The sequence below is a fragment of the Chanodichthys erythropterus genome, chromosome 23, assembly GCF_024489055.1.
Source record: "Chanodichthys erythropterus isolate Z2021 chromosome 23, ASM2448905v1, whole genome shotgun sequence".
Taxonomy (NCBI): Eukaryota; Metazoa; Chordata; class Actinopteri; order Cypriniformes; family Xenocyprididae; genus Chanodichthys; species Chanodichthys erythropterus.
Window position 1 is genome coordinate 22,098,750 of NC_090243.1, and position 144,179 is coordinate 22,242,928.

Sequence of the window (144,179 nt, forward strand, 5' to 3'; positions counted from 1 at the left end):
ACACAGGTGGCTTACTGGGTCCCCGTCAGATAGACTGCAGGTGGGAGGCCGCTTCCCTTGCCCGCAAACCTCCCAGTTTACACCTATTCTACACAGACCGTTTAGGCTGTTTGGGAATTCTGCAGTGACTTTTATGGGATTTTTGACTTGAAAAACATTCAAATGATGCATATTTTTGTACACAGGTGGCTTATTATCGACTTCCCTTACACGCAAACCTCCCAGTTTACACCTATTCTACACAGACCGTTTAGGCTGTTTGGGGATGCAGCTTATTTGACAGTGAGTTTCATTTTATGGGAATTTTTGACTATTATACTAAATTATTGAAATTGTATATATTTTTGTACACAGGTGGCTTATTATCGACTTCCCTTACCCAAAAACCTCCCAGTTTACACCTATTCTACACAGACCGTTTAGGCTGTTTGGGGTTTCTGCTTATTTGATAGTGACGGTGAGTTTCATTTTATGGGATTTTTGACTTTGAAAAATCTTGAAATGATGCATATTTTTGTACACAGGTGGCTTATTGACTTCCCTTACCCGCAAGTCTACCACTTTATATCTATTCTACACAGACTGTTTAGGCTGTTTGGGGTTTCTGCTCATTTGATAGTGACGGTGAGTTTCATTTTATGGGTTTTTTGACTTGAACAACTTGAAAGTATGCATATATTTGTATACAGGTGGCTTCCCTTACCTGCAAGTCTCCCACTTTCTATCAATTCGACACAGACCCTGTAAGATGTTTGGGGATGTCCAGGTCAAGTGGATGGCCTGTACACAGATTGCACAAGTTGGATAAGTTACAGTTGTTGTGATGACCCGCCAAATAGGCTGGAAGGGGACCAAAGCGCATTCCGTGGACAACCACTGGTCACCCTCCCACTCTTAACTTATCCGACAGGGCCCCCCTAGGCCATCTGTGGATTTGCCCCTTTTGCTTTCCACGCATCCCACTCCCTGCCTATTCTACATAGGCTGTTGGTGTACAGCCAGGGGCCCAAACTGTACGTGGGGCCCCAGGGACAGCTTGTTGAGAGGAAGGGTCTCCCGCACGCAGGGACCCGTTTTTAGGTCGCTTTGTTACAATCTCTCTCTCGGGCCTCTTGCTGTCATAGGCAGAGAGACTCTTTTCAATGGGAACCGAAAAGGGAGAAGAATTTTGCACTGCGAAAAAACATGCTTGGGAACCATCCTGAGCCCCGAAATCCAGGACCTGGAACCGAGGGCCCCTGGACTACCACGATGTCGAGTTCGGAGTCCCTGCGACCTTTTGACCCCTGGCTTCCCGCGCATCCCACACCCTGCTTATTCTACGTAGGCTGTCGGTGTACATACAGGCTCCCGGGGGGCCCGAACTTCGCGGTTCTGCTAGTCTGCTGGACCAAGTTCGGGGTCTCTGGGACCTTCTGACCCCTTGCTTGTTCTATCACACAGGTCAAATACAGGGAAACTTGAATATATTTGTACACAGATGGCTTACTGGGTCCCTGGCAAATTGGTCGCAGCTGGGAGGCGGCTTCCCTTACCCGACAGCCTCCCACCAGCTATCTATCCAATGAGGACCCCGTAGGATGTTTGGGGTTGCTGCTCGTGTGACGGTGACCATGCGTTTCATTTTATGGGTTTCGTGACTTGAAAAACTTGAATATATGCATGTGTTTGTACACCGATGGTAGCTTCCCTTACCCTGCAGCCTCCCACCTGCCATCTATTCGACGAGGAGCCCGTAGGATTTCTGGGGATGCTGTTCCTTTCCCAGTGACAGTGGGTTTTTAATTTATGGGTTTTATGACTTAAAAAACCTATACATATATTGGTATATACAAGTTCGGAGTCCCTGAGACCATCTGACTCCTTGCTTTGTTCTATCACACAGGCCTCTTCCTCCAGATACACTTTCCAGTAAGTCGTGGCCAAATCACTTACTTCTCTTCTCCTCCAAAACCTAACCACCTCACACTGGACCTGCACCCTAAACCTAACCATCTCAGCCCGCCTGCACCTAAACCTAACCATCTCCCACTGGACCTGCACCCTAAACCTAACCGTCTCAGCCCTCCTGCACCTAAACCTGACCATCTCCCACTGGACCTGCACCCTAAACCTAACCGTCTCACCCGTCAGTCCCTGAGACCTTCTGACTTACACTTTCCAGTAAGAAGCAGCTAAAATTACTCGCAAATGGACCGGGCCACCCGGGCTGCAATTTCGAGTAAGCGCACTGGAAACGCATGCATTCTTACTCAAAAATGCACCGGGGGCGGCGCTGGTGCATTTTCCAGTAACTGCGCATTCTCAGCCTGCCCAGTATGCAAACTTACTCCGAAATTCTTCCCTGTGTGGAAAGCGCTCCCCCTTGTACACGCGCGGCCTATCCGGCAAGGGTACGTAGGCCGTTCGGGGATGCCCCCAAAACGCCCACCCGAGGGCGCCCCCCGGCCCTCCGTCGCCCGCCGGGGGGCGCCACGGGCCGTTTCCCAAAATTTAGGTCGGAAGGGTACGGATAGGCTGTCCCTGTACACCCCGACCCAACACCACCCCCGCTGGTGGACACGCACCGACTATCGCCAGAAAAAAAACCTTACCCCTGGAGTAAGGGAAAAACAGACAATGGACATCAAAATAAGTGGCAGGTGGGTGTACAAAGACAGTCACCCTGTCCTCACACATGCTATCGGTACAGTGGCCTCTTAAGCCTAGGGGCACAATTTCCACCAACTAACTACATGCCCTAACTCCCCTAAGGGCATGGCGCTCCGTGGGAGCGTACGCGAACGGCCTGTTCTGCATGCCGCGGACAGCCATTCGTGGGAGGTGCGCGCCGCCCCCCAGGGATTTTTGGGGGCCACGCCGGGGCGGGGGTCCGAAAATCCTGGCTCCCGGACACGGTACCGGCTGCGGCCACGGGGTGGAGCGCTTCTCCACGGACATCGTAAACGTCCCCTTTTGGCCTAAGTGGTTCCACGGATGTCCTAAACGTCCCCTTTCGGCCTAGATTTTTTCCACCGACATCCTAAACGTCCCCTTTTGACCTAAGTTTTTCCACGGACGTCCTAAATGTCCCCTTTCGGCCTAGATTTTTTCCACCAAAGTCCTAAACGTCCCCTTTCGGCCTAGATTTTTTCCACCAAAGTCCTAAGCGTCCAGTTTCAACCTAACTCTCGCCACCAAAGTCCTAAACGTCACCTGTCGTCCTATGCCAGAGGTAAGGGGCAAAACGTACACTTGGCCGCTCACTTAAGAAGGAAATGGGCGTCCATTTGTTGCAGCGCTCCCTCCGACTGACTAGACGTACAGTGGCAACTTAAATGAATGGGGTTTTTCCCACCAACGACCTAGTTTCCCTTCTCTAAAGTGTGACCCAACTTTCACCAGAAGCATTTACTCAACATCTAACTAACCTTTCCGGCTATTTCAATGGAGTTCAGAAACTCCTCCTTTGTGTCTTCCAGGATATCAATCAGATCCTCCCCAGCAAAGGTCTTCTCTTTCAGTGTCTCCAGCGTAGCACCCACTTTCTTCCAGAACTCTTTAAGATCAAGCAGAATTTGTTGAATTTGATCAAGACTCTTCTGGACTTCCTCCAGGTGGACAGGATCAGGTATCGCACCTGAACAAACAACATACAACAGATTCTGATTCATGATGTGCACACAGATGCATTTACTGTGTGTTTCTGATCCTTAAAAGCACAGAGAGACTCTCACCCTGTTGTATTTTGCAATTGGCCAACTTCAGCTGAAGATCAATCAGTCTGATTTTGATGTCCCACTCTTGGTTTAGAGGACCATTATTTTCAGAGACATTTTTTTTCAGCTCCAGTTCAAGCTCGACCAGAGCATCCTCCACAGCCTTCATCTCGACAGTGTGTTTCTTTACATTTTCGTTGGTCTTTTTCTGTTCTTGAACCACATCAGTTGTGCATGTTTCCACTCTTTGGGTTTGATGTTCATACCTGAATAATATGAGGCATGTACAGTGATATAGTCTGGATTTCACAAACACAACAACACACTGACTCTGGCAAACTGTTTTGTCTTTAATACATGCCCAGGATATGAATTCTTGATAACAATTCAGTCAACTAAACTAGTAAAAATATTATTCTCGATATCAAGAATTTGTATTCATAGGAATATGGCAAGCCATTTTTACATTAATTCTTGATTTAAACAACTCAGTGTTCACTAGTTAAAATGCTAATTCTTGATATCAGGAATTAGATTTCTTCTAGTAACAATGGCATTTTTTGATATCAGGAATTACATTTTCACTAGTAAAAATGGCATTTCTGATATCTGAAAAAGTATTTCTGATACCAATATAATTTCAGAAATCTAATTCATACTACACTGTAAAAAAAGTCAGTAAAATATACAGCAAAACACCGTCAAATTCCAACGGTAATGGAGCGTAAAACCAAAAACTTCCTTTTACTGTATTAAATAGATTGAATAACCGTTAATTGTGAGACTGGATAAAACTTTGTTTTTTACTGTAATAAAATGTTGAAATTATAAATATTTTCTGTGAAAACAAATAAATATGCATACATTTTACAATTAAATATTGTAATGTCGAAAATGTCTAAAAACCTTAGATTTTATGGTATTATTTGAGTAAAACTACATCTTTTGGGGTTGTGCACATTGGAATTCACAGTATAAATCTGTAGATTTTTAAGCAAACAAAAACATTCATTTTTACAGAAGCAAGATGTTAAAGAATCCCACTAAACACTGGACGTCGGATAGACGTGCAGATCATGTTATATTAGGTCCGTCGGTCCATGACCATTTCTGAACATCTATTCGACGTCCAAACTACACAGTTAAAAAAAAAACTGTTAAATTTACGGTAAAATACCGGCAGCTGTGGTTGCCAGGAATATACCGTGAAAAAAATTTGGAATCTGTAAAAGACAATACGGTATACTGGTTTTGTAACCCTAAATTTTACAGTACACAACATATTTTTTTACCGAAATCATGGTAAAAAAAAACTAATATATTTGTCAATTATACAGGTCCACTATTTGGACGTCCAACCATGACCCAACTTGGACGTCATCTTGACGTTCAACATTTGACCTTTGAACGGGGTAATTTTTTTGGATGTCATTTGGACGTCAATAACAGATGCAGGAAATTGACATGATTAATATGTAATATTTGTTTTATAGGGCCTATCAACATGATTAATACATGAAGAGCTCAGATGCAAAAGCCTCTAAGTGCCATCTGAAATTTTCTTCTAGAATTATCATTTTTATCAAGCTTGTATATTTAAGTTCAATAATTTCACTTAAATGGCAATGCAAATTACCTATTAATTGTCATTTAAGTGAAAGTACTTAACTATACCACAGCAAAATCCCCAGTGTTAAATTAACACCCAAAGTGAACATATGAGTCCATCTTACTGGGTGTTAAAAAGTAACACTGAAGCAGTGTTAAAGTTAATGAGATAATTGATTGATGATTGAGTGATAATTGACAATTAGTGGAGACACCTGATGATAATAAGCAGAATCACTGAAGAAACAACAAGAGAAAAAGAGAGAGACACAACAACTACAACTGACTTCCAGCCATTAAACATTATTACACTTATTATTAACCAGTTTGATTTGATTTCTGTCACACATCAACAAAAGTTCTTACTGAGAATGAACAGATGTTTAGATGTTAATGTTTGAATGAAAGTTTAGTTTGAAGTCACCATGATGGTGAAAAGCATTTCCTTTAGTTGGGCTCTTGACTCTATTTATTAACATTAATTTATCTCTGGCTGCTCTAACTTTGTGTTTGTAAAGCACGTTTGTTATGGCCAGAGAAACTATGATCTGGGCTGTGTTTCCCAATAGTGATGTGAGCTAAAGTTAATCAATTTAGGTTTACAATGCTTTGGGAATCACAGTCATGGTGGTTTTGTTTAGATGCTGACATTCTCTTTGTGAAATGGTCAGATTCATTGGTGACGTCCAGTATTGACGGTCAAATAGATGTTATATTATTTATTTTCAGTAAATGTGTTATCACTTGAAATTCTGAAGAGCTTACCAGAAAGAAATAATAGAACATCTATACGACTGACAATACTGGACATCACCAATGAATCTGACCATTTCACAAAGAGAATGTCAGCATCTAAACAAAACCACCATGACTGTGATTCCCAAAGCATTGTAAACCTAAATTGATCAACTTTAGCTCACATCACTATTGGGAAACACAGCCCAGATCATAGTTTCTCTGACCATAACAAATATGCTTTACAAACACAAAGTTGGAGCAGCGAAAGATAAAATAATGTTCATAAATAGAGTCAAGAGCCCAACTAAAGGAAATGCTAACTAAACTTTCATTAAAACATTAACATCTAAACATCTGTTCATTCTCAGTAAGAACTTTTGATGATGTGTGACAGAAATCAAATCAAACTGGTTAATATCAAGTGTAATAATGTTTAATGGCTGGAAGTCAGTTGTAGATGTTGTGTCTCTCTCTTTTTCTCTTGTTGTTTCTTCAGTGATTCTGCTTATCATCAGGTGTCTCCACTAATTGTCAATCATCACTCAATCATCAATCAATTATCTCATTAACTTTAACACTGCTTCAGTCTTACTTTTTAACACCCGGTAAGATGGACTCTTATGTTCACTTTGGGTGTTAATTTAACACTGGGGATTTTGCTGTGGTATAGTTAAGTACTTTCACTTAAATGACAATTAATAGGTAATTTGCATTGCCATTTAAGTGAAATTATTGAACTTAAATATACAAGCTTGATAAAAATGATAATTCTAGAAGAAAATTGGCATCTGAGCTCTTCATGTATTAATCATGTTGATAGGCCCTATAAAACAAATATTACATATTAATCATGTCAATTTCCTGCATCTGTTATTGACGTCCAAATGACGTCCAAAAAAATGACCCCGTTCAAAGGTCAAATGTTGAATGTCAAGATGACGTCCAAGTTGGGTCATGGTTGGACGTCCAAATAGTGGACCTGTATAATTGACAAATATATTAGTTCCCTTTCGAAGGGAACTCAACTCTGCGTTGCCACGCTTTGGGGAACGTCACACGTGACTCAGTGTCTGAAAAACCAACTATCCAACAACTCCAATGCTCATTGGCCGGCGACAGCCTATGACGTCATAAGGGCGCGACCCGGAAGTATAAAAGCGCGCCCGCGGGAGCAGTCATTATCTTTTCGTCTTTCAGGGACTGCCTGTGTCTTGCCACTGTCCGTTTCTCTAATTCAAACTGTGAGTATCTTAAACTATGTCTGAGGGCAAAAGTTTTAGGAAGTGTGCGGATCCTTGTCCGAGGTTTCTGACCCCGGAGGATCCTCACAACCTATGTGTGTTATGTCTGGGAGAAGAGCACGCACGGTCGGCGTTTGAGAACACTGGCTGTGAGCTGTGTGAGCGTTTTCCCATGAGAACGCTCCGTTCCCGCCTGACGCTTTTCTCGAGGGGAGAGACGTCTGCACCTGTGCCCGGTGGATCTGGTCCTGCTCGTGCTGAGGCCGAGCGGCGGTTGCATTCATGGGCGTCACAGGTGGAGCTCGTCGCTAAGTTTGAGAGAGGTGTCACGGTCTCTCAAGCTCAAACGGCGGCTGGCGGGGATGAGCTTCTGGATGACGATGATGCCATCTCCTTGACATCATCGGATCCAGGAGCGAGTGCTCTTCTGGCTGAGAGCCCCCGAGAGCAGGAGATGGCTTTGGAAGAGGGAGAAGTGACTGAGGTTGCTTCTTTCCCCTCCAATCCTCCCTGTCCAGCATATGTGGAATTATTGGAGGTTGTGGAACGAAAGAGCCCGTTCGTGGCAGATTGGACGAAAGGTTTCTATCCGACCACAACCCTATAATTCCTGCGAGCCTTCCATTCCTTCCCGACCTACATGTTGAGGTGGGGAGGGCATGGAAGAACCCATACTCGGCCAGGATTCATTGCATCAGCGGGGGAATTTCGCTGATGTGGAGGAATTGGGCCAGCATGGGTATGTGTCGATGCCCCCCATTGACGAGACGTTTGCCAACTATCTCGTCACGTGTAGCGCGCCGACACTGAAAGCTCCGGTTCTGCCGTCTAAACCCCTTAAGATGACATCTCGTTTGAACGGCAGAGCATATGCTGCTGCGGGTCAGGCTGGTGCTGCTTTGCACACAATGGCGGTGTTGCAAGCGTACCAGGCTGACCTGCTGAAGGACCTGGATCAGGGGCAGGGTTTGTCCCCTGATGCGGTGGCTGAGCTGCGCCAAACTACGGATTTGGCTCTCCGTGCCACTAAGCAAACGGCCGCCTCGATTGGAAGATCGATGGTGGCAATGGTGGCTACGGAGAGGCACCTTTGGTTGACCATGGCGGACATCGGGGAGAAAGAGAAGGGCTCTCTCCTCGATGCCCCGGTCTCGCCATCTGAACTTTTCGGCGGTTCCGTTGAGACGGTCGTTGGAAAGTTTAGGGAGGCGAGGGCGCGCTCAGCAGCATTTAAGAGTTTCATACCGCTCAGGTCCGATTCTGGGCCCAGACAACCGGGAGGCTCTGGTCTGCCTCGAGCCGAGGCTCAGAGGCAGGGTCAGAGATCCAGCGTCGCCGCTTGAACACCTCCTCCACCTTGGAGTAGGTCTCAGAAGCGGCGGGATGCGAAGAAAAGGAGAGGTGATCTGAGGGAGGTGATCGATCGGCGGCGTGATCAACGCCGCTGATTGCTCTCCTCTCTGGGCGAGGGAGGATTTGGTACTTTCCTTCGCCCCTTTTCTTCGTCCTCCCGTGATATGTTTTTAATTTTAATCTGTGCACGTTCAGGATAACACCTTTGAACAGTCAGGCCGGTGGCCGGCCCATGATGAAACTTTTTCTGAAGGCCCGCCTTCTGGCTTGATAGTGATAAGGTTCGTAGGCTTATGGAACCGGGGATATCATTCTTCTACTATGAAAGTACGTGGAAGGAATCTCTGGTCTTCGAGCCGTGGGAAGGTAAGACAAGGTCTGATTTAATCGCTTAAATGTTCAACCTTGTTTTTATTCCTGTATTGTTTCCTGAATGTGTAACAGTAATTATGTAATGGGGGTTTTTTGGGCAAAAAACTGGAGTGTTGAGACTGACTGAGCGAGCCACAGAATGGCTGCTGTTCAGTTTTCTCTCTGTATGTTCTGCCGTTCGACTGTTGTCAGTATAGTTTGAGCTGGCGCTCATCACTTCAGTTTATGCGTTTGTGGCGTTCCTAACTGGCCGCCCAGCGCGATGGCTGTGATCTTTGCTGTATTTCTTATCTGAATTTCGAGGTAGAGATCAGGCTTATTATAGCGCCTGTTATTTTGAATAGGCCTGTATGTTTTTGGCCAGGCTAGAACTAAGTGTATGTATGGTGTATGTATAATTAATTCCCATATGTATTTTAGTTTTGGCCTTCTCCTGAGGGAGTGGCTGAATTTTTTGCCCAGATTATCCCATTGCTTATGTAGGTGCAACAATGAGTATAACAGCTAGGTTTTTAGACTGCTTTGTTAGAGACCTGATGCTGTTTCTCAGGTGGTAGGCCCTTATCTTTGCGTAGATAAGTTTATGCTATTATGTTGCTAGGCCCCACTCTCTAGAACATTCATGCTGAGAGGAAAAAATATTTTCTTCCGAGCCACTTGATATTTTCAAGTTTGAGTTGACTATGCCAGCATTTTAGCTCTGTCCTCTAAGGCTTGGAACAGATTTGAGAATCTGTAGCAATGATTTTATTTTTTCTCTCTGTCATATGGCGTGTATTTCAAAGTTTCCTTTGAGTTCTAGACGCTTGCCCTACATTTGGTATGTGAGCTTGATATGCTGCCACAGGTTGGCACCCGCTTATGATAGTAGGCTTTCTAAAAAGCAGCCTCTATGTAAGTGCTTGGTGAATCCTTTCCCCAGGGTTACTGAGTGCATCACCTGTTGGATTGCATACTCAGGGTAGCTAGATCACTTTTTGAGAAAAGTTAGTATCTGTCAGCTCCCTTTCAGTTATCTGTTTATCAGCTATATTGCATATAACGGTGATTGTAGGCTAGACTGTTCAGCCTCCTTCTAGTTAGCAATAGTTTTATACTGCTGTGTAATAGATTTCAGTCTGCTCACATACTGTTTTTTGGTTTTACACTGCTTCAGGCCCTGCAGCATGTTGTTTGAGGTAGCAGGCTCAACTAGCCTCCCTTAAGCCATGTTGGTTGTGTATGGTTCCCTTTAGTCACAGAACTTAGGGTACTTTGCCTGTTTGGAAAGTGTAGCCTAGCACAGGTAGCAGTTAGCTTCCCATAGTTTATTGGGTTAGAGCTGGTTCCCTGTAGCTTGGTTCCCTGGAAATTCAGGAACTGAAGCCACGTGTCATTGAATCGGCAGGCCCCTTCAGGCCTCCTTTTTAGTTTACGTGTTGGCACAGATTGTGTTTTTCTGTGCGGCTCTGGATGAGATGTCAGTAGTGAAACCTTACTGAGGTTTGGTTTAACCTATTGTTGCCTCTGAGTCGATGATTCTAGTTGAGCTAAGAGCCACCTAGCGCTTAGGTTAGATCTTTGTGCTCCTGGAAACGGCCACGAGACTTACGCCATGTGTCCTGAAGGATGATAAGCCTGCGGGCCGCCTTTATTGGACATACTGGTGTTTGTTTTGGGTGTATTTCTCCCTGAGAACAAGTCATATACACTTTCGCTGGCCAGGGGCCCAAGTGGTAGATTCAACCCCCTCTTTTGCGGGTTGTTTACCTGGCTTGGGACCTAAACACTTCCACAAGCTGATGCCACGTGTTTGTTGAGGTTATAGGCCTTCCAGGCCTTCCTTAATACGTGTTGGCGTACGCTGTACTCCTCTTGTTTAAAGAGTAAAAAGTGTTTTTTACTGAGTACACTGCTTGTCGGTTTGTGTTGGGTGGATTATTTAGGAGCACTGTGCAGCTTTCCCACGGCTGCCATGGAAGTTATCTGTCTCTGTACGTTAGACAGGTTTTCAGAAAGGCGTTTTACTAAAACGGGTCGTTTCTGGAGTATACTTCTGTTGTCATGTTGTAAGTCCCTCCCGGGCCTCCATGATTATGTGCTCTTGGCATAGTCTACCTGTTAGGTGAGCTCTGCGCTTCCCCCTTGGGGTTGAGTTTGGTAATAGTGCTTAGCTCCCTAAGCTGGTTATGATGGTTAGGCCTTCATCAGGCCCCATCTTTAGAATCAGCCCTAGGCTGGTTTGTGCTCCCCTTTTGCAGGGTTTTCAGCGCACAGCCTCCTCAGTGCGTTAATTAAGCACTGGGTAGATCCTAGGTGAGCGGATAATCTCCCCTCGATATGAGGGTTCATAGCATTCTGCTGAGTTCTGCTCTCCAGGATGCCCGTCTCTACGCGTGGGTCTGAGCTGGTTTCTGCCTTTTTGCAGTCACTCTTACCTATTTTCTTCTTCAAGAATGCATTCTAGAGGCTCTGTATTCAGACAGGGTTGGCCTGGGCTGAGTCTGTTCCCATATAAAGACCAGGCCGGCCTCCCTGGTGGCAATGAGGGTGACTCCGTTCCCCTCAAGAGTGGCTGGCCGAGGTTCCCTTTGGTTCCTTGGCCACATTCCCTTAAAGGGACCACTTTTTCCTTCGGGAAAGTGGGTCCCGGATGCCTTAGCGATTTCTTTAGGCTCTATTTTTTGAGAGAAAAAGGTAGTAGCCTTTTGGAAGTTCAGCTTGGGCTGTTGACCAAAGGGAATGCTGTCACTGACAGCCTGGTGTGACCCGAGGGGGAGTTGCTGGGCAGTTTGAGAACTGCCTTGAGGTCTTTGCCTCAGCCATACTTTTTTGGCAGGCACTCTCCTTAAGCATGGCGGCGTTGGTATATCGTTCCCCAAAGCGTGGCAACGCAGAGTTGAGTTCCCTTCGAAAGGGAACGTCTCAGGTTACGTATGTAACCATGGTTCCCTGAGACAGGGAACGAGACTCTGCGTTCCTTTGCCATGCTTCAGGCGGCCTGCTGGGCAGTCCCTTCAAGACGATGGATAATGACTGCTCCCGCGGGCGCGCTTTTATACTTCCGGGTCGCGCCCCTATGACGTCATAGGCTGTCGCCGGCCAATGAGCATTGGAGTTGTTGGATAGTTGGTTTTTCAGACACCGAGTCACGTGTGACGTTCCCCAAAGCGTGGCAACGCAGAGTCTCGTTCCCTGTCTCAGGGAACCATGGTTACATACGTAACCTGAGACGTTTTTTTCTACCATGATTTTGGTAAAAAAAAATATGTTGTCTACTGTAAAATTTAGGGTTAAAAAAAACAGTATACCGCATTGTCTTTTACAGATTCCACATTTTTTTCACGGTAAATTCCTGGCAACCACAGCTGCCGGTATTTTACCATAAATTTGACAGTTTTTTTTTAACACAACCCCAAAAGATGTAGTTTTACTCAAATAATACCATAAAATCTAAGCTTTTTAGACATTTTCAACATTACAATATTTAATTGTAAAATATATGCATATTTATTTGTTTTCACAGAAAATATTTATAATTTCAACATTTTATTACAGTAATAAACAAAGTTTTATCCAGTCTCACAATTAACGGTTATTCAATCTATTTAATACAGTAAAAGGAAGTTTTTGGTTTTACGCTCCATTACCATTGGAATTTGACGGTGTTTTGCTGTATATTTTACTGACTTTTTTTACAGTGCAGGAATTTACCGTAAAATGTATCTGGTCAAAATAAATTGATGTAATTTGTTATACAATTTCACTGTGTTTTTTACTGTCAAAGGTTTTAATAAGGTTTAACATATTTCTGTTATTTTTACAGTTATTTATCATAATAGGGTCTATTAAAAAATGACGTGTTTTTAACAGTAAAAGACTAAAAATGCTGCGGTGAAAAACTATTAATTGGTTAACAGAAAGTTTCCGTACTATATACGGTGAATAACTGTGATAAATCTAATGGTACATTTAATGTAATTTTATGGTAAAATACCATTAAATTCACAGTTTTTGGAAGTGAAAAATAACAATTCATTGTAAATATTACAGTGAAAAACCATAAATTAACATTCCCACAATTCCCTGCGTGACACTTCACATTTGATATATTTTCGTTGAAATAACTCTGTTTATTCTTAGTTTTTCTCATTTTTTTTCTAATTAGTTATGTACATTAGGGTTTTATGTTACATCTAATGTTGTTAAATTAATGTTTATTGCATTTTTAAAATTTCATGCATGTTACCATGATGGTGTTTAGTGTGTGTGTGAATGACACTGTGCGCCTTCTATGTGTTAGTGTTGTTCTTCTCAGCTTGTGGAAAAGCGGCTTGTGATGAACTTTGATTCATCATGTGACTCTCATCACCACTGTGTTTGGTGACTGTCAGTGTATTATAAAGATACAAAACAGATATTAGTACTTCATTAGGTTGGTAAATTAACATTATATCAGTTAATGAAATACCTTATTTTACCGTAAATTTAACAGTTTTTTTTTTTTTTATGTTGGTACTGTATTTTTTTTACGGTAAAGTTCTGGCAACCACAGCTGCCGTTTTTTTAACGTAAATTTTACTGGGATTTTTTTTTTTACAGTGTATTACTGTTAAATTAACAACAAATTACTGTATATATTATTATATTATAACTTTTTTTACTGCAAATATCTGTAAAAAGCTATGTAAAGTTGCATTTTTTACATAAAATTACTGTATAATTGACAAATATATTTGTTTTTTTCTACCATGATTTTGGTAAAAAAAAAAAAATACGTTGTCTACTGTAAAATTTAGGGTTACAAAACCAGTATACCGTATTGTCTTTTACAGATTCCAAATTTTTTTTCACGGCATATTCCTGGCAACCACAGCTGCCGGTATTTTACCGTAAATTTGACAGGTTTTTTTTAACAGTGTAGTAACAATCACATTAATAACCAGAAATGAATATTTTCACTAGTGACAATCAAATTATTGATATCAAAAATGAACATTTCTACTAGTAGAAATTCAATTGTTGATATCAAGAATAAATATTTCAGGGAGTTCAGAAACACTGATATAGAGAAGAATTCCTGCTGGAGGAACTTTGTGCTTTTTAACAGATATTTTTCAAAGTTAAAGATTAAAAAAAAAAAAAAAAAAGAGCTAATCTATATTTCTACAGTAAATTTGTCTAATCAAATCTTGTTTAAAACAAGATAAATTTACTTTAGAAGCAAATTATGTAAGATAATAAAACTTAAAATTTGTTTAAGTATATAGCTTGCTACACATTTTGTCCTGTTTAAAGCACAAACTCCATTCATTTTAAAACATCTAAAAAATACTTAACATTTAAGTCTTGATTTAGGACTGTTTAATTATTTCATTGTTCATTGTGTCTGTTTTCTCCAGCACCCTGTCTGAGTGAGCTGTAAACAGTCCTCCATTGCAACTTCATCAGTGTTTTCACCTCGTAATGATGTCATCCACGGCTCTGACGATGTCATCGATCCATGTTTTGACTTTCACCAGGTGTTTCACAACCAGAACGGGTTTGTTATTCTCAACAGCTTCTATTACTAACGGGAACAGCGAAGTGACCATGTTGGAACTCGTGTCGACACACTGCGAGAAAACAATTTACAAGGTTAAGTTTTATAAAACAACCATACATTTTTTTTGCCGCACTAGTATCTATGGAAGCTTATTTCCATACTCTTAGCCCGGATTTTATATTTACTTAAAAATATAATTACAATATACTTAAAATATTTAAGTTTGGTTGAATTACTTATAAAATATAAGTAAATTCTACTAATTTGTGGGTGTATTTGAATGTGTTAATAAATGTAAGTTAAATGCACTTAAATTATGAAGTTTTTCTCCTGACCACGCCTCCTTCACACTGTTTTGCGGCAGGTAATGACGCCATTTTGTCGTGGTGTGTGTGAATTCAAGGAGCTGTTGATGAGCAGTTGGAACATTTGTTTTGGCTGTTCTACAGACATTTTTTCCTAACATTTACCTTTTTATAGTTTTTCACCAAAGGACAAAATCACAATTTTTAAGTTACCATCATCGACGTCAGGGTTTGTTTTAGTTGAGCTCTTGACCCTTGACTTTTTAATAGTAGATTTTGTTTGGGCAGTTTTAACTGTATTAAAGCCAACCAGAAAAGCAAAGTTAAAGGGTCATGAAACCCTCCTCTTTCCGCTCAAGTCTAGCTCACAATCTTTTTGAAAAATGCAACTTAAATGGGCGTGGTGGCTGAGAGGAGAGGAGAGGAGAGGAGAGGAGAGGAGAGGAGAGGAGAGGGGGGAAACTCTCATCGCCAGTAGCCCATGCATATCGACTGTCACTAAAAATCAGTGGTAAAACATGAGGAAATACTACATTTAAAAAAAAAAAAAAAGAAAAGTTAAAATCTAATGAATTACACTGACACTTTATTTTTGTCTTTTCAAGAGTTACTGAATGCCCTGCTACATATATCCTACAGTAATCGTAATTCTATTTAAAACATATTAATGTACATGTGTAATTACAGTCATTATAAAATATATAGTTGTTTATATACACACTATACATGCATATATTTGAAAAAAAAAAAAATAACGCTTAAAAAAAAACCTTGCGTACATAGCATAGATCTACGTGCCGAACCTGCAACACGCTCAGTCAGTCAGGCTGCGTGTCGACTGGAGCAGAGCAAGCGACCAGTCACATTTAACTTACGCGCGGCTCAACTTCCATAGGAATGAACCGAAAACACTCGCGCTTACCCGCTCGCTCCGGGCCAACGGACACGCACCGTCAGTCAGTCAGTCTCTCTCACTGTTTAGTGCCGTTAACCGTCCTCGTCATTGGAAAGATCCATGTGGTGTCATGAATAATTAAGAGAGTGTCTTCTCATTGGATAAAAAACTCAGTCTCGTTAATAATTATGAAACACCGATGAGTCATCAAAGCACTATCGTGCCCTGCCACGTCACAGCCTGTGACGTGGACAGGATGAAGATTTTAAACCCGGAAGACGAAAATAGCGTATAAAAACTAAAATTTAACCATTTCCCCCCCACTATTAAATCTAACAGATGCTAACATTGTCTTCAATGGTGTTCAACACACATACCTCTGTTAAAATCTCAGAAATTTTGGTTTAGGGTTTCATGACCCTTTAAAAGATGATCAGGTGGTGTTGTTTATGTTTTCACATAATCATTATTTGATCTGAATCACTGAACTCATTTAGAGCCCAATCTCTGAGTTAGATTTACATTATTGATTACAGCAGCACTGTGATTTTGCAGCGGAGGATCAACTTCTACAATACAATTATTTTTTTTTTTTTAAGTTGTCCTTATCTCAAAAAAATAAAATAAAATTATATTGTAGGCCCACACAGACATCAAGAATCAGCCTGTGAATCTCAACAACGGTGACAAGCAACATATTCTGATCAACAGATCAACTCTGAACATTAGAAAACAAGCTACTAAAAAGTCACAGAAAAACAGCAAAATTTTAATAGTGTGAATAAAGGAAATTACTAAGACAATTAAGCTCATAATGTATTCATGCAGCAATGCATGATGGGAGCCATGGATGAATTTTGATTGGTGGCAAGTTAACTTTTGAACTTAAATATACTAGTTGTAATAACTACAAAGTAATTCATATTACAAAACTTTTTAAGTTAAATGAACCCGAATTATTAAGTTCACATTACTTAATCATTACTTATTTTTTTTAGGGCAACCCGTTTCCTCAAATTTTTTAAGTAAATTCAACTTACCGGGCTAACAGTGCACCTCAGAATAAAAAAAACAGTCTGTACTCTTTTAAACAAAATTCTGATATTTTTTCCCCTCACAATTGTGTTTATATCTCATGTTTTTTTTTCTCTAAAATACTAATACACCTGACCGCATACACATGCAGAATCCTGAGGGGGAAAAGTTTTTTATTATTATTATTGTTTATTTTATTTTATTTTTATTTTTTTGAAAAAGCTGCAATTACATTTTTTAAATGTCTTATATCATGGTGGAAATAAGGTCCCATAAGTATTTCGTCAATCACAATTTCAGAAGATTCTAAACTGGATTTTGCGGGATTTTTGTTGTTTTTTCAATTGCATGTCAAAATTAACAGCACGGCTTTGAAATGACCTGAGGGCAATTAAATACTGACAGAATTTAGATTTACGACATGTAAAGCAGAACATGATACATTTAGTCTCACCTTCATCAGAACAGCCACAGAGGATCTAAACAGCATTTGTGTTTCACTAGCTTGTTCTCTGATCAGATACTCCAGATTTGGGAAGCCTCCCAGACACAAGAATGACAGATGATGGAGGAGAGCCGTTCGCTCTGCAGATGGAAGAAGCTCCTGGATGAACTCTGGACTCCATGAGGATTCACTGATGTCAACCTCTGAGACACCGAACCGAACATTAGTGACGTTCAACAACCTCTGGGGTTCAGTCATGGGTGAAATGTGTCATAGCATTTATTTATATACGTGACTCTCAGATTTTCTTGATCTGTTTGAAATGTTTGAAAGTGTCTCACCTCTGCTGTCGGCCATGTTTTTTAATTGAGCGTAAACTGGTAATGCGTCCGACAGTACGGCCTCTAAAAAAATATGACAGAAGATGTGATGAAAGTAGAATCAACAGTTAAAAATGTTTATAATTTAAGGGTTCTTGAATATCAGGTGAATTTGCAGTTTTCAGCTGAGATTCAGTTTTTACTTTTTAACTTTAGTTAGTGTGTAATGTTGCTGTTTGATCATAAACAACATCTGCAAAGTTACGACACTCAAAGTTCAATGCAAAGAGAGATATTTTCTTTTACAGAATTTGACTACAACAAACAGCTGGTAGGAACTACAATGAGCTTCTTCCTGGGTTGGTGACATCACTAACCCTAAAATTTACATAAACCCCGCCCCCAAGAACACACAACAAGGGGGGTGAGGCCATGATATTGCAATACAGTGATGTTACAAATGCAATAGCATGTCATGAACAACATAAGTTATAACCGTAATTAAACTAAACTAAACCTGTTCTGTCTTTATGAAGCAAAACAGAGTGTTTTTGCTCACCCTCAAAAAAGTGACAAAATTAACATGCTATAACAAATTATCTGTGAGGTATTTTGAGCTGAAATTTCACATACACACTCTGGGGACATCAGAAACTTATTTTACATCTTGTAAAAATGGCATTATACCAGACTTGAGTCCGAGTCCTTAACATCTGCATCCGAGTCGAGTCCCAAAAAATTTAAATGATTTGAACTTTTGCAAAGACCCTCCCCTCTTAGTTACAGTTGCTAAGTCTGACAATCCCTGCCGCTCTCACGCCACACATCATGTTCTCCATACATGACACTGACAACGCACCAGCAAACAAGGCAGAGCAGGTTACTTTCGATATGAAATAAATCTTAGCTTTCAAATTTTTTCAATTTTTCACTTACTTAAACTCTCACGAAATCACTTGTCATAAACAGTGAAGTGAATCTCTTATTTACATCACGTTTAGAGTAGACTTTGCTGGTTATGAGGGTTATGCTGGTTAAAACGCCTCTAATGGGCCATTGCGTTCATGTGCTCAACGTACATGTAAGGTACTGCTTGAAAGTTTGTGAACCCCTTGTAGAATCTGTGAAAATGTGAATAATTTTAACAAAACAAGAGAGATCATACAATATGCATGTTATTTTTTTTATTTAATACTGTCCTGAGTAAGATATTTTACATAAAATATGTTTACATATGGTCCACAAGACAAAAAAAAGAATTTATAGATATGACCCCATTCAAAAGTTTGTGAACCCTTGAGGTTAATTAAAAACGGTTCAAACATTCACTGATGCTCCAGAAAGAAACACGATGCATTAAAAGTCAGGGGGTGAAAACTTTTGAATAGGATGAAGAGGTCCAAATTTCGCTTGAATATCATTTTTTTTTTTTTTTTTTTCATTTAGTTCTGCCCTTTGGAAGCAACAAAAGACACTTAAATGTTTGCCAGAAGACAAATTAAGTAAAATATTTCTCGATCTTCAAATTCAAAAGTTTTCACCCTTTAGATGTTAATGTGTTGTGTTTCCTTCTGGAGCATCACACTTTTTTAACAGTTGTGTTTGAGTCCCTCAGTTGTCCTCAGTATGAAAACACAGATCTCAAAGTCCTTCAGTAACTGCTGGAAAGGGTTCAAATACACAGAAGATGCTGGAAAACCAAAGAATCTGCAGGAGCTGGAGGATTTTTCTGAAGAACAGAGTTCAGTTTAACTGCTCAGAACAAACAAGAGACTCATGAACAACCATCACAAAACACACAAACAGTCGTGGATCATCAGGTGACCACACACAGTATTGAGAGATTCACTGAGATTCAACTCTAATCATATCAGATAATGATATTCAGAGATGTGATTTGTAAAGTAAACAGGCGCCCATAATGACTGAAACATCACTTTTTAATTTACAAATATATCAATAATAGTTATATATTCAATCATGCTAACATATTTTACAATGTCAGGTGCAGAGGTGGAGATTCCAGGGGTCAGAAAGTAAAAGTCCTGCCATATTTTTATTCCACCCACTGAAGCATTAATGAGATAAATAAGTGATTAATTGAGTGATGATTGAGCATTATTGAAGACACCTGATGATAACAAGCAGAATCACCAAAGGAGAAAATCACAATTTTTAAGTTACCATCATCGAGGTCAGGGTTTGTTTTAGTTGAGCTCTTGACCCTTCACTTTTTAATATTAGATTTTGTTTGGGCAGTTTTAACTGCATTAAAACCAAACAGACAAGCAAAGTTAAAAGATTATCATAAAATTAAAAAGATAATGTTGTTGATTATGTTTTTACATAAACATTATTTGATCTGAATCACTTAACTCATTTAGACTAGAGCCCAATCTCTGAGTTAAATTTACATTATTGATTACAGCAGCACTGTGATTCTGCAGCACAAGATCAGCTTTTACAATACATTTTTTTTTAAGAGTTCTGATTTTAAAAAAAAAGCAGAGCTCATTTAAACACACAGACATCAAGAATCAGTCTGTGAATCTCAACAGTGGTGACCATCATAAAGCATGTTGCAGTGCATTCTGGGAGCCACTAATCAAAATTCATCCATGGCTCCCATCATGCATTGCTGCATGAATAAATTATGAGCTTAATTGTCTTAAAAATTTTAATAGTGAGAAAAAATGAAATTACTCTGTGACTTTTTAGTAGCTTGTTTTCTAATGTTCAGAGTTGATCTGTTGATCAGAATATGTTGCTTGTCACCGTTGTTGAGATTCACAGGCTGATACTTGATGTTTGTGTGTGACTAAAAGAATTTTTTTATTTTTTGTGATAAGGACAACTTTTTTTAAAAAAAAATCTGTATTGTATAAGCTGATCTTCTGCAGAATCACAGTGCTGCTGTAATCAATAATGTAAATCTAACTCAGAGATTGGGCTCTAAATGAGCTCAGTGATTCAGATCAAATAATGATTATGTGAAAACATAACCAACACCTGATCATCTTTTAACTTTGCTTGTCTGGTTGGCTTTAATGCAGTTAAAACTGCCCAAACAAAATCTAATACTAAATAGGCAAGGGTCAAGAGCTCAACTAAAACAAACCCTGACCTCGATGATGGTAACTTAAAAATTGTGATTTTCTCCTTTGGTGATTCTGCTTGTTATCATCAGGTGTCTTCAATAATGCTCAATCATCACTCAATTAATCGCTTATTTATCTCATTAATGCTTCAGTGGGTGGAATAAAAATATGGCAGGACTTTTACTTTCTGACCCCTGGAATCTCCACCTCTGGAAATCACGAGATTACAAAACATTTACAAAAGGACTATAGCCTACATAGGCTATAACTATACAAATCTGCATAAATCAATGACCACCCAGAATAAAAATAAATTACAAGAATACTTAAATACAAACAAGTACATTTGTAGTACATTCTTATATTTTTGTTGTAGTGCACTAAGATTGAATATAAGCATTAGTGGTATTTAGTTTACATGTTCATTTTAGAGTACAGTGTGCAAAACTGAGACACTTTCCATTACAAACTCACTAATTTACCCTGAAATAACAGCTCAACACGTGTTTAATGACAGTATCAACTAGTCTAGATGGATTCAGCAGTGAACACTCAGTAAAAACAGACTGATGGCAAAGGTGAGAGAGTTTAAATTTCTCCTTATAAAATGTTTTAATTCCGGATTTTGCTTGAAATAATTCTTATATGAAGCTTTAATTGCAATAACAGTTCTAAGGTTCATGTAACCCTATTTTAGTAAATGCTACACGATGTAAGCCCACATTTACATATTGTTGGTCTAAATGTCATACTAGTTTAGTGTTGCTAACCTAAAAAAATTAACCAAAGCACAAACTATGCTTGTTTTTTATCTCAGTGCTGTTTCTTGCCATATTTTATATTTTTAAATGTTAATTTTTTCTGCAGCTTTATTATTTTGTGGTGTAGTGGACTAAACCACTCAACTGGTAAGCTCAAGGTTGCTGGTTCGATCTCCGCAGCCGTCACTAATGTGTCCTTGAGCAAGACACTTTACTCCAGGTTACTCCACGGGGATCATCCCTGTAATAAGAACACTGTAAATCTCTTTGGATAAAAGCATCTGCCAAATGCATAAATGTAAATGTGATTTTTGTAAATGCACTTTTTTTAGTGTCTCGGGCACAAACGCTCAATAAAGCTGCCTGTTTCTTAAAGTTTACTTTTTCAAGGTACTACTATAATATAAATCCATACATACATTTCATACAATTTCTAATTGGGGGCATAAAGGGCTGATCTTGTTGAGTATGAATGCGATCTGGACATCATCTGTCATGTTGACATTGACCTTAAAATATATGAGTGACAAGCTTATAAATAATAATAATAATGATAATAATAATAATAATATTAAAATGATGCATTATGATTCATTTATTTTTTATCTTTTTTCTGTGTATATAATCTCATACTATGACGTTACGAAAACCCATTAAAATGTGTTTGTTTTTTAATCAGTATGATTGCTGATTGTTAAAGGGTCATAAACGGAGCTTTACGAATTGAATCAGTGATTCGGATCTCCTATCAAACGTCTAAACTGCTGAAATTAGACTTTGGTGCTCTGAATCACTGATTCGATTCATAAAGCTCTTAAGCAATGTTTTGAAATCGGCCCATAACTATATTGTTGAAAAGTTATTTTGGGTTTTTTTGGCGCACAAAAATATTCTCGTCACTTTATAATATTAAGGTAGAACCACTGAACTCACATGAACTGATTTAAACATGTTTTTAGAACATTAATGGATCTTGAGAGAGGAAATGTCATTGCTCAGGCCTCACTGAGCCACTGGATTTCATCAAAAATATCTCAACTTGTGTTCTGAAGATGAACGAAGGTCTTACGGGTGTGGAACTACATGAGGGTGAGTAATTAATGACAGAATTTTAATTTTGGGGTGAAATAACCCTTTAACTGTTTTGAGAACAAGTTTGGAGAAATCGAATGAGAAAAACTGTAAGTGTCTATTAGCTGATCTCTGATGAGTTTTATACATTTGTAGACGTTTTAATGAGGTATTTGTAAAATTAAAAGGAATATAGTTAATAATCTCTGTTTAACTGACCCATAAAAACAAAACAAGCACTGAAAACTGATAAAAGAATACATATTATACAGACTCTTAATATTTAGTTATATTAGATGATTAGTTAATTGCATCTGATAGATTATAATTTCAATAAAAAATAAATGGGTTTGTAAAAGCTTTTTTTTATGCATGTTTGGCAACAGTTTTTGTTGCATTTACACTGTTTTGACCAGCAGGTGTCACCAGAGTGTCGTGTTTCGAACACTTTTAAACAGTGAATCATTTTGCGAAGCAATTTGGTTCAATTGAATCGAAGCTTTAAAAAGCTTCATTTCTTCCATCACTAGTTTTTGCAGAAAACAAAGTTATCTTTCCTTCCCAACTCCAAATAATTTTCACAACTAGAACACTTTTTTTTTTTTTTTTTTTTTTTTTTTCAATGCTTTTAACTTAATGATTAATAGCCTATACTACATTTGTACTACATCTTGGCACTAGCCCAGTTTAGTTAAACAGTCAGAGACATATATTTTCTGCTGTGTAGAAGATATCAAACTGTTAAAATAACCACATGATCTGCAGCTTTTTTTCGTTCTACGTGTTTAGCAGAAATGGCTTGAAAGAAGAACATTTGGTGCTTGATAAAATATTAAGAGGAAGATGATTATCATAAATGCCCCTGAATGCTTGTGGTGTGTAGACTACTACAGCCCTGAAACATTAGAAAAAGACTTTTGAATGATTTAGCTACAATGAAATGTTTAATGTCTTTATTGTGTGACATAGGCATCAGTCATGTGACCAGACCCACCACAAGATCTTTAAACCATAATGAAGTGCAAAGCAATTTTAACAGAAATATTAGGCAAATAAAATTTTTAACATACTCTCACTAAAGTATATGTATGTTGAACAGCAATTGAAAGAATGTTTACAAAGCGTTACAAAAATGACAATATAAGCTGTATGCATTAATATGCGTATGTCTTATAAAGAGCGTTTAAAGTGTGAAAGAATCATCAGATCTCTGTCGGTCACACAGTGATGGCGGCTTTGGTCAAGTCCACAGGATTGATCCTCCTCAGCTTCTCCATGATAGAGTCGTACTGCTTTTTCCATTCATCCTTTGAGAGTGCAGACGGATTGACCTCCAGGAATTTATATGCAGTCCTAGACTGAACGCTGAAGATGCCCTGTGCTCTCTGACAGCATTCACCAAATATCTGCCAGTCCTGAAAGATTGAAGGCAGCATTAATCACAACACATTCACTAAAAATGTCTTGGGAATTTTAAATGGTTAATTCACCCAAAAATGAATTTTCTGTCAATAATCACTCACCCTCATGTCATTCCACATCTGTAAGACCTTCGTTCCACTTCAGAACACAAATGAAAATATTTTTGATGAAATCCAAGAGGTATCTGATTCATATATGAGGTATCTGATTCATATTATATTGTATTATATATAATACAATATAATCAACACTTTCAAGGTCCAGAAAGGTACTAAATACATTGTTAAAACAGTCATGTGAGTGCAGTGGTTCAACCTTAATGTTATGAAGAGACGAGAATACTTTTTGTGCACAAAAACAAAACAAAAATAATGACTATTAAACAGTTTCCTCCAATTTCTTAGACTGACAGGGAAGAGAAGATGTTGTTGATTAGAGTCATTATTTTTGTTTTGTTTTTGAACACAAAAAGTATTCTCGTCTCTTCATAACATTAAGGTTGAACCACTGCAGTCACATGACTGTTTTAACAACGTCTTTAGTACCTTTCTGGACCTTGAAATTGCTGTGTTTAATGGGAGATCAGAAACCTCTCAGATTTCATCAAAAATATGTTAATTTATTTTCTGAAGATGAAGGATTTGAGTGGAATGACAAGAGGGTGAGAAATTAATGACAGAAATGTCATTTTTTGGGTGAACTAACCCTTTATTATAGATCCCTTTATCCTACTCAATACCTAAACTCAACTACCTTACTAACTATTAATAAGCAGTAATTAGGAGTTTGAAGCAATATTTAATAGTGAGAATTGGACCCTAATCTAAAGTGTGACCCAACTTTCACCAGAAGCATTTACTCAACGTCTAACTAACCTGTTTTGCGTCTTCAATGGAGTGCAGAAACTCCTCCTTCATGTCTTCCAGGTATTCAATCAGTTTATCTCCAACAAAGGTCTTGTCTTTCAGTGTCTCCAGCGTAACACCCACTTTCTCCCAGAACTTATTAAGATCAACCAGAATGTGTCGGATTTGATCAAGACACTTCTGGACTTCTGTCAGGTGGTCAGGATCAGGAATCACACCTTAACAAACAACATACAACAGATTCTGATTTATGAGAGGTAATTGGGTGAACATGTAAACAGCCTGATGTGCACACTGATGCATTAACATTTATAATAATCATTTTAAATGCACAGAGAGACTCTCACCCAGTTGTATTTTGCAATTGGCCAACTTCAGCTGAAGATCAGTCTGTTTGATTTTGATGTCCCACCCTTGGTTTCTCAGACTGTTCTTTTCAGAGACTAGACTGTTCAGTTCGGCTTGTTTAGCAAGAATAGCATCATCATTATAGCTTCGTCTATATGAGAACAAGCCCCATAAAAAAGAATAGCCATAACTTCTATTATTTATGATCAGATGATGCAGCTCTTGGGTGCTTTTTTCAATTCTTTTTTCCATTTCCCCCATATCGCTGACATTTTTTTCCAGCTCCGTTTCAAGCTTGGCCAAAGCATCCTCCAGAGCATTCATCTCATCAGTTTTTTTCGTTATTTTTAATTTGGTCGCGTCTTGCTCTTTAAACACATCACTGGTGCACTTCCCCACACTTTGGGCTTGATGATCATACCTGAAAAATAGGGTGCATGTACAGTGATATAGTCTGGATTTCACAAGCACAGACAATTTTCTCTAAGAAGACCTATTCTGCGCTTTTACACAGACTTGATATTGTTTTGGGCTCTACTAGAACAGGTTTTCATGTTTGATATTTTATCCATATTCTCCATTGTTGCAGCTCCTCTCTTCCCAGTCTGTTGTTAAGTTCAGAGTTATGCTGCGTTCACGCCACCTCGTATTTACCGAAATCTTGAGATGACAACACGTAATGTTGTATTCGGAGCTGTTTACGACCTTTGAGTGGGAATTATGTGTTTCCATGGCACCACTATCAACCCCTAATGAATCTACAGCGGTCAGGTGGTACATGTGGGAGCTTTCAGAAAACTCCCAGCTTACAAGCTGTAAGTACGAGCTCTACGAGGACGTGAACTCTTTTTACAAGCTAGAATCTCGTAACTACGGGACTTATGAGGCCACGTGAATGCACCTTTAGTTCACCCCAAAATGAAAATTCTGCAATTAATTACTCCTGTCAATTCGAACTCGTTAGATTTTCATTCATCTTCAGAACACAAATGAAGTTTTTTTTGATAAAATCAGACAGCATTCTGTCCTTCTATTCACTGCCTTTGCAACTCATAAATAGATCAGAAAACTAATTTTCTTAACCAAATTTTCTTAAGAGGCTTGATCACTTTTTATGATGAACAGATTTAATTTAGGCTTTTACTCACATGTAAACACTGTGGATTTTACTGTGTAGGTTGAGCTGATCAGAGTTAAATCAACTCTGCTCAGATAACATTTGGTCCCTCTCTGAATAGTGTTAAAATAACACTGAAGCAGGTGTTCATCATTAATGTTCAATCATCCTTGAATTAATTGCTTAATTGTCTCATTAACTTTAACTCTGCTTCAGTGTTATTTTAACCAAATGTTCTCTGAGCAGAGTTGATTTAAATCTGGGTTGTTTGTTGTGAAAAGCAGATCTTCAGTGTTTTCACCTCTTCACCATGTCATCCACGGCTCTGACGATGTCCTTGATCCATGTTTTGGCTTTCTCCAGGTAGATCACAGCCAGTTTGGGTTTGTTCTTCTCAACAGCTTTTATCAGTATCGGGAACAGCGAGGTGACCAGGTTGGAACTCGTGCCGGCACACTAAGAGAAAACGAGGATAATTAATCTACAAGGATAAGTTTCATACAAGCGGCAACATTACGACAAACTGTTTCTGACAATTATCAAATAATATGGCTTTCTGTGCACAAAATTTGCATATGATGCAAACAATGGACAATATGGATTGGATTTATCTCATGATTGCTATTTCATTACAAGGAATTCCTGTTTTGATTTTGTGTGTTGTCATTTGCACACCTGACACAAATTGCAATATTACTGTTGCTGGAGCATCTAAATCGTAAAACAGACAAAGTAGATTGACATTAAACCCTTAGAACTTTCAAATGATGTATAATTTGTTATCTTTATTAATATTTTTGATAGTATCTTAGATAGATAGATAGCTCCTTGAGCTAACTTGATCACGTCGAGCTAGGTGGGTGTGGTTTCAGCAACCAGGCACCTCAGCTCCACCCACATCATACCTCTTTGCCCATTTTTGGTTATCCAGGAGTGACACGCTGATAAGATGGCCATAGCCGGCTCCACCCGGCCATCAATGATGATAATTCACAAGATGAATTATTCTCACCTTCAGCAGAACAGCCTCAGAGGATCCGAACAGCATTTGTGTTTCAATAGCTTGTTCTCTGATCTTACGCTCCAGCTGTGGGAATTTACCCAGACACAAGAATGACAGATGATAGAGGAGAGCTGTTCGCTCCGCAGATGGAAAAAGCTCCTTGATGAACTCTGGACTCCATGAGGATCCACTGGCGACAAGCTCTGAGACACGAAACTGAACATTAGTGATGTTCAACAACCTCTAGGTTTCAATCATGGGTGAAATGTGTCATAAAGGTTTTTTTTTTTATATATATGTGCCAGACTTGGTTCCTCTCAGAGTTTTTTGCTCAAATAAAATTAAAGAGGTGTGTGAATTCGCAAGTATGATGTCAGACACTTTAATATGCTCTGGCCCCCTTCCTGTTCACCAGGGTGACGAGATATGTAAGAAGCCAGGCGTTGGATAGCCAGCTTTACCACTGGTGGTGAGTCAGAACCTTCAACTAAAAGAAGCTAGCCTTTAGTGGCAGAGTTTGAGGAGTGAGTAAACATGCCCTTCAATGAAACTGCAGATGATGACCATGATTGAATTATATTAACCAAGGTTTTTTGGTTTTATTTAGTAAAACCATGGTTCATTTTTGTTAGTGCCGTTCAGACCTCCACCACCAAGCACAGAAGTGAAACTCCACCTATCATCATGATGTATTGTTACACCCCTACCACCTATATCAACCAAAAACACATAAATAACACATACTTTCAACATTTACTTTCCTTCTACATTCTGATGCAAAGCAGTTTGGCAAATCTGCTGTAACTCATTCAGTTGGAGTTCACATAACTTTAAGTGCAATGCACTTTCAGTAATATTTTGAGAATTTGAGTAGGGTGAATTTGTTTCACTTAGTAAATTTGACTTTGTTTTTACATTGATGGCTTCATATCACAGTATGCATGCAGTCTGATGCATTTAGACATGCTGGTTGCCCTTGCTGTATCTAAGATCAAATTTGAGGTCTTGAGTAGCATTGATACAACATAATCTTCTGTGAGAAATCATGGAACTCTACATTACAGCTTCTTCAAGACATGTGCTACCTTGCAGGAAAATTATAAAATGTATACAACACAGAACTGTTATTTCAGGATAAATTAATAAGTTTGAAATGGAAAGTGTCTCACCTTTGGAATCGGCCATGTTTTTTTTTTTTTTTTTTTGTTCTTTTAATTGAGCGTAGACTGGTAATGTGTCCAACTGTAAGGTCTCTAAAAAATATGACAGAAGATGTGATGCAAGTAGAATCAACAATTAGAACTGTTTACAACTAAAAAAGGAATTGTTAACCGAAAAATGAAAATTCTGTCATCATTTACTCACCCTAAAGTTGTTCCACACATGTATACATTTCTTTGTTCTGCTGGACACAAAGGAAGATATTTTGTAACCAGTTTGTAACCAGGCCACTGTGGGGCACAACTGACTTCCATAGTAGGAAAAAAAAATACTATGGAAGTCAATGGTGCCCCAGAACTGTTCAGTTTCCCACATTCTTCAAAATATCTTCCTTTGTGTTCAACAGAACAAAGAAATGTATACAGGTTTGGAACAACCAGAGGGTGAGTAAATGATTTCAGAATTTTCATTTTTGGGTGAACTATCCCTTTAAGGGTGGATTTACAATCCTCTTCTCTTATGTTATAAAGTCAGTAGGTAATCAGATAAATAGTCTTTTTAATTGTGTACATCTGTTCAGATAATGTTACTGATAATGTCTTATTTACAAACTTTCAGTTTTACCTAAGATCATCGCAGAACCATCACTGGTTGTGATCAATTATCCTATTGGTGTTGGACAGAAAAGAAGGCAGCATTGCGCTTCCTTATTTGTCGATCTGCCAAAGGCATTCAGTGGATCACAAATAGCTGCTGAACAAACTTTTTGGTTTTTGTTAATCAGATTTTCTTGAGATAACTTTAGGTGTTCCACAGGGTTCCATTTTGGGAACTGTTTTGTTGTCTATTTTTAAAGATAGAGTTAAAAAATGACATTCAAGCTACACTAGAGCTGTATCCAGATGGCTCTATTATTTATTCATACTCCCTCTATAGTACAGGCAGTGGAAAAGCTTCAGATTGCATTTGAGAAAAAGAAGTGTGCTTAATTGTATTGCAAGTGTACTTTCTGTGTACTTCAAATCAGAGTGTACTTGCAGATAATATAATATACTTAAAATTAAAGGCCACTTAAGTGTACTTAAGGAGAGTACACTTTAATAACAATATTAACATACTAAAGTGCACTTTTTTAAAAATGTACTTTGTAATAATGTCTAATTCATTTTTACTCAAAAATACATTTTAATAAATCATTGTGTTTTTGTAGCACTTTAAGGAAGTACACTTATTTTGATGTGTTGACTAATACACTAAAACACATGTCAAATAATTGATTTTAATTTCAGCTTAAGCGTGTTGTCCAAAATGACATTTGTTAATGTATTTTAAATGTTTTTAATCTTTAATACGGTGTGCCTTAATGCACTTGAAATGTATTTTTCTTCTAAACTTCAATACACTTGCTTATACAGTACAAATTATTGTTGAAATTTTCATCACCAGCTCCTGCTCTATGAACTCAGTGTCAGTTTTCTACATAATATTTGACATAAAGTGTCATTTATGAGAGGACTACTGTACTTTATAGTAATGTACTGTACTTTACATCTGTGTACAGAATACTTTCAATGTCATCATGTTGTTCAAATGGTTACCACACTTTAATACTAATATACTGATAGTTAATTTTTGTAATGCTAGCTGGTGTAATCACTACAAAGTATATTTAAAGTAAATTGTAAATAAAAAGTATAATACACTTACGGTATATTCTGTGTTCTCCTGAAAGACTTCAGCTTTCTTACGCTTACAGACAGCGGTATTTATGCCTCAAACCAGATATCACGTGATGATGTGAAGAATCAGGGATGGATTATGACTTGCAAAGTCCCTGGTGCCAAATTACCTATTTCCCAAATTTAACTATTTTTAAATCATGAGAAAATTGCTATTTGCTAAGGATCCGGGACGTGTGAGGGAGTCGCATCACATTTACGTTGTGGCAACATCTGTGGCACGTTGCATTTCTACTATGGCAACATCGCTGTTGCCACAGTGTTACGGGCACATAATTGCAAGACCCCACAAGGTTGTAGCAAGGTATTTGCGAAACACTGAGCAACTGTGACACGATGTTCTGACAACCTATTTCCCATTCTGTGTGTGATATTTTGTGGTTAATTTTTAATCATTTGACATTAGATCACTATATAATACTTTTTATATATTGTTTATACTTTTTTTATCCACAATTTTTATTATACAGACAAAATGAAAAACAAGCAATCATAAAAGAGAAAACATTGCACTTTTTTTTCCTTTTTACACATTTCTTTCCCACATATAACAAAATGAGGAATGAGACAAGGAAAATAATAAGAATAAATAAATAAAAGTAGATTTTATTTACTGGAAAACACTTGGAAAAACAAGTGTAATCAACTATATAATGATAAAGTGTAAATTGGAAATAGTATAAAGAAGCATATACATAAATATGTATTTTTCTGGTAATAGAGGGAAACTGGGGAAGTTGGTTTTGGCAAAACTACGGAGTTGAAAATACCTGAACAAACCTGAAGAGTGTAAGTTAAATTTGGAAATAAGATTTGTAAATGTAGCAAAAGAGTTATCAATAAAAAGATCTGAAAAACAAACAATGCCTTTATCTCGCCATCTTTTAAAGGTGTGATCAATACCTGGTGGCAAAAACAAGTGATTATTGCAAATAGGACTTGAAATGGATAGTGACTCCAAACGAAAATGTTGTCGGAATTGTTTCCAAATTTTTAATGTCGATAACACAATGGGTTTTTTAATATAACTAGAGGGACGCAGAGACAAAGGAGCAAAGACTAGTGCAGGGAGGGAAGAAGAAAGGCAAGAAGTAGCTTCTAGAGTACACCAGTTGACCTCCGCATTACACCGTAGGAAAATCTTAGAAATATTAGCAGATCAGTAATAAAAATGAAAATTTGGCAGGGCTAGACCTCCGTCACATTTGTTTCGCTGATAGATCTATTAACCTTAGAAATCTTACCTGCCCAAATGAATGAAGAGATTATTTTATCTAAGCATTTAAAAAAAAAGCTTTAGGTAGAAATCGTGGCAAAACATTCATGTTAATGGTCTCCACTCTTTCTACAAGAGAAAGGGGCAGGCTGTCCCAACATTTTAAATCAAGCTTAATTTGATCAACCAAATTTGTGAAGTTATTCTTAAAGAGAGAACTGAAAGGGTGTGAAATGTTTACACCTAAATATCGAAACCCTGCAGGGGAGAAATAAAAGGGAAGGGCGCTTTTTGAAATGTTCTTAGCCATATCATTTATGGGGAAACATTCGCTTTTCGTAAAGTTTATTTTGTAACCTGAAAAAGAGCCAAAGGTGTCAAGCAAGTGCATGATCTCATGCACACAGCCAACTGGATCTTGAACATACAACAAGTCATCAGCATATAGAGAAACCCGATGTTCCGTGCCACCCCTGTGAATCCCACATATAGACGGAGATGTTTTTAAGACGATGTCTAAAGCAACGAGCAGAGGAGACAGAGGGCAACCCTGCCGTGTCCCGCGGGAGAGGGGAAAGAATGATGGACTATCAGCATTAGTTTTAACGCTTGCAGAGGGAGCAGAGTATGAGGCGAATCCATGAAATAATATTATTCCCAAAGCCAAATTTTTTAAATACAGTAAATAAATAATTCCGCTCGACACAGTCAAATGCTTTTTCAGCATCAAGGGAAATTATCATTTCAGACTTAGTAGAAAGAGATGGACTAAAAAGAATGGATATTAGATGACATCTGACATCCCCTAATAAACCCAGTCTGATCCTCAGATATAATATCGGCATCTATGCGCTTTGCCAGCACCTTTGCTAGAATTTGTACATCAGCATTCAATAAACTGATAGGTCTATAGCTGCTGCATAAAGTTGGGTCTTTATTTTTTTTAATAGAAGGGAGATAGATGCTTGATTCAATGATGCTGGGAGAAAACCGTGCTCAAACGACTCCTTGTGTATCAAACAATAAGGGGGCTAACTGCACTGACAATTTCTTATAAAAATCTAAGGGGAAGCCATCAGTAATAAGAAAAGCATGGACATAAAAGTAGGGTTGTCCCAATTCGGGGCATATACATTAACAAAAACTACAAGGGTATGGAAAAGAACACCTCTGACAATTACAAAGCGTCCTTCATCACTTATTTCATTTACATATGACTTGCAAATATGAATCACATTAAGTTTATTAGTTTGTTTATGTAAAAACTATGCAATCCAACCACACTTTTGATCAAGTATAAACCTCAGGATTAAATCTGTGGGTATTCAATGATATCATCAGGAAAGATACAATAGACCAATCCCAGTATTTCTCTTGGCTTTTTTCACCATAACAGCTGTGTCTTACAAACACAGAGTTACAACAGCCAGAGAAACACTATTGTTAAAAGTTAAGGTCAAGAGCCCAACTAAAGCAAACACTTTCCACCATGATGGTGACATCAAACTTTATTATTTTCAACAGTATGTCCAGTTTAATAAATACAAATAAATGTATGGTCCATTGTTGCAACTTTGAGTAAAAAGGCTTGAGAAATTTAAGGCACTTTCTACATAATGTGAACAAGATTTTCAACATGACTGAACTAAGTACTCAATTTGTAAAATTGAATTACCAATCCTCAAGATTTCTAAGTACTCTGTACTGTGTGGTAGCTAAACCCAACAGTTTAATTAAGCTTTCTAAGTAAACTCAACTAATTACATTTGTTTAGCCTCAAATATTTTTTAATTCAACTTTATTAAAACTCTGCATATGATATTCTAATCTATCCTTCAAAAGGTATGCATTTATAAAAGCATGTAGTATATGTGACAGCATATTAGATATATTTAGTTCAAGAAATAAAAAAATAATCAGTAAAGGCAGTTCAGAACATTTCTTAAACAAAACAGGGCTATCACAGGGTGATAGTCGAAGGCTGGGTGTAAAGTTTGTTAGCCAGAATGAGTCCAGGAAAGATCAACCAATCCAGAGGAGAGAAGTGCAGAAACCAGCAGAGAGGGTTTGCACTGCTGGCAAGCAGACATTAGAAATTAGTCTTCTCAAAAGGTCCTGTGCACATGATCTCAAAACGGTAAAATGCTGATTATTTTTCATAAAAGACTCTATTTATCTTACCTTCAAATTGATGAGGCACCCTATGTCCTTCACCCTTGTCATCCCTGTTTGGTGTGTTGTAGAAATCTAAAAGGAATATTTCATGTTAATAATAAAATTTTTTTTCATCTAATGGTTATGCACTACTAGCTGTCTGGTGGATCCAAAATGCTCAATATTCATATTCATGCATTTTATTCATATTTCATGTTAATCATTTTATTTTTTATGGCTTATGGCTTTTGATTTCATACACTCATGTACTACTCCATATATCAATCCTCATCATATTTTACTCTTTATTGTACTCATTTATGGTTATTCTTCTTTTATCTTTAAGAGTATGTATCCTTGCTCTATTCAACTGTTCTTTAAAGTGTTTCAGTGTTCAGGTCATGTCGACACGTTTGTGGTTAGATATTGGACGCCTGCCAAGTACTGCAGAAGCAATGATGTTTTCAGAAATTGGTGTAACACTTTACAATAATGTTTCATTAGACAACATTGGTTAACTAAATCAGTTCAAATGAAGCAACATCACTTTGTAACTTTAGTTCAAAACAGTTAGCGTTGACACATCAACATTGTTTCTATGATTACATGCTATCTGCCGAAATCCTGCAACATATTCTGATGTGTTATTGATGAACTATGATCTCCAGAACATGCTCCTGAGGTAATTTCATGTGCCGACAAAGCATACTGGAGGTGTCATTACTTTATTATTTCACTAGATCTCACAGTTATATTTCAACAATAACACATCAGAATATGTTGTAAAGCATGATTTCATTAGACAATGAGTTTATCCAGCCCTCTTTGTGCTCGTCTTTTGAGAACCTTTAAAATACTAAAGTAATGAGAGTCCAGTGTGGTCTGTCGGCGCATATAGTTGCCTGTGAGGGCATGTTCTGGGGATTATATTTCATTAATAACACATCAGCAGAGGTGGAGATTCCAGGGGTCAGAAAGTATAAGTCCTGCCATATTTTTATTCCACCCACTGAAGCATTAATGAGATAAATAAGTGATTAATTGAGTGATGATTGAGCATTATTGAAGACACCTGATGATAACAAGCAGAATCACCAAAGGAGAAAATCACAATTTTTAGGTTACCATCATCGAGGTCAGGGTTTGTTTTAGTTGAGCTCTTGACCCTTGACTTTTTAGTATTAGATTTTGTTTGGGCAGTTTTAACTGCATTAAAACCAACCAGACAAGCAGAGTTAAAAGATGATCAGGTGTTGGTTATGTTTTTAAGTAAACATTATTTGATCTGAATCACTGAACTCATTTAGAGCCCAATCTCTGAGTTAGTTTTACAATATTGATTACAGCAGCACTGTGATTCTGCAGAAAATCAGCTTATACAATACAGAATTTTTTTAAAAAAAAAGTTGTGCTTATCACAAAAAAAAAAAAAAAATCTTTTAGGCACACACAAACATCAAGTATCAGCCTGTGAATCTCAACAACGGTGACAAGCAACATATTCTGATCAACAGATCAACTCTGAACATCAGAAAACAAGCTACTAAAAAGTCACAGAAAAACAGCAAAATTTTAATAGTGAGAATAAATGAAATTACTAAGACAATTAAGCTCATAATTTATTCATGCAGCAATGCATGATGGGAGCCATGGATGAATTTTGATTGGTGGCTCCCAGAATGCACTGCAACATGCTTTATGATGGCCACCACTGTTGAGATTCACAGGATGATTCTTGATGTCTGTGTGTTTAAATGAGCTCTGCTTTTTTTTTTTTTTAAATCAGAACTCTTAAAAAAAAAAATGTATTGTAAAAGCTGATCTTGTGCTGTAGAATCACAGTGCTGCTGTAATCAAAAATTCAGATCAAATAATTTTACGTAAAAACATAACCAACACCACCTGATCATCTTTTAACTTTGCTTGTCTGGTTGGTTTAAATACAGTTAAAACTGCCCAAATTATATCTAATATTAAAAAGTCAAGGATCAAGAGCTCAACTAAAACAAACCCTGACCTCGATGATGGTAACTTAAAAATTGTGATTTTTCTCCTTTGGTGATTCTGCTTGTTATCATCAGGTGTCTTCAATAATGCTCAATCATCACTCAATTAATCACTTATTTATCTCATTAATGCTTCAGTGGGTGGAATAAAAATATGGCAGGACTTTTACTTTCTGACCCCTGGAATCTCCACCTCTGCACATCAGAATATGTTGTAATGCAGGATTTTATCAGACACTGAATTTATATATCACTCTACATGCTCGTTTTTTAAGAACCTTTGAAATAATAAAGTAATGAGAGTCCAGTGTGGTCTGTCGGTACATACAGTATAGTACACTGTTAATTATTTCCCTTTTAAATAACAGGAAATTACTGGCAGCAGGGTTACGTTTAATTCCTGTTAATGTTTTTTACAGTGCAATCCCCGTAATGTTTTTCAACAGGAATTTGCTGTGAATCACAGAAAAACTAATAGTTCTGTGTTGAAATTAACTTTTTTTTTATTGTAATACAAACACTGAAAGGTAAACACAAATGTAGGCACACATGGATCAGACCAATCACAGAAATATATTGCTGACATCTGTGGTTGATGGATGGAAAATAACAACTGCGTCTGTCTTAAACTAGCAAAGACACTTGCGTTTGGCTTTGCGCTGCTTCTGTGCAAGATAGAGCCCTAAACCTCAACATTTAATGTTCCCTGAACTGCTAAAATTCAACTAAAAAGACTCAAACCAAAGATATACACTGTGACTCCTGGTCACATCACAGCAAAATCCCCAGTGTTAAATTAACACCCAAAGTGAAAATATGAGTCCATCTTACCGGGTGTTAAAAAGTAAGACTGAATCAGTGTTAAAGTTAATGAGATAATTGATTGATGATTGAGTGATGATTGACAATTAGTGGAGACACCTGATGATAATAAGCAGAATCACTGAAGAAACAACAAGAGAAAAAGAGAGAGACACAACAACTACAACTGACTTCCAGCCATTAAACATTATTACACTTATTATGATTTGATTTCTAAAACTCATCCATGGCTCCCATCATGCATTGCTTCATGAATAAATTATGCAGCTGAATTGTCCTGTAATTTTCGTAGATTGTTCATGTTTGCTTTATTTCTCTGTAGTTTTGTTGTGACAGTAGCTTGTTTCGTGATGTTCAGAGTTGATCTGTTTGTCAGTATTTTGTATTTATTTATCATCACCGTTCTTGAGAATCAGATGCTGATTCTTGATGTCTGTGTGTTTAAACACTGAAACTTCAGTGGATAATGTCTTATTCTTAAAAAAAATAAAATAAAAAATAAAATAGTCACTCTGCTGTTGGGTCTCAAGCTGTAAAATCACAGGACTACAATCATTTATACTAAAGCTACACATCAAGCACACAGTCAGAGATTTAGACTCTAAACAATATCAGGCCATCACATGATCATTATATTGTGACCACATCATATTTTCTCTGACCACAACAAATGTGTTTTACAAACACAAAGCTGGAGCAGCCAGAGAACAATTAATAATAAAGGTAAAGAGTCAAGAGCCCAACTAAAGCAAACGCTGACCTCTTTCATGGTGACTTGAAATTAAACATTGATAAAACATTAATTAACACCTTTTTTCTCTCTTTCCTTCAGTGATTCTGCTTATTATCATCAGGTGTCTCCACTAATTGTCAATCATCACTCAATCATCAATCAATTATCTCATTAACTTTAACACTGCTTCAGTCTTACTTTTTAACACCCGGTAAGATGGACAGCCTCTGCTAAGCCATTTTTTTTGTGTGTGTGTGTAAAAGTTGTTGTTTAAAATCTTTAAACAACAACTTTATATATCATTAAAATCTTTAAACAACTTTTACAAAAAAAAAAAAAAAAAAAAAAAAAAAGTCTCTTGATATTGTACCTTAACCTTTAAAAGAAACGGTACATACAGCTATGGAAAAAATTAAGAGACCACTCCAAGTTCAGAAATCAATCTTAATTTTTTCCATAGCTGTATATGTACCTTTTAATGCTTGGGAACATATATGTACCTTTTTGACCCTCAAAAAGGTACAAACATGTACCTTGAGGTCCAATAATAAGCCCTATGGGGTACGTTAGTGTAGATTGTACCTTGGGGGACAGAAAGGGACTCCTACTGTTCTGATAGTGTACTATACGTGCCGACAGACCACACTGGACTCTCATTACTTTAGTATTTTAAAGGTTCTCAAAAGACGAGCACAAAGAGGGCTGGATAAACTCATTCTCTAATGAAATCATGCTTTACAACATATTCTGATGTGTTATTGTTGAAATCTAGTGAAATAATAAAGTAATGACACCTCCAGTATGCTTTGTCGGCACATGAAATTACCTCAGGAGCATGTTCTGGAGATCATAGTTCATCAATAACACATCAGAATATGTTGCAGGATTTCGGCAGATAGCATGTAATCATAGAAACAATGTTGATGTGTCAACGCTAACTGTTTTGAACTAAAGTTACAAAGTGATGTTGCTTCAGTATCACTCTTGCACCCTCAGTTAATGTTGAAACAATGTTGAGATTTCAACAAAAAATCAATGATAATATCGTTGAATCAACATTATGAGGTGATGTTGGTTCAATATCATGTTTGCACCCGCATTTAATGCTGAAACAATGGTCAACAAAAAAATAAATAAATCAATGGTAATGCTATTAAATCAACATTATCCCAGCCAACACAGCATGGTGAAGCTGGTAATGCTGTTTGTGGAGATGTTTAATCAGATCTTGAGTGATTTAATGTCTTTTATCTTCAGTTGATTTCATCGAAGGCTGTGGCTGAAGTCGTAGTTCTTGTTGTTTCTCTGTCCTTCAGTGATTCTGCTCGTTATCACCTAATTATCTCATTAACTCCAGCATGTTTCTGTTACATTTAACAGCCTGTAGTGTGCACACTGAGCAGTGTTCAGTTCATCTGGGCTAACCCATGTGGGGCCTCCATGGAAACTGTGGACAAAAATGTCTGGGCGCCAGTTAGACAGCCCAGGTGACACCCATCTGGACCCCACCATTCTGTGCTGGCTGGGATGAAACATTATTGTAAAGTGTTACACCAATTTCTGAAAACATCATTGCTTCTGCAGTACTTGGCAGGCGTCCAATATCTAACCACAAACGTGTCGACATGACCTGAACACTGAAACACTTTAAAGAACAGTTGAATAGAGCAAGCAAACATACTCTTAAAGATAAAAGAAGAATAACCATAAATGAGTACAATAAAGAGTAAAATATGATGAGGATTAATATATGGAGTAATACATGAGTGTATGAAATTAAAGATAATGTTGATAAATCATAAGCCATAAATTATAAAATGATTAACATGAAATATGAATAAATTCATGAATATGAATATTGAGCATTTTGGATCCACCAGACAGCTAGTAGTGCATAACCATTAGATGAAAAATTGTTATTAACATGAAATATTTCTTTTAGATTTCTACAATCAGCACTGTAACAAATCGCTGTAGTTTTTACAGCAAAATTCTACAAGAAACTTGCTGTTTTACCATTTAAAAAGTTATTACTGTATTTTGCAATGCATTATGGGTCAAAAAGAGTATTACAGTTGTTAATTAATTGTAAATTGTAAATTAATTTACAGTTAAGAGGTGTTTTCGCTGTAGCTCATACGTTTTTACATACATTTTGCCCTCAAGATAGTATTTTTAGAGCATTTGCAGTTTGGAAGACAGTTTTCTCATTTATTCACCCGTTTGGATTTCTTATTGAGAGCATGTAAACCCAATTTTTAACAAAGGCCTGCAACTAAATTGAACGCAAAACTGTTTGAGCGAATGATGTAATGTTAGGGGTGCTTCGACTTTGCTCGCCGCTGCCAGAGAGTATTGTTAACTAAAGGCAATAAAAATGTGCACTTATTGACACTAGTCCAGTTTAGACGTACGATCAGTCATATATTCTCTGCTGTGTTTTAGAGAAGGTTATGTTGTTGTTAAAACAACCACATCATCTGCATCTTTTTTTTTTTTTTTTTAATTGTGGCGCTCTTAGCAGAAATGGCTTGAATGAAGAACGTTTGGCAGTGGAGAAAATCATTAATAGGAGGATCATTATCATAAATGCCCCTAAACACTACAACCCCGCTCAGTTTAAACTGTAGAAGCTGTAAAATGATGCTGTGTCTCGCGGAGTCACGGTACCCTGATGCAACATTGGAAATCACTTTTTGAATGATTAAGCTACAATGAAATGTTTAATGTCTTTATTGTGTGACATAGACATCAGTCATGTGACCAGACCCACCACACAATCTATAAACCATAATGAAATTCAAAGCAATTTTAACAGAAATACCATACAACTGAGAAATACATTCCTAACATCAACTCATTAAATAAATTATATGTGGAACTGTAACTTGCAAAAAACAGTTGTAATGATTACAGAATTAACAAGATAAGCTGTATGCATTAAAATGTGTTAATGTGTGTATAAAGAACATTTAAACTGTGAAAGAATCATCAGATCTCTGTCTGTCACTCTCTGGATGAACCCTCAGGATTGATCTTCTTCAGCTTCTCCATGATAGACTCGTACTGCTTATTCCATTCATCCTGTGAGAGTGAAGATGGATTGATCTCCTGTAATTTATATTCACTCAGGCTGAATGCTGAAGTTGTCATGTGCTCTCTGACAGCATTCATCAAATCTCTGCCAACCCTGAAAGATTAAATCACACCAGCATTAATTACAACACATTCACTAAAAATACAAATCGACAAACTCATGATGGAAGAGTCTGTAAAAGTTACTTTAACTCAAAATAATTAAAACAATTTCAACTTTAATAGGGATCTGCACAGGTATATATTTTATAATAAGCACTGTAATATTCCATAAAGAAGAATCATGGACTTTATGGTGACTTTAAAGGGTTAGTTCACCCAAAAATTATGTCTCTCCAAACCCGTAAGATCTTTATTCATCTTGCATTATGCATTATTGAATATGCAAAAACTACATGTGGGATGAAATTGAGAACTCAGAATATTAGTGAAAGACATAATCAACTTTCAGCTTATATTACTGGGTTATTGGCTGTTTATTAGAACTTATAAAGCACATATTAATGCATCATTCTGCATGACCATATTCTAAATCCATTAAAGGGATCTTTTTTTTATGTTCCCTTAGGTTCGATTATAATATCAATATAGTTTTTTGGACAAAAAACTTTAAAAATGTAGTTATTTATGGCCTTTTCCCACCCTGTTTCTCTCCCTCTGACTCAAACAGTCATTTTTGGGGGGTTTTCCCCTTTAAGAGTTCAGTGTAACCGCTCACTGTTGTGATTGGCTAATAGCAGTGCCTATGCATTAATTATTAACGAGCCCTAGTCAGAACACGTGCGGAACTGTTAGTAGCGGGAGCTGCCGATTATTGATGATGGCTCTTGCAATGAGACTTATATGACCCCTGGAGTATGTGCACGTTCAAAAAGACTATTAATAATAATTTTTCTGCATGTTTGAGTATTAACCTAATCTTTGAGCAAAAGTGTCATATCTGCATTTTTCTTTTTCTTAAACAGTCATCCCATCCGTGAAATGCAGTGAACACACGCATAAATTAACACGTGACTGAAAAATAAACTGAATCCATTTTTCCCTGAAGTCTGGATCCTTCAGTATAGGAATGGCACATCCGTGTGGCATCGCAATCTTATTGTAAATCTCATTGCATCTCATTGCATCTTGTCATGTCAATGATGCAAAATTAGGCGTTGTTGTCTTGTGCTGGAGGCAGTCACATGTAAACAACTGGTGCTAGGTGACATCACCTTGTCCCATAGGATCCACAACGAGCCGTATTTGGAGCTTGATTAAATAAAAAAATTCTTTATAATGGGGAGGACGTCTTAAGCTATGAAACTTGCAGGAAGTTTTAATGGTACAAAGACCTCTTATATGCCAAAAGATCAAGGCAAATTTGGATTCTCATGTCATCACCCCTTTAATCCTAAACTTAACTACCTTACTAACTGTTATTAAGCAGTAATTAGGAGTTTGCAGCAATATTTAATAGTGAGAATTGGACCCTAATCTAAAGTGTGACCCAACTTTCACCAGAAGCATTTACTCAACTTCTAACTAACCTGTTTTGCTTCTTCAATGGAGTTCAGAAACTCCTCCTTCATGTCTTCCAGGTATTCAATCAGTTGCTCCCCAGCAAAGGTCTTGCCTTTCAGTGTCTCCAGCAAAACACCCACTTTAATCCAGAACTTATTAAGATCATTCAGAATGTGTTGGATTTGTTTAAGACACTTCTGCACTTCCTTCAGGTGAACAGGACTGGGAATCTCACCTGAACAAACAACATACAACAGATTCTGATTTATGAGAGATCATTGGGAGCCTTCAGGCTGTGATGAACATGTAAACAGCATGATGTGCACACTGATGCATTTACTGTGTGTTTATAATGATCATTTAAAAGCACAAAGAGACTCTCACCCTGTTGTATTTTGCAATTGGCCAACTTCAGCTGAAGCTCAATCAGTCTGATTTTGATGTCCCACTCTCGGTTTCGAGGACCATTATTTTCAGAGACAATTTTTTTCAGCTCCAGTTCAAACTCGACCAGAGCTTCCTCCAGAGCCTTCATCTCATAAGTGTGTTTCTTCAGTTTTTCTTCAGTCTCTCTCTGTTCAACAAACACATCACTGGTGCATTTTTTCACTCTTTGGGCTTGATGATCATACCTGAATAATATGAGTTATGTTCAGTGATATAGTCTGGATTTCACAAACACAACAACACAGAGACTCTGACAAACTCTTTTCATAATTTTTAAAGCCATTTTTACATGAATTCACAGGATATGAATTCTTGATATAAACAACATAATTTTCACTAGTTAAAATGCTAATTCTGTATATCTGTATTTCAACAAGTTACTTTTGCATTTCTGATATCTGAAAATGTATTTCTAATATCAATATAATTTCAGAAATCTAAAATGGCATTCTTACTAACAATCACATTCATGTTATCAGAATTAACACTGTCACTAGTGACACTCGAATTATTGATATCAAAAATGAACATTTCTACTATTAGCAATTCAATTGTTGATATTAAGAATAAATGTTTCAGAAACAGTGAAAAAGTTAAATATAAAAAAAAAAACAACAACATTTAATTCTTGATTATATTTCTTTGTTCATTGTGTCTGTTTTCTCCAGCACCCTGTCAGATTTTGCTCATTAATTTGTCCCCATAGTTCCTGATTTGATTAGTTCATGTTTTCAGCTGTTGCCTAATTAGTTCTCTTTGTTTTCTCCCAGTATAAATCTGCCTGAGTTTCAGTCTTGTCGGTTGTTGTTAAAGTGGATGTTTTTGTTTGGACATAAATGTGTGTTGGCAGTGTGTGTACACAACCTCCCTATAATACTAAAAAATCCATATTTTTTTTAAATCCCCATAAATCATAAGCACTTTGTCAGATCAAGCCATTCTCAGATTCTTGGCGAAGTGACATCATTCTGCACAGGCCCCTCCCACGACTCTTGACAGACACTGTCATTTTAGCATAGACACACCCTGAGTGAGCTGTAAACAGTCCTCTATTGTTTCGACCCGGAGCAGGTGTAGACAATAAAACCAACAATTTAGAAACTTTCTGTTCAAGCCTTAATTGCCGAAGTTGTTCCGGGTCTGACTCCGGCTCAAATAGGTTGTACTGATGTGTCTTTAGATACTCCTGCTCCCATACTTTTCCCAAGGGATACGCTCAATGGTTGTCAAGGCAGCGCTCCACCTGTCTTGTGTCCAATGGAAAAGAGGGGCGGGGTGAACAGTAGCTCATTATCATTTAAAGTGCCACGCACCAAAACGGGTCGCTGTGAACAGAGCTGTTTTTTACAAGGAAAAAAGGGTGTTGTTTTACACAACCATTGAGAATATTTACCAAGGTATGTTACAAACTTTTCAGGAATACCCTAAAGAATCATAAAAACGTGGAAAATGTGCATCTGATGTCTTCTGGAAATAAAGTTATTTTATGTTAATCTTCTTCATTGTGCTTTTTCACCACGCTTAGCACAGTGCGACAACAAGACAGTAAAAAATAAGAAAATCATTTGTTTGCAGTGATAAGGAAAAGGATTGTTTGTTGTGAAATGCTGAACTTCATCAGTGTTTTCACCTCGTAATGATGTCATCCACGGCTCTGATGATGTCACTGATACATGTTCTGGCATTCACCAGGTGTTTCACAGCCAGAACGGGTTTGTTCTTCTCAGCAGCTTCTATTACTAACGGGAACTGCGAAGTGACCAGGTTGGAACTCGTGTCGACACACTGCGAGAAAACAATTTACAAGGTTAAGTTTCATAAAACAACCATAAAATAATTTTTGCTGCACTAGTATCTATGGAAGCTTAAAAAAAATGTAGGTACTTGAAACTTGATTTTTAATTTTTTTTCCTCACAATTGTGTTTATATCTCACACTTGTTTTTCTCTAAAATAGTTATACACCTACACAGGGGGGAAAAAGTCAGATTTTTTTTAGAAAAAGATACAATAACTTTTTTTTTAAATGTCTTATATCATGGTGGAAATAAGTTCTATAAGTATTTCGTCAATTAGGAAAGTCACAATTTCAGAAGATTCTAAACTGGATTTTGTGGGATTTTTGTTGTTTTTTCTTTTCTTTCACTAATTGCATGTCAAAATTAACAGCACGGCTTTGAAACGACACGAGGGCGAGTAAATAATGACAGAATTTAGATTTTACGACATAAAACAGAACGTGATAAATTAAGTCTCACCTTCATCAGAACAGCCTCAGAGGATTTAAACAGCAGATGTGTTTCACTAGCTTGTTCTCTGATCCGATACTCCAGCTTTGGGCATTTACCCAGACACACGAATGACAGATGATAGAGGAGAGCCGTTTGCTCCGCAGATAGAAAAAACTTGATGAACTCTGGACTCCATGAGGATCCCCTGACGACAAGCTCTGAGACACCAAACCGAATATTAGTGATGTTCAACAACCTCTGGGGTTGAATCAAAATCTGTCAACATTTATTTACAGATGACATAACCTGATTTTGTCAACATTTTTGTTGATCCTGGAACAACATTCAAATCAACCAATCAGATTTGAGGGACAAGATTACAGATTATGTCAAGTTTAGGCTTAAAATCATGAATTGGTGCTTCTACATCAGTGTTATTCATCTATCATTTCCCTCTGATTTTTGGGATAACGGGTTAGGTTTAGGGGTAGGAATAGGGTAAAGACTAAATTTTCAGACTAGAATGTTATTCCAGGATCAACAAAATATGTTGACCCAGGAACGCATCTAACTCAGCAATATCAGGACGTGCGACACAGACGTGCCTCTCAGAGTTTCTTGATCTGAAATGGAAAGTGTCTCACCTCTGCTGTCGGCCATGTTTTTTAATTGAGCGTAAACTTGTTATGCGTCCAACTGTACGGCCTCTAAAAAAATATGACAGAAGATGTGATGAAAGTAGAATCAACAGTTTAAAATGTTTATAATTTAAGGGTTCTTGAATCTCAGGTGAATTTGCAGTTTTCAGCTGAGATTCAGTTTTTACTTCTTTAACTTTAGTTAGTGTGTAATGTTGCTGTTTGATCATAAACAACATCTGCAAAGTTACAACGCTCAAAGTTCAATGCAAAGAGAGACATTTTCTTTTACAGAAATCTACAACAAGCGGCCGCTAGGGACTACAACAAGCTTCTTCCTGGGTTGGTGACATCACTAACCCTAAAATTTACATAAACCCCGCCCCCACAAGATAATCAGAATATGCTATGTTAGATATCAGATAATGATATACAGAGATGTGATTTGTAAAATAAACAGGCGCCCATAATGACTGATACGTCACTTTACAATTTACTTTTTAATTTACAAAAAATATATCAATAATAGTTATATATTCAATCCCCTCCCACATATATATATTCAAATCATTCAATAACATATTTTACAAAGTCAGGTGTAGAATGCAGATCAAACTAGAGCAGGAGTCAGATGCAGAAAAGTAGAAAAGAAAAAATAAGCATATTTTGAGTAAAATGTAAAAAAAAAAAAAAAAAAAATTGGTACACTTACAGTGTATTCGGTGTTCTCCTGAAAGCAGTTTTCAACTGAGTGTCACTCTTCCAGACCGCAGTACTTATATCAGATCCATGGGTGGAGTATAAGCTCCAGCTCCGCCTCTCTCCACCTACTGTGGGCATGATGGGTGGAGCCACACCTTAACCCCACCCATAACCCTCCTCTCATTATCTCTGCAGCGAGCACTACTTGGCTCAAATGATAAATCACGAGATTACAAAACATTTACAAAAGGACTATAGCCTACATAGGCTATAACTATACAAATCTGCATAAATCTATGACCACCCAAAATAAAAATAAAGTACAAGAATACTTAAATACAAACAAGTACATTTGTAGTACATTCTTATATTTTTGTTGTAGTGCACTAAGATTCAATATAAGCATTAGTGGTATTTAGTTTACATGTTCATTTTAGAGTACAGTGTGCAAAACTGAGACACTTTCCATTACAAACTCACTAATTTACCCTGAAATAACAGCTCAACACGTGTTTAATGACAGTATCAACTAGTCTAGATGGATTCAGCAGTGAACACTCAGTAAAAACAGACTGATGGCAAAGGTGAGAGAGTTTAAATTTCTCCTTATAAAATGTTTTAATTCCGGATTTTGCTTGAAATAATTCTTATATGAAGCTTTAATTGCAAGAACAGTTCTAAGGTTCATGTAACCCTATTTTAGTAAATGCTACACGATGTAAGCCCACATTTACATATTGTTGGTCTAAATGTCATACTAGTTTAGTGTTGCTAACCTAAAAAAATTAACCAAAGCACAAACTATGCTTGTTTTTTATCTCAGTGCTGTTTCTTGCCATATTTTATATTTTTAAATGTTAATTTTTTCTGCAGCTTTATTATTTTGTGGTGTAGTGGACTAAACCACTCAACTGGTAAGCTCAAGGTTGCTGGTTCGATCTCCGCAGCCGTCACTAATGTGTCCTTGAGCAAGACACTTTACTCCAGGTTACTCCACGGGGATCATCCCTGTAATAAGAACACTGTAAATCTCTTTGGATAAAAGCATCTGCCAAATGCATAAATGCAAATCAATGCAAATGTGATTTTTGTAAATCCATTTGTGTCTCGGCACAAGCGCTCAATAAAGCCGCTTATTTCTTAAAGTTTACTTTTTCAAGGTACTACTATAATATAAATCCATACATACATTTCATACAATTTCTATTTGGGGGCATAAAGGGCTGATCTTGTTGAGTATGAATGCGATCTGGACATCATCTGTCATGTTGACGTTGACCTTAAAATATATGAGTGACAAGCTTATAAATAATAATAAATGATGCATTATGATTAATTTATTTAAAAATATTTTACCTTGTCAACCTTGGCTTTTTTCTGTGTATATAATCTCATACTTTGATGTTACGCAAACCCATTAAAATGTGTTTTTTTTTTTATCAGTATGATTGCTGATTGTTAAAAGGTCATAAACGGAGCTTTACGAATCGAATCAGGGATTCGGATCTCCTATCAAGCGGCTAAACTGCTGAAATCACGTGACTTTGGCGCTCCGAATCACTGATTCAATTCGTAAAGCTCCGAAACAGTGTTTTGAAATCGGCCCATCACTATATTGTTGAAAAGTTGATATTTTGGGTTTTTTTGGCACACAAAAGTATTCTCGTCACTTTATAATACTACAGTTTTTTACAGACGCTAGGACACATTTCTCAATACTTAGGTCACTTTTGGAAAACTCTTCACACAGTGAGCACAACAGAAGTCTATGTGGGCTAAACTGAGGATCAATTATCATTGCTTTGGCACAAAATGCATTCAATGACTACATCTCTCAAATTTCATCAATTCTTTTCTCACTCAGACACAACAACTGCCCAAACTCTGTGTACGTACAGGCCAATTTGCACATGCTTACATACTGTTTTCAAAACTGTTAAACTTATGTTCAAAACAATAAAATAATACAAAACTGAATCAGAAAGCAATATGCTACATTTCTACAGTAATATTGTAATGAAATATGCTGAATCTAAAGAATCAAATACTATCAAAGCAATTAGATGAAACTGAACACCTACACAAGCATTCATTTTTCAATTTCATTATCATCCATTCAAAGAGGAAAACTTCGGAATAATTTTTTACTGTAATGTAAACAAGGTTCATGTAACAAACTGCGGTGAATTATAAACAACAGACAGTGTTATTCTTGTGTTGTTAAGAAATTTTAAAAAAGAAAACATTGTACAATGATACCTGATGTTAGTGTTTTTATGTCAGTATTTTATGACTGACAAGGTGTGTTTGCTGGTGAAAACCTTTGCTAGTGTTCTGGAAGAATGAGTTGATTTGAGACATAAATGAAGTGTTTTGGTAGATTTAGTGCATTTTGAATGTGAAATGAACTGCTGTGCCAAGCTGAAAGTTGGTTAGGAGAACTGTGTGAAGAGTTTTGAAAAAGTGACCTAAGTATTGAGAAATGTGTCCTAGCGTCTGTAAAAAACTGTAAATCTTAAAATTACATGCTATAAAAACAATTGAATTGTATCTGTATCAGTGGATGGTGTGTATACAAATTATAAAAAATTATAAAACTAAATAAACAACATAAAATAATGACGAATTCTACATCATGTCTGATTCATTTCAGTAACATATATTGCAGTGAATTATAAACAGAGATGTGTCCTTGTTTTACACAAGAAAACATTGTATAATGCTACACTCGTCACATAACAACTGAATCCTTACAAAACAAGAAGTTCTGATGGATTTCTCTCTAAACACACTCATTTACCATAATGATAGTGTGCAGGGTCAACTACACTTTCATATTTTGTATTACAGACAGTTCTAGAAAAGTGACACATTTCACTAACTACACACATATTCATTTTAGTTTAACTTTCACAACCTGCAAAGGAATGAATTAGGAAACACTGACACCTAGGGGCCATGTGAGAATACTGCTGTCTGAAAATGTTCACTAATTTACCAACAGTTTATCCTTCATACATCATACTTTATGAGGGGAAAAGTAATAACATTAACCATCATAATTACTTTATGATTACTTTATAATTACTTTACTTTACATCCTTAAAAGAGTAAAACAAAAACTCCCAACAGGAATAAAACATTTTAACAAGTGTACATCATTGTATTTATTATTTTGTGCACAGACAATATATGGCAATGATTCAGACAACCATTAAGATCAGATGAATTAGCATGTGACCTACAGGTGATATACAGATATTTTGGATTTCATTCACTAAATCATCATGTATTTTGTGTACAGTCTTGTTATGAAAGCAAACACTTGGCCTTGAGTAGAGTTAAAGAGTTAGTTCAAACAAAAATGAAAATACTGTCATCATTTACTCACCCTCATGTCGTTCCAAACCTGTAAGACTTTCGTTCATCTAACCTACATACTGCCATTTTAGCTCATGGTTTGACTCATTTTCTAAAGTTATTTTCTGAGCCAATCACCTGAGATTAGTTGCAAGAAAATGGCGTCATGTCAACACTGATTGGCTCATAACACCACAGGACACAATTCAGCATAGCATATATACATACATTCCCTGAGAAGGGAACAAGATGCTGCTTCAGAAACGACTGATTCTCAGGCACTCAGGAGGTGTGGCAAAGGGACGCAGCATGTCGTTTTCTTCACAACAGATTGTGAAAGCGGTCACGGATTATGAATTTGTGTTATGATTTTGTTTTAAGCAAACTGGTTGAAAGCTTGTTCATAACGTTGAGAGAACCTTGACAGAACATTAGCCAAAGTTGTGTATCAGCTCCGATAGGAAGGATGCCCAGCCAGCAGAGCCATGTGGGGCCCAAATGGGTTTGACCTGGGCTATCTAACTGGGACCCAGCCAGTTTTGCACCCAGTTTCCATGTAGGCCCCACATGGATTTGCCCAGATGAAATGAACACTGCTTAGTGTGCACACTACAGGCTGTTAAATGAAACACAGAAACATGCTGGAGTTAATGAGATAATTAGGTGATAACGAGCAGAATCACTGAAGGACAGAGAAACAACAAGAACTACGAGTTCAGCCACAGCCTTCGATGAAATCAACTGAAGATAAAAGACATTAAATCACTGAAGATCTGATTAAACATCTCCACAAACAACATTAGCTTCACTTATTACTAACCAGACTGACTTTATTTCTGACATACATCTACAAAAGTTGTTACTGATAATTACCAGAGGTTTAAATGTTGATGATTTGTTGAAAATAAGTTTGGTTTGATGTCACCGTGATGGAGGTCAGCGCTTACTTCAGTTAGGCAGTTTGACTCTGGACTATAACTTTTAATTTTTTCTCTGGCTGTTTGTTATGGCAAGAAATAAAGAGACAATGTGGTCGGCTGTTAAATGATAACAATATAGTCATCATTTAGTGGCTTAATTCATTGATATAATGACTGAGCTTTTTATGAGTGAAATGTGTTTAAATTTGTGCTGGATCTCCTCTAGAATTACAACACTAAAAAGGTTTTAATCAGAAAATTTGAAAAACACATTGTTCACTAAACACTTCAAACCTCCTGCAAGATTGACTTACACAGACATCAAGAATCAGCGTATGATTCTCAACATGCTTCATGCTGCACGGCATTCTGGGAGCCATGGATGAGTTTTGTATGAGGCACCCAGAATGCATTGCAGCATGAAGCATGTCACCATTGTTGAGATTCATATGCTGATTCTTGATGTCTGTGTGCGAGTAAAACTCACAAGAACCCAAAATATGTAAATGGTGTGTTATAAATCGCTTGATGTTCTGATTAAATTCTATTATTCTCTTGCTGTAGAATCATAACAATAAAACAGAATTAATAACATACTACCCGCATAAACCTCCCACATAATATCAATGAGTTAAGCCAATATATGATGATTAGATTCTTATCATCAATCATCTTAAAGCATCTGATTATACTTTCTCTTGCTGTTCTCGCCATAACAAACAGACACAGCTGTCAAGAGAAAAACTAATGTTAAAAAGTCAAGAGCCTGACTAAAGCACACACTGATCGCCACAATGGTAACATCAAATCAAACTATTACTTTCAAATAAGTAATCAACATCTAAGCCTCTTCTTAATTCTTAATACGAACTTCTGTAGATGTCTGACAGAAATAAAGTCAGTCTGGTTAGTAATAAGTGAAGCTAATGTTGTTTGTGGAGTTGTTTAATCAGATCTTGAGAGATGTAATGTATTTTATCTTCAGTTGATTTCATCCAAGGCTGTGGCTGGAAGTAGTTCTTGTGTTTCTCTTTCCTTCAGTGATTCTGCTTGTTAACAGCAGGTGTTCTTCACTAATACAAAATCATTATTCAATCACTTAATTATCTCATTACCTCCAACACTGATTAAGTGTTACATTAAACAGCCTGTAGTGTGCACACTAAGCAGTGTTCATTTCATCTGGGCAAATCCATGTGGGGCCTACATGGAAACTGGGTGCAAAACTGGCTGGGTCCCAGTTAGATAGCCCAGGTCAAACCCATTTGGGCCCCACATGGCTCTGCTGGCTGGGTAAAGGGGATGTCGGATGCAAAATTCCCTTTTACATGGTGTTTGGACATCAGTGTGTGTACACAACCTCCCTATAATGGTAAAAATCCATGTTTTTTTTTTTTAAATCCTCATAAATCATAAGCATTTAGTCAGATCAAGTCGTGCTCAGATTCTTGGCAAAGTGACATCATTCTGCACAGGCCCCTCCCACGACTCTTGACGGACACTGTCGTTTTAGCATAGACACACCCTGAGTGAGCTGTAAACAGGCCTCTATTGTTTCGACCCAGAGCAGGTGTAGACAATAAAACCAACAATTCAGAAACTTTCTGTTCAAGCCTTAATTGCCGAAGTTGTTCCGGGTCTGACTCCGGCTCAAATAGGTTGTACTGATGTGTCTTTAGATACTCCTGCTCCCATACTTTTCCCAAGGGATACGCTCAATGGTTGTCAAGGCAGCGCTGCACCTGTCTTGTGTCCACACCCCACAGAAAAGAGGGGGGGGTGAACAGTAGCTCATTATCATTTAAAGTGCCACGCACCGAAACGGGTCGCTGTGAACAGAGCTGATTTTTACAAGGTAAAAAGGGTGTTGTTTTACACAACCATCGAAAATATTTACCAAGGTATGTTACAGACTTTTCAGGAATACCCTAAAGAATCATAAAAACATGTGGAAAATGTGCATCTGATGTCTTCTGGAAATAAAGTCATTTTATGTTAATCTTCTTCATTGTGCTTTTTCACCACGCTTAGCACAGTGCGACAACAAGACAGTAAAAAAGTAAGAAAACAATTTGTTTGCAGTGATAAGGAAAATAATTGTTTGTTGTGAAATGCTAAACTTGCTAAACTCAGTGTTTTCACCTCGTCATGATGTCATCCATGGCTCTGATGATGTCATTGATCCATGTTCTGGCATTCTCCATGTATTTCACAACCAGAACGGGTTTGTTATTCTCAGCAGCTTCTGTTACTAACGGGAACAGCGAAGTGACCATGCTGGAACTCGTGTCGACACACTGCGAGAAAACAATTTACAAGGTTAAGTTTCATAAAACAACCATAAAAAAAACATGTTTGGCGCACTAGTATCTATGGAAGTTTAAAAAAAAATGTAGGTACTTGAAACTTTATTTTATTTATTTTTTTCCTCACAATTGTGTTTATACCCAGATAGCAACACTGTGTCGGAAACATCAATCACCATCATGGTAACCTTAAATGAAACAAACATGAGAGTTAAACTTTTGTTAATTCTCAGTAAGAGCTTCTGTAGACGTGTGACAGAAATAAAGTCAGTCTGGTTAGTAATAAGTGAAGCTGGTAATGCTGTTTGTGGAGTTGTTGAATCAGATCTTCAGAGATTTAATGTCTTTTATCTTCAGTTGATTTCCTCTAAGGCTGTGACTGAAGTCAGTTGTAGTTCTTGTGTTTCTGCTCATCTCTTTTTTTTCTGTTTCCTTCTTTCCTTCAATGATTCTGCTTGAAAACAGGATTGTTAATGCTGAGATGACTCTATAAATAATATATAAATATTTTGTGGATCAGATAAGGTCCAGTTCTTTGCTCTTGGCTGACATTTGGCATTTCTATGGCCTGCTTGTGGTCCAGATCTGGCAAACAGGAGCGGTCCGCCCAAGTGCCATCATTCCTGCCACATGTGGGCCAGATCATCATCCCGCATGTGCCAGATGTGGGCCGGATCTGGGCCGACACAGTGTTGCTATCTGGGTATCTCACACTTGTTTTTCTCTAAAATAGTTATACACATGGCCACATACACATGCAGAATCCTGAGGGGGGGGGGGTGTCTGATTTTTTTTAGAAAAAGATACAATAACCTTTTTATAAATGTCTTATATCATGGTGGAAATAAGTTCTATAAGTATTTCGTCAATTAGGAAAGTCACAATTTCAGAAGATTCTAAACTGGATTTTGTGGGATTTGTGTTGTTTATTCTTTTCTTTCACTAATTGCATGTCAAAATTAACAGCACGGCTTTGAAACGACACGAGGGCGAGTAAATACTGACAGAATTTAGATTTTACGATGTAAAACAGAACATGATAAATTAAGTCTCACCTTCATCAGAACAGCCTCAGAGGATCTAAACAGCAGATGTGTTTCAATAGCTTGTTTTCTGATCAGATACTCCAGCTTTGGGAATTTACCCAGACATACGAATGACAGATGATAGAGGAGAGCCGTTCGCTCCGCAGATAGAAGAAGCTCCTGGATGAAGTCTGGACGTGATGTGGATCCACTGACGACAAGCTCTGAGACACCAAACCGAATATTAGTGATGTTCAACAACCTCTGAGGTTCAATCAAAATCTGTCAACATTTATTTACAGACGACATAACCTGATATTTCTGAGTTCAACATGTTCCTGGGTCAACATTTTTGTTGATCCTGGAACAACATTCAAATCAACCAATCAGATTTGAGGGACAAGTTTACAGATTATGTCAAGTTTAGGCTTAAAATCATGAATGGGTGCTTCTACATCAGTGTTATTCATCTATCATTTCCCTCTGATTTTTGGGATAACGGGTTAGGTTTAGGGGTAGGAATAGGGTTAAGACAAAATTTTCAGACTAGAATGTTGTTCCAGGATCAACAAAATATGTTGACCCAGTAACGCATCTAACTCAGCAATATCAGGACGTGCGACACAGACGTGCCTCTCAGAGTTTCTTGATCTGAAATGGAAAGTGTCTCACCTCTTCTGTCGGCCATGTTTTTTAATTGAGCGTAAACTGGTAATGCGTCCAACTGTACGGCCTCTAAAAAAATATGACAGAAGATGCGATGAAAGTAGAATCAACAGTTAAAAATGTTTACAATTTAAGGGTTCTTGAATCTCAGGTGAATTTGCAATTTTCTCAAAGTTCAATGCAAAGACAGATATTTTCTTTTACAGAAATCTACAACAAGCGGCTGGTAGGGACTACAACGAGCTTCTTCCTGGGTTAGTGACATCACTAACCCTAAAATTTACATAAACCCCGCCCCCACAAGATAATCAGAATATGCTATATCAGATATCAGATAATGATATACAGAGATGTGATTTGTAAAATATACAGGCGGCCATAATGACTGATACATCACTTTACAATTTACTTTTTAATTTACAAAAAATATATCAATAATAGTTATATATTCAATCATGCTTGCATATTTTACAATGTCAGGTGTAGAATGCAGAGCAAGCTAGAGCAGGAGTCAGATGCAGAAAAGTAGAAAAGAAAAAATATGAATATTGAGAGTAAATTGTAAAAAAAAAAAAAAATTGGTACACTTACAGTGTATTCGGTGTTCTCCTGAAAGCAGTCTTCAACTGAGTGTCACACTTCCAGACAGCAGTACTTATATCAGATCCATGGGTGGAGTATAAGCTCCAGCTCCGCCTCTCTCCACCTACTGTGGGCATGATGGGTGGAGCCACACCTTAACCCCACCCATAACCCTCCTCTCATTTTGCTCTGCAGCGAGCACTACTCGGCTCAAATGATAAATCACGAGATTACAAAACATTTACAAAAGGACTATAGCCTACATAGGCTATAACTATACAAATCTGCATAAATCTATGCCCACCCAAAATAAAAATAAAGTACAAGAATACTTAAATACAAACAAGTACATTTGTAGTACATTCTTATATTTTTGTGGTAGTGCACTAAGATTCAATTTAAGCATTAGTGGTATTTAGTTTACATGTTCATTTTAGAGTACAGTGTGCAAAGCTGAGACACTTTCCATTTCAAACTGACTAATTTACCCTGAAATAACAGCTCAACATGTGTTTAATGACAGTATCAACTAGTCTAGATGGATTCAGCAGTGAACACTCAGTAAAAACAGACTGATGGCAAAGGTGAGAGAGTTTAAATTTCTCCTTATAAAATGTTTTAATTCCAGATTTGCTTGAAATAATTCTTATATGAAGTTTTAATTGCAATAACAGTTCTAAGGGTTGTGTAACCCTATTTTAGTAAATGCTACATGATATAAGTCCACATTTCAATATTTTTGCTCTAAATGTCATACTAGTTTAGTGTTGCTAACCTAAAAATATTTAACCAAAGCACAAACTATGCTTGTTTTGTATCTCAGTGCTGTTTCTTGCCATATTTTATATTTTTACATGCTAATTTTTTCTGCAGCTTTATTATTTTGTGGTGTAGTGGACTAAACCACTCAACTGTTAAGCTCAAGGTTGCTGGTTCGATCTCCGCAGCCGTCACTAGTGTATCCTTGAGCAAGACACTTCACTCCAGGACAGGTTACTCCACGGGGATCATCCCTGTAATAAGAACACTGTAAATCTCTTTGGATAAAAGCATCTGCCAAACGCATAAATGCAAATCAATGCAAATGTGATTTTTGTAAATCCATTTGTGTCTTAAAGTTTACTTTTTTCAAGGTACTACTATAATATAAATCCATACATACATTTCATACAATTTCTATTTGGGGGCATAAAGGGCTGATCTTGTTGAGTATGAATGCAATCTGGACATCATCCGCCATGTTGACGTTGACCTTAAAATATATGAGTGACAAGCTTATAAATAATAATAAATGATGCATTGTGATTAATTTATTTAAAGATATTTAACCTTGTCAACCTTGGCTTTTTTTCTGTATATATAATCTCATACTTTGATGTTACGCAAAACCATTAAAATTTGTTTTTTTTAATCAGTATGATTGCTGATTGTTAAAGGGTCATAAACGGAGCTTTACGAATCGAATCAGTGATTCGGATATCCTATCAAACGGCTAAACTGCTGAAATCACGTGATTTTGGCGTTCTGAATCACTGATTCGATTCGTAAAGCTCCGAAGCAGTGTTTTGAAATCGGCCCATCACTATACTGTTGAAAAGTTGTTATTTTGGTTTTTTTTGCGCACAAAAGTATTCTCGTCACTTTATAATATTAAGGTAGAACCACTGAACTCATGTGAACTGTTGTAAATATGTTTTTAGAACATTAATGGATCTTGAGAGAGGAAGTACCATTGCTGTCTATAGAGGCCCATCGGATTTCATCAAAATATCTTAATTTGTGTTCTGAAGATGAACGAAGGTCTTACGGGTGTGGAACAACATGAGGGTAAATAATAAATAACAGAATTTTCATTTTTGGGTGAACTAACCCTTTAACTGTTTTGAGAACGAGTTTGGAGAAATTGAATGAGAAAAACTGTAAGTGTCTATTAGCTGATCTCTGATGAGTTTTATACATTTGTAGACGTTTAATGAGGTATTTGTAAAATTAAAAGGAATATAGTTAATAATCTCTGTTTAACTGACCCATACAAACAAAACAAGCACTGAAAACTGATAAAAGAATACATATTATACAGACTCTTAATATTTAGTGATATTAGATGATTAGTTAATTGCATCTGATAGATTATAATTTCAAGAAAACATTTGAAATGGGTTTGTAAAAGCTGTTTTTATGCATGTTTGGCAAGATTTTTTGTTGCATTCACACTGTTTTGATCAGCAGGTGTCACCAGCGTGTCGTGTTTCAAAAACTTCAAAACGGTGAATTATTTTGAGAAGCAATTTGGTTCAATAGATTCGAAGCTTTAAAAAGCTTCATTTCTTCCATCACTAGTTTTTGCAGAAAACAAAGTTGTCTTTCCTTGCCATCTCCAAATAATTTTCACAACTAGAACACTGTTTTTTTTTATGCTTTTAACTTGATGATTAATAGCCTATACTACATCTGCTCATCTTGGCACTAGCCTGGTTTAGTCAAACAGTCGGAGACTAGTCATATATTTTCTGCTGTGTAGAAGATATCAAACTGATGTCAAAATAACCACATGATCTGCAGCTTGTATTTTTTTAATTGCGGCACTCTACATGTTTAGCAGAAATGGCTTGAATGAAGAACATTTGGTGCTTGATAAAATATTAAGAGGAAGATCATTATCATAAATGCCCCTGAATGCTTGTGGTGTGTAGACTACTACAACCCTAATGTACACTGAAATATTAGAAAAGAAGACTTTTGGAATGATTAAGATACAATGAAATGTTTAATGTCTTTAGTCTTTATTGTGTGACATAGACATCAGTCATGTGACCAGACCCACCACAAGATCTATAAACCATAATGAAATGCAAAGCAATTTTAAGAGAGATATTCATAAATTGAGACATAGAATAGGGAAATAATATTCCTAACAAACACTCAGTAAAGTATATGTAGTTGAACAGTAAATGAAAGAAATGATTACAAAGCATTACAAAAATGACAAGATAAGCTGTATGCATTAATGTGTATGCCTTATAAAGAGCGTTTAAAGTGTGAATGGAAGCATCAGATCTCTGTCACTCAGGAGCCCTGAGGACTGATCTTCTTCAGCTTCTCCATGATAGACTCGTACTGCTTATTCCATTCATCCTTCGAAAGTGAAGACGGATTGACCTCCAGGAATTTATATGCGTCCCTAGACTGAATGCTGAAGATGTTCTGTGCTCTCTGACAGCATTCACCAAATCTCTTCCAGTCCTGAAAGATTAAAGACAGCATTAATCACAACACATTCACTAAAAATACATCAACATAAACTCATGATGTGTCTGAAATCACTCACTATTGCCTACAGGTGCTGGTCATATAATTAGAATATCATCAAAAAGTTGATTTATTTCACTAATTCCATTCAAAAAATGAAACTTGTATATTATATTCATTCATTACACACAGACTGATATATTTCAAATGTTTATTTCTTTTAATTTTGATGATTATAACTGACAACTGAGGAAAATCCCAAATTCAGTATCTAAGAAAATTAGAATATTGTGAAAAGGTTCAATATTGAAGACACCTGGTGCCACACTCTAATCAGCTAATTAACTCAAAACACCTGCAAAGGCCTTTAAATGGTCTCTCAGTCTAGTTCTGTAGGCTACACAATCATGGGGAAGACTGCTGACTTGACAGTTGTCCAAAAGACGACCATTGACACCTTGCACAAGGAGGGAAAGACACAAAAGGTCATTGCAAAAGAGGCTGGCTGTTCACAGAGCTCTGTGTCCAAACACATTAACAGAGAGGCGAAGGGAAGGAAAAGATGTGGTAGAAAAAAGTGTACAAGCAATAGGGATAACCACACCCTGGAGAGGATTGTGAAACAAAACCCATTCAAAAATGTGGGGGAGATTCACAAAGAGTGGACTGCAGCTGGAGTCAGTGCTTCAAGAACCACTACGCACAGACGTATGCAAGACATGGGTTTCAGCTGTCGCATTCCTTGTGTCAAGCCACTCTTGAACAACAGACAGCGTCAGAAGTGTCTCGCCTGAGCTAAAGACAAAAAGGACTGGACTGCTGCTGAGTGGTCCAAAGTTATGTTCTCTGATGAAAGTAAATTTTGCAAAAATGCCAAATCTACCAGTACCTGGTTTAAGGACCATGGTATCCCTGTTCTTAATTGGCCAGCAAACTCACCTGACCTTAACCCCATGGTAAATCTATGGGGTATTGTGAAGAGGAAGATGCGATATTCCAGACCCAACAATGCAGAAGAGCTGAAGGCCGCTCTCAGAGCAACCTGGGCTCTCATAACACCTGAGCAGTGCCACAGACTGATCGACTCCATGCCAGGCCACATTGCTGCAGTAATTCAGGCAAAAGGAGCCCCAACTAAGTATTGAGTGCTGTACATGCTCATACTTTTCATGTTCATACTTTTCAGTTGGCCAAGATTTCTAAAAATCCTTTCTTTGTATTGGTCTTAAGTACACAGCAAAAGCCCCAGTGTTAAATTAACACCCAGAGTGTACATATGAGTCCATCTTTCGGGGTGTTAAAGTAACACTGAAGCAGTGTTAAAGTTAATGAGATAATTGATTGATGATTGAGTGATGATTGACAATTAGTGGAGACACCTGATGATAATAAGCAGAATCACTGAAGAAACAACAAGAGAAAAAGAGAGAAACACAACAACTACAACTGACTTCCAGCTATTAAACATTATTACACTTATTATTAACCAGTTTGATTTGATTTCTGTCATACATCAACAAAAGTTCTTATTGAGAATTAACAGATGTTTAGATGTTAATGTTTTAATGAAAGTTTAGTTTGAAGTCACCATGATGGTGAAAAGCATTTCCTTTAGTTGGGCTCTTGACTCTCTTTATAAACATTAATTTATCTCTGGCTGCTCCAACTTTGTGTTTGTAGAGCACATTTATTATGGCCAGAGAAACTATGATCTGAGCTGTGTTTCCCAAAAGTGCTGTGAGCCAAAGTTGATCAATTTAGGTTTACAATGCTTTGGGAAGTACAGTCACAATGGTTGTGTTTTCTCATTGTGAAATGGCCAGATTAACTGGTGATATAGATGTTATATTATTTCTTTATAGTAAATCTCTGTTACCGCTTGAGATCCAGCAGAGCTTTTATAATCTGAAAGGTTTTTTTGAAACATACACAGACATCAAGAATCAGCATATGACCCTCAACAATGGTGACAATCAAACAAAGTGCTTCATGTTGCAGTGCATGATGGGAGCCACCAATCAAAACTCATCCATGGCTCCCATCATGCATTGCTGCATGAATAAATTATGCAGCTGAATTGTCCTGTAATTTTCGTAGATTGTTCATGTTTGCTTTTATTTTTCTGTTGTTTTGTTGTGACAGTAGCTTGTTTTGTGATGTTCAGAGTTGATCTGTTTGTCAGTATTTTGTATTTATTTATCGTCACCGTTCTTGAGAATCAGATGCTGATTCTTGATGTCTGTGTGTGTTTAAACACTGAAGCTTCAGTGCATAATTTATTATTCTTAAAAAAAAAGGAAAAAAGTCATACTGCTGTTGGATCTCAAGCTGTAAAATCACAGGACTACAATCATTAATACTGAAGCTACACATCAAGCACACAGTCAGAGATTTAGACTTTAAACGACATCAGGCCATCACATGATCATTATATCATCATCAAATTATATTGTGACCAGATCCTATTTTCTCTGACTATTACAAATGTGTTTTACAAACACAAAGTTGGAGCAGCCAGAGAAAAATTAGTAATAAAAGGTAAAGAGTCAAGAGCCCAACTAAAGCAAACGCTGACCTCTTTCATGGTGACTTGAAATGAAACATTCATAAAACATTAATTAACACCTTTTTTCTCTCTTACCTTCAGTGATTCTGCTTATTATCATCAGGTGTCACCACTAATTGTCAATCATCACTCAATCATCAATCAATTATCTCATTAACTTTAACACTGCTTCAGTGTTACTTTTTAACACCCGGCAAGATGGACTCATATGTACACTTTGGGTGTTAATTTAACACTGGGGATTTTACTGTGTAATATTCTAATTTTCTGAGATACTGATTTTGGGATTTTCCTCAGTTGTCAGTTATAATCATCAAAATTAAAAGAAATAAACATTTGAAATATATCAGTCTGTGTGTAATGAATGAATATAATATACAAGTTTCACTTTTTGAATGGAATTAGTGAAATAAATCAACTTTTTGATGATATTCTAATTATATGACCAGCACCTGTACATAGTAAAGGTCATGGCAACATTATTATTTTTCCATTACTTTACCTCAAAATAATTTAACCAATTTCAACTTCAAATAATGATCTGCACGGATAAATCATTTATAATAAACATTTCAATATTGCATATAAAAAACAAGATTAGTCAATTTCATGGATTTCATTTCTGTCATTAATTATTCACCCTCATGTCGTTTCACACATGTAAGACCTTCCTTCATCTTACAAATTAAGATATTTTTGATGAATTCCGAGAGATTTCTGACTTCTCCTTTTAATGATGTCTTTAGACTCTTTCTGGGCCTAAATTTTGAAATTTGGAATGACATTGCTGTGTTTAATGGGAGATCAGAAACCGTCTCAGGTTACGTATGTAACCATGGTTCCCTGAGAACAGGGAACAAGACTCTGCGCTGATTGCGCTTTGGGGAACGTCACGTGACCCAGGTGTCTGAAAGCAACTATCCAACAACTCCAATCCCTATTGGCCGGCGACAGCCTATGACGTCATACGGCGCGACCCGGAAGTATAAAGGGAGCGCCTGGAGAGACAGAAGACATCTATCGTCTTGAGGGACTGTTCTGCAGGCAGGCAGCCCGAAGCATGGCTGGAAAGCGCAGAGTCTCGTTCCCTGTTCTCAGGGAACCATGGTTACATACGTAACCTGAGACGTTCCCTTTCGAAAGGGAACTTCAACTCTGCGCTGATTGCGCTTTGGGGAAAGATATACCCACGCCGCCATGCTTGAGGAGAGTGCATGCCAAATAATATGGCTGACAAACGTCAAGCAGTTTCGAAGGAAACGCTTAGCAACTCACCCTCGGGTCACACCAGGCTGTCAGTGACAGCATTCCCTATGGCCAACAGCCCAAGCTGAGCCAACAGAGGCCTTCCAGAGATAGAAGGCCTACTAAGGCTGCTAGAGGCATCTGAAACCAACTTTTCCACAGACAAAGTGGTTTCTTTAAGGGAATGAGGCCAGGGAACCGAAGGGAACCCCATCCAGTCACTAGAGGGGAACGAAGTTACCCCTAATGCCACCAGGGAGGCTGACCTGGTCTGTCATAGGACAAACTTAGTCTTGGCCAACCCTGTTTGAGTACAGAATCTCCATAACGCATTCTTCATAGAAGAGAGCAGGTAAGAGTGACTGCAGAAAGGCAGAAGCAACTCAGACCCACGCGTAGAGACGGGCATCCTGGAGAGCAGAACTCAGCTGAGTGCTATGAACCCTCTTATTGAGGGGAGATAATCCACTCATCCTAGGATCTACTCAGTGCTTAATTAACGCACTGAGGAGGCTGTGCGCTAGAGAACCCTGATACAGGGGAGCACAAACCAGCCTGGGGCTGAATCTTAGGAGGAGGCCTGATTAAGGCCTACCACCATGATCAGCTTATGGAGCTAATCACTATTACAACATAACCCCAAAGGGGAAGTACAAAGCTCACCTAACAGGTAGACCATGCAATGGGCACGTACTCATGGAGGCCAAAGAGGAGCCTACAGCATGATAGTAACTATATGTGAAACAGAAGTATATTCAAAAAGTGGCCTGAAGGGGCCACCCTGAACACCTGTCTGGCTGCAGCAGACAGGCAACTTCAACGGCAGCATGGGAGACTGCAAAGCGCCCGTATGATAATCTACCCAACACAATCCAACGAGCAGTGTACTCAGTAAAAGCACCTTTTTACTCTTTCAAGCAAGAGGAGTACAACATACGCCGACACATAGTCGAGGAAGGCCCGTGCGGGCCCATCACCTCAACAGACACGTGGGCATCAGCTCGTGGCAGTGTTCCTAGGCACCGAAGAACGATAAATAACCGACACCAAGGAGGTTAAATATCATCTGGGCACCCGGCCAACCAGAAGTGTATATAAAGGTTCTCAGAGAGAAATACAAATCAACATATACCACTATGTTGAAAAAGGGCGGCCCATAGGGCCTAGCAACCTTTAGACATATGGCATAAGTCCAGTGGCCATCTCTAGGAGCATGAATAGATCCACCTTAGACCTCTAGGTGGCTATTAGCTCAACAAGCGTAAGATCAGGCTCAGGGAGACGGATGCAGTTCAAACCAAACCTCAGTAAGGTTTAACCACAGCATACATCCTGAGGGGCTAGCCACTCAACCCACATGGAAAAAACCTATATAAACATATATGTTTCAATATAGGTTTTAATATAGGTTTTTAATATATGTGACATATATAAAATTGGCCGTTTTCCTATATTATATGTATATATATATGCGCCTATATGTTCACCTATAATAGTACAATTAAAATTCATAGCTGCTAGGCAACATAAATAAAAGTCCAAAATGTAGAAATGTACATTATTTATTTACTCAAGATCAATCAAATAGTATAAAACATTGCGTTTGCATTGCATTTGGTGGATGTAACGGTGAATGTGTGGATGTGTATGAGCTGTGATGTGAATCTGGAAGTGACTTGAAATTGAAAAAAAAGTTTGACAAAATAAAAATTAAAAACCATTTTGTTATACATTTCCTTCTTTTCCACTATCTTCATACAAGAAAGAATTGACCTTGTAAATGTTTCTGGAAAACGTGTAGATATCATAGTTAATATATCATGTTAATATATTGCCATTAAATTCCATAACATGCCAATTACATGTGATACCAATTTCACGTGTTCGCACATACAAGTTCTTGCATAATTTTTTTCGTTAATTCTTAGTTTTTGCCTTGATAATAGAAAATATGAGCTAGGCATCATGTATGACAGTCAAAAATGAGATATGAGCTACAAAATGACCAGATCCTGCCATTAGCTATATAGAAGACATATCTTGTATGTATAGGGCTTATATGTGGATATGAAGAAGCAATACAGGAGACCTATATTTCCTGTATATGCACATATATGCACCTCAATTTTGCCTATATGTGGCATATATACGCATATATGCAGCATATATATTATCATATATGTGCATATATGCAGCATATATGTGCATATACACTGCATATAGGTTTCATATATGCACATATATCCACATATAGGTTCTTTCCATGTGGGCTAATGCTCCTTTTTTACATAAAAAGGATGGAATCCAAGGCTCTTTTAAGCCTAAAAGATCCTCTTACTATCAAACAGAAACAGCGGGCTGACATGAATAATCACTATGGGCCCAGCCATCAGTCTGACCATAAGAAGCATCTGAGCATGAATATGTTTATATACATATACATATGCAATAAACATACATATATATATACATACACACATATATATACATACAGGAGGCGGAAGAGGAAGAGGAGAGGGTAGATATAAATCGCCCTATGTAGCTGGGGAATCGATACAAACGCAACAGTGTTTACAATCGATCACCCACCTCACTCTTGCTTCTTCCTCCTCCCGTCTGTCTGGGTTCAGATACAAATCTGGACGGCTAGGGGTTTTTCCATGCCCTCCCGATCTCAAACGAGGAGATCAGAAGGGAATGGAAAGTCATGGAAGCCGCTGCATTAATGGACAGAAAGGAATCGCTCGTCGAGCCATCCGCACGCGGCCCCTTTCTTAACGCGCTCTCACGGCAGCTGCAGCCCGCCGAGAAGCGCGTCCCAAACACACAGCAGCTCCACACACACACAACAGCCAGAGGAGCGCTCGCGCCGGACACGATGACATCAAACAGAAACGAACTCATCTGCGAGCCCTATGATCGCAGCCACCGTATTGCCTCAGCAAACGGGGCCAGTACCATAAGGCACAGATGCAGACACTTCTTCCCTCGGGAAGAGTGTCAAACGAGAACGGAGCGTCCCGAAAAGGGAGACGCTCACAGTAAACAACAGACAAACACAGACAGCGCCCTCAAGCACTGTGTAGGCTCGCTCCTCTCCAGACAGAAAAACGCCCAGAAAATGTGAATATAAGTGTCAAACCCGGGGACACGAATAAACACATCCTCTTGAACGTTAGTAAGGCATATAAAAAAAACCCTACCGGAGTTGGAATAGTCGTAATCAGACAGAACAGGACCGAAAGATGAAAAGATGCCTTCTGTCTCTCCAGGCGCTCCCTTTATACTTCCGGGTCGCGCTGTATGACGTCATAGGCTGTCGCCGGCCAATAGGGATTGGAGTTGTTGGATAGTTGCTTTCAGACACCTGGGTCACGTGACGTTCCCCAAAGCGCAATCAGCGCAGAGTTGAAGTTCCCTTTCGAAAGGGAAACAACAAGAACTACGACTTCAGCCACAGCCTTCTATGAAATCAACTGAAGATAAAAGACATTAAATCACTGAAGATCTGATTAAACTCTCCACAAGCATCTCCACAAACAGCATTACCAGCTTCACTTATTACTAACCAGACTGACTTTATTTCTGACATACATCTACAAAAGTTGTTATTGAGAATTACCAGAGGTTTAGATGTTGATGATTTGTTGAAAATAAGTTTGGTTTGATGTCACCGTGATCGAGGTCAGCGCTTACTTCAGTTAGGCAGTTTGACTCTTGACTGTTTTAGTGTTTTTTTGGTTGCTCTAACAAACTATCTTTACTCAATCACACTTCAGTTACTGCTAATGTGTTTGACAGAAACACTAAAAAAAAAGAAGTTAAATGTAGAAAAGCTGATCTTCTGCAGAATCACAGTGCTGCTGTAATCAATAATGTCAATCTAACTCAGAGATTGGGCTCTAGATGAGTTCAGTGATTCAGATCAAATAATGATTATGTGAAAACATAACCAACACCACCTGACTATCTTTTAACTTTGCTTTTCTGGTCGGTTTTAATGCAGTTAAAATTGCCCAAATAAAATCTAATATTACAAAGTCAAGGGTCAAGAGCTCAACTAAAACAAACTCTGACCTCGATGATGGTGTCTTAAAAATTGTGATTTTCTCCTTTGGTGATTCAGGTGATCAGGTGTCTTCAATAATGGTCAATTATCACTCAATTAATCACTTATTTATCTCATTAATGCTTCAGCGGGTGGAAAAAAAATATGGCAGGACTTTTACTTTCTGAGCCCTGGACTTTCCACCTCTGCCGCGAACGGACCCGTATCGGCATCCACTTGCGCGCAGTGACGGATCTGTAATGAAGGCTGATCGCAGTCCCCGCCTTGGCTCCGCGCTGCATCCGCTCCGCATCCGCAATTAAAACCTTACCTCTGCGGCGGGTCCGTTTGGGACCCGCAAATTGATACAACCGTTACAGTAAAGGTGTGTGCGCGGATCTGACATGGGTCCGCTCAGGATCCGCTGATTAACAGTAGAGTTTATGGCGCCACCCGGATGCGGACCTGATCCTCTGGGCTGCGCCAAAACGAATGTGACAGTCATGCGGATTTGGCGACTTGAATGCGGATCTGCCTAGGAGTCCCCTGCTGCGTGGGTAGAAGCATTCGCTCAACGTCTAACTAACCTGTTTTGCTTCTTCAATGGAGTTCAGAAACTCCTCCTTCAGCTCAGGAATCAGTTCCTCCCCAACAAAGGTCTTCTGTTTCAGTGTCGCCAGCATGACACCCACTTTCTCCCAGTAATTTTTAAGATCAACCAGAATTTCTCGGATTTGATGAAGACACTTCTGGACTTCCATCAGATGGACAGGATCTGGAATCGCACCTGAACAAACAACATACAACAGATTCTGATTTATGAGAGGTCATTGGGAGCCTTCAGGCTGTGATGAACATGTAAACAGCATGATGTGCACACTGATGCATTTACTGTATGTTTATAATGATAATTTAAAAGCACAGAGAGACTCTCACCATTTTGTAATTTGCAACTGGCCAACTTCATCTGAAGATCAGTCTGTCTGATTTTGATGTCCCACTCTCGGTCTCGAGGACCATTATTTTCAGAGACAATTTTTCTCAGCTCCAGTTCAAGCTTGGCCAGAACATTCTCCAGAGCCTTCATCTCATCTGAGTGTCCCTGTAGTTTTTCTTCTGTCTCTTTCTGTTCAGCAAACACATCACTGATGCATATGTTCACTCTTTGGTTTTGATGTTCATACCTGAATAATATGAGGCATGTACAGTGATATAGTCTGGATTTCACAAACACAACAACACAGAGACCCTGGCAAACTGTTTTGACTTTTATTCATTCCCAGGATATGAATTCTTGATAACAATTCAGTCAACTAAACTAGTTAAAATGCTAATTCTTGATATCAGGAATTAGATTTCAAGTAGTAAAAAGTATTCTTGATATCTAGAATTTATATCCTGGGAAAGGCAATAGGCATATGACAAGCCATTTTTACATTGATATAAACAACTCAATTCTCACTAGTTAAAATGTTAATTCTTGATATCAGAAATTAGATTTCTTCTAGTAACAATCACAGTTTTTGTTATCAGGAATTACATTTTCACAAGTAAAAATGGTAATTCTGTATATTTCTAAATGTATTTAACAAGTTACATTTGGCATATCTGAAAATGCATTTCTGATATCAATATAATTTCAGAAATCTAAAATGGCATTCTTACTAGTAACAATCAAATTCATGTTATCAGAATTAACATTGTCACTAGTGACAATCAAATTATTGATATCAAATAAACATTTCTACTAGTAGCAATTCAATTGCTTTTTAACAGATATTTTTCATGCTTAAACAGCAACATAAAAAATCTATAATCAGTATTTTTGACTTATTTTACAGTAAAATTGTATCTTTAAAACAAGATACATTTACTTAAGAACAAAGATAATAGCTTAAATTTTGTAGTTCTCTTTGTTTTCTCCCAGTATCTGCCTGAGTTTCAGTTTTCTGTTGTCGGTTCTTGTTAATGCTAACACTAAGTTTGGTTATGTAAGTCTTCTGGAAATAAAGTCAGTTTATGTTAATCTTCATTGTGCTTTTTCACACACCACGCTTAGCACAGTGCGACAACAAGACAGTAAAAAAGTAAGAAAATCATTTGTTTGCAGTGTACTGGTTAAGAGAATGATTGTTTGTTGTGAAATGCTGAACTTCATCAGTGTTTTCACCTCTTCACCATGTCATCCACGACTCTGATGATGTCATTGATCCATGTTTTGGCTTTCATCAGGTATGCCAAAACCAAAAGTGGTTTGTTCTTCTCAACAGCTTTTATCAATATCGGGGACAGCGAGGTGACCAGGTTGGAACTTGTGCCGACACACTGCGAGAAAACAGTTTTAAGGGTAAGTTTTATAAAATAACTGTAAAAAAAAAACTGTAAAAAAAAAAAAAACAGTATGTATGGAAGCTTATTTCCACCTAGAATAAAAAAATGTAGGTACTTGTAAGTTTTTAAACAAAATTCTGACATTTTTCCCCAGATAGCAACTTTGTGTCAGCCAGAGGTGGAGATTCCAGGGGTCAGAAAGTAAAAGTCCTGCCATATTTTTATTCCACCCACTGAAGCATTAATGAGATAAATAAGCGATTAATTGAGTGATGATTGAGCATTATTGAAGACACCTGATGATAACAAGCAGAATCACCAAAGGAGAAAATCACAATTTTTAAGTTACCATCATCGAGGTCAGGGTTTGTTTTAGTTGAGCTCTTGATCCTTGACTTTTTAATATTCGATTTTATTTGGGCAGTTTTAACTGCATTAAAACCAAACAGACAAGCAAAGTTAAAAGATGATTAGGTGTTGTTGGTTATGTCTTTACATAAACATTATTTGATCTGAATCACTGAACTCATTTAGAGCCCAATCTCTGAGTTAGATTTACATTTAGATTTAACTTGATTACAACAGCACTGTGATTCCACAGCACAAGATCAGCTTTTACAATACATTTTTTTTTTTTAAGAGTTCTGATTTAAAAAAAAAAAAAAAGCAGAGCTCATTTAAACACACAGACATCAAGAATCATCCTGTGAATCTCAACAGTGGTGGCAATCATAAAGCATGTTGCAGTGCATTCTGGGAGCCACCAATCAAAATTCATCCATGGCTCCCATCATGCATTGCTGCATGAATAAATTATGAGCTTAATTGTCTTAGTAATTTCATTTATTCTCACTATTAAAATTTTGCTGTTTTTCTGTGACTTTTTAGTAGCTTGTTTTCTAATGTTCAGAGTTGATCTGTTGATCAGAATATGTTGCTTGTCACCGTTGTTGAGATTCACAGGCTGATACTTGATGTTTGTGTGTGCCTAAAATAATTTTTTTTTTTTTTGTAATAAGGACAACTTTTTTTAAAAAAAAAATTCTGTATTGTATAAGCTGATCTTCTGCAGAATCACAGTGCTGCTGTAATCAATAATGTAAAACTAACTCAGTGATTCAGATCAAATAATGATTTTGAGAAAACATAACCAACACCTGATCATCTTTTAACTTTGCTTGGCTGGTTGGTTTTAATGCAGTTAAAACTGTTCAAACAAAATCTAATACTAAAAAGGCAAGGGTCAAGAGCTCAACTAAAACAAACCCTGACCTCGATGATGGTAACTTAAAAATTGTGATTTTCTCCTTTGGTGATTCTGCTTGTTATCATCAGGTGTCTTCAATAATGCTCAATCATCACTCAATTAATCGCTTATTTATCTCATTAATGCTTCAGTGGGTGGAATAAAAATATGGCAGGACTTTTACTTTCTGACCCCTGGAATCTCCACCTCTGGGCATCAGCTCGTGGCAGTGTTATCGAGGTTCAGGCTAGACAGACCAACTACCAAGGAGGTCATTAGCCAGCGACATAAGACCCTTTACTGTGAATAAATAAAAACTGAAAGGGAAAGAGCCAGCATGCTTACAAGGAGGCCCTCAAGCCTACCCATCACACGTGGCGTCAGCTAGCGGCCACTAAAGTTCTAGGAGCAAAATAGAACCGAGTAACAGACAGGGTAGCTATTTAGCTCGACTAGAGCTAAAGGAAACCAAGATCAAGGCAGCAAATGCATAAAACCAGACCAAAAACTGGTTTTAGTACAAAAGCTCACCTGGAGAGGCAAGCCACTTCAGAAATGTACTCGGTAAAAGCACCTTTTACTCTCTAAGCGAGAGGAGTACAAAGCCAAACTCCCGCATCACACAGAGGAGGCCTGCGAAGGCCTACAACCCGTGTACACGCGGCGTCAGCTAGTGGCATCAAGACCCATCCATGGTGATTAGTCGTATAGAAACCCACACGAAGCTGTGCCAATATGCAGACAGAAAGGAGGCCCTGACGGGGGCCTACAACCTCTATGAACACATGGCATCAACCAGTGGTAGCTTCATGACTAGGGCCAGCCCGCAAGCAAGGTACTTGAAAACCCTCGGGTATAAGTACACACTACGCCACAGAACTCAACGAAAGGCCCAACATAGGGTCTATTCGAACAGAGGTGGACTCTCTACACTCGACCAGAGTGTGCAATCCACCAGGTGATGCACTCAGTGAAACACATACCCTAACCGGGGAGTACAACAAAACACCACGTTCATAGATAGAGGCTAATCACAGCCTGCTATCACAGAAACAGGCGTTAACCTGTGGCAGCACATGAGTAAGCTCACACATGTATATAGGGCTAAAGCTTAGAACCCAAAGCAAACATGAATGCTTTGTAATACATGCCATCCAGACAGGATAAATGTTTCACACAACAGAACTGGAATCTGTAATGAACCACAGAGAACGAAAGCTAGAATATTTGGCATCGTAATCTGAAACTTGAATATAATTCAAGGGGCTCATGTGAAGACATTATAGGCATGATAAAAGTTCTAAATAGTGGGGCCTAGCAGCACTGCATAACTCATCTTCTCGAAGATAAGGGCCTACCACCTGGGAGAAACAGCACCAGGAAGGCTAATAACAGCCTATAACCTTAGCTGTTAACCTCAGCCATAGCACCTATATTTACACATCGAAGGGGAAATGGGCATGTGGCCCGCAACTCCCTCAGGAGGAGGCCAGAACTAGGAACTATACAACCTCACAGGGATAGTAATAACAAGGGTGATGTAACAAACAAACACCTAAACCTAGCTCTAGCCTAGCCGCTAGCTAAAGCCTAGAGGGCCAAGCAAAGCTTGGGCTTCATTTTGAAACCTTCAAATATGAGGAAAAAATGAAGCACTGCAAGCAAACAGTGTCGGGCGGCCGATAAGCCAACCTGTACACAAATAACTGAAGCAACGAGTGCTAACTCAAACCAAACTAAAGTATTAGCTGAGAAGCTATTCTAACATAGGAGGCTACAAAATAGCGGCCATAAAGCGGCCTGCATGTTTTGAGAATTAGCCAACCTAGTGCTACAGTTATTTTGCCCAAAAGAACCCCTTTTAACTTCACTGACTACATGCTCAGGAAAGCTATACAGGAAAGACAAGGTCCACACTTTTTATAAGTATAAATATATACCCAGCTTACCTTCCTGCGGCTCGCAGAACGAAGATTTCCCTCCTTATTTAAATGCATGAAGAAGGATGAAATCAAAAGTTCTTTTAAGCCTAAAAGCACTTTCACTATCAAGCCAGAAGGCGGCCTTTAGAAAATATCATCAAAAGGCCAGCCGACAGCCTAACTGTAAAAGAAGCACCTGAGCAAGAAGAAAGAACTCAAACTCAGGAGGCGGAAGAAGAAAGGGTGAGGGCAAATGCAATGTTGCCCTCGCAATGAGAGGGAATTGATCACAGATGCTATTGGTGTACGTGACCAGAGGTGGAGATTCCAGGGGTCAGAAAGTAAAAGTCCTGCCATATTTTTATTCCACCCACTGAAGCATTAATGAGATAAATAAGCGATTAATTGAGTGATGATTGAGCATTATTGAAGACATCTGATGATAACATGCAGAATCACCAAAGGAGAAAATCACAATTTTTAAGTTACCATCATCGAGGTCAGGGTTTGTTTTAGTTTAGCTCTTGACCCTTGCCTTTTTAGTATTAGATTTTGTTTGGGCAGTTTTAACTGCATTAAAACCAACCAGACAAGCAAAGTTAAAAGATGATCAGGTGTTGGTTATGTTTTCTCAAAATCATTATTTGATCTGAATCACTGAGCTCATTTAGAGCCCAATCTCTGAGTTAGATTTACATTATTGATTACAGCAGCACTGTGATTCTGCAGAAGATCAGCTTATACAATACAGAATTTTTTTTAAAAAAAAAATTGTCCTTATCACAAAAAAAAAAAAAAAGTTTTTTTAGGCACACACAAACATCAAGTATCAGCCTGTGAATCTCAACAACGGTGACAAGCAACATATTCTGATCAACAGATCAACTCTGAACATTAGAAAACAAGCTACTAAAAAGTCACAGAAAAACAGCAAAATTTTAATAGTGAGAATAAATGAAATTACTAAGACAATTAAGCTCATAATTTATTCATGCAGCAATGCATGATGGGAGCCATGGATGAATTTTGATTGGTGGCTCCCAGAATGCACTGCAACATGCTTTATGATGGCCACCACTGTTGAGATTCACAGGATGATTCTTGATGTCTGTGTGTTTAAATGAGCTCTGCTTTTTTTTTTTAAATCAGAACTCTTTAAAAAAAAAAAAAAAAAAATGTATTGTATAAGCTGATCTTGTGCTGCAGAATCACAGTGCTGCTGTAATCGATAATGTAAATCTAACTCAGAGATTGGGCTCTAAATGAGTTCAGCGATTCAGATCAAATAATGTTTATGTAAAAACATAACCAACAACACCTGATCATCTTTTAACTTTGCTTGTCTGTTTGGTTTTAACGCAGTTAAAACAGCCCAAACAAAATCTAATATTAAAAAGTCAAGGATCAAGAGCTCAACTAAAACAAACCCTGACCTCGATGATGGTAACTTAAAAATTGTGATTTTCGCCTTTGGTGATTCTGCTTGTTATCATCAGGTGTCTTCAATAATGCTCAATCATCACTCAATTAATCACTTATTTATCTCATTAATGCTTCAGTGGGTGGAATAAAAATATGGCAGGACTTTTACTTTCTGACCCCTGGAATCTCCACCTCTGTACGTGACCAATCACCTCCTCAGACCTGCTTCTTCCTCCTCAAGTCCAGCCGTCTCTGCGCCTGCTCTGAAAAGAGGGGTGCTTGAGCGGCCATATTGGACCTCTGGCCCTGTCTCAGAGCCTCAGCTCAAGATGGGCCAGCCTCCTGAAAAACTACATGCTCAGAAAAACTATACAGGAAAACAAGGTCTTATTTTAAAGACATAAAATAGACCCATCTCATATTCCTGCGGCTAAAAGACCGAAGATCCCAATACTCTTTTTTACATAAAAAGCAAAGAATCTAGAGTTCTTTTAAGCCTAAAAGATCCTCTCATCATCAAACAGAAAAGCGGGCCAACAAAAATAATTACTATGGGCCCAGCCATCAGTCTGATCATAAGAAGTATCTGAGCATGATATAAATATATATGCATGCATATAAATACATACATTCTATACATGTATATATTCACACACACCACACATATATATATATATATATATATATATATAAATATATATATATATATGGGAGGTGAAAGAAGAAGAAGAGGAGAGGGTAGATATAAATCACCCTTTAAATAGCTGGGGGATCGATTATAAACGCAACAGTGTTTACAATCGATCACCCATCTCACTCTCGCTTCTTCATCCTCCCGTCTGTCTGGCCCAGATCCAAATCTGAATGGCCAGGGGGGTTTCCATGCCCTCCCGATCTCAAACACGGAGATCAGTAGAGAATGGAAAGTCTATGGGAGCCGCAACATTCATGGACAGAAAGGAACCGTTCATTGAGTCGTCCGCGCACGGCCCCTTTCTTAACGCGCTCTCACGGCAGCCACAGCCTGCCGAAAAAAGCGCGTCCCAAAAACACAGCAGCTCACATACCCAGCGGCCAGAGGAGTGCTCGCTATCGGACGCAGTGACATCAAACACGGATGTCACCGTCATCCAACTCACAACTTCATAAGCCCCAGGGAAGCCGAGAGAAATATAATCCTTTCAGACTTCCCAACGAGCTCATTTGCAAGCCCTATGCCTGCAGCCACCGTATTGCCTCAGCACACACGGGGCTACAGCACCAGGCACAGATGCAGACACCTCCTCCCTCAGGAAGAGTGTCAGATGAGAACGGAGCATCCAAACAGGGGAGACGCTCACAATGAGCAATAGACAAACACACATAGACGCCACCCTCAAGCATCATCTATGCGTTCGCTCCTCTCCAGCCAGAAAAATGTACATCAAGTGTCAAACCTCTGGGACACACGGATGAACACATCCTCCTGGACGATTGCAGATATAAAAGGAGTAATTCCCTACCGGAGTTTGTGAAACAATGGCACGAACAAAACAGTCCCGAAAAGATGATAAGATGTCCGACTGCTTCCTCGGCAGAGGTGGAGATTCCAGGGGTCAGAAAGTAAAAGTCCTGCCATATTTTTATTCCACCCACTGAAGCATTAATGAGATAAATAAGCGATTAATTGAGTGATGATTGAGCATTATTGAAGACACCTGATGATAACAAGCAGAATCACCAAAGGAGAAAATCACAATTTTTAAGTAACCATCATCGAGGTCAGGGTTTGTTTTAGTTGAGCTCTTGATCCTTGACTTTTTAATATTAGATTTTGTTTGGGCAGTTTTAACTGCATTAAAACCAAACAGACAAGCAAAGTTAAAAGAGTTCTGATTTTAAAAAAAAAAAAAAAAAAAAAAAACAGAGCTCATTTAAACACACAGACATCAAGAATCATCCTGTGAATCTCAACAGTGGTGGCAATCATAAAGCATGTTGCAGTGCATTCTGGGAGCCACCAATCAAAATTCATCCATGGCTCCCATCATGCATTGCTGCATGAATAAATTATGAGCTTAATTGTCTTAGTAATTTCATTTATTCTCACTATTAAAATTTTGCTGTTTTTCTGTGACTTTTTAGTAGCTTGTTTTCTAATGTTCAGAGTTGATCTGTTGATCAGAATATGTTGCTTGTCACCGTTGTTGAGATTCACAGGCTGATACTTGATGTTTGTGTGTGCCTAAAATAATTTTTTTTTTTTTTTTGTGATAAGGACAACTTTTTTTAAAAAAAAAAATTCTGTATTGTATAAGCTGATCTTCTGCAGAATCACAGTGCTGCTGTAATCAATAATGTAAAACTAACTCAGAGACTCAGTGATTCAGATCAAATAATGATTTTGAGAAAACATAACCAACACCTGATCATCTTTTAACTTTGCTTGTCTGGTTGGTTGTAATGCAGTTAAAACTGCCCAAACAAAATCTAATATTAAAAAGTCAAGGATCAAGAGTTCAACTAAAACAAACCCTGACCTCGATGATGGTAACTTAAAAATTGTGATTTTCTCCTTTGGTGATTCTGCTTGTTATCATCAGGTGTCTTCAATAATGCTCAATCATCACTCAATTAATCACTTATTTATCTCATTAATGCTTCAGTGGGTGGAATAAAAATATGGCAGGACTTTTACTTTCTGACCCCTGGAATCTCCACCTCTGTTCCTCGGGCGCTCCCTTTATACGTCACGGTTCGCGCAGTTCGATGTCATAGGCTGTCACTGGCCAATAGGATTGGAGTTGTGTGATTCTTGGCATTTCGAACACGGGTCACGAGTGGCGTTCCCCATAGCGCGATTTCAGCGCAGAGTTGAGTTCCCTTTCGAAAGGGAACTGACTGTCCCTGCTAGAAGTCATATAATGTGTCGTGGTTGGATCTTCCAACAGGACAATGATCCAAAACAAACATCAAAATCATCACAAAATGTGTCACTGAGCACAAAATGAAGCTTCTGGACTGGGATGGCCATGGCAGTGAAGTGAAGAGAAGAAGCACCAACATAGAGCTGGAATCTGAAGGATCTGCATGAAGGAATGGTTTCTGATCTCTTGTCAGGTGTTCTCCAAACTCATCAAGCATTATAGAAGAAGACTCAGAGCTGTTATCTTGGCAAAAGGAGGTTGCAAAAAGTATTGAATAAAAGGGTATGATTAATTGTGAGCAGTGTGTATTAGAGAAAAATATTTCCCCCATATAAATTATTATTCTCCAATGAAAGGTTGGATCTTTGTAGATTTTTAAATAAAAGATCAAAAGTATTAATGATGCAGATTTATTTTCACAGCCTTCTTTGGTCATATTTACCAAGGGTATAAATAATTTTGAGCACGACTGTATGTTAGACCCTATACCGACTAAGCTATTGAAAGAGATGCTTCCAGAGGTCATAGATCCTCTTCTTAATATTGTTAATTCATCTTTATCACTAGGATATGTACCGAAAACTTTTAAGCTGGCTATTATTAAACCTCTTATTAAAAAACCACAACTTGATCCTAGAGAATTAGTCAATTACAGGCCGATTTCAAATCTCATTTTTCTGTCAAAAATACTAGAAAAGGCAGTTTCATCACAACTATGTTCCTTTTTAGAAAGAAATAGTATCTGTGAGGATTTCCAGTCAGGATTTAGACCGTACCATAGTACTGAGACTGCTCTCATTAGAGTTACTAATGATTTGCTCTTATCATCAGATCGTGGTTGTATCTCTCTATTAGTGTTACTGGATATTAGAGCTGCATTTGACACTATTGATCACAATATTCTTCTAAATAGACTCGAAAACTATGTTGGCATTAGTGGAATTGCATTGGCATGGTTCAAATCATACTTATCTGACCGTTATCAGTTTGTAGTAGTAAACGATGAGATGTCATATCAATCACAAGTTCAATATGGAGTACCGCAAGGCTCAGTACTAGGACCGTTGCTTTTCACTCTGTACATGCTACCCTTGGGAGATATCATTAGGAAGCATGGCGTTAGTTTTCATTGTTACGCTGATGATACTCAGCTCTATATTTCTTCACGCCCTGACGAAACTTACCAATTCGTTAAATTAACAGAATGTATAGCTGATATAAAAAACTGGATGACCAGTAATTTCCTACTACTAAATTCAGAAAAAACAGAGATTCTAATTTTTGGACCAAAAACTACTTCACGCAGTAACCTATACTGTCTAACACTTGATGGCTGCTCTGTTAAGTCTTCGTCGTCAGTTAGGAACCTGGGTGTGCTCTTTGATACCAATCTTTCATTTGAAGGCCATGTTACTAGCATCTGTAAAACCGCATTCTTCCATCTTAAAAATATATCTAAACTACGACATATGCTCTCAATGAAGAATGCAGAACAGTTAGTTCATGCGTTCATGACCTCAAGGCAAGATTACTGTAACGCTCTACTGGGTGGTTGTTCCTCCCGCTTGATAAATAAACTACAGCTCGTACAAAATGCAGCAGCTAGAGTTCTTACTAGAACTAGGAAGTATGACCATATTAGCCCAGTTCTGTCATCACTGCATTGGCTTCCTGTTAAACATCGTATAGATTTTAAAATCTTGCTAATTACTTGCAAAGCACTAAATGGTTTAGCAGCCGGAACCGGGAACACTTCCTATAACACCAGATGTACTCATTACATCAGAAGAAGAATGGCATCTACGCTAATATTAGTCTTTCTGTTTATCCCGAGGTTTACCGTAGTCAACCGGATCTGGGCCGTATCCAGCTGAGACCGAGGACCTGCGCCTTGACATGACCACAACGCAGCCCTGAAGTATCAGCAGAGATCGAGTCGACTAGATCATCCATTGTGAAGGCCTCATCGACACGACAGCCAGTGCCACAGTTCCTCAACAGACCGTCCATACCGGCGTGATGAATACGATCCTCAACTGGATGGAACTGAAATAAATACTTTGATCCTATCAGACTTATGATAGCAACCTGAATCGTAATAAAGCACTGTTCGCCAGAGGAGAACTGGCCCCCCGACTAAGCCTGGTTTCTCCCAAGGTTTTTTTTCTCCATTTTAACACCTGTTTGCCACCTGATGTCACCTGTTGGAGTTTGGGTTCCTTGCCGCTGTCGCCTTTGGCTTGCTTAGTTGGGGACACTTGACATTTGACTTGACATTTGATATTCAACAGTATTCTTGACATTTATTCAACAGTGCTTCTGATCTGCCTGCATTGACACTATTCTTTAAGAGCTGCTGTGCAGCCACAATTATACACCAGTTATCAATGTAAAGCTGCTTTGACACAATCTAATTTGTAAAAAGCGCTATATAAATAAAGGCGACTTGACTTGACTATTTCTTTGCTCTTGGCTGACATGTGGCATTTCTATGGCCTGCTTGTGGCCCAGATCTAGCAAACAGGAGTGGTCTGCCCAAGTGCCATCCTTCCTGCCAGATGTGGCCCAGATTATCATTCCGCATGTGCCAGATGTGGGCTGGACTGGGCCGACACAAAGTTACTGTTTGGGTTACTTGTCTTCATGTTTTTTGACATACAATATGTGAAAAAAAAAAGAAAAGAAAAACTGCAAATCCCAGAAGAAATTGTGACTAATCTTCTTTCGATTTCAACCATGACATAAGACATTTAAAAAAAGGATTCCCACTGAGCAAATTACGTCCAGAAGACGTCTTTTTTTGAAAAGACGTCCACTGAGGGGCCAGAATGAAAGTTTTTATGACGTCTTTTTTTGACGTCTTCTGGACATCCGATATAGACGAACACGCAGAATCACCAAAGGAGAAAAATCACAATTTTTAAGCCACCATCGTGGAGATGAGTGTTTGCTTTAGTTGGGCTCTTGACCCTTGCCTTATTAATTTTAGAGTTTGTTTGGGCAGTTAACTGAGTCATAACAGCCAGACAAGTAAAGAGACATGATCAGGTGTTGGTTATGGTCTCACATAACCATTAATTGACCTGAATCACTGAACTCATGAAGAGCCCAATCTCTGAGTTAGATTTACGTTATTGATTACAGCAGCACTGTGATTCTACAGCAGAAGATCAGCTTTATCAATATAATATAAAGGATTTCACATGATAAAAAAAAAATTTCTCTTAGACACACACAGACATCAAGAATCAGCCTGTGAATCGCAATGACGGTGACAAGCAACATATTCTGATAAAAAGATCAACTCTGAACATTAGAAAACAAGCTACTAAAAAGTCACATAAACAGAACAAAATAAAATATGAGAATAAAGGAAATTACTAAAACAATTAAGCTCATAATTTATTCATGCAGCAATGCATGATGGGAGCCATGGATGAATTTTGATTGGTGGCTCCCAGAATGCACTGCAACATGCTTTTTGATGGTCACCACTGTTGAGATTCACAGGCTGATTCTTGATGTCTGTGTGTGCCTAAAACAAATACTTTTTTTTTTGTTCAACACACCTTTTCTGAAATCATTTGAATCATATTGTAAAAGCTGATTTACTGCTGTAGAATCACAGTGCTGCTGTAATCAATAATGTAAATCTAACTCAGAGATTGGGCTCTTCATGAGCTCAGTGATTCAGGTCAAATAATGATTATGTGAGAACATAACCAACACCTGATCATGTCTCTTTACTTGTCTGGCTGTTATGACTCAGTTTACTGCCCAAACAAACTCTAATATTAATAAGGCAAGGGTCAAGAGCCCAACTAAAGCAAACACTCATCTCCACGATGGTGGCTTAAAAATTGTGATTTTTCTCCTTTGGTGATTCTGCGTGTTCGTCTATATCGGATGTCCAGAAGACGTCAAAAAAAGACGTCATAAAAACTTTCATTCTGGCCCCTCAGTGGACGTCTTTTCAACCTGAGACAAGACCTCAAAAAGACGTCTTCTGGACGTAATTTGCTCAGTGGGTTATTGCAGCTTTTTCTAAAAAAAGTCAGACTTTTTTTTCCTCAGGATTCTGCATGTGTATGCGGTCAGGTTTAACTATTTTAGAGAAAAACAAATGTGAGATAATGACAGAATTTAGATTTTACGACATGTAAAGCAGAACATGATCAATTATTCTCACCTTCAGCAGAACAGCCTCAGAGGATCCGAACAGCATTTGTGTTTCAATAGCTTGGTCTCTGATCTTACGCTCCAGCTTTGGGAAGCCTCCCAGACACAAGAATGACAGATGATAGAAGAGAGCCGTTCGCTCTGCAGATGGAAGAAGGTCCTGGATGAACTCTGGATCCAATGTGGAGTCACTGATGACAACCTCTGAGACACCAAACTGAACATTAGTGATGTTCAACAACCTCTAGTGTTCAATCATGGGTGAAATGTGCCATAACTTTTATGTATATATGTGCCAGACTTATTTCCTCTCAGAGTTTCTTGCTCTGTTTAAAATTAAAAGTGTCTCACCTGTGAAATAGGCCATGTTTTTTAATTGAGTGTAGACTGGTAGTGCGTCTAACTCTATGCCCTCTAAAAAAAATGACAGATGATGTGATGAAAGTAGAATCAACAATTATGTTTAAAATTTAAGGGGTGGATTTACAATCATCTCTTCTTATGTTATTTAATCTGTAGAAGGCAGTTAGACAAAGAGTCTTCTTGATTTAGTACATCTATTCAGATAATGGCCAATTTCCAAACTTCAGTTTCAGCTAAGATCCATGAATCTCAGTTGAATTTGCAGTTTTCACCTGAGATTCAGTTTTACATAAGTGAGTTTCTGTCTGGTCTCAGAACCATCACTGGTTTAGAACGTTCTCTAAACATTCAGTGTTGGTTCTGGGAACATTAAACACGCCCAGTTTTCTTGACGTTACAGGAATGTTTTTATAAATTTTTATAAAATATAATTTCTGCATTAATAAAGCAGATCAACAAAAAGTTGCAACGTATATAACATAAGCATGCTCCGGCCTGGATCGTTAAGAGCAATGTGAGGTGGGGAGTTGGGACTCGGTTCAAGGCTAAGATTGGCTACAATGCTCAAAGCTGCAACAATATACCTCAACACTAATTATATCAAATAATGCTATACAGATATGAATCGTAAAATATACAGCCGCCCATAATGACTGCAACATCACTTTACAATTTACTTTTTAATTTACAAAAAATATATCAATAATAGTTATATATTATATTCAATCATGCTAAGATATTTTACAATGTCAGGTGTAGAATGCAGAGCAAGCTAGAGCAGGAGTCAGATGCAGAAAAGTAGAAAAGAAAACATATGCATATTGTGAGTAAAATGTAAAAAAATAAAATAATTGGTACACTTACAGTGTATTCGGTGTTCTCCTGAAAGCAGTCTTCAACTGAGTGTCACACTTCCAGACAGCAGTACTTATATCAGATCCATGGGTGGAGTATAAGCTCCAGCTCCGCCTCTCTCCACCTAATGTGGGCATGATGGGTGGAGCCACACCCTAACCCCACCCATCTCATTTATTTATTTATTTCAGAGGTGTATAATCCAGGGCTCAGAAAGTAAAAGTCCTGCCATATTTTTTATTCCACCCACTGAAGCATTAATGAGATAAATAAGTGATTAATTGAGTGATGATTGAGCATTATTGAAGACACCTGATGATAACAAGCAGAATCACCAAAGGAGAAAATCACAATTTTTAAGTTACCATCATCGAGGTCAGGGTTTGTTTTAGTTGAGCTCTTGACCCTTGACCTTTTAATATTAGGTTTTGTTTGGGCAGTTTTAACTGCATTAACACCCACCAGACAAGGTTAAAAGTTGATCAGGTGGTATTGGTTATGTCTTCATGTAATCATTATTTGATCTGAGTCACTAAATTCATTTAGAGCCCAATCTCTGAGTTAGATTTACATTATTGATTACAGCAGCACTGTGATTCTACAGCACAAGATCAGCTTTATCAATAAAAAATTTAAGTTGTTGTCACAAACAAAAAAACAAGTCTCATTTAAACACACAGACATCAAGAATCATCCTGTGAATCTCAACAGTGGTGAGAATAATAAAGCATGTTACAGTGCATTCTGGGAGCCACCAATCAAAATTCATCCATGCCTCCCATCATGCATTGCTGCATGAATAAATTATGAGCTTAACTGTCTTAGTAATTTCCTTTATTCTCACTATTTAAATTTTGCTGTTTTTCTGTGACTTTTTAGTAGCTTGTTTTCTAATGTTCAGAGTTAAACAAGGAAGTTTTCAGCTCTAAAACTTACAGCATATTCTTATAGTATGATGACCTCTTATATGTCAAAAGCTCAAGGAAAATTTGATTTCTCATGTCATCACCCCTTTAACAGCAATTATCTTCCACAATTATCAATCATCACTCAATTAATTATCTCATTAACTCCAAGACTGATTCAGTGTTACATTTAACAGCCTGTATAGTGTTCACTCTGAACAGTGTTCATTTCATCTGGGCTAAACCATGTGGGCCTACATGGGCATCCTGCCAATGGGATTGTGACAGTTAAGAGGTTAAATGCAAGACTGCGTGGATACTGTGATATAAATTTCCAACAACATAAAAAAACTGGAATGAAGAAAATGTTAATAGTGCTTGCAGTGGCAAAATTCGGCACTCGGTGGCTTCACTCTCAGAAAAAAAAATACATAATTGTACCTTTAGGGGTATAATGGTACTAAGGTACAAATTTGTACCCTTGTGATTTGAACCTTAAGAGACCAGTTTTGTACCTTTGGTGACAATTTTGTACCTTTATTTAACAGTACAAAAATTGACCCTTCAAAAAGGGTACAAAATTGGCTTTGACAGCGTACAATCGTTGACTATAATGAGATATATATATTTTACACACACACATGCTGAATTAAATTGCCGGGTGTTAAAAAGTAACACTGAAGCAGTGTTAAAGTTAATGAGATAATTGATTGATGATTGAGTGATGATTGATAATTAGTGGTGGGTGTAGGGTGTTTCTAGGCAATTGCTATGGTACTCTGGGTGGTTGTTAGGCGGTTGCTAGGGTGTTCTGGGTGGTTGCTAAAGTGTTGCTAGGTAGTTGCTATGGTAACCTGGGTCGTTGCTAGGCAGTTGCTAAGAAAAGTTGCTTTTAATGGTCAAACGACTACATTAAAGTGGTTTAAGCAGCTGTTTTTCTGTATTTTTGCTACATTTAAGATGTGCAAATTTACTACATTTAGTAGGCTATTAATCATCAAGTTAAAAGCATTTTAAAATAAATAAAAATTTCTAGTTGTGAAAATTATTTGGAGATGGCAAGGAAAAACAACTCAAAACTCTGAAATGACTAGTCAGACTAATTTTGTTTTCTGCAAAAACTACTGATGGGAGAAATGAAGCTTTTCAAAGCTTTGAATCAATTGAACCAAATTGGTTCTCAAAATGATTCAGTTTCAAAGCATTCGAAAAACGACACTCTGGTGACACCTGCTGGTCAAAACAGTGTAAATACAACAAAAACTCTTGCCAAACATGCATAAAAACAGCTTTTACAAACCTATTTCAAATGTTTTATTGAAAGTATAATCTATCAGATGCAATTAACTAATCATCTAATATCATTAAATATTAAGTGTCTGTATAATATGTATTCTTTTATCAGTTTTCAGGGCTTGTTTTGTTTACTCTATGGATGGGTCAGTTAAACTGAGACTATTAACTACTCTTAATAAATACAAATACCTCATTAAAACATCTACAAATGTATAAAACTCATCAGAGATCAGCTAATAGACACTTACAGTTTTTCTCATTCGATTTCTCCAACACTGTGTAATTGTCCTAAACAGATTGTAAGTTTTCATTCATTACACACACCGTTGCAAATCATGTGAACCATTTTCTCAAAACACCACACACAAAATCCTCATGTGTTTTCATAACAGTTCATACATCCAACCAAAACGTTAATATAGCAAGAAAGAACAAATCACAGCTATTTTTATTGGCTTTACACAAATATTTATGTACCATTTGTAATATTTAATAATACACACAACACAGGAAATGTGGTTTTTCCAAATGTTTATGCATTTATCTATGTAATAGGGAAATTTTAAGGGGTGTAATGAGAAGGAAAGGAATGTTTTGAGCGGCAAGTTTTATTTTTGTTCCCAGAATATTCACCTAAAAAGTTAGGATAACATTATTTAAAAACATTGTAAAAATGTTTTGTGATAGCATTGTTAGAACACTATCCCCTGACATCTTTATAACTTTTTAGAGGGAAGTTTCCCATCGGGCACTGGATGTGGACTCCAACGTCAAATTTTGATCATAAATGAAATGCAGGTAGATGTCTAAACACAAAATTGTTTTTATGTCAAGCTCCAATGTCATTAAACAACTCCAAAACCAGCATTACCAGCTTCACATTACAAACCCGATTGATTTGATTTCTGTCATGTGTGTATAAAAGTTCTTATTGAGATAAAAAGAGATTTAGATGCTGATGTCATTTGAAAGTAATAGTTTGGTTTGAAGTCACCATTATGGAGAACAGTGTTTGCATTAGTTGGGTAGTTTGACTTAACTTTATAATGTTAGTTTTTCTTTGGTTGCTGTAACTGTTTATTATGGCAAGTACAACAAAAGAAAGATATTTAGATAATGTTAGCTATGTGTTGATGATAATGATTCTCTCATCACATAGAGGTTTGATAATCTGACTTCAGCCAACTTAATCCACGGTATGAATTTCACATTATTTGTTATAACAACTCTGTGATTCTATAGTATTGGATCTATCAGCGTTTTTAAATCAGATAACATCAATTATTAAAATAAAAAACATGCACACAAAAATTATAAATTCTTCAAGTATCGAGACACACTCAAACATCAAGAATCAGCGTATGATTCTCAACAATGGTGACATGCTTCATGCAGAAATGCATTCTTGGTGCAACATACAAAACTCATCCATGGCTCCCAGAATGCATTGCGGCATGAAGGATGTCACCATTGTTGAGATTCATATGCCGATTCTTGATGTCTCTGTGTGTTTAAGTGGCTCAGTAGTTCAAAATAGTTTGTGTACAGTGTGGTTTTTTTTTTAAAGAAAATTTTGCTGATTGTTTGATTAAAACACTGCTGGTTGTCATGCTGTAGTACAATATCAGCACAATCAAAAAGATTAAATTAATGTTATAAATTAGACTTTGGATGAAGCCAGTTGATCAGACCGCTATGATGACCATATATTTATCATCAACATCATCTGATCACAATTGTTTTAGCTGTTCTTTACATTATAAACACAGTTATAACATCCAATCAAAAACTAACGTCTCAATGTCAGGTCAAACTGCCCAACTAAAGCAAACACTGATCTATATAATGGTGACAGCAAATCTAACTATTATTTTAATAAAACATCAACATCTAAACATCTTTTCATTCTCAACAAGAACTTTTGTACACTACAGAAATAAAGTTGATCTGGTTTAAGTGAAGCTGTTTTTTGAGTTGCTTAATAATGTTGAGCTTGACATCAAACAAAGGTTGGGTTTTCACTTTCAACCAAAATTTGAAGTCTAAGCAACATTTGAGTCCACATCCAGCAGCCAATGGAAAGTTTTCAGCTAAACACTTCATACGAATGTTAGGTGATAATGTTCTATCAGCGTTATCACTAAACATTTTTAGAATGTTTTTATAGAATGTTTTCCTACCTTTTAGCAGAACGTTCTGGGAACAAAAATAAAACTTGCCACTGAAAACATTCCCAGAACATTACAAATTTCTAGCTGGGAATTATCTCATTAACTTTAACACTGCTTCAGTGTTACTTTTTAACACCCGGCAAGATGGAGTACCATTGTACCCCTAAAGGTACAAATATGTACTTTTTTTTCTGAGAGTGTGCTGCATGTTGTTTTATTTAACAGATGGTGACTGTGTAGTTGCTGATGCAGTGAAAATTTCTTTATTTAAGAATGTTTTTGCTGATTTCTAATAATGATTTCTAATAAGTTAATAATAACATAATTATAATGTTATAATAATAACATTATTAGCATTCAATAAATATTAGTTTGTAAATTTAAATGGCAGTCAGACAATTTGGGGCGGTTTGAAATGAGATAACACAAGTTTTAATTTAGTGCATGGTATCTTTACAGTAACATACTGTAGATTACAGTAAATAACTGTACAATCAACAGCCATGTTTACCACTGTGTGGCATCCCCTCTTCTTTTTATAACAGTCTGCAAACGTCTGGGGACTGAGGTGACAAGTTGCTCAAGTTTAGGAATAGGAATGTTGTCCCATTCTTGTCTAATACAGTCTTCTAGTTGCTCAACTGTCTTAGGTCTTCTTTGTCGCATCTTCCTCTTTATGATGCACCAAATGTTTTCTATGGGTGAAAGATCTGGACTGCAGGCTGGCCATTTCAATACCCGGATCCTTCTTCTACGCAGCCATGATGTTGTAATTGATGCAGTATGTGGTCTGGCATTGTCATGTTGGAAAATACAAGGTCTTCCCTGAAAGAGACGACGTCTGGATGGGAGCATATGTTGTTCTAGAACAGGGGTGGGGAACGTTGATCCTGGAGGGCCATTGTCCTGCAGAGTTTACCTCCAACCCTGAAAAAAACACTCACCTGCCTGTAACTTTAGTAATCCTGAAGACCTTGATTAGCTTCAGGTGTGTTTAATTAGGGTTGGAGCTAAAGTCTGCAGGACAATGGCCCTCCAGGGTCAACGTTCCCCACCCCTGTCCTAGAACTTGGATATACCTTTCAGCATTGATGGTGCCTTTCCAGATGTGTAAGCTGCCCATGCCACACGCACTCATGCAACCCCATACCATCAGAGATGCAGCTTCTGAACTGAGCGCTGATAACAACTTGGGTTGTCCTTGTCCTCTTTAGTCCGGATGACATGGCGTCCCAGTTTTCCAAAAAGAACTTCAAATTTTGATTCGTTGCTTTCCATTACAGTAGCATTCCTGTATGTGATGCAGTGCCGTCTAAGGGCCCGAAGATCACGGGCATCCAGTATGGTTTTCCGGCATTGACCCTTACGCACAGAGATTGTTCCAGATTCTCTGAATCTTTGGATGATATTATGCACTGTAGATGATGATAACTTCAAACTCTTTGCAGTTTTTCTCTGAGAAACTCCTTTCTGATATTGCTCCACTATTTTCCGCCGCAGCATTGGGGGAATTGGTGATCCTCTGCCCATCTTGACTTCTGAGAGACACTGCCACTCTGAGAGGCTCTTTTTTTATACCCAATCATGTTGCCAATTGACCTAATAAGTTGCAAATTGGTCCTCCAGCTGTTCCTTATATGTACATTTAACTTTTCCGGCCTCTTATTACTACCTGTCCCAACTTTTTTGGAATGTGTAGCTCTCATGAAATCCAAAATGAGCCAATATTTGGCATGACATTTCAAAATCTCTCACTTTCAACATTTGATATGTTATCTATATTCTATTGTGAATAAAATATAAGTTTATGAGATTTGTAAATTATTGCATTCCTTTTTTATTCACAATTTGTACAGTGTCCCAACTTTTTTGGAATCGGGTTTGTATATTTCATGTATATTTTAAATTGTATGCTCAAATTGTCATTGTAACAGTGCAATGAAAGTATATTTTAACAGTAACACTTTACAATAAGTTTCATTAGTTAAACATTAGTTAATATATTAACTAACATGAACTAACCACGAACACTACATTTGTTTCTGTATTTACTAATCTTCGTTAACGTTAGTTTATGAAAATACAATTGTTCATCATTTCTTCATGTACGTTCACAGTGTATTAACTAATGATGTTAACAAGATATTAATAATGTATTAGTAAATGTTGAAATGAACATCAACAAAGATTAATAAATGCTGTAGAAGTGCAGTTCATTATTAGTTCATGTTAACTAATGAAACTTATTGTAAAGTGTTACCAATATCTTTAAGTTGTAGTAGCCTATATTTTAAGCTACATTTGAGTATAATTTTTACGTTTTCTCATTCATGCTTGGAATTCACTTACTCACATTATTTGGGCATTTCTTTCAGAAAGTGTCTAAATGAATGACTAATGTGTTTAAGACAATTTTTACCATTTTTAAATATATTGGCTATTGTAATTGTGATTCAAGTCTAAATAATATGTTTAACAAGTTGACACTGGCAGAGAAGAATCATGTTAGTCACACAAATCCATAATAAATACCAACAGCAGGTACACGTAAGAAAATGTGAGTTGTGTTGATTATTAAATAAAACATTAAAAAGCGGAAAGTGCATTGCTCATTCTTGGGAAAACAACTGACCATGATAGCACTGATAACTGCAACAAAATATTAAATAGCCTGTGCGAATACCGGGGAAAAAGTCAGATATGCCCAGATTTGTAAACCATACCCACAAATTCATAATCCGTGCACGCTTTCACAATCTGTTGTATTAATATTCAGTTCTTGTGAATAATTGTGAAAGTAGGTAGAGTTTTTTTTTGTTTTGTTTTTTGTTTTTTTGCAGAAACTGAATATAACACAACAACAGATTGCGAAAGCGGTCACAGATTATGAATTTGTGGGTCCGGATTAATATTCAGATATAGATCTGATATTCAGTTCTTGTGAATAACTATTCCAGGTGATGAAGTATACACAGCCAGCCACTTTTCTTACAGGAACTGAATATTACACATCACCTGTTCTCACAGTTTTGCAAATTGTACTCACAGACAGAAGAGTCCGAGAAAAATGCTGAGATACAAACATTGGTTAATAGCTTCACCAGCTCAAAGGAAGAAACAGTGACGGAGACACACCCATGATGGGATCAACATTTTCAAAATAGTGACGAACATTTCACACACAGTAAAATCCCCAGTGTTAAATTAACACCCAAAGTGTACATATGAGTCCATCTTGTTAAAAAGTAACACTGAAGCAATGTTAAAGTTAATGAGATAATTGATTGATGATTGAGTGATTGACAATTAGTGGAGACACCTGATGATAATAAGCAGAATCACTGAAGAAACAACAAGAGAAAAAGAGAGAGACACAACAACTACAACTGACTTCCAGCCATTAAACATTATTACACTTGATATTAACCAGTTTGATTTGATTTCTGTCATACATCAACAAAAGTTCTTATTGAGAATTAACAGACGTTTAGACGTTAATGTTTTAATGAAAGTTTAGTTTGAAGTCACCATGATGGTGAAAAGCATTTGCTTTAGCTGGGCTCTTGACTCTATTTATTAACATTGGTTTATCTCTGGCTGCACCAACTTTGTGTTTGTAGAGCACATTTGTTATGGCCAGAGAAACTATGATCTGAGCTGTGTTTCCAAAAAGTGCTGTGAGCCCAAATTCCTCAATTTAGGTTTACAATGCTTTGGGAAGCACAGTTATAATGGTTGTGTTTTGTCATTGTGAAATGATTAGATTCATTGGTGAGTATTAACTAATGTTATATTATTCATATCTGATTCATGATGTCTGTGTGAGTCTAAAAGACTCTGCTCAAAATTCTGTCTGTATAATGAATTAATTGGTTTAGCCCAGATGAAATGAACACTCTTCAGTGTGCATATACAGGCTGTTAAATGTAACACTGAATCGTTGTTGGAGTTAATGAGATAATTATGTAATTAATTAAGTAATGATTGAGCATTATTGAAGATAGCTGCTGTTAACAAACAGAATCAACAAAGGAAAGAGAAACAACAAGAACAGAAAAATAAAAACACTAGAACTACAACTGAGATCTCAGCAGATGAGGATTAAACAACTCCATATAGAGCATTACCAGCTTCACTTAATACTAACCAGACTGACTTTATGTCTGTTATACGTCTACAGAAGCTCTTACTGAGAATTAAGAATTAAGAGTTTTTTGTTGTTGGTTTTTTATTGAAATTTGTTTGGGTTTTTACTTTGTTTACTCAGTGTTTACTTTAGTTGGGTATAGTTTAACTTGTCTTTGTAACGTTAGAGTTTCTCTGAGTTTGTTATTGCAAGCTAGCAAGAGAAATGCTGTGGCTGCTTCATGATAAGAATATAATCATTGTGTAGTGGCTTAAGTCACTGATCTTACAACTGAGTGTAATATGAGTAGTATCTTACTAACTTTGTTTTATTGTGATTCCTGTAAAGATACAGCACAGTATTAATCAGAAAATCTGAACGAGTTTTAAACAGATTGTACACTTTAAACTACAGTGAGATTTACTCACAAATGTACATCAAGAATCAGTCTATGAATCTCAACAATGGTGACATGCTTAATGCCGCAATGCATTCTGGGGGCCATGGATGTGTTTTGCATGATACACCCATAATGCACTGTGGAATGAAGTATGCCACCAGTGTTGAGATTCATACGCTGATTCTAGATGTCCTTTCAATATTTTGTGAGAATATGATGGTAGCATAATTTTTTTGCCCAATAAGAACTTTTTTAACAGTATTTCATTCTAACATTTACAATAACAGTACATTGAATTACAATGTTAAATTGTAATTTTTTTATGTGATATTACAGGAAACTTTTGGCAACTGAGTTGCAGTAAATATACAGCAAATTATAATAAATTACAGCATTTTACTGTAATAATGCCACTATAATCACAAAAGCACTGTTGTATAAATACAGTACTTTATTATATTAAAAAAAAAACAAAAAAAACAGTATATTACTTTAAATTTACAGCGATTAGTTGCCAGGAATTCCCTGTAAAATTACAATACATTTTTAACAGTGCAGCATTAAAATCATATTCATTATCAGAAGAAAACAAGGAAATATTTTGTAATTTGTATAATGTGACAATTTTTGTGTAACCAGTGACATCAAAAGTAGTTTGAGATGACAAAATATTTGCTGCAGAGTGCAGAAACTTAAACCTATGACTTAAAACATAAAAAAATATATTATTATTATTAAAAAAGATTATTTAAAATAAAGACAAAAGTCAATAATGATGTTATCAAACTTTATTCAGAAAACAATTCATCCGTTTTAACCTTTCATATCTATTCAACAAGAGTCTTTTTACTAAAGCTCATAAAGTTTATATATGAGTATATATAAGAGTGTTTTAGACGTTAAGTAGAAGAAAACACAGAACTCACAAGTACAGTATGTAAATGGCTAAACATCATCAGCAGGTTACCAGCATCATGAGACAGAAATCAAATAGGATGATGTACTTGTGTGTGTCAGGGCTCTGATCATTGACAAATGGCAGGTGTAACAGAGGATGTCACACATTGTGGAGGATCTATATTTTCCAGTTGTTTCTTTACACTTTCGTACTCTTTTTCCCACTCCTCCTTGGAGAGAGAGGAAGGATTGACCTCCAGAAACTTGTAGGCATCTTTGGTTTGGAGCTTAAAGATGACAGATGCTTTCTTACAGCCTGCACCAAAAATGCTCCAAGCCTGTGGAAATAAAACATTTACACATTTAACTTTTAGATGAAACCTTAGTATATATTAGAATATCTAATATGGAAAAAGTTTTTATAATCATGTAAACATGAATTTTACCTGTTCAGCCTTTTTGATTGTTTGTAGAAATTCACATTTAAGGACGGTAAGGTCATCAATAAGATCTTCTCCAACAAAGGTCTTTTGTTTCAGGTAGTCCAGTGCTCCAGCAACACTCTCCCAGAAGTATTTAAGCTGAATCAGAATTGCATGAATTTTTGACAAGCTACTCTGAACTTCTTTTAGATGGATGGGGTCGGGGATGGAACCTGCAGAGGGGAAATAAATGTTTCAACAAGCCACACGTTTGCTCCCTTCTCAAACTACACTTGAATCTTGGCACAGTCTTACTGTAAGTATGACTTTTCATAGAGGTATACTTTAAAACAGACTCACCTAGGTCAAAACTGGCTTTGGTAGCCTTCATCTGCCAATCAATGAGCTGGAGTTGGATCTGCCACTCCTTTTGTTTCAGAGCAGTTTTATCAGCGATTAAGATATTCAATTCAACTTCAAGAGCCTTCATTTGTGCAACATTTTCAGGATCATGTACAGCATCATAAATGCTTTTAACAATTAGCCCGATGAATGGAACGAGTGCAGAGAAGATGCCGAGGCCTTTACTTGTTTTGGTTATGGATTTGGCAAATTCTTGAATCTGTTGGGTTTTGCTGTTTATCCTTTTCTCAGTTTTAGCAAGCTCTTCTGTGGTTTTTTTGAGTTCAGATTTCAGATCATTCAGTGTTTTTTCAGTCTGCTTCAACTCGTTGTCTTGTACTGTAATCTTTTTATCTGTATCATCTTTTTCCTTGATAACATCACTGGCGGACGATGCTACATCTTGGCTGTGTGTACCATACCTATACAATGTTGAAGAAGTGAAATTAACATTTATAACATTGGGCTGGTGCAACTAAAGTTTAACTGAAAACATGTTTATACTTTTGCCTGATTATAGCAGAAGAATAATTCAATTACTCAAGGAATTCTGAAAAATGTTTTCATGAGGAAAATGTTCTTACTTCTCCACTATCTTCTCCACATGAGTGATAATGTCTTGGATCCAGACTTTTGCTTTTTCTAGGAATTGAACTGCCAAAACAGCCTTATTTTTCTCCACAGCTTTCACCAACATGGGAAACAGCGACTCAACCAGGTTTTGACTGGTCAAAATACACTGAGAGAAGGAAGAGACACAAGATCAAGTATCTCAGACTTTACAAAAATGACAATGATGGTGACGAAACATTCAGAAACATTCAGAACTCTTATTGTCTGTTTTTGTCCTGTAAATCTTGCTGTTCATAATGCTGCTGTGTTAACTTTTGTTATAATTTAAGTTAAAATGTAAAGAAAATGTAAGAAATGCATATCAAACCAAGACGTGTACAAACTCTTAAAGATTTTGCCAAAAATATCAGTAAAAAAAAAAAAATAATAATAATTTGATATTGTAAAAAATTATGTATTTACTTTCAGTTAAGGGAGAGACTATCATAACTAATTTTGCTAAATACAATCTCTAGCTAAAAGACAGACTATATGCATTTACCTTTATTATTTGGTGAATTTAGAAATTGCAATTCTAGGTGGCAGATGAAAATACTGAAATCAAGAGAAATCTGAAACATACTTTCAACAGAGTTGCATCAGAGGAGCCAAACAGAAGCTGGGTTTCCACAGCCCGACTCCGGATGATTCTCTCCAGGCTTGGAAATTTGGCCAGGCACAGGTAAGAGAGATGGTAGAGAAGGGCTGTCTTCTCGGCAGCAGGGAGAAGATCTTGTACAAACTCTGGGCTCCATTGGGTCACAGCCACTGGTGAAAAAAAGAAAAAGAAAAAAAAACATTTTCATTTTCATATATTTTCAAAGACTAAAAAGAGATCACATTGATGGCTAGTATAGTTTTTAAATCTGTTTGATGAAATAAGCTAATACTTGCTTTTGCTATCAGCCATCCTTAGTCAGTTTAGCTACACAAAAAATTGTGCAACTGGGAGAACTGTTTTGTAGAAAATACAGTATGTAACTAGAAGGATATCTGAAAATTATTATGAAAATATTAAGTGAAAGACTTACCTTTGTTTTAGCAAGTGATAGAGAGAACGGGATATCTGGTGCTTTTATATTATATATCCACCCTGTCTCCTCCCTCAGAGAGAATGAAAACCTGTTATGTTCTCCTGTTCCCACCTGCAACATTCCTGTTCTGTCCCGCTCCCGCCTGCAAAAATGTATGAATAGATTTTTCTGTACATCCATGAAATTTCAAGTTACATTTTGCCTAGCCACAACCTACACATCCCAGCATAAACTGATAAATTATTTGTTATTAAACCCAGATTACAAAGAAAAATAAGGGTGGAATTAAGGAATGATTATTAACCTATATATATATATATATATATATATATATATATATATATATATATATATATATATATATATATATATATATATCAGCCAACAGAAATAAAATAAAATAAAATTATAAACAAAATATTCTTTTAACATAGGCTATAGCCTACACTGTAAAAAAAAATATGCTGTAAAATAATGGTAATCCTCTGGCAGCTGTATTTGCCAGTAATGTACTGTTAATTTACAGCCCTAAATGTACAGCTTTACTTTTTTACAGTATGTTACCATAATACCACCATAGAAATAAACTCATTTTGTTTGGGAAACCGATTGCTTTAAACAGTTTGAGTTTAAAAACTAGTTTTTATACAGTGTATAAATGATTAGTACTGTGAACTTATTTCATTTGAGTCAACTGAAAATTAATATTCTTAACTGCAAACATAATGTAATAGCAAAATAATTAAAAACATGACTTTAAAGAAGATGATACACGTGGCAACTTTTTGAGCAATGTTGCTGGGCAATGTTACTGTCAACGGGCAACCTGATGAGATAAAGGGCAACTAATTAACGGACAGTTTGCAGCAACTAATCAGAGAGGAGCAAATTTATTGCCAACCTAATAAATACTTTATTATAAACACTTATTAGGCACTTTATTTCAACTTTTCAAATATTTTCTTCATTTTTATTAAAAATAAATGCCTTTCAGATCTGATTTGTGATAGGAAAGGGGGGAAGGGGGTAGGAGGTGTCTGTGTTCAGGCCAATTACCAAGCTCTGAGCCCTCTCCCCGGACAGCACGCCAAATACGTTTACCAATTAATTTATCTAACTTATTTGTAAGTGTCAACTCGTGAAATGTATTTTTGACTGAAGAAAGAAACATCTTGGATGACATAGGGGTTAGTAAATTATCAGGAAAATTTTATTTGAAAGTGGACTAATCCTTTAATATGCACTAACTGTTACGATTGCTGGTATACTAAGCACACGACGAGGTGATAGAGTCAAAATAAGTCTTTACTTGGAAGGAAACAGGAATCCACAGCAACATAGTACAAACAATACCGGACAACACAAGACTAGAAACACAGGGTTAATATACACGGGATAACAAGGAGGGTAATTGGAAACAGCTGGGTGTGATGATGGTAGTGATCAGTTGCCATGGTGACTAACTGGTGGCGGGAAATGGAACAACAACAAGTCCAAATGAGTCCAGAACAGAGTGTACATGTAACACTAACATGTATTCTTTCAACATCTATTCAGATTGCCATATCAAACAATCGACTAACCTGTGGAAAGGTGAAATAAAGACAGGACAAAAATGTGCATGTGATCAGCTCCAGTCTTGCTGGGTTATGATGATCAACTAGTGATGTCCGGTTCATGAACAAATCATTCTTTTTAACCAGTTCCCATTCAGTCGGTCACGTTCGACGTACGTCGGACAGACCGACGAATAGGATTCTCGCTAGAGAGGCCAATCTACTTTGAGTGTAACTAAAACGAGCCAATGCACATTGGCATGCAATCATAGGCATCAGCTGCTCTCCTCGCAGCGTGGGTATATAATGAGCAGCAAGTGCGTTGCATCTTCAGCTTTTCGCTTTGGAGCCGAACGGTGTTTGTTCCTGTTCTCTGCAAGCAAGTGTCTGCTAAAAGACGAGTCAAGCTTTTTGGTTGAACTTCTCTTTTTTCCAAGTGCGGGCGAACAGCACAGCAGCAGGGTCGAAGTCCTCTCTTTATTTTCTGTTTTTTGTTTCGTTTGCCATTATTGAGCAAATGGTTGTTTTGACAGCGTCAAAAGGCTGTTCTCATGGCCGGTTCAGTGCGCTTTTGAGCACTGAAAAGCCGTTTTTACGGCTGGTAAGAGTGAGCACCTTCAAAGAGAGAGAGCACATGACAGGCTGCACACAATCCCTGTCTGTGTTGCGGCGGCCATTCCCCTGCGTGCTTCAGCACTTTAAAAGAGTAAAGTCCCTAAAAGAGCTTACACAAGTAGAGCTTGCATCTTTTTAAAGATGACATTCTACTTGTGTGCTTCTGGATGCGGTCGTTTCCTGTCCTCACTGACGGCCACGATCATTGTTTCACCTGTCTGGGCGCGTGCTGAAATGATGCTCGTGGGTGTTTCATGTTTTCGTATGAGAACATGATCACGTCGACATGCTGGTCGTGACTCTTCTTTCCTCGGGAAGCTTGAGTCCCCTCTGTTGTTGGCCAGCTGCCGCTTGTGTGTAAAAGCACAGCTGCCCGACACTCTGGGAGACCGTGGAGATCAGTGAGAGCAAAACTCTCGCTCCTGCGTGCCGTGTGCCGTCGAGCTGTTGGGCTGCAGCGCGGGTTGTCGCGGTAACCCAGCGCTCTCTCCGCGCTCTAGATGCGCAGTTCCCTTGCCTAATCTCCATTGTAGCGCCCTCTCTGGTGCACCAGAAGAGGTCTACTTTGCTGATATGGCTTGGGTGACATGAGGTTGAGGAGTTCCTTCGGGGAACCAACCCCCTAGGGCCCCTCCCTCTCTAGCGCATTGCAAGCTGTGCAGTTTCTGGATTGGATTGCTGGTCCTTCTCATAGGGGAACCTAGCATTTCATTCAGAGCTCCAGCTGAGGATCAGACGTCGATTGCAGCATCAGAGAGAGTGCTGTTATGCTCTGGAAATGAGGGTGACGCTGCCCACTGTAATGGTGTGTGCTTATGCTGACTCAGAGTTTACAGCCATGCTTTTCCAAATATCCCGGATGTGCATGGAAAACTTGGCAGTATGGAGGTATATTGGTGCCATAAATATGGAACGCCAAGAGTGCCAAAATCTGCATAAGTTTTTCCTCTCTCACTGGCCTCTTGCATGGGGTGGCTGTACACAGACCACACCCACCCTGCATGTGAGGCCAAGGCACTCTTTATGCATGAGGGTAGTTCTGAGCCGGGGTTGAGCTGTGCTTGTTGACTAACCGTGATCAAGTCACGGCGCAGGCCCTCGGCCAGACGATGTCCACCTCAGTGGTCCAGAAGCCCCCTGGCTTACCTTGTGAGGTGTGAGAGGTTGTCAAGCTAAATGCTTTCTCAATGCTCCCATCTCACGTGGTGGCCTTTTCGGTGACACTGTCGAGGACTGAGCCCAGCAGATCTCCTCAGTTAGTAGCAGACTGGGGAGCTTCCCATGACAAACCATTGAGTTCCTCTTGGGCCGCTCCTCAGTCTGCTCGTCGCCAAGGGTGTCGTCCCCTGCAAAAAAACTCCGGCCCAGCCTGCTCTACTGTGTCTATTGCGGGGAGATGACACCTCCCGTCTCTGCTGCTGTTTAAGTGGTTGGTGAGAAAATCACCCCTGAGACGGGCGACCTAGAGATGGGTGGGGCTGCTCTTTCCACCCCCTGGAGGAGGGCCGGGTGGTAAATCCTTTTATTGGGTTTGTTTCTGTTCTGCCGCTGGCCCAACAGCTAGCGGTACCCAAACTTCCAAAAAAAAAAAAAAAAAAGGAGCAGTTCCTCCATCTCCAGGTCTGAAGAGGGCTCTCATCCCCCTCTTCTTTTGCCAGCGGACAGCAGCGAGCAGCGGGTAGCCAAAGCCTTGACTGCTCCCTCTGTCCACCCGTGGAACCAGGTAAGTGTTGCCCAGCACACTGTGATGCCGCTTCGGGCCGCCTCGCAAAGAGCCCCCCGAGCCGCGTCCCTGTGTTCCACCTCACTGCCCCACTGCCGGTGGTCCCTTTGGTCCTGCTTGTACGGTCTCTGCGAGCCTGATAAGCGCTCCCTATTCCATCTCGCTGGCTCATTCGGACCATCAGGCTCGGCTATGCGATTCAGTTCGCCCGGCGTCCCTCCAAGTTCAGGGGCGTCCTCTTCACTACAGTGAAAGATGTCGATGCCCCTATCTTGCATGCGGAGATCGCAGTCCTACTGGCGAAGGATGCGATAGAGCCGGCCCCTCCAGCCGATATGAGGTCAGGGTTCTACAGTCCCTAATTCATTGTACCCAAGAAGAGTGGTGGGTTACGACCTATCCTGGATCTGCGAGTCTTGAATTGGAGCCTTCACAAGCTACTGTTCAAGATGCTCACGCAGAAACGCATTTTCGAATGCATCCGTCCCCAGGACTGGTTTGCAGCGATCGACCTGAAGGATGCGTACTTTCATGTCTCGATTCTTCCGCGACACAGGCCATTCCTGCAGTTCACGTTCGAAGGACAAGCATATCAGTACAGAGTCCTACCCTTCGGGCTGGCCCTGTCTCCCCGTGTCTTCACGAAAGACGCGGAGTGAGCCCTTGTTCCCATGAGAGAACAGGGTGTTCGCATCCTCAACTATCTCAACGACTGGCTCATTCTAGCACAGTCTCGGGATCAGTTGTGCGAACTCAGGGATTTGGTGCTCAGACACCTCAGTCAGTTGGGGCTTCAGGTCAACTGGGAAAAGAGCAAACTCGCCTCGGTGCAGAGGATCTCTTTTCTCGGTATGGAGTTGGATTCGGTCAAACAGATAGCACGCCTCACAGAGCAACATGCTCAGTCGGTGTTGAACTGCCTGAATACATTGTACATTGTACTGGTCCATACGGACAACACTGCGACTCTTGCGTACATCAACCATCAAGGTGGTCTACTCTCTCGTCACATGTCGCAACTCGTCTGAGGTCGTTTCGCGGCATTTATGTTCCCGGTGTGCTCAACCGTGTGGCAGACGAACTCTCATGAGCTGCGCTGCCAGGAGAGTGGCGACTCCACCCCCAGGTGGTCCAGCTGATCTGGAGAGAGTTCAGAGAGACCTGTTTGCCTCACCAGAAACCTCTCACTGCCAGTTGTTTTACTCTCTGACCGAGGGAACACTCGGGACAGACACACTGGCACACAGTTGGCCCCGGGGCCTGCGCAGATATGCGTTTCCCCCAGTGAGCCTACTTGCACAGACACTGTGCAAAGTCAGGGAGGACGAGGAGCAGGTCCTGCTAGTTGCGCCCTATTGGCCCAACTGGACCTGGTTACCAGAACTCTCACTCCTTGCGACAGCCCCTCCCTGGCCCATTCCTCTGAGGAAGGACCTTCTTTCTCAGAGACAGGGCACTCTTTGGCACCCTGGGACCATGTCTGGTCCCTGGACGGGACGCAGAGGTTCTAGGTGACTTACCCCCTGAGGTACCTAACACCATCACTTCGGCACGTGCACCGTCTACAAGACGTGCTTACGCCTCGAAGTGGAACCTGTTCGAGCACTTCAGATTGCTCCCTTTGAGCCCTTGCAATCAGCAGACTTAAAGATTCTGTCTCTGAAGACTTTGCTGCTGGTTGCATTGGCCTCCATCAAGAGGGTAGGGGACCTGCAGTCATTTTCGGTCAACGAATCATGCCTAGAGTTTGGGCCGGGTGACAGCCACGTGGTACTGAGACCCCGGCCTGGCTATGTGCCCAAGGTTCCTACCACTCCCTTCAGGGACCAGGTAGTGAGCCTGCAAGCGCTGCCCTCGGAGGAGGCAGACCCAGCCCTGGCTTTGCTCTGTCCAGTTGCGACTGTACATAGACAGAACTCAAAGCTTCAGGACCTCAGACCAGCTCTTTGTCTGTTACGGAGGCCAGCAGAAGGGAAAGGCTGTCTCCAAGCAGAGGATGGCCCACTGGATAGTGGATGCCATCGCCCTGGCTTACCAAGCTCAGGGCATGCCCTGCCCACTCAGGTTGCATGCTCACTCCATGAGATGTGTAGCATCCTCCTGGGCGCTGGCTCGTGGCACCTCGCTAACAGACATTTGTAGAGCTGCGGGCTGGGCGACACCTAACACGTTCGCTAGATACTATAGCCTTCGTGTCGAGTCGGTCTCCTCCCATGTTCTCACCTCAGGTCAGAGGCACAGAGAGGCCCCGGCTTAGTGTCGGCTTGCTGCACTACATGCGCTCTTTTGCTCCAGAGAGTCCCTACGGGCAGACCCTGTTGAGTCCTCCGGTTACTCTTCGGCAGCCGACATGGCGGAGCGTCTGGCGCCAGGCCTATACTCCATTGCATCCTTGAGAACCGGATTTAGGCTAGGTTCCATATGTGACCCTACGGGGATCCCATATGGTTTTTTCCACGGTTGCTCCTAAACAAAGCCCGTGTCTTTCCCTCTGGGAGAACCCATCTCTCATCGAGTTGGAGTCACCCCAGTTCTTCCATATGTTGTACAACCTACAAGGTTAGTCCATATGTACTTCTCCACATAACTCCTTCGGGGAAGGATGTGGCTTCCGCAGCGTTCCTTTTCTAACGAAAGGTTACGCTTTCCCAGCGTTATCCAATAGTCTCACTGAATGGGTTTGGGAACAGCAGTGATCGACTCTCTCTGTGTTAGCCCTGTCCCACCGTCCTCAGTCAAGGGGGTTCAGGTGGCTTACAACAGAGCGCTGGAAGAGGGCAGCTCCTGTGGTGCTTTGGTAGGGATTCCTATTCGTCGGTCTGTCCGACGTACGTCGAACGTGACCGACTGAATGGGAACGTCTCGGTTACAAAGGTAACCCTCATTCCCTGAAGGAGGGAATGGAGACGTACGTCCCGTCGCCACAGTCGCTGTACCCCGCTGATGCTGCCACCTAACCTGTTCAGCTCCTCAGCGAAAACCTGAAGATGCAACCCACCTGCTGCTCATTATATACCCACGCTGTGAGGAGAGCAGCTGATGCATATGATTGCATGCCAATGTGCATTGGCTCGTTTTAGTTACACTCAAAGTAGATTGGCCTCTCTAGCGAGATTCCTATTCGTCGGTCTGTCCAACGTACGTCTCCGTTCCCTCCTTCAGGGAACGAGGGTTACCTTTGTAACCGAGACGTTCTTTTCAGTGAACCGGTCGATCCAGTTCACCAAATCGGACTGAATCGTTCCAAACAGTTTGCATCTCCAGTAAGCAAACACTAATCCACAAATTACTGAAGTTACTCACTTTTTGAAGTGCCTTACACTACCTCTCGAAATAAACCAACATCCTGGAGTTATTCAGTTACTCCAGCAGTACACTGACTTAAACAGCTGTGAAGAGAGAACTGATGATGATGAGCACGAGCAGCAGAGCAGCTGATATGAGTGCGCATTCACGGCGCACACAAATGAACATACACGGCCTGTCACCGTTCTTGTTCTCGAGTAGAATCGGTTGCAACAGTTTTCGGATCATCAGTACTCAACCGAGAACCGCTTCTTTCGGAGATGTCCGATTTGAGAACCGATGAGCTGATGATTTAATTTTTCAAGAGAATGAAAAGTACATTAGTCAAATTTTGTTGAACATCGGAAAGTGTGATAATATAAAACATACTGGAATTATGTTTATGACTTAATTCAAAAAGTTATTTCTGTTGTTTCCAAATACACCATAACAGATTAATAGCATACAAAATACTGTACATAATAAACTACATGCCAACATGAACATAATATTTTGTACATAGATCAAACTATCAAATGTTCAGAAATAGTTCTACAAATTTATTTTTCCATATTGTCATAAATTTTTCCATATTACATGTCATATAATAGGCTTGTTAATGCTGAGATGACTCTATAAATAATATATAAGATTTTGTGGATCAGATAAGGTCCAGTTTTGGTTTATTTCTTTGCTCTTGGCTGACATGTGGCATTTCTATGGCCTGCTTGTGGTCCAGATCTGGTAAACAGGAGCAGTCCACCCAAGTGGATAAAGTTAAACTTGTGACCTTGATAAAAAGATTTAATTTCCACACATGATCTCAAGGCCACGACATATTGTGATGAAACTAAGTCAACCGAACAGAATATCTTTGTTTTCTTAAGAAGGTGTTGACATATTTGATTGATGGCAGTTTGATGACTAGCTGATGAAATCAGTGAAAAAAACCCTGAAATGCTGGTTTTTTAATTGCCTGCATATTATCGTAATAATCATAACAGAATTGTGGCCCAAACTACTTAGTTTAGTGGCACGCATACACTGGTATATAGGCAAGGCAAGGCAAGGCAAGGCAATTTTATTTGTATAGCACATTTCATACACAATGGTAATTCAAAGTGCTTTACATAAAAAAGAATAATAAAAATAGAACATAAGGAATAGAAATAACAGTAAAAGTCAGAATAACAAGATGATACATAAAAGATATAAAATACATTAAAAATGAAATAAAAACAGGAAAAGGAATTAAAAGAATAAAAAGATAATACGTATAAAATAAAGTGCAAACAGTTCGGACATAGCACAGTGCTCAATCAGCAAATGCATAGATAAAAAGATGTGTTTTGAGTCTGGATTTGAATGTGGCTACTGTTGGAGCACACCTGATCTCTTCTGGAAGCTGGTTCCAGCTGCGGCTGGCATAACAGCTAAAAGCAGACTCTCCCTGCTTTGAGTGAACCCTTGGTATTTCTAAATGACTTGATCCTGATGATCTGTGTGATCTGTTAGGTTTATATTCTATGAGCATATCTGCAATGTATTGAGGTCCTAGACCATTGAGTGATTTATAAACAAGTAACAGTACTTTAAAGTCACCCTTACGAAAAACTAGTATACTTCAAGTTCATTTGATCAAGTATACTAAAGTAATGTTCAAGTATAATATCAATGTACTAGTAGTAAACTTGTAAGTGTACTATTTTAATACCGCTTGGGACTAAATTGGCCCAATTGAAGTATACGTTTAAGTGTACTATAAGTGTAACAGTAGTAAACTTTAACTAGTTCACAGCTACGTTTCTCATTTGTACTGCATCTGTACTAAAAGTGAACTTATACTAGTATACTAGTAGTTTACTATTTTAATACTAATAGTAGCTACATTTTTAGTATCCGAAAGTACACTTTGAAATATACTCTCAGTAAACTGCTAGTTTAGTGCAAGTATACTTTTAAGTTTTCTTTAAGTGAACATGACATCACACTTATAGTTTACTTTTTATATATTATTTTTGCACTTTAAGCATACTTCTATGTTCCTACACAGCAAAAACTGCAGTGTTAAACTAGATAAAAAAGTTTGAGGACAAACTTTAAGTTGGCTTGAAAAAGCATAGCCAGAAAGTTTGAGAAGTTTTAAAAGTTTGAAGTTTGAAAGTTTAAGTTTTATTAGATAGATAGATAGTCACAGATGGATACTATGGAGTTTTTATAGAGTTATTAGCATGTTCTTAGCCCACTTTAGCACTTAGCTAATCACTATTAGCATTCACTGCTAGCATGTTGGAAGTCCAGATTGCTAGCATGAGTCAAAAAGCCAACCCCCATGTCTCTACGATGTACTGATGCAGAGATATAGATTTTGCAAAACGGTTGCTAGGGTACTCTGTTTGGTTGCTAGGGAGTGGCTTGGCAGCTACCAGTGATGATACTCCAAAGGCTGCTTGACAATATAAACCAACCCCCATGTCTGTACGATGTTCTGATGCAGAGATATAGATTTTGCAAAACGGTTGCTAGGGTACTCTGTTTGGTTGCTAGGGAGTGGCTTGCCAGCTACCAATGATGATACTCCAAAGGCTGCTTGACAATATAAACCAACCCCCATGTCTGGACGATGTTCTGATGCAGAGATACAGATTTTGCAAAACGGTTACTAGGGTACTGTTTGGTTGCTAGGAATTGACTTGCCAGCTACCAATGATGATACTCCAAAGGCTGCTTGACAATATAAACCAACCCCCATGTCTGGACGATGTTCTGATGCAGAGATACAGATTTTGCAAAACGGTTACTAGGGTACTGTTTGGTTGCTAGGAATTGACTTGCCAGCTACCAATGATGATACTCCAAAGGCTGCTTGACAATATAAACCAACCCCCATGTCTGTACGATGTTCTGATGCAGAGATATAGATTTTGCAAAATGGTTGCTAGGGTACTCTGTTTGGTTACTACGGTGTTGCTATGCGGTTGCTAGGGTACTCGAGGTGGTTGCTAAGGTGTTGCTATGCGGTTGCTAGGGTACTCGGGGTGGTTGCTAGGGTGTTGCTATGCGGTTGCTAGGGTACTCGGGTGGTTGTTAAGGTGTTGCTATGCGGTTGCTAGGGTACTCGGGGTGGTTGCTAAGGTGTTGCTATGCGGTTGCTAGGGTACTCGGGGTGGTTGCTAGGGTGTTGCTATGCGGTTGCTAGGGTACTCGGGTGGTTGTTAAGGTGTTGCTATGCGGTTGCTAGGGTACTCGGGGTGGTTGCTAGGGTGTTGCTATGCGGTTGCTAGGGTACTCGGGGTGGTTGCTAGGGTGTTGCTATGCGGTTGCTAGGGTACTCGGGGTGGTTGCCATGGTGTTGCTATGCGGTTGCTAGGGTACTCGGGGTGGTTGCCATGGTGTTGCTATGCGGTTGCTATTGTATCCAGGCTGGTTGCTAGGATGATGCCAGGGTGATTTGTGTGGTTGCTATGCAGTTGCCATGGTGTTCTGGGTGGTTGCTAGGTTGTTTTGGGTGGTTGCTAGGTTGTTTTGGGTGGTTGCTATGAGAGTTGATCATAGATAGATAGATAGAGTTTATGAATTTGAATGAGTTGATAGATAGATGATAGATAGAGAGATAGATGAGAAGTGATAGATGAGAAGAGAGATAGATGAGAAGTGATAGATGAGAAGATAGATAGATTGATAGATGAGAAGTGATAGATAGATAGAGAAATAGCTAGATTTAGTTTGATAGATAGATTAGAAAGAGAAATAGATAGATTTAGTTTGATATAGATTAGAAAAAGAAATAGATAGATAGATAGATTTAGTTTGATAGATAGATAGATTAGAAAGAGAAATAGATAGATAGATTTAGTTTGATAGATAGATAGATAGATTTAGTTTGATAGATAGATAGATAGATTTAGTTTGATAGATAGATAGATTTAGTTTGATAGATAGATAGATTTAGTTTGATAGATAGATAGATAGATAGATAGATAGATAGATAGATAGATAGATAGATAGATAAGACATATTAGATAGAATGGAAGTTTGAATGAGTCTCAATGGATTAGAAATAGTACATAGAATGGCAGCTAATGGAGTCTGATGAGCCTCTCCAACTGTCAAAATTTGAATTTTGACAGTTGGAGTTTGAATAGTCTTGGCTCATTTGAACATTCCGTCAATGAAAGTCAATGGGATTTTTCCAAGTTTTGATCAGCTTTTTTAGGAAAACCGTAAGTCTGATCAGTCTGAAAAGATATAGCACACTAAGTCAGAATAGTCTGAAGGTCTGGTCCGAGTTTGGTGGTTGTAGCTTGAACAGTCTAGGAGGAGATGCATTTAGAAATTTAGTCTAAGAAGAATAATAATAATAATAAGCTTAAGTAGTAGATCAGTAAGTTGGCTTTTTCAAGCCAACTTAATTAACTCTCCAGGGAGTACATGTGAGACCATACTCAAGAGTGTTAAAGTTAATGAGATAATTAAGTGATTAACAGTGATGATTGAGCATTATTGAAGACACCTGATGATAACAAGCAGAATCACCAAAGGAGAAAATCACAATTTTTAAGCCACCATCATGGAGATGAGGGTTTGCTTTAGTTGGGCTCTTGACCCTTGACTTTTTAAAATAAAATTTTGTTTGGGCTGTTCTAACTGAGTTATAACATCCAGACAAACAAGTGGAAAAAATGGTCAGGTGATGTTGGTTATGTTTTTACATAATCATCATTTGGTCTGAATATCTGAACTCATTTAGAGCCCAATCTCTGAGTTAGATTGACGTTATTGATTACAGCAGCACAAGCTCTGCTTTATCAACAAAATCTGAAGAATTTCACAAACAGTTGTTCTGAGCAAAAAAATAATATATATATATTTCTCTTAGGCACACACAGACATCAAGAATCAGCCTGTGAATCTCAAGGACGGTGACAAGCAACATATTCTGATCAACAGATCAACTCTGAACATTAGAAAACAAGCTACTAAAAAGTCACATAAACGGAACAAAATAAAATATGAGAATAAGGGAAAATTACTAAGACAGTTCAGCTCATAATTTATTCATGCAGCAATGCATGATGGGAGCCATGGATGAATTTTGATTGGTGGCTCCCAGAATGCACTGCAACATGCTTTATTATTCTCACCATTGTTGAGATTCACAGGCTGATTCTTGATGTCTGTGTGTGCCTAAAAGAAAGACTTTTTTTTTTTGCTCAGAACAACCGTTTGTGAAATCCTTCAGATTATATTGATAAAGTGGATCTTCTGCTGTAGAATCACAGTGCTGCTGTAATCAATAATGTCAACCTAACTCAGAGATTGGACTCTAAATGAGTTCAGTGACTCAGATCAGATAATGATTACGTGAAAACATAACCAACACCACCTAATCATTTTTTCCATTTGTTTGTCTGGATGTTATAACTCAGTTAAAACAACCCAAACAAAATTTTATTTTAAAAAGTCAAGAGTCAAGAGCCCAACTAAAGCAAACCCTCATCTCCACGATGGTGGCTTAAAAAATGTGATTTTCTCCTTTGGTGATTCTGCTTGTTATCATCAGGTGTCTTCAATAATGCTCAATCATCACTGTTAATCACTTAATTATCTTATTAACTTTAACACTCTTGAGTATGGTCTCACATGTACTCCCTGGAGAGTTAATTTAACACTGCAGTTTTTGCTGTGTAGGAACATAGAAGTATGCTTAAAGTGCAAAAATAATATATAAAAAGTAAACTATAAGTGTGATGTCATGTTCACTTACAGAAAACTTAAACGTATACTTGCACTAAACTAGCAGTTTACTGAGAGTATATTTCAAAGTGTACTTTCGTATACTAAAAATGTAGCTACTACTAGTATTAAAATAGTAAACTACTAGTATACTAGTATAAGTTCACTTTTAGTACAGATGCAGTACAAATGTGAACTAGTTAAAGTTTACTACTGTTACACTTATAGTACACTTAAACGTATACTTCAATTGGGCCAATTTAGTCCCAAGCGGTATTAAAATAGTACACTTACAAGTTTACTACTAGTACATTGATATTATACTTACTACATAAAGTATACTTGAACATTACTTTAGTATACTTGATCAAATGAACTTGAAGTATACTAGTTTTTCGTAAGGGCAATTCTAAATGCAACTGGAAGCCAGTGCAAGGACCTGAGGACTGGTGTGATGTGTTCATGTTTTCGGGTTCTGCTCAGAATCCTGGCAGCAGCGTTCTGTACGAGCTGCAGCTGTCTTATGGTCTTTTTGGGAAGACCAGTGAGGAGCCCATTACAATAATCCACCCGGCTGGTGATGAAAGCATGAACAAGTTTCTCTAAGTCTTGACTGGAGACAAAGCATCTAATTCTTGCAATATTTTTGAGATGATAATATGCTGATTTAGTTATTGTCTTTACATGGCTACTGAAACTCAGGTCTGACTCCAAAATCACACCAAGATTCCTGACTTGATTTTTAGTTGTTTGACCCCTAGAGTGAAGGTACATGTTCACTTTGAGAACTTCATCTTTGTTTCCAAACGCAATGATTTCAGTTTTGTCTTTGTTTAACTGAAGGAAGTTTAGACACATCCAATTTTTAATTTCATCAATGCATTGGCACAGGGAGTCAATGGGGCTGTAGTCATTAGGTGATAGTGCTAGGTAAATCTGGGTGTCATCTGCATAGCTGTGATATGCAATTTGGTTCTTTCTCATTATTTGGCTCAGTGGCAGCATATATAGGTTGAACAGGAGGGGTGCGAGAATTGAACCTTGAGGGACTCCGCATGTCATGGATGTCCACTCAGACTTATGGTCACCGATACTCACATAATAACCTCTCCCTTCTAAGTATGACCTGAACCATTTAAGGACCATCCCAGAAAGCCCAACCCAGTTTTCCAGCCTGTCAAGAAGAATGTTGTGATCGACAGTGTCAAACGCAGCACTGAGGTCGAGTAGAACCAGCACTGATAATTTACCTGTATCTGTGTTAAGGCGAATATCATTTATTATCTTTATGAGTGCTGGTAAGTCCATGTACATGTTGAGTCAGATCAAAAGTATTCAAAACAGTTATGATTTCTTTTGCCATATTGGATTCTGCATTTTCTATGTGGATGTTAAAGTCCCCAGTAATAGCAAAACAGCCAAACTCAGAGGAAATTGCTGATAACAGTTCTGTAAAGTCCTCCACAAAGGCTGGAGAGTATTTTGGAGGCCTGTAGATAACTATAAGTAGAATGCGAGGAGCACCTTTTAACACAATACCCAAGTATTCGAAAGACAAGTAATCACCAAATGACACTTGCTTGCATTGATAGACATCTTTAAATAGAGCAGCAACACCTCCACCTCTCCTAACAGCTCTGCAGACACTCATAAAAGTAAAGTTAGGAGGGGCTGTTTCATTCAGGATTGTTGCACTGCAGCGGTCTTCAAGCCATGTTTCATTTAGAAGAATAAAATCTAGGTTGTTTGTGGTTATTAAGTCATTGACTAGAAGTGATTTATTTTTAAGTGAGCGGATGTTTAAAAGTGCTAACTTAACAGTCTTACTTTCTGTCTCTACAGTAATGTTAGTTTGACGTGTAATAGGCAGCAGATTAAATGGGTTTGCCAAACGGTTTGAGAAGGCCTTAGGCTTTCTATAACGTAATAAAACAGAAATAGAGAAAGCTGGAGGGGATGCTGGAGAAAGGGATAACGTGTCCGGTGAGAGGGGCTGTTGCTCTGGTGTTACCGGAGGCTGTAATATGTTGTCCTGGCTTCCCTGGCTGTTTTCCCGAAAGTCGTCCTTGGTTGCTGAATCTTGGAGCAGTTCTAACACGTCACTGTCTCTCTGTGAGCTCTGTGGGCAGGGCTCAGTCAGGATTGTGTGCGTGAGCAGAGGTTGTTGTGGCTGTGTGGTGTTATCATTGACCTTGTGGGATGTGTCAACCGCATGTCCATTCAGGTGCTGAAATGAAGTCCTGTGGTCAGTTGTACTCTGTCCAGGTGTGTTTGTGCCATTCAGGTTGAGTGGATTTGCACACACTGCTGAAGGATGATGGAGGCAGAAGTAGATATTGTCCTTTAGCACTCTTGAGCCCAGTTTGTTTGGGTGCAGGCCATCATGAGTGAACAGTTGTCTCTGACTCCAGAACAGATTGAAGTTGTCGATGAAATTCAGTCCTTTTACGTTGCAGGTTTTTTGCAGCCATGTGTTAAGACCAAGCAACCGTGTAAATCTATTTGTTCCTCTTGCTGGGAGTGGTCCACTGATGAACGACTGAACTTTTAGTCTTTTAAGCATTTCAAAAAGTTAATTAAAAACTTAAGGAGTTCTGACTGCTCCTTCCGAATATCATTTTTCCCCACATGAATGATTAGTCGATTTGCAGTCTTATATTTCATCAGAATGCTCTTAAGTTCCCTGTTTACATCAGAAACTGTTGCTTGTGGAAGGCAGCATGTAGTTGTATCCCTGCTGCTAATGTTTCTGATAATAGAGTCACCCACTATCAGAGTCCTGGGCTCGGCTGCTCTCTGAGCTGAGTGCCGCTGACTGTTCAACCTTGAGCGGCAGTTAGCATCGGTGTTAGCTGCTGGCTGATTTGATCTGTGTCTGATCATGTTTGGGGATTCCTCACCCACATTCATTAACATTTCAAATCTGTTCTCAAGATGTATTGGCGGTGGTAGGGAGCTATTGTTTGGGGTAGAGGATGCTACTGCATTAATATGTGATACTCGTGACCATCTGATGTCTCGAGTGCCTTTGGGTCTCGCTCCCTGTGTGTGCCATCGATTAATATGTTGATCAATTTCGGCACTCAGCACAGTCTGTTTAGGGGCATTAGATTCATGGGACTCACCGACTGTGTGCTGAGGACGTCCATGTCGACGCTCTGTTGTGTGTTCCTTCGGGTTTGGTAGTCCCGCAAGTAACTTTGTTTCAAGAACTGCAATCCTTTGTAGAAGTCTGTGGCAGTTTGTGCAGCAGGTAGATTCTTCAACCAGAGGAGGCATATTATTTCTAATCCTTTTGGATGTAAGCAGCTGTGTTTTCCCTTCTCCGGAATGTAAGCTGATGGCTGCCGTCAGTGGGAGGCTGGTTGGATAAAAATTCCCCTTTTTTGTAGCAATTCTTCCAGTTAAAAAGATTGTTGGTGCCAAGATTTGTCGTTTGAGCACTGTGCCTATTTGCTGTAGTTAAAATTAGGAGATAAAATATCAAAGCAATAGAGCAAAGCCTTATATGCACTTCATGGCAGCCCACATGTATAACAGCTAGATCTGCCTGGGGCCCAGATAGCAACTTTGTGTCGGCCCAGATCCGGCCCATATCTGAACCAGAATGATGATGAATGATGATCTGGGCCACATGTGGCGGGAATGATGGCACTTGGGCAGACTGCTCCTGTTTGCCAGATGTGGGCCACAAGCAGGCCATAGAAATGCCACATGTTAGTCAAGAGCAAAGAAATAAACCAGAACTGGACAATATCTGAGCCACAAAATCTTATATATTATTTATAGAGTCATCTCAGCATTAACAAGCCTGTAATCAAGCAGAACACTGGTATATAGGCACATATGTAGACGTCTGACAGAAATAAAGTCAGTTTGGTTAGTAATAAGTGAAGCTGGTAATGCTGTTTGTGGAGTTGTTTAATCAGATCTTCAGAGGTTTAATGTCTTTTGTCTTCAGTTGATTTCCTCTAAGGCTCTGACTGAAGAAAGTTGTAGTTCTTGTTTTTCTTCTCATCTCTTTTTTCTTCCGTCCTTCAGTGATTCTAATTGATAACAGGCTTGTTAATGCTGAGATGACTCTATAAATAATATATAAGATTTTGTGGATCAGATAAGATCCAGTTTTGGTTTATTTCTTTGCTCTTGGCTGAAATGTGGCATTTCTACAGCCTGCTTGTGACCCAGATCTGGCAAACAGGAGCGGTCCACCCAAGTTGATAAAGTTAAACTTGTGACCTTGATAAAAAGATTTAATTTCCACACATGATCTCAAGGCCACGACATATTGTGATGAAACTAATTCAACCGAACAGAATATCTTTGTTTTCTTAAGAAGGTGTTGACATATCTGATTGATGGCAGTTTGATGACTAGCTAATGAAATCAGTGAAAAAAACCCTGAAATGTTAGTTTTTTAACTGCCTGCATATTATCATAATAATCATAACAGCATTGTGGCTCAAACTACTTAGTGGCACGCATACACTGGTATATACACTCTCAGAAAAAAAAAAGTACAAAATTGTACCTTTAGGGGTACAATGGCTTGTCACTGGGGCTGTACCCTCAAGGGTACAAATTTGTACCATTGTGATTTGTACCTTAAGAGACCAGTTTTGTACCTTTGGTGACAATTTTGTACCTTTATTTAACAGTACAAAAATTGACCCTTCAAAAAGGGTACAAAATTGGCTTTGACAGCGTACAATCGTTGACTATAATGAGATATATATATTTTACACACACACACACACACACGCTGAATTAAAATCAGAATTTATTAAATCCTTTTCATTTTCACATTTTACAACATTTAATTTAAAACACATTTTTAAACATTCCATATGAGTCCATCTTGCCGGGTGTTAAAAAGTAACACTGAGGCTACGTTTACACATGGGCGGCTATTTTCATAAACGGACATTTCAACCTCTCCGGTTTCAAAAATAACATCGTGCACACATGTCAGTTTTCAGAAAAGTTTTCATTTACACGTACCCGTGTACATATGACGTCAAGAGTGTAACAAGCAGTTCAAGCCCACGTAAGCCAATCAGAATCCCGAAAAAAAATCCAGAATTCCTCTTGAAGTGATTCGAAGTTGTTGCAAAATTACTGATTTCCGAGCACTCATTCGTCTCTGCTCCTCAACATAATGGAGCAGCTGTATTTGCAAATGCAAACACACGAGAAGAGTTTGCACCAACATAAATGCGACTGCTACTCTAAACACTTCCATGATCACATGTAAACATAGGTCGCACTTTTGACATAGGTGCGAGCTCTGGCGCATACTGTGACGTTGGCTGCCTAAACACCCGTTTGTGTCAGTTTACATGCAAACGTACAAACGAAGATTTTCAAAATCTCCACTCTGGCCAGAGTTTTTAAAAAGACTCGTTTTCAGAGGCAAATTCTCCGTTTGCGTGTAAACGAAGGGCGCAAACGAAGGGAAATGTCTCTGTTTTTCAAAATAACCATGTACGTGTAAACGGGGCCTGAAGCAGTGTTAAAGTTAATGAGATAATTGATTGATGATTGAGTGGTGATTGACAATTAGTGGTGACACCTGATGTTAATCCTTCACCATGGCAAATACGTTCAAGATATCCAATATTCCTTTGCAATTCAACAACTTCAATGTTTTAACAACAAGTTAAAAAAGTTTGGTGTAAATTGTATAAACCCTGTAGGAGGAGGAGTATGAAATTCATAGCCTGTTTTTTCAAAAACATTACATTCAAACCAAAATAGCTGACTTCCTGTGTACTGAGTTTGGTGACTGTAGGGAAAACTAACCCCCCGCTTTTGTCAAAAGGTGGCGCTACTGAGCCCCTCTACCACGCCCATTTCTATGGCTTTGTCCATGTCTACTGTATGACAATATTGATGTCTGTGTTGAGTTTCATCCAATATGAAGCATGTTAAGAGCCTCAAAAACACTAAAAAATATTATTAAAGTTTGACGTGTTGCCATGGCAACAATATTTAAAATATCAAAAATTCTGTCACAGGTCTACATCTGCTGTGTACTGACATTACACTGATGAAGTTTGAAGCAAATCGGGTAAAAATAAGAGGGTGATCTCAAAGCATTTCAAAAGTGATACACTTCCTGCTGCCAGTTGGTGGCGCTATAACTTTGACTCACAATAGTCACATCCATGTGATCGAACTACTACAACCAATGCACTTGTGAAGTTTCATAAACATCAATCAATGTATGCAGACATTATAACAAATTTCCTGTTTCTCTTTTCTCGCCATAAATTCGTTGCCTCACCACAGCCAAACCTTTTGAGATATCAAAAATCCGCTGGCAATTTTTCATCATCAGTGTCTTGACTTCATGCTGACCGAGTTTGGTGGTGATCAGATTAATCGCCTAGGAGGAGTATATCAAATTCCAGAGCATGCGTTTTTCAAACAACCCATAATAGCTGACTTCCTGTTGGTGTGGCGTTTAACTTAGAGCACGAAAGTTGTTCGGCCCGATGAGGTCTATATGTGTACCGAGTTTCATACTAATACATGCAAGTGTGTTCAATATATGGACAAAGTTTTCGGACTTTTTTCAAGGGGGCGCTCTCGAGCCCCCCTGCCACGCCTGGGTACCATCTTCTGCCCGGCCCTGATGGCCGCAGATTCCGATGTGTGTGCCAATTTTCAAGAGTTTTTGAGCATGTTAAGGCCCTCAAAAAGCCCCGGAAGACGGAAAAAAAATAAAAATAATAAAAAATATAGCTGCGAGCAGTGATGACGGGCCAAAGCTCGGTGGCACCGCCACCCCTGTGGCTTCAGGGCAACTGTGCATGGCGGGCAATGGACATTTAAAACAGTTAAGCATAAAAGGACTGTCAAATTCACTCCACATTTACTGCACTACAAGGTAGCACTATAGAGCCCCTCCTCCCTGCCCGTTTCTAAGGCTTTGCCCATGTCTACTGGCTAACAAACCTGATGTGTGTGCGGAGTTTCAAACAATTTGAAGCATGCTAAGAGTCTCAAAAGCATTCAAAACCAATATAAAAGTTTGATGCGTTGCCAAGGCAACTGTGTTTGAGATATCACAATTCTTTTCAAAGGTCTACATCTGACATGTTTTGACATTATTTAAATGAAGTTTGAAGCAAATAGGGTAAACATAAGATGGTGATCTCAAAGCATGCTGAAAGTAACACATTTCCTGCTGCCAGTTGGTGGCGCTATAACTTTGACTCACAATAGTCACATCTATGTGATCAGCCTTGTAGAACGAAGACACAGCCAAAGATTCATCAAAATCAATTAATGTATGCAGAAGTTATAACACTTTGTTTCCCTTTTCTTGCTATTAATTCGTTGCCTCGCCACGGCCAAACCATTTGAGATATCCAAAATCTGTTTGCAATTAAACAACTTCAATGTATTAGCACCAAGTAAAAAAAGTTTGGTGTAAATTGTATAAACCCTGTTGGAGTAGTAGTATTAAATTCAAAGCCTGTTTTTTCAAAAAATTAACATTCAAACAAAAATAGCTGACTTCCTGTTGGTCGGAGCTAATGAATGTAAATTAGAAAATTGTCCGGCTTGATGAGAACAATATGTGTACCGAGTTTGGTGACTGTAGGAAAAAACTAACCCCCCCACTTTTGTCAAAAGGTGGCGCTACTGAGCCCCTCCACCATGCCCATTTCTATGGCTTTGTCCATGTCTACTGGTTGACAATATTGATGTGTGTATCAAGTTTCATGCAATTTGAAGGATGTTAAGAGCCTCAAAAACACTCAAGAATATTATTAAAGTTTGATGTGTTGCCATGGCAACAATATTTAAAATATCAAAAATCCTGTCACAGGTCTACATCTGCTGTGTATTGACATTACACTGATGAAGTTTGAAGCAAATCAGGTAAACATGACAGAATGAACTCAATGCATTTTGAAAGTGACACACTTCCTGCTGCCAGTTGGTGGCGCTATAACTTTGACTCACAATAGTCACATCCATGTGATCGGCCTCTTACAACGAACACACTGCTGAAGTTTCATCAAGATCAGTTAATGTATGCAGAAGTTATAACACACTTCCTGTTTCCATTATTCGCCATAAATTCGTGTCCTCGCCACAGCCAAACCTTTTGAGATATCAAAAATCCGCTGGCAATTTAGCATCATCAGTGTCTTGACTTCATGCTGACCGAGTTTGGTGGGGATTGGATGAATTCTCTAGGAGGAGTACTTCGCATTCCACAGCATGCGTTTCCAAACAACCCATAATAGCCGACTTCCTGTTGGGCTGGCGTAAAACTTAGAGTACGAAAGTTGTTCGGCCCGATGAGATCTATATGTGTACCGAGTTTCATATTATTACATGCAAGCGTGTTTGATCTATGGACCAAGTTTTGGGACCCCGTTCAAGGGGGCGCTGTTGAGCCCCCCTGCCACGCCCGGGTACCAGCTTCTGTCCGGCTGTAATGGCCGCGGGTTCTGACCCGTGTGCAAAATTTCAAGAGTTTTTGAGCATGTTAAGGGCCCCAAAAACCCCCAAAACTTAGCAAAAAATTAATAATATTTATAATAATCCTAAAGAAAACAATAGGGCCTTCAGCCTCTTACAGGGCTTTGGCCCTAATAAACGGAGCAATTCCAATAGGGTCCTGACACCATCGGTGCTCGGGCCCTAAATATAGCTGCGAGCAGCGAAGGCGGGCCCAAACCGGTGGCACCGCCACCCCGGTGGCACCGCCACCCCGGTGGCTTCATGGCAACTGTGCACAGCGGGCAATAGTCAGTTAAAATGGTTAAACATCAAAGGACTATGTCAAATTCACTCTACATTTACTGCAATATAAGGTGGCGCTATTGAGCCCCTCCTCCCTGCCCGTTTCTAAGGCTTTGTCCATGTCTACTGGCTAACAATCCTGACATGTGTGTGGAGTTTCAAACAATTTGAAGCATGCTAAGAGTCTCAAAAGCATCTAAAATGAATATTAAATTTTAATGCTTTGCCAGGACAACTGTGTTTGAGATATCACAATTTTTTTCAAAGATCTACATGTGCCATGTTTTAACATTATTCAAATGAAGTTTAAAGCAAATCGGGTAAAAATAAGATGGTGATCTCAAAGCATGCTGAAAGTGACACATTTCCTGCTGCCAGTTGGTGGCGCTATAACTTTGACTCACAATAGTCACATCCATGTGATCAGACTCCTATAACGAACACACTGCTGAAGTTTCATAAACATCAATTAATGTATGCAGACATTATAACAAATTTCCTGTTTCCCTTTTCTCGCCATAAATTCGTTGCCTCACCACGGCCAAACCGTTAGAAATATCAAAAATCCGCTGGCAATTTTTCATCATCAGTGTCTTGACTTCATGCTGACCGAGTTTGGTGGTGATCGGATTAATCGCCTAGGAAAAGTATATCAAATTCCAGAGCATGCATTTTTCAAACAACTTGCACTCGCTTGGGCCCTAATAAACGGAGCAATTCCAATAGGGTCCTCACACCATCGGTGCTCGGGCCCTAACTACACCTTGTGTTTGAGAAAGTGACTAACATGGCTATTTTGTGATATTTAAACAGATTGAGGTCTATATCCCAGCCAGCAGAGCCATGTGGGGCCCAAATGGGTTTGACCTGGGCTACCTAACTGGGACCCAGCCAGTTTTGCACCCAGGTTCCATGGAGGCCCCACATGGATTTGCCCAGATGAACTGAACACTGCTCAGTGTGCACACTACAGGCTGTTAAATGAAACACAGAAACATGCTGGAGTTAATGAGATAATTAGGTGATAATGAGCAGAATCACTGAAGGACAGAGAAACAACAAGAACTACGACTTCAGTCACAGCCTTCGATGAAATCAACTGAAGATAAAAGACATTAAATCACTGAAGATCTGATTAAACATCTCCACAAACAGCATTACCAGCTTCACTTATTACTAACCAGACTGACTTTATTTCTGACATTCATCTACAAAAGTTGTTATTGATAATTACCAGAGGTTTAGATGTTGATGATTTGTTGAAAATAAGTTTGGTTTGATGTCACCGTGATCGAGGTCAGCGCTTACTTCAGTTAGGCAGTTTGACTCTTGACTATAACTTTTAATTTTTTCTCTGGCTGTTTGTTATGGCAAGAAAAACAAGAAACAATGTGGTCGGCTGTTAAATGATAACAATATAGTCATCATTTAGTGGCTTAATTCATTGATATAATGACTGAGCTTTTTATGAGCAAAATGTGTTTAAATTTGTGCTGGATCTCCTCTAGAATTACAACACTAAAAATGTTTTAATCAGAAAATTTGAAAAAAAACACTGTTCACTAAACACTTCAAACCTCCTGCAAGATCCACTTACACAGACATCAAGAATCAGCGTATGAATCTCAACAATGGTGACATGCTTCATGCTGCAATGCATTCTGGGAGCCATGGATGAGTTTTGTATGAGGCACCCAGAATGCATTGCACCATGAAGCATGTCACCATTGTTGAGATTCATATGCTGATTCTTGATGTCTGTGTGCGAGTAAAACTCACAGGAGCCCAAAATATGTAAATGGTGTGTTATAAATCGTGTGATGTTCTGATTAAATTCTATTATTCTCTTGCTGTAGAATCATAACAATAAAACAGAATTAATAACATACTACCCGTATAAACCGCCCACATAATATCAATGAGTTAAGCCAATATATGATGATTATATTCTCATCATCAATCAGCTTACAGCATCTGATTATATTTTCTCTTGCTGTTCTCGCCATAACAAACAGACACAGCTGTCAAGAGAAAAACTAATGTTAAAAAGTCAAGAGCCTGACTAAAGCACACACTGATCGCCACAATGGTAACATCAAATCAAACTATTACTTTCAAATAAGTAATCAACATCTAAGCCTCTTCTTAATTCTTAATACAAACTTCTGTAGATGTCTGACAGAAATAAAGTCAGTCTGGTTAGAAATAAGTGAAGCTAATGTTGTTTGTGGAGTTGTTTAATCAGATCTTGAGAGATGTAATGTATTTTATCTTCAGTTGATTTCATCCAAGGCTGTGGCTGGAAGTAGTTCTTGTGTTTCTCTTTTCCTTCAGTGATTCTGCTTGTTAACAGCAGGTGTTCTTCACTAATACAAAATCATTATTCAATCACTTAATTATCTCATTACCTCCAACACTGATTAAGTGTTACATTTAACAGCCTGTAGTGTGCACACTAAGCAGTGTTCATTTCATCTGGGCAAATCCATGTGGGGCCTACATGGAAACTGGGTGCAAAACTGGCTGGGTCCCAGTTAGATAGCCCAGGTCAAACCCATTTGGGCCCCACATGGCTCTGCTGGCTGGGCTGCCATTTTAGCTCATGGTTTGACTCATTTTCTAAAGTTATTTTCTGAGCCAATCACCTGAGATGAGTTGCAAGAAAATGGCGCCATGTCAACACTGATTGGCTCATAACACCACAGGACACAATTCAGCATAACATATATACATATTACATTTAAATGGCAGACAAATTACAAAATTCTGTTTTTGCAGAGGGCAAAGTTATTTCAGAGTTTTAAGTCTCCTTTCCTTGCTATCTCCAAATAATTTTCACAATTAGAATGTGTAACCCTTGTTCCCTGAGAAGGGAACAAGATGCTGATTCAGAAATGACACTTCACGTCGTTCTCAGGCACTCAGGAGGTGTGGCAAAGGGACGCAGCATCTCGTTTTCTTCTCAGGGAACAAGGGTTACAGTCGTAAACCGAGACGTTCCCTTTCGAGGGAACTTGCGCTGCATCGGAACATCACTTTGGGGAATGAAATTCCCACTGCGCCACACCGACTAGAGTCTACCCTGGTGTGAAGCTTGTCAAAGCACAACTCAGGACAAGATGACTTAAGAACCCGGCATGGATGGAAGATCCAAGCTGTAATATCTTATGAAAGTGTGTGGGGAGGCCCAGCCAGCTGCATCAAAGACCTGAAGGGAAGCCCCTGATAACAGCGCCTTGAAGAATGCCACTCCGCTAGTCGGGGAGTGAGTTGCACGCCTCATATGCCTCCACAATGTTTAGAGGCAGGGGAACCCTTCTTAAGTGACCCAAAGTACACAAGTAGCTGGTCTGATTTCCTCCAACCTGAAGACCGATACGTATGTAGGCCTCCAAGGTTCTAACAGGGCATAATAAATGTAGCTTCTCATGATCACCCGACACATGTGGTGGAGGATGAAAAGCCTTCAGAATAACAGACCATGCCACATTTGATGGCACCTTGGGTACATAGCCCTCCCAGGAGGCTAGTGGGAGCAACGGAAAGAGCCTGCAGGTCCACAACTCTTTTAAGGGACCTAATAGCCAGCAGGAAGGCCATTTTGAAAGAGAGAAACTTCTCCGCCACCTTGTCAATGGGTTCGAAGGGTGCCAGGGAAAACCCTTCAAGAACCACTGCCAAGTCCAAAACAGGAACCCTGACTTGGACAACAGGCCTCCGAGCACCACGAAGGAAACAAATAATAAATGGGTGGAGGAACTCCAGCACTGAAGCAACTGGGTCCAACTGTTGTTCTGTGCACCATAAAGCAAACACATTCCACTTTAGGGCATAAAGTTTCCTCGTGGAGGGAGCTCTAAAGTTTATAATGGTCTCAACACTGCAGAGGTCTCATGTACAGCAGGCCAAAAGGTATTACGCTGGACGCTGCTGCCAGAAGCCATAGCTCTCTCTGAAAGTGTTTGACTGTGATGGCTTGGCCTAGCTTGATGTTGGTGACTGTAGTCAAGATGGTCTCTATACGAGCAGGAGAAAACTGTGCTGCATCATAATACAGTCCAATGTCACTCCCAGGAATGAAGTTCTCTACTGGGGAGACAGTGACTATTCTTGACGTCTAGTCTCAACCCCATGCACCATATATGGTGAAGAACGATATCTCAATGCCGAACTGCCATCTCCTCCAACTGAGCTAAAAATTGCTAGTAAATTGTGGCACTCTACGTGTTTAGCAAAAATGTCTTGAATGAAGAACATTTGGTCCTGGATAAAAATATTAAGAGGAAGATCATTATCAGAAATGCATTTGAATGCTTGTGCTGTGTAGACTACTACAACCCTGTTTTTGGATGCACCGCTCATTTTAAACTGTCCGAAAGCGGAACTGTGGTGACCCCTGATGCACACTGAAACATTAGAAAAAGACTTTTTGATTGATTTGTATACAATGAAATGTTTAATGTCTTTTGTCTTTATTGTGTGACAGACAGTCATGTGGCCAGACCACAAGATCTATAAACCATAATGAAATGCAAAGCAATTTTGACAGAGATAAATTGAGACTAATTTAATATTCCTAACATCAACTCACTAAAGTATATATGTATTTGGAACTGTAATTGAAAGTGCAAGAACAGTTGTAAAGATTACAAAGCATTACAAAAATGACAAGATAAGCTTAAGTTAAAAATGACAAGATAAGCATTAATATGTGTATGCCTTCAAAAGAGCATTTAAAGTGTGAAAGAAGCATCAGATTCTTCTCCATGATAGACTTGTGTCCTTAGACTGAAGGCTGTGCTCTCTGACAGCATTCACCAAATCTCTTCCAGTACTAAAAAGATTAAATCACACCAGCATTAGTCACAACACATTTACTGTAATAAAGTGACAAAATCATGTTGGCCGAAATCACTCACTATTCCCTGCATCTGTAAAAGTCATGGCAACAAGTCATGGCAAACTATTTTTTTTTTATTTAACTTAAAATAATTTAACCAATTACAATGTCACTAGTGATCTGCATGAATGAATTATTTATATCAACAGTGCAATATTCCATAAAAAAAAAAAAAAAAAAACAAGAATCGTTGATTTCATGGTGAATTTAATGTTGAGTGAAAACGTTCTCATAACAACATTCTTGTAACGTCTTTATTATGTTATTTGTACATGACTGATGTTCTCATAATGTTGCAAGAAAAATTTCTTACACTCTTGGAAAGGATGTGCTAAAACTGACTCAAACTGTGTTAAATTCTTATACATCAATGGGTGAGTTTAGAGACAACACTTGTTGTATTAACTCTGACACATTCACTGAGTCAATGATTTTAACACAGTGAATGTGTCAGGAAGAGTAACCAGAGGTGTAGTCAAGACCATTCAAGAGAGAAGTTAATGAAATAATTAAGTCATTAATCAAGCACTAGTGATGAACACCTGCTGTTATCAGGCAGAATCATTGAAGGGAAGAGAAAAACAACAACAAAATAAAACACTTGTGCTACTTCTTTTCTTCTTAATACAAACTTCTGTAGATGTCTGACAGAAATAAAGTCAGTCTGGTTAGTAATAAGTGAAGCTAATGTTGTTTGTGGAGTTGTTTAATCAGATCTTGAGAGATGTAATGTATTTTATCTTCAGTTGATTTCATCCAAGGCTGTGGCTGGAAGTAGTTCTTGTGTTTCTCTTTCCTTCAGTGATTCTGCTTGTTAACAGCAGGTGTTCTTCACTAATACAAAATCATTATTCAATCACTTAATTATCTCATTACCTCCAACACTGATTAAGTGTTACATTAAACAGCCTGTAGTGTGCACACTAAGCAGTGTTCATTTCATCTGGGCAAATCCATGTGGGGCCTCCATGGAAACTGGGTGCAAAACTGGCTGGGTCCCAGTTAGATAGCCCAGGTCAAACCCATTTGGGCCCCACATGGCTCTGCTGGCTGGGAAGTTAAAGAAGGTAAACAATGCAGATATAAAATGGCAAATATATGACATATGAGAGATGGTAGTCAGTAACGGTAGTGCAAATAAGTCTCAATGACAGTAGTGCAAGTGAACAGTAGGTCAAATAAACATATTTATGAAATAGACATTCTCAACTATATTTCTTGAATGTAAAAGAAAAAAACAAACAGTAAAAAATACAGAAATAATACTCATCTATTGGTGTGGCCAAGAACTGGCAGTGCGTCTCAAACAGCTCCCGAATTAATTTTATGCCTGCCGTTTTTCGGTGTGCACACTCACATTGGTGCCCTTTGTTTAGTCTGCGATATTCATCCCGGTGTGTACAGGCCTTAAGATGAAATCAACTGAAGATAAAAGACTTTAAATCTCTGAAGATCTGATTAAACAACTCCACAAACAGCATTACCAGCTTCACTTATTACTAAATAATACAAACAAATGATGAAGTATGGGTTGTTAAATATTAGATCACTTTATTCAAAATCACTTATTGTAATGATATTATCACAGACAATAATCTAGATGTGCTGTCTTTGACAGAAACCTGGCTAAAACCGGACGATTACATTAGTTTAAATGAGGCTAGCCCTCAAGGTTATGATTATCGACACAATCCTCGACAGAAAGGCAAACGGGGAGGTGTTGCTGTAATTTATAGTAATATTAGATGGTAATAATGTCACATGGAATTGATATTGATGCCGTTGAAATTCTGCAGCAGAGTGACGAAATCTCAGATCATTATCTAATCTCGTGTATACTACATTTAGTCAAAGCAGCTAAACTGCCTCGCTGCCATAAACCATCACTTCTACCACTAAAGATTGCTTTATAAATAATCTTCCTGATGAGTTTCATCGCCTTAGCATACCAGACAGCTTAGAAGACCTTGATGTTGCAACAGAAACTATTGCCTCTGTCTTTTCCAGCACATTAGACTCAGTTGCTTCTTTGCATTTAAAAAAGATTAAGGAAATTAATCCAATGCTGTGGTACAATGAGCACACTCGAGCCCTTAAGAGAGCAGCCAAAAAAATGGAGCGCAGCTGGAAGAAAAGAAGTATTTCGCATTTCGTGGAGAGAGAGAATGATTGAGTAAAACTGATTGATGATTTTCAAAACGTTTAGAAGAAAATAAATACAACCCTAGGTATTTATTTGATACAGTGGCTAAATTAACAAGAAAGAAAGCTTCAACTTCTGATGTTTCCAAAGAGCACAGCAGTAATGACTTTATGAACTTCTTTACTTGCAAGATTGATATTAGAGAAAAAATTATAACCATGCAACCGTCTACTAAAGTATCGTGTCAGACAGTGCATTAGATAGATAGATAATCCAATAACGCTACACATAAAACAGATTATTATTTTTTAATAAAAAAAAAAAAAAAAAAAAAAAACAGCCAGCATACCAACGTTCAACCCCCCCAATGTTGAAACCAAATCTACACCCTTGGCTATACGACACAGAAATGTGATCTTCACAAATGTTTACACTAAACAAGTTACTAAACTAGTATGACATGAAGATCAACAATATGTAAATGTGGGCTTACATTGTGTAGCATTTACTAAAATAGGGTTACATGAACCTTAGAACTGTTCTTGCAATGGAAACTTCATATAAGAATTATTTCAAGCAAAATCATTAAAACATTTTATGAGGAGAAATTTAAACTCTCTCACCTTTGCCATCAGTCTGTTTTTACTGAGTGTTCACTGCTGAATCCATCTGACTGTGATTAAACACGTGTTGAGCTGTTATTTAAGGGTAAATTAGTAAGTTTGTAATGGAAAGTGTCTCAGCTTTGCAATCAGCATGTTTTTAACGAGCGCACACTGTACTCTAAAATGAACATGTAAACTAAATACCACTAATGCTTAAATTGATTTCTAGTGCACTACCACAAACATATATAGTTTCCCAGGTGAGAAAAGTGCTCTGAAATACATTTCATTTCAGTATTTAGTCCTAAAAATCTATTTAATATTAGTGGTATTTAGTATACATTTTCACTGAAATATTACTGAAGTAGAAATATACTTTTAATCAGTGTATTTATTGTGTATAACATTTACAATTTCTACTTTTCTGCATCTGATGCCTGCTCTACAGTGGCATAGCAAGTCAGCCCCGGTGTCAGACACAGACGAGGACACAGATGAGGTAAGTGCAACAGTGTTTATTAACAGAGGTTTCAGACACAGGTGATAACACAGGTAGAGAATCTTGAAACGTAGAACTGACAACTGGTGTGATATTGATAACTTTCCTTGGCAGAAGAAGATGATGACACAGATGATGACGAAGGACTCAGGACTGGAGACGAAGACGATGAAGACAACAGGTAGGTACAATGTTCAGGTAAGACGAGGTCGAGTGACGTGTAGGGATCGGTGCAAGACCAGACAATGAGTGAATGGGACTGGCGTGCTTATATGTGGCTCTGGTGATGATGCACAGGTGTTCAGTATTCCGGTGATTGTGAACGAGTGGGCGTGGCGTAAGTGTTCATGTCAGAAGGTGCAGATAGTGTAACCGTGACACCCGGGCCCATATGCAAAAATTTTTTTTATGGGTCCCCCTTGGCTTCATGGACTTTAATATGAATAAGATATCACTAACATGCAAACAAAAATGTAAAAAAAACACATTTCTAAAACAACAGCACTACAGTAGGCCTATTTTGCACTTTTGACTTTGCGGATCTATTTCGAAAATGTAAAAAAACGGCTTTTCAACACAGTCTACGCTTGAATTCGACCGATTCGACTTTGGAATTTCAGAATGATCATAGCATCATTTCAGATGCGATGAGTCCGAAGATTATTCCAATTATGAATGAATTATTCTGTCACAGACTTTTTTTAATGCATGTTTTATTCCTAATAAATTTACTAGAAGTTTCTTCTCTAAATTTGTTTCCATCATGTTTTATGTGCATTTTATTTTGTTATACCTTGCTACGCCACTGCTGCTCTAGCTTGCTTGAACTTGTTTGTGTGTTTTGTGATGGTTGTTCATGAGTCTCTTGTTTGTTCTGAGCAGTTAAACTGAACTCTGTTCTTCAGAAATATCCTCCAGCTCCTGCAGATTCTTCAGTTTTCAAGCATTTTTGGAAACACGATGCATTAAGAGACAGGGGGGCGAAAAGTTTTGAATTTGAAGATCAAGTTTGTCTGTTCAGGACAAACAAGAGACTCACAAAACAACACAAAACATAAAAACAGTCGTGGATCATCAGGTAACCAAGGGTTGACACAATTTTGAATGGGGTCCTTCAGCTTTTTTTTTTTTTTTGTGGACCATATGTAAATATCTTTTATGTAAAATATCTTACTCAGGTCAGTCCCAAAAAACATAACATGCATATTGTATGATCCTCTTATTTTGTTAAAATTATTCAAATTTTCACAGATTCTGCAAGGGTTTCACAAACTTTCAAGCAGTACCTTACATGTATGTTGAGCACATGAACGCAATGGCCCATCAGAGGCATTTTAGAGTCGCCATAAAAAATAGATGTATTCAGAATAAGCACAAGCTTTATACTTTCACAAATCCCCTCATAACCAGCAAAGTCTAAACGCAAAGTAAATAGGAGATTATGACAAGTTTATGACAAGTGTTTTCGAGAGCTCATGTTAGCACATAGTTTTAGCAGAGACAAAACTAGTTTTAACTACAGTTATAACTTGTGTTGGCATCTTGCTTTTATGACATGCTATTGCATTTGTTTTAAGTAACATTACTGTATTGCAATAACATGGCCCCATTGTGTGTTCTCGGGGGCGGGGTTTATGTAAATTTAAGGGTTAGTGATGTAACAAACCCAGGAAGAAGCTCGTTGTAGTCCCTACCAGCTGTTTGTTGTAGATTTCTGTAAAAGAAAATATCTCTCTTTGCATTGAACTTTGAGCGTCGTAACTTTGCAGATGTTGTTTATGATCAAACAGCAACATTACACACTAATTAAAGTTAAAAAAGTAAAAACTGAATCTCAGCTGAAAACTGCAAATTCACCTGAGATTCAAGAACCCTTAAATTATAAAAATTTTAAACTGTTGATTCTACTTTCATCGCATCTTCTGTCATATTTTTTTAGAGGCCGTACAGTTGGACGCATTACCAGTTTACACTCAATTAAAAAACATGGCCGACAGCAGAGGTGAGACACTTTCAAACATTTCAAACAGATCGAGAAAATCTGAGAGTCACGTATATAAATAAATGTTATGACACATTTCACCCATGACTGAACCCCAGAGGTTGTTGAACGTCACTAATGTTCGGTTCGGTGTCTCAGAGGTTGACATCAGTGAATCCTCATGGAGTCCAGAGTTCATCCAGGAGCTTCTCCCATCTGCGGAGCGAACGGCTCTCCTCCATCATCTGTCATTCTTGTGTCTGGGAGGCTTCCCAAAGCTGGAGTATCTGATCAGAGAACAAGCTAGTGAAACACAAATGCTGTTTAGATCCTCTGAGGCTGTTCTGATGAAGGTGAGACTAAATGTATCATGTTCTGCTTTACTTCTATCTAAAATCTGTCATTATTTAATTGCCCTCATGTCATTTCAAAACAATGCTGTTAATTTTGACATGCAATTAGTGAAAGAAAAGAAAAAACAACACAAATCCCACAAAATCCAGTTTAGATGCTTCTGAAATTGTGACTTTCCTAATTGACGAAATACTCATGGAACCTTATTTCCACCATGATATAAGACATTTAAAAAAGGTTATTGCAGCTTTTTCTAAAAAAATAATAATATTTTTTTCCACTCAGGATTCTGCATGTGTATGCGGTCAGGTGTATTAGTATTTTAGAGAAAAACAAACATGAGATGTAAACACAATTGTGACGGGAAAAAATATTAGAATTTTGTTTAAAAGTTTCAAGTACCTACATTTTTTTTTTTTATTCTGAGGTGGAAATAAGCTTCCGTAGATACTAGTGCAGCAAAAATGTTTTTACGGTTGTTTTATAAAACTTAACCTTGTAAATTGTTTTCTCGCAGTGTGTCGACACGAGTTCAAGCATTTCACAACAAACAATCAGTTTCTTAACCAGTACACTGCAATATAGGACTGTTTACAGCTCACTCAGGGTGTGTCTATGCTAAAACGACAGTGTCCGTCAAGAGTCGTGGGAGGGGCCTGTGCAGAATGATGTCACTTCGCCAAGAATCTGAGAACGACTTGATCTGACAAAGTGCTTATGATTTATGGGGATTTAAAAAAAACGCACACACTGCCAACACACCATGTAAAAGTGAATTTTGCATTGGATTTCTCCTTTAACAAGAACTGACAACAGAAGACTGAAACTCAGGCAGATTTATACTGGGAGAAAAGAAAGAGAACTAATTAGGCAACAGCTGAAAACATGAACTAATCAAATCAGGAACTATGGGGACAAATTAATGAGCAAAATCTGACAGGGTGCTGGAGAAAACAGTCCAAACAGAATGAACAATGAAATATTTAATCAGTCCTAAATCAAGACATGAATGTCAATTTTTTAGATGTTTTAAAATGATTGGAGTTTGTGCTTTAAACAAGGCAAAATGTGTAGCAAGGTTTACACTTAAACAAGTTTTAAGTTTTATTATCTTACATAATTTGCTTCTAAATTGAATTTAACTTTATTTTAAAGACAAGATTTGTTTAGAAAATTTTCACTGTAAAACAAGTCAAAAATACTTATAATAGATTACTTTAAAAAAAAAATAATAAAAAAATATTTTTTAGTGTGTAATGTTGCTGTTTAAGCATGAAAAATGACACCCCTGATTTTTAGTGAGAGTCACATGGGCCGCTGAGAGATGACAGTTACTCGCTCTCTTCCTCTCATACACTTCCTTCTTCTCACAGCAGTCCACGCCCATTTAAGATGCATTTTTCAAAAAGATTGTGAAGAGAATGTTCTTTTTATATCATCAATAATGACACTTTGTGAGAATGTGACCTGCTTTACATGTGAGAGGAAAAGGCTGCTTAAATTATGCCTAATGTTAATTTTGATCAGTATTTTTGTAATCATTGTTTTAATCAGTGTAAAACACAACCGCCTTGACGATCATCAAAGGGACACAACAGAACTGTGAGTACAATCTTCTGACTGCCAGATTTTTGTCTGAGGTAAAATTGGATCACAATAGTCATTAATCAGCTGTCGGTGAACATGTCAAACTAACGGTCAAAGACTTCAGATTTTAGCCAAGAATCGTTAGGATTTGTTTGCTAAATTTGTTTCAGACGGATAAATTGTGGCCAAAATGTGTGTGTGTACAGCAAAATGTAAAAATGTACAGTGTGAGCCAGGCTTTAAATGGAAATATATGTTGAGAGAACGACATACTTTTCTCGAGTTATTCACATTGCGTTGGTTTCTGTCAGGTTTTTTGTTTCTCTGCTAAGAGCAGGACAGCGGCCAATTGGTTTGTCTTCTGTATTGACAGGCCGAAGCGAGTCTCTCTCACACAACGTTTAACTGCTGAAAATGAAAATGAAAGTTCACCGTCACATCCTGAAGCTCAACTCACAGTGTGCTTCTCATTTCTTATCTGTGCACCCTCGTTTCTTTTCCTCGTGTCTCTGCTCCACCCCTGTAGGATGTGAGGGGAGGAAAGAAAACAAGGACAGAGGAATTGAAATAAATGTAATTTGTTTATTGGAATGTCCTTGATCCTCAAGCTTCTCTTCATAGCGTCATCAGCCTGTATATTGTTAGTTTGGTTATTTTAAAAAATTAATAATAAATATTAATAAAGCAAGATGCCCCATTAAAATATGTGAGATGTAAAGTTTATTTAAGTAAAATAAACTGCAAAAATAAAGCATACATAGGTTATTGTTACAGATTTGAAGGGGAGGAGAATTTAGTGCGTCAGGTTTCTGCGAAGGATACATCTATGATTAATTCAGAATCTTAAAAAAAAATTATAAAAAGGTTGCCGACCCCTGGGTTAGATTAAGACATTTAGTGCGATTAAAAAATATTAGTAAATGGCTGAATCTGAAATCACTCTCTATACCCTCAAATTGGGCATTATTTTATGGAACGGCCATTTGTAGTGTCCGAAACTATAGTGTTATGAAGTGCACTAATTCTATCCCACAATGCACCGAAATAACGAGTGTACAGCCAACATACGCTCAACGACTGTCAGAATTCACTCACTCATTTTCATTCACTCCTTCAAGTGAACTGTAGGCTATTAGAGTACTAACGTAGGGAACAGTGATTGAGGGTTTAGGGCTGATTTCTCAGTGCTTGTGTTGTGTTTGGTCAGTGCCATCAATTCACTAAAGTGGACGTCACAAAAAATTATTTAACCCTGTGTTTTTCTACAGCCTTCTTTGCGTTTTTGGAAATAAATTCTGTAAAACGTCCTGCTCACCCTTGTTCATTTATTAGTAATGAATTAGATCAAAAGGTCACATGAAACAAAAATTAATTCAACTGTATCCAAACTTTTAACAAGGCCAGAGAAAAATGTTTATGCACAATGTGCAGTGCATGTGCTGTGACACATAACATATTAGGCAAGGCAAGGCAAGGCAATTTTATTTGTATAGCACATTTCATACACAATGGTAATTCAAAGTGCTTTACATAAAGAAGAATAAAAATAGAACATAAGGAATAGAAATAACAGTAAAAACAGATAATTTTGCTATTTGGATTTCAAATGCATTAAAAGTCAGAATAACAAGATGATACATAAAAGATATAAAATACATTAAAAATGAAATAAAAACAGGAAAAGGAATTAAAAGAATAAAAAGATAATATGTATAAAATAAAGTGCAAACAGTTCGGACATAGCACAGTGCTCAATCAGCAAATGTATAGATAAAAAGATGTGTTTTGAGTCTGGATTTGAATGTGGCTTCTGTTGGAGCACACCTGATCTCTTCTGGAAGCTGGTTCCAGCTGTGGCTGGCGTAACAGCTAAAAGCAGACTCTCCTTGCTTTGAGTGAACCCATGGTATTTCTAAATGGCTTGATCCTGATGATCTGAGTGATCTGTTAGGTTTATATTCTATGAGCATATCTGCAATGTATTGAGGTCCTAGACCGTTGAGTGATTTATAAACAAGCAACAGTACTTTAAAATCAATTCTAAATGCAACTGGAAGCCAGCGCAAGGACCTGAGGACTGGTGTGATGTGTTCATGTTTTCGGGTTTTGCTCAGAATCCTGGCAGCAGCGTTCTGTACGAGCTGCAGCTGTCTTATGGTCTTTTTGGGAAGACCAGTGAGGAGTCCATTACAATAATCCACCCGGCTGGTGATGAAAGCATGAACAAGTCTCTAAGTCTTGACTGGAGACAAAGCATCTAATTCTTGCAATATTTTTGAGATGATAATATGCTGATTTAGTTATTGTCTTTACATGGCTACTGAAACTCAGGTCTGACTCCAAAATCACACCAAGATTCCTGACTTGATTTTTAGTTGATTGACCCCTAGAGTGAAGGTACATGTTCACTTTGAGAACTTCATCTGTTTCCAAACGCAATAATTTCAGTTTTGTCTTTGTTTAACTGAAGGAAGTTTAGGCACATCCAATTTTTAATTTCATCAATGCATTGGCACAGGGAGTCAATGGGGCTGTAGTCGTTGGGTGATAGGGCTAGGTTAAACTTGGGTGTCATCTGCATAGCTGTAATTTGCAATATTATCATGTGATGTCATCATACGCAATATGTTGTCTTTCTTTTGTGCTTCTAGAGACTCTAAAAGTCCATCTACACTCTGTAAAAACACGGATGGCAAAGGTGAGTTTAAATTTCCAACTGAAAATGTATTAATTCTAACTCTTATATGAAGGTTTTAATTCAAAGAACAGTTATAAGGGTCTTGTATTCCTAAATGCTACATGAAGTAGGCCTAGATTTACATAACGTTGCTCTGTGTCATACTACAGTAGCACTTATATTATGATATAACACATATTTTTACAGCATTTCTGAAACTACACATTGGTGTGAATGTACAATATCAAATATGCATCATTAATTCAATGCATTTCCAAGAAAGAATCCAAATGTATATGAAAGATATGACTGTCACGGGTTTAGTCACAGTCTGTTTGTTTTGGTTGTCATCTGTCACATGTGCTCCTTTGTTCTGTTTTTTCCCGCCACCATCTGTCACCATGGACACTAACAAGATCATCACAGCTGTTTGTCATTTTGATTAATTCCTCTGTGTATTTAAGTTCCTGTTTCCCTGTGTTCATGGTCCGGTCTCATCTGTCCTGAACTGTGTTGCGGTTCTGCCTGTACCTGTTGGATTTCTCTAGTAAAGACTTATTTGTATGAATCTCCTTCAATCATTAACAGGTGCATATAACTAATCCCAATTAAATATACAATCAATTAATGAATCATTCCTAAAAAAATGTCAAATAAAACATGACAAGAATAAATACACAACAACATCATCCAACATTTGTCAATAGAAACATCAACATCAAAAGGCAAAAAAAAAAAAAAAACATTTACAGAAAACAGCTTAGATCAAAGTGGACATTCAGACCGTAAGGAGCAACAAATATTAATTTATGTATCCAGCTTCACGTTTGAGTAAAATACGATCAAGATCCCCAACTCTCCTCGGTAAAGGAGTTTTCAGCTCGCGAGTTGTTTTACTGACATATGATTTCCCACATGGGCATTTTGTAAGATAAATGACTGCTTTAGTTTTTCAGCTTATTCCTTTCATAGGGATAGGTTTCCCAGTGTGCGGATGTTTAAACAAGGTACATTGGTAGGTATAGCTATAAATTAAATGTGTTGCCATCGATAGTTACCTTCAGGAATTGGTGTTAATATAGTTTGTGTTGTGACAGGTTGGCGATACATAAATTAAGAACTCTTGCTCCTTACGGTCTGATCTAATCTGTGATCTGTGACCGACTTTAATCTAAGCTGTTTTCTATAAATGTTTTTTTTTTGTTTTTTTTGCCTTTTGATGTTGGTGATGTTTCTGTTGGATGATGTTGTTGTGTATTTATTCTTGTCATGTACTATTTGACAAAGCAGTTTTAGAATGATTAAATTATTGATTGTATATTTAATTGGGATTAATTATATGCACCTGTTAATGATTGTCTATGTCAGGTGTAGGGAAGGACGAGGACTCAATGCAGGGAAGAGGGCTTTTTATTAATAATAAAAAATAAAACATAAACACAACAAAAACTACCCCGTGGGGGAAAACAGACTTAACAAAAAACAAGACATGACTTGACTTGACTTGACTTACTAAAAACACCAGGGAAAGTATGACAACGAACCAGCACAGGACTGCAAACACAAGGAGAATAAATAGGAGAGCAAACAAGGCAGGTAACAAGGGAGGACAGGTGGGGCAAATCAACCAATAATGAGGTAACAAGGTGGGCGGGGTCAAGACAATAGACGTGAGAGCACATGGCACAAAGAAACACATGACAAGCCATGTGCTCACACCAAAACAAAACAAAGACACAAGCACATGGCCAATGAAGACAAATCACAAGCCATGTGCTTACACAAGACGAGACATGAACACGTGACTATGAAAACTCATAAGCCACGTGTTCACACAAAACAAGACAACATGAGAGCACGCAGCCCGTGAAACACAGACTGCGTGCTGCACAAGACAACACCACAACATGAAAGCACGCGGCAGGTGGAAATCACCGCGTGCTACACAAAACATGAGACAAGAGCGCACGGCAAGTGAACATACACACAAACCGTGCGCTCACAATAAAGACAGGACTGGGAGCGCGAGTGTCCGAATCCCGACACGAAACCGAAACCAAACTAGACACGAGTGCCGGGATCCGAACGCCACGCTCCCAACATGAAACAAGGCACGCAGACAAGAGAGCACACAGCCCCGAGAACCCTCGAGACCGTACGCTCACACAAAAACCCGACAAGAACGGGAGTGTCAGAGCTCTGTCACAAAACCAAGAAATAAACAAGACTGAAGTGACAGAACCCTGACACTACCCCCCCTCTAAAGGGACGCCACCTGGCGTCCCTACGAGGGACACAAGACAAACATGACAACATACACGACACAAGACAAAAAACACCAACAAGACAACATGACAGAACATCAGAATACAAAGACAAAGAGGGGAGGGAGGGAGGGGAGCCAAGTCAGCCAGCAAAACAAAAACAGAATGTCTTAAGGAAACCAGGGAGGGACGGGAGGGTTGAGCCAGGGAGGCTCAGGCAGGTCTGGGGTCCCAGCTGAGGGCCAGGGAGGAGCTGGAGGGACAGACCAGGGTGGGACCGGCGGGACAGACCAGGGCGGGACCGGCGGGACAGACCAGGACGGGACCGGCGGGACAGACCAGGGCGGGACCGGCGGGACAGACCAGGGCGGGACAGACCAGGGGGGCTTCAGCTGGTCTGGGGTCCTGGCTAAGGACCAGGGCGGTACTGGAGGGACCATCCAGGCAGGCTCCAGCAGGGCAGACAGCTTGGCAGGCGCTGGCAGGGCAGACAGCTTGGCAGGCGGCGGCAGGGCAAGGCGCTCGAGTGGCGCTGGCAGGGCAGACCACTTAGCTGGCGGCGGCAGGGCAGACAGCTGGGGTGGCGCCGGCAGGGCAGACAGCTGGGGTGGCGCCGGCAGGGCAAGGCGCTCGGGTGGCGCCGGCAGGGCAGACAGCTGGGGTGGCGCCGGCAGGGCAGACAGCTGGGGTGGCGCCGGCAGGGCAAGGCGCTCGGGTGGCGCCGGCAGGGCAGACAGCTGGGGTGGCGCCGGCAGGGCAAGGCGCTCGGGTGGCGCCGGCAGGGCAGACAGCTGGGGTGGCGCCGGCAGGGCAGACAGCTGGGGTGGCGCCGGCAGGGCAAGGCGCTCGGGTGGCGCCGGCAGGGCAAGGCGCTCGGGTGGCGCCGGCAGGGCAGACAGCTGGGGTGGCGCCGGCAGGGCAGACAGCTGGGGTGGCGCCGGCAGGGCAAGGCGCTCGAGTGGCGCCGGCGGTGGCGCCGGCAGGGCAGACAGCTGGGGTGGCGCCGGCAGGGCAAGGCGCTCGGGTGGCGCCGGCAGGGCAAGGCGCTCGGGTGGCGCCGGCAGGGCAAGGCGCTTTGGCGGCACAAGAATGGCCTCTGGGGTTGGAGCGGGCTCACGGGTTGGACCGGGCTCTGGAGCGGGCTCTGGAGCGGACTCACGGGCTGGAGCGGGCTCTGGAGTGGCCTCCGGGCCATGAGGGACGGAGGAAGCCTTCCTCCTCCTCTTCCTCCTCTTGTGAGGGTGAGGCAGTGGCACTGTGCCTCCCTCCTCTGTGGGTGCTGCAGCTTTTTTGGTCGGCTCTGGGGTGGCCTCCGGGCCTACAGCAAGCTCTGGGGTGGCCTCCGGGCCTGAAGCGGGCTCTGGGGTGGCCTCCGGGCCTGAAGCGGGCTCTGGGGTGGCCTCCGGGCCTGAAGCGGGCTCTGGGGTGGCCTCCGGGCCTGAAGCGGGCTCTGGGGTGGCCTCCGGGCCTGAAGCGGGCTCTGGGGTGGCCTCCGGGCCTGAAGCGGGCTCTGGGGTGGCCTCCGGGCCTGAAGCGGGCTCTGGGGTGGCCTCCGGGCCTGAAGCGGGCTCTGGGGTGGCCTCCGGGCCTGAAGCGGGCTCTGGGGTGGCCTCCGGGCCTGAAGCGGGCTCTGGGGTGGCTTCCGGGCCTGAAGCGGGCTCTGGGGTGGCCTCCGGGCCTACAGCGGGCTCTGGGGTGGCCTCCGGGCCTACAGCGGGCTCTGGGATCACCAGACTTGCCGGGTCGGAGGAAGCCTTCCTTCTCCTCCTCCGCTTATGTCGGTGAGGCACTGGTATGGAGATAGCTGCCTCTGAGGAAACAGCAGCATTAACAATCGCCTCTGGGGAGACTGCAGCATTCTTTCCCGGGCAAACAAGAAAGTCCACAAAAGCCTCAAAGTTCAGGTGGTCCAGCCCTCTCATTCTCCACCAGTTGAGGGGCTCATCAAGGGCATAATTAAATAGGTCCTTGAGAGCTGGATCGTTGAACCCCAGTCCTTCTGCAGCACCGCTGAACTTGATAGCAAACTCCCTCAAGTCAATCCCCTGTTGACGGAGGGAGCTCAAGTATTTAAACTGGAGAATGCGATCATAGAGAGGGCTAGAGAGAGTGGAGGCTGGTGGATGGCAGAAGCTCTTCTTCCGCTGAGTCCTCATAATGGCTGGTTCGTTCTGTCAGGTGTAGGGAAGGACGAGGACTCAATAATGCAGGGAAGAGGGCTTTTTATTAATAATAAAAAATAAAACATAAACACAACAAAAACTACCCCGTGGGGGAAAACAGACTTAACAAAAAACAAGACATGACTTGACTTGACTTGACTTGACTTACTAAAAACACCAGGGAAAGTATGACAACGAACCAGCACAGGACTGCAAACACAAGGAGAATAAATAGGAGAGCAAACAAGGCAGGTAACAAGGGAGGACAGGTGGGGCAAATCAACCAATAATGAGGTAACAAGGTGGGCGGGGTCAAGACAATAGACGTGAGAGCACATGGCACAAAGAAACACATGACAAGCCATGTGCTCACACCAAAACAAAACAAAGACACAAGCACATGGCCAATGAAGACAAATCACAAGCCATGTGCTTACACAAGACGAGACATGAACACGTGACTATGAAAACTCATAAGCCACGTGTTCACACAAAACAAGACAACATGAGAGCACGCAGCCCGTGAAACACAGACTGCGTGCTGCACAAGACAACACCACAACATGAAAGCACGCGGCAGGTGGAAATCACCGCGTGCTACACAAAACATGAGACAAGAGCGCACGGCAAGTGAACATACACACAAACCGTGCGCTCACAATAAAGACAGGACTGGGAGCGCGAGTGTCCGAATCCCGACACGAAACCGAAACCAAACTAGACACGAGTGCCGGGATCCGAACGCCACGCTCCCAACATGAAACAAGGCACGCAGACAAGAGAGCGCACAGCCCCGAGAACCCTCGAGACCGTACGCTCACACAAAAACCCGACAAGAACGGGAGTGTCAGAGCTCTGTCACAAAACCAAGAAATAAACAAGACTGAAGTGACAGAACCCTGACAGTCTAGTTATGCTCTCTTTACGCCGAGTGAAATTATATCTTGACAAAGGCTTTGTGCCGAAACATTGGTGAATAAAACGTTTTACAAGTGAGTGTCCAGTCATAACATTCATATGCGCCCTGAAGTAAATACCAAAAAACAACTTTTACTTGTTCAGTGTTGCTAACCTAAACACTAATTATGCTTGTTTTGTATCTCAGATCATGTTAGTGACTCCACATCATGTCCAGAGTTCATCCAGGAGCTTCTCCCGTCTGCGGAGCGAACGGCTCTCCTCTATCATCTGTCTTACCTGTGTTTGGGAAACTTCCCAGAGCTGGAGCGTCTGATCAGAAAGAGAGCTGTCGAAACACAAATGCTGTCCGGATCCTCTGAGGCTCTTCTGCTGAAGGTGTTCATCCATGATCATTTTCCAACAACTGTAATAATCCAGACTTTGGTTCATGATAAAAACAGCAAAATGTCCCGTCTCCTCTCTTATTTCTGTCTTTACAGTGTGTAGGAACCAGTGAAAACTTTGTCACATCTCTGCTGCCCAATCTGGAGGTGGCTGCAGAGAAAAACAAACCAGAATTAGCTCTGAAATTCCTGGAAAAAGCCAAAGAATGGATCAGTGACATCATAACGGATGTTAAAGAAATTGTGAAAAGGTAAGAATATGAATTGGAAAACATTTTTAAATAAAATACATGCATAATGTACAAAAAACAGCTAATGATTAAAATAAAATATTTTTGAAATATCTGATACACATCCAGGTATGATAAACATAACCATGATTTATGCGACATGAACAGTGACATCATCACTGAGACAGAGAAGCAGCAGCAGCAACAAACCAATGAGATGAAGGAACTTCTGAAGATTATTGATGCTCTGAAAGAAAAACATCTTAGCATCAGTGAACAGATAGAAGACTATGAGAGAAAGATTGAGGAGAAAAACACAGATGCATGAATTAATCAGCAGAATCAGAGAAACAAATTTTAACATTTATTCTATGATTGTGCCATTTGTGGACAGTATTATTAGTCACATTTTCAAAACAATAGAGTCCACTTCAGAAAAAGATCAGATCAGAACTCTTTATGCTGATTTATCTGAGATCACTGAAGCACAGAAAAGACTGAAAGAAGAAGAGTGGGACATCGAGGTCAAGCTGATGGAGAATGAGCTGAAGCTGGCCAAATTACTATTTGAAAATGGTGAGACACTTTAGTGATGTTTTATATTTAAACCTCATGTGGATTTTAGGTTCCCTCATCTGTTAACTTCTGTAACTGACATCACAGGTCAGATGCCCAGGGTCAGAAGCCTTGATGAGGTCAGGAAGCATCTGTCTCAAATCCAGAAAATTCTGGTTCAGCTTCAGAAGTTCTGGGAGAAAGTGGGTTCTTTGCTGGACACACTGAAGGAAAGGACCTTCGCTGGGGATGTTTGTATTGAATATCTCACTGATATGAAGAAAGAGTTCCTGGAGTCCATTTATGCTGCTAAAGAGGTAAACGATAATGATGTTTCTAAATTTCTGCTGTTGTTCAAACCTCTGATGTTAAATTTAATTTGAACAGGGATGGACAAAGTTTGGCATTAACTGCATGAAGGCCAACAACATCTTCAGCTTTCAGGCGAATGAAGCCTACAGGTTTCTGGAGATCAGTCCTTCATCTCTGTCTGAAGAAGAGTGGCAGAAAGAGCATGAGAGCGTGAAAGAGAAAATACAGAATATAAAACCAAACACTGCCTGCCCAGCCTCAGGGTTGTCCACGGGGTCTTAAAAAGTATTGATAATCACCCTAGGGTGACTAGACGTTTCTGTTTTCCAAGCACAGTCCTGGTTTTTGGTGTTCTGTCCCAACTGGAGCTGATTTAGCCTGAAATGTCCCCGTTTTACAGCTCGTTCAAAACAACCTGTAAATACCAACCAACATACAGCAGCCTGTTGGTTATCGGAGCAATCGTGTAGTGATTATGTTCACCAACAGAGGGGGCTGTGCAGCTACACTGCTACATGTGGACGCGCACGCTACTTCTGAAGAACGTAACCTGGACCAGAGCAGAGCACTCTATTATAAAACCAAATCATTACAGTTTTTTCCAATTGCTAACACACTAAAATGACATGCACAGCACAATTATTTAAACACACACAGAGAGCAAAACTTCTTCTCAAGTCTCCAAAAGTCTAAACACCTTTTCTGTTTTACACACATTTTGCATTTCAAAATAGCACTTTTTAAATTCACTAAATACAGTTCTCTGCATAAGACACAACAATCTGACATAAAGTCACATGTTTGCCATTTCAAAACACTGCCATTCAAAATGACACTACATGAGCTAATTGGCCAATTACATGTGCCACCTGGCCAAACACCTCAGTGGTTAATTGTTAACACTTCAATCAGGATGTAAGCACTATGAAAAGACCACAGGTGAGAACCTTTTTTTTTTACAACAACAATGGAAGACATTGCAGAGAGAGGAAGAGGAAGAGGAAGAGGAAGAGGGAGGTTGAGAATAAGAGGGGGAGGAAGAGTGAGAGGTAGGGGTAGAGCAGGTAGAGGAGTTCATGGCCAAAGAAGACAAACACTTTCAAATGAAATCAGAGCAACCTTAGTAGATCATGTCATCAACCATGGGTTGACAATGCGTGAGGCTGGACAGAGAGTGCAGCCAAACTTGAGCCGTTTTACTGTCGCCTCTGTCATCCGGACCTTTAGACTGGAGAACAGGTATGTAACCAAAATTTCATGTAGTACACATGTAGTATACCCCATGTCATAGTGTATCAGTTGGGTGACACCTGTTTACTTAGTGTATGACATCAGCCATTCATGAACTGTACAAGTTTCCTGTACAATGTACTCTACTGTGGGGGAAAATATTTAGGCTGCATTGTCCAAGCCCTATATATATTTTTATTTTATTTTTTCTAAAGGACTGAGAGACGACACCATGGTGGAGGAAGGGGCCAAATGTTCACCGGGGTACAGGAAGCTGCCATTGTAAACTTGGTTTTGGAAAATAATGAAATCAGATTACGAGAAATTCAAAGCCACATCATCCAAGACAACACCTTATTCAACAACATTCAACGAGTTAGTCTGTCCACATTGGCTCGCATTCTCAAGCGAAACCAAATCAGAATGAAACAACTTTATAAGGTGCCGTTTGAGAGAAACTCTCAAAGAAACAAAGAGTTCAGACGAGCATATGTGGATGTAAGTACTATATTGACTGCAGTACACTACACACAACATTGTTTCCCAGTGTACTGGATAACACCATATTGAGTGATTTTTGTTCTTTGTTTTCAGGGAGTACTGGAAATGGATGCTCATGCAATCCCACATGAGTTCATCTTTATAGATGAGGCTGGGTTCAACCTAGCAAAGACCAGAAGAAGAGGGAGAAACCTCATTGGCCACAGAACCATTATAGATGTTCCTGGCCAACGTGGTGGGAACATCACAATGTGCGCTGCCATCTCCAATATGCATGGTGTCCTCCACCGTCATGCCAAACTTGGACCATACAACACAGCCCATATTCTCACATTTCTGGACAGACTTCACAACATTCTCATACCACCAGAGCGTATGAATGATGCAGACCATCAAAGAAACCGGTACGTTGTAGTATGGGACAACGTGAGCTTTCATCGTGCAGCCCCAGTCCAAAACTGGTTTGCTGACCACCCAACATTTCTCGTGCAATACCTCCCACCATACTCACCATTTCTGAACCCCATAGAAGAATTCTTTTCGGCATGGCGGTGGAAGGTATACGACCGGCAGCCCTTTGTGCGCATGCCTCTTGTGCAGGCCATGGAAGAGGCATGTGATGAGATTGATGTGGGTGCAATTCAGGGATGGATAAGGCACTCAAGGCGCTTCTTCCCTCGATGTCTGGCAAGGGAAGATATTGCCTGTGATGTTGACGAGGCGTTGTGGCCAGACCCGGCTGTGCGGCAAGATGCTGCCTAATTATTTTTCTTGCCTCTTTTTTTTTTTACTGTAATATATTTGTATTTGTATTTGTATTTATTTATTTATATAGCACCAATTTAATACAACGTTAGTTGTCCAAAGTGCTTCACAGTGCCAAGAAAGAACAAAAGTAGAAAATAAATAAATAAATAAAACAATACAAAGCACACACATAACACACATTAAACATCACTCTCAATCATTAGAACTTGCATTCAGAATTAAGCAAATGTGATTTCAACATGGCTTTAAAAACAGGTAAAGATTTTATGGATCTAATCGCGACTGGGAGATCGTTCCACAATTTAGGACCGGCTCGAGAGAAGGCTCGATCACCTTTGTGTTTGTATTTTGTCTTAGTAACGGCAAGCAGATATTTTTTTTCAGATCTCAAGGATCTTGACGGAGTATACACTGTCACCATCCTAGATAAGTAAGTAGGCGCTAAATTGTGAATGGCCTTAAAAACAAGTACAAGAATCTTAAAAACAATTCGATAACGTACTGGCAACCACTTCAGTGAAATTAAAAGCGGAGTCACAGAGTCATGTTTTTTTGCAGACTTGATCATTCTCGCTGCTGCGTTCTGAATTTTCTGCAGACGCATTAGTGCTTTACCATCAACTCCAAAGTAAAGGGAGTTACAGTAATCCATTTGAGAAAAAACCATAGCTGAGATTGCCTTCTCAAGATCCGATGAAGATAGAAATGATTTAGTCTTTGCTAACAGACGTAGATTAAAAAAAACATGATCTGACAACTGAGTTTATTTGACAATTCATCTTTAACTCACTGTCCAAAACAAACCCCAGGTTTTTCACCTTAGCTTTAGTAGATCCTGATAGGGTAGTAGCATTTAAATGCTGGATTACTTCATGCTTTCTAGGTCCAAACACAATAGCCTCGGTTTTATTTTCATTAAGCATCAAACAATTTGCAGCCATCCAGTCCTTAACCTCTTGAAAACATGTCAACAGAGCATCAAATGAATTTGGCTGTATCTCTCTCACGGGCAAATAGATCTGCGTATCATCAGCATAGCAGTGAAAAAATACGTTATATTTTCTGAAGATAGCCCCCAAGGGTAACATGTAGAGGGAGAAAAGTATTGGAGCAAGAATCGACCCTTGTGGAATACCCCAGGGAAGATGTACTCTTGAAGACTGACAGTTCCCACTGCTAACTGAGAAAGACCTGTCCAAGAGATACGATTCAAACCATTTCAGCACATTGCCTTTAAGGCCGACCCAGTGTTCAAGACGATTTATTAAAATCTTGTGATCCACCATATCGAATGCCGCACTAAGATCGAGCAAAATTAGAATAACATTCTCGCCATTGTCAAGTGACAACAAAATGTCATCTAACACTTTAACAAGCACTGTCTCAGTACTATGGCGAGACTTAAAGCCTGACTGAAACGGCTCATCTATTGCATTCAGCGTAATGTGTGCTTGTAACTGTTTAAAAACTACTTTTTCTAAGACCTTTGCTAAAAAAGGTAAATTAGAAACGGGTCTAAAGTGATTAGGATCCTCTATTGCCAAATTTGGCCTCTTTAACAATGGAAAAACAGTAGCATGCTTAAAGGCCGTTGGGCAAATGCCCTGACTGAGGCATTTGTTAATAAACAGCAGTACAGTGGTCCCTACACTATCAAAAATCTGTTTAAAAAACCACGGTGGCATAACATCCCCTTTAGATGAAGAGGGTTTAAGATGTGACACAACATCAGCCAGGGCTGGAAGGGTAATAGAATAAAATTCCCCCCATTCCATGCAACACGGCACAGCCGGGTCTACAGATGGAGCCACGAGCACTTTTGGTATTTTAGATTGCAGGTCGACAATCTTCCCATAAAAGAATTTAAGAAAATCTTCGCAACTTAAAATGGCAGGATCTGGAACCATATTTTGAACAGGGTTAATGACTGCGTTTATAGTCTCGAATACAATTTTAGGCTTATTTGCATTTAGAGTAATAACATCAGAATAAAATTTGTGTTTTGCATCTCTAGACGCCTTCTGAAATGTCAGTAAAGAATCTCTAAATATTTCATAATTGACCTGCAATTTATGCTTTTTCCATCTCCTCTCGGCTTGCCGAGTAAGTTGTCTAAGGTTCCTTAAGGATTCATTTACCCATGGCTGATGTTTTGATTTACCTCTTTTCACTTTAAGAGGAGCAACACTATCCAGAATTTCCACACAAACAGAATTAAACTGATTCAACTGCTCATCCACACTTAAATTCATCAAGGATGTTTCACATCGAATAACTTCACATCTGTCTCTGTATAACATGGAAAACTCTGCACTAGTCAATGAGTTAATTTTCCTAGACCATGTTTTTTTTAAGCACAGGCGTTCTCAAATTCTTATAACAAGAGACATTAAAAAAGACTGGCTTATGATCAGAAAACACTACCTCGTCAATCTCAACATCCTGAATATGCAGATTAAAAGATAAAATCAAATCTAGGGTATGACCCAATTTATGAGTTGGCCCTTTAACCCACTGAATCAAGTCAAAAGATTCAATCACATTTAGGAGCTCTGTAGACACAGCATCCTGCCTACAGCACAAATGTACATTGAAATCCCCAAGAATTAAAAAAAGAGTCAAATTTTACAACCAGTCTACTCACGAGATCAGAGAATTCATTTATAAAGTCCTTATTTGGCTTCGGTGGACGATAAACAACTGCAACCAGCACAGGAGTCGGCTGCATTATCTGAAAAGTCTGTAATTCAAAGCTATTATAAAATTCAAAAGATACCGACCGACATCCAATGTCATCTTTAAAAATCGACATAAGCCCTCCACCTCGACCAGTTAATCGAGGGGAGTTAAAATAGGCATAGCCCTGTGGTAAAAGTTCAGTCATTGGAGTCAGGTCTCCTACCTTTAACCAGGTCTCAGACAGAAAGAGGAAGTCCAGCTTATTGTTCGTAATAAACTCGTTCACCATAAAAGTTTTGTTTCCCACGGAGCGTACGTTGAGCAGTGCCATTTCAAACGCGGCATCCTCTTTCATCAGCTGCCGCTCACAGCGAATAGAGCGCAGATTCCGCAGGTCGATGCCTCTCGTACAAGCACGGGACCAGCCAGTCCGTCTAACGACTGGGCCCTTTGGCAGTATCGGATGAATCCAGCCACATCGGCCCTTCGTAAAGCGCCGGTCGATCCTCCGGTTATCACCTCCCGTGGCCGCGAGCCCCGAACACAAACGAATTACGGCACCGAGTTCTCTGCCACCCCTAGCTTGTTTCAGTTTCTTAATGATACCTCCACGCTTTCCTCGCTTCCTACCGCGTCTTCTTCGATGAACGCCGGGGGAGGAGCAACACAGGTACACAGGAACATTTTCTAGCAGGTGTGGAGGAATAAAACCAGATCCTTTAAAATCGTATTTGAACGCAGCCTCCACTGTCGCTTGAATCTTTGAGAGTTTAGTCCGATCATAGATGAACATTGAGGACACATGTTGTGTGAAACAGGTTATCAACAGTAGTGACAAAACAAAGACAAACAGAGCAGGTAGACGGCATGACATGTACACCGGCGCCATCTTGGAGGATATCCATCTTCATGTAATATATTTTTTTTCAGAAATTTTCTTTTTCAGTTTACTGTTTTTTGTAAGAATATTTTTGTTCAGTCCCATGTAAATATATCTGCTGTGCTTATGTTGTACTGACTTGTTTACTGTAGTGAAGGAAAAAAAATAAAAATGTTGCAACAGCATGTGTGTGTATCTGCAAATATTTCTGTGCATGTGAACAATCTGATACATATTTTAGTATTATGGCAAAGCATACTAAAGATGGGGGTGCTTTTCATTATGCCCAACAGTGTGTAGGTGGTTAGGCAAAAATCTGGTAATATGAATGAAGTGTGTGCCATTTCATGCAAAAGTTTGATTTTGATAATGCTCTGTGTAGTTTCGGTTGCAGTGCTTCATTTTGCAGGATATATGAGGTATTTTGCAGTTTGGGTGTGTGGTTTTGTGAATTGTGTTAAGTGTTTTGATAAAACCAGACTAGTTTGAAAAATTGTGTGTTAGCAATTGGAAAAAACTGTAAAATCACTTCCACAGCATGTCTCATTATCTCTGCTGTTTATTTAAAACAGTTCTTTCTTTTTCTTAATCTTTTTAAATCAATTAAATCTTTATGCATTGTGATCGTATAGTGTTAACAATTTTCATTATGACAACTTCAATAGACTTTTCAATGAATTTATCACAAATAAATGAAAAACTGAACAATTCAATTCAATTAAATTGGATTTGAAGGGTAAACATCCCCACCTAGCGGCGAATTTATATAATTCCATTTGAACTATTAATTAATACATTAAACATTAAAACAACACATCTTACAACATACCTGCACAATGGGGAACACGTAGAAATAAAGGAAACAGCACGGAGAATTAAAATCACTTCTACTTAAAACAAAGACAATGCACAAATTAATCACGAGTAGGCCTCGTATTACAAACTAAAAATAACTCAACATAAAACAACACATTCGATGCCAAACACATATCAACAGTTGTATAAGAAGTTCATTGCAGTATAAATCAGCAATAAAGCAGTTAGTTATGTGTTTTTAATCATTTTAACTTATAAATCTCCAGCTGTTGAAAATGTGCGACTTACCCACAGCATGTCTCATTATCTCTGCTGTGGGTGGTCCCTATTTCACGTGCTATATGCCATCACGTAGCAGACAGATGGCGCTGTCCCCATTTATGCATCAATTTAACACTTTTACACACCGTTACACTAGCAAAGGTTGACAGCCGACAAACTTTGTCACTTTGTCACCCACAAAAGAATGACCTAAAAAAACACTAACAACATGTAGCATTATACAACGTTTACTTGTGTAAAACAAGGACACATTTCTGTTTATAATTCACTGCAATATATGTTACTGAAATGAATCAGACATGATGCAGAATTCGTCAATATTTTATGTCGTTTATTATTTTTATAATTTTTTATAATTCCAAAATACAAGAATTTATATACACACCATCCACTGATACAGATACAATTCAATTGTTTTTATAGCATGTAATTTTAAGATTTAAAATATATTTCATTACAGTTTTTTTCAGTTGCTAACAAGCATTGTTCAATACTGAAACCACATTTTCAAAACTCTTCACACAGTCTGCATTAGCAGCATGAATGTTGGCCAAACAGTTCATCTCACCTACAAAACTCACTCTGACCAACATAACACTCATTCAGAAAACACACACTTCATTCACAACACACTGACCTAAAACAC

General features: G+C 38.8%; 6 protein-coding genes across 7 annotated transcripts; 2 read left to right on the top strand and 4 right to left on the bottom strand.

Annotated features, from left to right (window-relative positions):
* Window positions 1–23,402: 23,402 nt before the first annotated feature.
* LOC137013874 (uncharacterized) lies at window positions 23,403–30,280 on the bottom strand. Of its 2 annotated transcripts, none has more exons than XM_067377907.1 (7): window positions 30,089–30,280; window positions 28,390–28,473; window positions 27,230–27,423; window positions 26,519–26,673; window positions 25,100–25,521; window positions 24,762–24,970; window positions 23,403–23,879 (listed from the first exon to the last, which is right to left on the bottom strand). In XM_067377907.1, exons 2-7 carry the CDS (start codon window positions 28,403–28,405, stop codon window positions 23,682–23,684), a joined length of 1,194 nt encoding a protein of 397 aa, XP_067234008.1. In that variant the 5' UTR covers window positions 28,406–28,473; window positions 30,089–30,280; the 3' UTR covers window positions 23,403–23,681. The 2 variants fall into 2 exon arrangements, with proteins under 2 accessions (XP_067234008.1, XP_067234007.1); XM_067377906.1 differs by lacking the exon at window positions 30,089–30,280 and adding an exon at window positions 29,006–29,030.
* A 9,494-nt stretch (window positions 30,281–39,774) lies between these two features.
* LOC137013968 (uncharacterized) lies at window positions 39,775–45,770 on the bottom strand. Its single transcript, XM_067378035.1, has 7 exons — window positions 45,678–45,770; window positions 44,972–45,034; window positions 44,355–44,545; window positions 43,728–43,882; window positions 42,035–42,282; window positions 41,677–41,885; window positions 39,775–40,241 (listed from the first exon to the last, which is right to left on the bottom strand). The coding sequence occupies exons 2-7, from the start codon at window positions 44,985–44,987 to the stop codon at window positions 40,176–40,178; spliced, it is 885 nt and encodes a 294-aa protein (XP_067234136.1). The 5' UTR covers window positions 44,988–45,034; window positions 45,678–45,770; the 3' UTR covers window positions 39,775–40,175.
* An 8,940-nt stretch (window positions 45,771–54,710) lies between these two features.
* Window positions 54,711–80,007, bottom strand: LOC137013751 (uncharacterized). Its single transcript, XM_067377684.1, has 7 exons — window positions 79,992–80,007; window positions 79,651–79,844; window positions 67,805–67,959; window positions 66,571–66,818; window positions 66,222–66,421; window positions 57,645–57,769; window positions 54,711–55,539 (listed from the first exon to the last, which is right to left on the bottom strand). The coding sequence occupies exons 1-7, from the start codon at window positions 80,005–80,007 to the stop codon at window positions 55,434–55,436; spliced, it is 1,044 nt and encodes a 347-aa protein (XP_067233785.1). The 3' UTR covers window positions 54,711–55,433.
* Window positions 80,008–90,781: 10,774 nt separating this feature from the next.
* Window positions 90,782–92,999, bottom strand: LOC137013752 (uncharacterized). Its single transcript, XM_067377685.1, has 6 exons — window positions 92,984–92,999; window positions 92,673–92,857; window positions 92,062–92,216; window positions 91,436–91,899; window positions 91,100–91,308; window positions 90,782–90,991 (listed from the first exon to the last, which is right to left on the bottom strand). The coding sequence occupies exons 1-6, from the start codon at window positions 92,997–92,999 to the stop codon at window positions 90,782–90,784; spliced, it is 1,239 nt and encodes a 412-aa protein (XP_067233786.1).
* A 33,673-nt stretch (window positions 93,000–126,672) lies between these two features.
* LOC137013857 (uncharacterized) lies at window positions 126,673–137,588 on the top strand. Its single transcript, XM_067377871.1, has 7 exons — window positions 126,673–126,888; window positions 129,525–129,571; window positions 135,082–135,272; window positions 135,377–135,531; window positions 135,640–136,086; window positions 136,174–136,382; window positions 136,453–137,588. Exons 1-5 carry the CDS (start codon window positions 126,731–126,733, stop codon window positions 135,836–135,838), a joined length of 750 nt encoding a protein of 249 aa, XP_067233972.1. The 5' UTR covers window positions 126,673–126,730; the 3' UTR covers window positions 135,839–136,086; window positions 136,174–136,382; window positions 136,453–137,588.
* A 248-nt stretch (window positions 137,589–137,836) lies between these two features.
* Window positions 137,837–138,870, top strand: LOC137013922 (uncharacterized). Its single transcript, XM_067377971.1, has 2 exons — window positions 137,837–138,105; window positions 138,202–138,870. Exons 1-2 carry the CDS (start codon window positions 137,860–137,862, stop codon window positions 138,868–138,870), a joined length of 915 nt encoding a protein of 304 aa, XP_067234072.1. The 5' UTR covers window positions 137,837–137,859.
* The last annotated feature ends 5,309 nt before the right edge of the window (window positions 138,871–144,179 follow it).

Excerpts from the sequence above, each read along its gene's own strand:
- LOC137013751 (XM_067377684.1), bottom strand. Across the intron at positions 67,960-79,650 it reads CTGAGGCTGTTCTGCTGAAG|TGTGTCGGCACAAGTTCCAA; the intron begins GTGAGAATAATT and ends GTTTTCTCGCAG. Across the intron at positions 66,819-67,804 it reads GTGGATGACATGGTGAAGAG|GTATGAACATCAAAACCAAA; the intron begins GTGAAAACACTG and ends CATATTATTCAG.
- LOC137013874 (XM_067377906.1), bottom strand. Across the intron at positions 26,674-27,229 it reads CTGAGGCTGTTCTGCTGAAG|TGTGCCGGCACGAGTTCCAA; the intron begins GTGAGAATAATT and ends GTTTTCTCTTAG. Across the intron at positions 23,880-24,761 it reads CCATTGAAGACGCAAAACAG|GACTGGCAGATATTTGGTGA; the intron begins GTTAGTTAGACG and ends TCAATCTTTCAG.
- LOC137013752 (XM_067377685.1), bottom strand. Across the intron at positions 92,217-92,672 it reads CTGATGCAACTCTGTTGAAA|TGTATTTTGACCAGTCAAAA; the intron begins GTATGTTTCAGA and ends TCCTTCTCTCAG. Across the intron at positions 91,900-92,061 it reads GTGGAGAAGATAGTGGAGAA|GTATGGTACACACAGCCAAG; the intron begins GTAAGAACATTT and ends AACATTGTATAG.
- LOC137013968 (XM_067378035.1), bottom strand. Across the intron at positions 43,883-44,354 it reads CTGAGGCTGTTCTGATGAAG|TGTGTCGACACGAGTTCCAA; the intron begins GTGAGACTTAAT and ends GTTTTCTCGCAG. Across the intron at positions 40,242-41,676 it reads CCATTGAAGAAGCAAAACAG|GGTTGGCAGAGATTTGATGA; the intron begins GTTAGTTAGAAG and ends TTAATCTTTCAG.
- LOC137013857 (XM_067377871.1), top strand. The coding sequence starts at position 126,731 with ATGACACTTTGTGAGAATGTGACCTGCTTTACATGTGAGAGGAAAAGG. Across the intron at positions 129,572-135,081 it reads TAAAAACACGGATGGCAAAG|ATCATGTTAGTGACTCCACA; the intron begins GTGAGTTTAAAT and ends TTTGTATCTCAG. Across the intron at positions 135,273-135,376 it reads CTGAGGCTCTTCTGCTGAAG|TGTGTAGGAACCAGTGAAAA; the intron begins GTGTTCATCCAT and ends CTGTCTTTACAG.
- LOC137013922 (XM_067377971.1), top strand. The coding sequence starts at position 137,860 with ATGTTCACCGGGGTACAGGAAGCTGCCATTGTAAACTTGGTTTTGGAA. Across the intron at positions 138,106-138,201 it reads TCAGACGAGCATATGTGGAT|GGAGTACTGGAAATGGATGC; the intron begins GTAAGTACTATA and ends CTTTGTTTTCAG.